General features: G+C 40.5%; 1 protein-coding gene across 1 annotated transcript; it reads left to right on the top strand.

Moving 5' to 3' along the window:
- The first annotated feature begins 22,984 nt into the window (after positions 1-22,984).
- Positions 22,985-70,577, top strand: LOC124788208 (2-oxoglutarate and iron-dependent oxygenase domain-containing protein 3-like). The gene is made up of 7 exons (XM_047255386.1): positions 22,985-23,003; positions 23,163-23,353; positions 39,058-39,260; positions 39,407-39,641; positions 41,831-41,984; positions 67,501-67,624; positions 69,711-70,577. The coding sequence occupies exons 2-7, from the start codon at positions 23,229-23,231 to the stop codon at positions 69,863-69,865; spliced, it is 996 nt and encodes a 331-aa protein (XP_047111342.1). The 5' UTR covers positions 22,985-23,003; positions 23,163-23,228; the 3' UTR covers positions 69,866-70,577.
- The last annotated feature ends 47,857 nt before the right edge of the window (positions 70,578-118,434 follow it).

The raw sequence follows: 118,434 nt of genomic DNA, 5'->3' as shown, positions 1-118,434 counted from the left end.
CGGACCTAAAACTGCAGTGATAATTCAATTTGGACTGTTTGAGTTTTTGGTTATCTCTCAGGCTCAAAGAAGCGGCCTAGACGTGGCATTGTGTTTTGGATGGTGTTCTAAAGGGCCTTCCATTTTGCTTCACTTGTCTCGATGATATACTAACATTTTGCAAAAATGCCCAATTATATGAGCATCTCTCAAAGTCTGTGCAACTGAGGTTAACTGATTAAGAAACTGGACCTGATGAGGACAGCTACATTGTCAGTGAACCTGTGGTAACCTACTTTGGCTCTAAAGTGTTGGCACATAATACCCGTACATCGAAAGTTAGATCCTTTACTTGCTCATCTGCATAAACAACCAGAATTATTAACAACTGAGGCATTTCTTTGGCATAGTTAAGTGTTAGCAACACCACCTCCCAGAAACTGCTGCAACACAAACACCTTTTCACAAATGCACTGGCAGGCCACAACAGAACAGAATGTTCCCTCCAATGGACACTGAAGATGGAAACCGCTTTCAAGGACTCGCATCTCAGTCTCGCCAACACTATGGCACTCGCTGATTCTGCTCCTGGGTTGCATTTAGTTTTGGTTGTTGAAGCCAGCCAATACACTTTTAGCACCGCATTACACCAAAACGTGAATGGACGTTGGCAACCACTGAGTTTCTTTCCCCAAAAAGTGCAACCCAGCTAAACACGTTGGAGCACTTATGACAAAGATCTTTAGGTGATCTTTGAGAGTTTAAACCATTTCTACCTTTTTGTCGACGCTTGAGTTATTACTATTTACACTGACCACAAATCCATCGCGTCAACATTTCGAGAGAGCAGTGAAAAATGCTCTCTATGGCACTTCAGACACACTGAATACGTCTGCCAACTTACAACTGACATCCGCCACATTCATGGTGCCGATAACATCACAGCCGACTTCTTTTCTAGTATCAGCACCTTAACACTTGTTTTGATCTATAACGACACCGCCACTGCTCGGTTTCTGGATCAAAAACTTCAGCTGCTGTTGAATGACTCCTTCACTGGCTTATCTATACCTTCAACTTAAGATGTACCCAGTGTCACAGCAAGCATATGGTGAAATGTATTTAGAAACAAACCGAGGCTTACATTGGGCCTCAGTTTCGACAAACATGGTATCATCAAAGAACCAACTTGGGGGTTGTTATAAGATAACAGTTAAGCAAACCAGATAGAAAGGAGTTTGAAATAGAGGAATCGTTATTAGATTTCTGTGAAGTAGAGCCCGTGATACTGAGAGTTTTGAAAAAGAAATGATATCTGATTTAGAGAAGATGAACATACAACTGCATAAATTTAGAAGTCAAGAATACAACTGTGCTGAATGTACGAGTGACAAATACCCATGTTTGCAGTCAAGAATTAAAGCACGGATCCCAAATGCTGAGTTCATACATTATTCAACACAGTTTACATTTAGTACTAAATTATTCCGTCATTAGTGTATTGGAATTGCAAAAGTTTTATGTTTTCTTTAGTACTGCTGTGGTTCGATGGCAACAAATAAATGAAACTGTTGCAACTGACAGACTTGTTAAAATGACTCTGAAGGAACTATGTCAAACTGTATGGTCTTCCACATATGATTTGTAGCTCTCAATTAAGCAGAATTTCATACAGATTTTGTAGTGCCTATCCAGTATCGTCTTAAACAGGGAAGAGAAAGCAGAGAGGGAAGATGCTTCTAATTTGATAACATATATGGTAACTATTGTTTTTGCCCAGCCTTTCATATTTCAGAGTAAGATTCTGAAAATGATAACCTCGTTTCCAAACTAATACTGTCTCCTAAAACAGAGAATGTATCTCAACATCTTGAAACTTCAATTAGTCACATTAAGAAACAATTTTGAATTGTAGTAGAAGTGAGAGTACAGACGAACATTGGAGCATTAATCCAAAGTTGACCTCAAAACGTATCTATGAATGAAGAATTTTTTTGATGAGCTTTCTGTAGATCATACAGTTGTGGCTACAAAACCCTGTTTACAGCACTGCTTCCATACATGTTCTAAAAATGAATGTACTTATGTCTGTTCCACATTTCCTCATAAATTACTGTATCGATTTTAAGCAAACTTGGTACACATATTACTTACTGTCTGGAAAGAAGCATTGTCCTATAGAAGTGGTGGAGATGGGGGGATGGGGGACGAGAGAAGTGTAGCCCACGATGTGCAAATAGCCAATATTTTAGAATGAGAGCACTTAGTTAGTTGCAACGAACTGAATACATAAATTCAAACCCTCAAGAAACTTTTTTGCTGACACCCCCTCCCCCCCCCCCCCCATAACATTATGATAGGAAAGAAATATATCACTTTCTACATACTTGCTGTTCATGCAGTAAAACTGCCACATCAGGCATGACGTTTCATTTATTACTTCTTTACTATTAACTTCATTCACTACATATGCTGCAGACAGTATTCACATCCATCTCTGAATATGACTGCAAAATTATATCGTTGGGCGAGACATAATTTACGAAATACGACATCATATGAGGTCTGTTCTAAAAATTCAGGAACGTATCTAATTTCACGCTGATGGTGTGGTGGAGCGAACCGAGGTTGGCGTCCCTGTAAACGCCAGTGTTTAATGTGTAACTGCTGGAAGTTTCGTTGTTGTGTGTCTGTTAGTTATTGCTGAGTGCTGTATTGAGCAGAACGTTTGTCGCACAGTTTGCGAATTTCGAAATGACAGAGCTAGAATAGCAATGCGACTGCATTAAATTTTGCGTGAAACTCAAGAAAACCTTTATAGAGACTCACCAAATTGCGCAGGATGCCTACAGTGATGGGTGCGTAAGTTATACTCAGTGTTACGAATGGTTCATATGGTTTAAAAATGGCTGGACGGAAGTTAAAGACGACCCTCGTTCAGGACTTCCTTCGACGTCTACCGACGACGCTCATGTCAGGAACGTCAACGAAATTGTGCGTGCCTATCGAATACGGACTGTCCGAGGGATTGCAGAAGAATTTGACGTTTCAGTTGGGTTATCTCTTGCAATCCTGATACAACAGCCGCGCGAGATTAGCCGAGCGGTCTTAGGCGCTACAGTCATGGACTGTGCGGCTGGTCCCAGCGGAGGTTCGGGTCCTCCATCGGGCATGGGTGTGTGTGTTTGTCCTTCGGATAATTTAGGTTACGCAGTGTGTAAGCTTAGGGACTGATGACCTTAACAGTTAAGTCCTGTAAGATTTCACACACATTTGAACATTTTTTCTGATACAACATCTTGGAAAGCATCGTGTTGTCGTCAAGTTTGTTCCACGGAGAAACAATGATATCGTCTAGATAGACCATGCATTGTTTCGATTTTAGGCCCCATGTCAGCCTGTCTAACAAGAGTTGGAATGTTACCTACGGATTTTCCAAACAGAGAGGCGTCCAATAATATTGTAAATGGGCAAATGGGACTGAAAAAGCTGTTGTAAGCCAATCTTCTCGTGCTACTTCTAATTGGTGGTACTCACGTTGTAAATCCTTAGTGATAAAATAGTGCAATTGTTCCAGATTGCCTAATGTTCAGCATGGGGTACACGTTAGTTGTTGTTCACTTGTTTTAGTACCTATCATTGCAAACAGCTGAGGATTTCTTTGGCATGAAGACAACCGGTGCTGAGCAGGAACTGGCGCTTTCTTCTATAGTTCCATCCTGAAGCTGTTGAGCAGTAAATTCCTCCATCATTGGTTGTGTATGATGGGGGACCCTATATGGTTTCTTTTAGATAGGTGGTTTGCTCTTAGTTGGTTTGTTCCCAGTGGGACTTCTGTACTGCACAAGCAGTGTAGCAGACAATGGCCCAGACAGATTAAGTAATCCCACATATTCCTCCAATAATGCTGAATGAAATGTGGTTTGACTGTCAAGAGAGCGAGCCTTCAATGACTACCATAGCGGCATATTGTCAAATGGTCTTTCACAAAACCCAAAGAAATTCTGGTCGTATGTCAACACTGTTAGTGGCGCCAAAGTTAGTGTCCAGATACAACTGAAGTTGAGCATAGCAAAGCCTAACCAGAGATGTTCCTTTACGAAGGAGAACTCAGGAGAGTTGCCCTAATTTAATCCTAATACCACTGAAATGTTGTGTTAAGTAAGTATTGGTGTCAGTAGTGTTGAAGATCAGCTGAAATCTTTAAAACCGAACAAATCTCCAGGGCACAATGGAATCCCCATCAGATTCTGTACTGAATTTGCGGCTAAGTTAGTCCCTCCTCTAACTATAATCTATTGTAGATCCCTCAAACAAAAAACCGAGCCCAGTTCTTGGAGAAAGGCACAGCTCACACCTGTCTACAAGAAGGCTTGTAGAATCTTAGAAGATATTCTCAGCTAAAACGCAATGAGATGTCTCGAACAGAATGACCTCCTCCATGCCAACCAGCATGTGTTCCGAAAACATCGATCCTGTGATGGCCAACTTTCACTTTTTTCACATGACATACTGAAAGCTTTGGATCAAGGCAGTCAGGTAGCGGCAGTATTTGATTCAGTACTGCACCTATGCCTATTGTCAGAAGTGGGGTATCAAGTTTTAAGAGAAATTTGTGACTGGATTGAGGACTTTTTGGCAGGGAGGATGCAGCATGTTATGCTGGATGGAGAGTCATCGTCAGATCTAGAAGCAACTTCGGATGCGCCCCAGAAAAGCATGTTGGGATCCTTGCTGTTCATGTTCTATATGAATGACCTTGAAGTTAATATTACTAGTAACCTCAGACTTTTTGCAGATGATGCAGTTACCTATAATGAAGCACTGTATGAAAGAAGCTGCATAAATATTCAGTAAGATCTTGACAAGATTTAAAAGTGGCAACTTTCTTTAAATTTTCAGAAATGTAAAATTGTCCACTTCACAACACGAAAAAACGTAGTATCCCATGACTATAAAATCAATGAACCACGGTTGGAATCGGCGAACTCATACAAATACCCAGGCATAGCACTTTGTGGGACACGAAATGGAATGATCACATAGATTCAGTTGTGGGTCAAGCAGGTGGTATACTTTGGTTTATTGGAAAAATACTGGGGAACTGCAATCAGTTTGCAAAGGAGACTGTTTACAAACCACTCATGTGACTGTTTCCAGAATGTTGCTCAAATGTGTGGGACTCATACCAAAAAGGACTAACAGGTTAACAGGGGTTATTAAATGCCCACACAGTTGTTTGTTACGTAGAAGAGTGTCACAGAGATATTGAAGAAACTGAACTGGCAGGCTCCTGAAGATAGATGTAAACTATCCCAAGAAAGTCTACTAATAAAATTTCAAGAACTAATTTTAAATGATGACTCTAGGAATATACTGCAACCCCATACATATCGCTCATATAGGGACTGGGCTTGTGAGGATAAAATTAGAATAATTACAGTATGCACAGGTGCATTCAAACAATCATTCTTCCCTTGCTCCATACATTAATGGAATAGGAATAAACCTTAACAACTGGTACAGTGGGATGTACCCTGTGCTATGCACTCCACAGTGGTTTGCAGAGTATAGGCGTATATGTAGAGGTAGGTAATCTCTCCATATCTACTCTATCACATCTGTTCAGATGCAACACCTTAGTGCAGTTAAATCGACACACTCTCCAAGCTTCATGTATTCTACATCGAAATCCCCATTCATCTCATCTTCCTCTAACACTCCTCAGTTAGCTACCAGTACACCTTTTGATTGCCTGAACTCTTCCAAACCAAAATTGTCTACACTTACAGGCACTACCCATCATCTGTCACTTTCTTGCACAAATGACAAACTACATCACATGAAACACTGCGCCTGATCCAGTTCTTAATTCTCCAGCAAGTGCTCTACTGCACGCAAAGTATTGATCGACAGACCACCTCCTTCTTTAATCCAAAGCAGCCTTCCTGTACCTTCTGGCATTGCATCCCCAAATCAAGTCTAAGAAACTGCAGTTTAATTGGTTTCCTGATGTCTTGGGTGTTCCTTGTGACAGGTCGATTCCTCCAGCAGTAAAATCGAGATGGAATGATGTCCATTCAGCTCCACTACGTGCTGTTGCAGATCGACTTTGGCATTATGTTTAACTAGGAAGCCCAAGCCAAGAATAGTGTCATAGCTTATGCTTACCCTAGGGTGAACTTCCACACACATGCGGAATTTTTTCCTCCTCATTCAGAAATCCAACATTGCTGAACCTATTGAGTGAACGCTATTACAACTCACACCATGTAGGCTTCATTAGTCTATAATGTGGGAGTTTAAATTCATGGCACCAAATACGTCCTGGCTAACCACAAATACCCATGATCCTGTATCCAACAAAAACTTCCACAATTTTCCCTTTGCGCAGCAGACAGGCAAATGTCTGCCACTGATTTCACACAGGGGTGTCCTGCGGTCAAACTTACTGGCAGCATTGTCAATGGTCACAACATCTGCTGTCCCATTTAACAGAGGTGCATTAGTGTTACACTCCACATGCCTGTGCATATTTCTGAATGGAGTGGTTGACCTGTTTGCACCTTTGATACCCATAGCTTCCTACAAAACTGCTGAATGTACTCCAGAGAGCCACGCTGATAACACATAAACTACTCATATTTCCCTCGGCCTACTCACTGAATCAATGTCAGACAAAGCTGCCACATTTGCTACTGCTCGTCCAAGGTCTAGTGGAATTCCATGCGCACTGCTGCGACATCTCAGCTGATAGATCCCTTAACGATCTGATAGCGATTTACAAGCCCTTCCTGAAAGTCTGTGGAAGACTGTGCATCCCCCAACTTGTCGTTGCACGTTACATATGCTCTAGCACCCCCTATTAATTGTAAACAAGCCACATTTAACAACTGCTCGCTACTCAAGTTCCCTAACTTCACAGCAGTACACAAACTACCCAAAAGCGCAAAACGTCTACCCAGATTTACCCAAGAATGAGGTCACTAATAAGGCAGTACGAGTATCAAGGATGGGTGGAGATATGATAGAAATTGGCCGTTCCATTCTTTCGGCCTTTAAATGACCTGTTTTCTCATCCAAAATCTCAGTATCGCCTTGAACATTAGCTACCTCAACCACAAGGCCAAACAAAACTTAATCCCAAATTACTTGGAAACTTGCTCTGATGGCCTCTGTTGCTGCACCCTCTTCATTTCACCCCTCTAGTGAACCACAAAAACAGCCTCCAACAGTTCTTCTGATAACAGGTGTACTGGATTGTTGTTATGGCATGGTATGGACGAGCGGTTCCCTGCTGGAAGTAGGTGGAGGTGTGAAGATGTAAGCAACCAATCTGTTGTTGAAACTCGTTATTAACAATCATACATGCAGTGTAGATCACTGCATTTACACCAGACAGACAGTAGATGGCAGGTGGGGATGAACGAGGTGGCATACAGGATTAGACAGGCGAGCCTAGCAGGACTACCTCAGCAATAAACACGGATCTGCCAGCTGGTGAGTAGCAGTGGGCAAAAGCCTTTGCTGAGCTGTCCGGAACTTACAGCTCGGACTGGATCATGGAGGTGGTGGCAAGTGCAAGTAGTCCCAGACTGAGGCAGCCAGATAGAGGATGATGCTTCATGGCCTGAAGATGGCAACCATAGTGGCGTCGTTAGAACTGTGACAACTGGCACAGACTGTATGCTGCAGTAGGGCCCATCGCTGCCTAAGATGACAGGCTGGTTCTGGGGGTTTAAATATTGCAGGCCATTGTCTAGTTTATAGAAGAACCATGTTTCTGTGTCATCTGGAAATCTCTTGGATGGAGGCTGGTGATTGGGTTCTAGCAGTTGTCAAGCAACAGTCGGTCACACCATAGAAGCTTCCTGTCATTTCAGGTCGTTGGTACCTGGAAACGGACTAACGCAAAAGCAGGAGGCTTCTGCTGACTTGTGGAGGCGTCGTCCAGCAGGCAGACCGTGGATGCGACCTGATTTCGGCTATGGTCTGCTTTCCACGCCGCTAGAGCCTTTGGCCGCTATAATATCTATCTGCAGCCAATAAAATACCCTGCTCCACAAAACTTAAGAATGAGTTAGATATTATTCCTTTAGCCGAAACGAATAAAAACATGGGAGAATGTTGCCAGAAATCTCCCAGTTGTGTGCAGAAAGCTGGAAGTCAATGGTGTCATGTCAGCATGACTATAGCGCCACATAGGCTCTGTTATGCGAGGTAGTAGATGGAGCGAGAAAAGACAGTGTATGTCAATTAGCAAGAAGTTACAGTACACTGTGGTTGTATTCTTAATTACAACATGATCCAGACACCACATCTTGATGACTTCACATGGGGAGGATTCATGTGGAAACTGGTGAAGGACGAAGTGTGACAAGTGCAGCCCAGGTGTTTCGAAATGTTTACAGTGTTATTTCACATGTATGAGCCGCATTCTAGACTACAAACACTGCTGCCTCAAGACGAGGAGGTGGCCAGCCACAGTCAAATACAGCAGTAAATGACCACTACATTGTGCAACAGCCAAGAAGGAACCCACATCAAAAAGCGGATGCAAATGCAACCGGATTTAACGGATTTTCAAGGAACGCAATCTCATAGTGGCACAGCAATGGCTTGGGAAAGGTCTTTTTGTTGTGTTCCATTGACACCCGCATATAGGCGGTACTATTTCCGATGGTGCCAGAAGAACAGCGACTGGATCAACGTGAAGTTGGATAGCGTGCCCCTCCCAGATGAGAGAAGACTCAATTTTAGTAGTGTTTCTGGACATACCCTCGCATGACGAGAGCTGGGAACGTGTAATACACCCAGGAACATTGTTGAACATGATTGTTTTGTTAGTCCAGGTGTTCTGGTGTGCAGAGGCAAAATGTAACATCGGTGCACTGACCTCCATATCTTTGAAGACATTATACTCACAGATTAGTGTTATTGTGACACCATAGTTCTTCCCCGTGTGCGTCTTTTGAGGCCTGCATTTTCCCTGACTTCATATTTATGGGTGACAATGTGCGACCACATCTAACAGTGCAAGTGAAGGAGCTCTTGCAATGAGTTGATATATGGTGAATGGACTGGCCTGCCCATTCCCCCGACTTAAATCCCATTGACCACCTATTGAATGGATTGGGAAGAAATATTGCAGCATGACCACATGCACCAACGACCACCCAGCTGTTGGTGACCGCCCTAGTGGAGGAATGGAACGTCCTACCACAAGAATTCCTTGAGGCCAGCTTGGGAGCACGTTGCAGAGCATACACTGCCATCCTTAGTGATCACACACCCTATTAAGAACTGTGTCCTGACTTATTCATTAAGAAAGGGGCCACCGTAAATTGTGGCGACCGTACTGTAAATGGACTATCTGACCATGACATGCAACACCTAACATTAAATTTTGAAAATTGTCAGGGTAAAACATCTATCAGACCTGAGTACAGAAGGCCAACAAAACAGTCAAAAACTGAGAAATTTAGGAGATTGCTCAAAGAAATTAATTGGATGGATGTTAACAGCATCCAAGACACAAATGGGAAATACAAAACAGTCATTAATAAAGGCAGAACCTTATTTGAAAATTGTTTTCCCCTGAAGGTAACTCAAATTAAGCAGAAGTCTAATAAGTAACCTTGGATCACACACGGGATAAAGATATATGAGGCGAAAAGGAAACTCTATCTGATATTTAGGGACACCTTTTATACTAGCATTATAGCTCATTACAAAAATTACTGCTAAATATTGAAGAAGGCTATCCAGAAATCTAAACACCTGCATTATGAGAACAAGATAAATGCATCTAGCAATAAAATAAAAACAATATGGGATATAGTTAAGCCAGAGAAAGGTAGGATCAGAAATGAGGAGGAACAAATAGCTCTAAAAATAAATGAAACCCTGGTAACAAATGCATGTTGTGTTGCAAACCATTTAAACAATTGTTTTGTCTCTGTCAGGTTCAGTAAATAATGCAATAGAATATCTGAGACCAGTGCACACAAGCAATCTCAGTAAAATGGGTTTGACACTTACTTCACCCAAAGAAATAGAATCCATCATAAAGTCCTTGAAATCAAAGCATTCTAGTGGTTATGATAACATATCAACAAAGTTAATAAAAGAGTGTTCATGTGAGCTTAGTCATATCTTAAGTTATTTGTGTAATCAAGCCGGCCAGTGTGGCCGAGCTGTTCTAGGCGCTTCAGTCTGGAACCGCGCGACCGCTATGGTCGCAGGTTTGAATCCTGCCTCGGGCATGTATGTGTGGGACGTCCTTGGGTTAGTTAGGTTTAATTAGTTCTAAGTTCTAGGGGACTGATGACCTCAGATGTTAAGTCCCATAGTGCTCAGAGCTATTTGAACCTTTTTTTGTGTAATGAATCACTTGTCACAGGAACATTCCCAGACTGGCTTAAATATGCTGAAGTTATACCTCTCCACAAGAAAGGAGACAAAGAAATGCCGTCAAATTACCGACCAATCTCACTTTTGCCAGCTTTTTCAAAAATCTTTGAAAGGGTTATATTCAAGCATCTACTTAAGCGCCTTAGTGAAAACAAAATACTGTCAGAGTCACAGTTTGGGTTTCTTAAGGGTTCTGATACTGAGAAGTCTATTTACACTTAAAGTGAAAATATCTTTAATTCATTAGACAACAAATTAGAGGCAACTGGCATGTTCTGTGACCTGTGACTTTTGACTGTGTGAATCATAGCATTCTTTTAAGTAATTTAAAATATTATGGCATCACTGGTAGTGCTGCAAAGTGGTTTCAGTCATATCTTACTAATAGAAAACAAAAGGTGTCATTGTGTAACACTTCAGCAGTAGGCAATTAGACATCATCTGACTGGGAAGAAATTACATGTGGTGTTCCCCAAGGTTCCATACTAGGTCAACTACTTTTTCTTGTGTATATTAATGAGCTGTCATCTTTTATATTACCAGATGCCAAGTCTGTCTTATATGCAGATGATACAAACATTGCAATAAATAGTAAATCAAATATAAATTTACAAAGGGCAGCTAATCATATGTTTACTGTCATTAATAAGTGGTTCATAGCCAATTCACTGTCATTAAACTTCGAAAAGACCCACTATATGCAGTTCAGAACTTCCAAGAGATTTCCTTCTAGTGTGTGTATAAAACATGTTGACATGGAAACAGGAGACGTTGAGAATGTAAAATTCTTGGGATTACAACTTGATAATAAATTCAGTTGGGAGTGACGTACTAACGAACTGCTAAAGCACCTAAACAAGTCTGCATTTGCAATGCGAATGATGTCAGACATAGGAGATATAAATATAAGAAACTGGTGTATTATGCTTATTTTCACTCCATTATGTCATATGGTATCATATTTTGGAGTAACTCCACAAACCGAGAAAAACTTTTTAGAGTACAGAAGCATATAATAAGACTAATGTGTAGTGTAAATTCAAGAACGTAATGTAGAAACCTATTCAAAGAATTGGTCATACTAACCACAGCTTCTCAGTATATTTATTCCTTAATTAAGTTTGTTGTAAATGACACATCTCTTTTTCCAACTAACTGCTTAGTACACAGTATCAATACTAGGAATAAGAAAAATATACATAAAGATTTAAAATCACTCACTCTTGCCCAGAAAGGAGTCCAGTATTCTGCAACACATATTTTCAATAAGTTAGCAGCAACCAGTAAGAGTTTAGTAGTTTCAGACACTCTTGCGTGGGTCTATGTAATAAATAATTAATTTAATCTAATCTAATCTGATCTACTGTAATTTGTGTGATCTACTGTCATTTCTGTTCATATCACTGCATACTTCTTTTACTTATCTTTTGTACCATACTATAGCAGTTTTTTCTATGTCTGCTACAAATTTCATTGGGTTATGTTTCTTGGCACCAACACATCATACAAAAGTTACGTTGGACCATAGGTTTTACATACTAGTGTATTATTTTAGTTCATGCTGTTACAGGAACTTAAGTGTCTTAAACATGTAACACAAATTGTGTATGTCTGAGAATTTGCACTGCAACGCCACAAATGTGAAAAATTTTATGTCAGGTTGTTATTAGGTATTTGGGGTGATACAAGAGAACAAACTTTGAATTGGATGTTGAATGAAGAAATTCGTAATAGGGGCTGATGCTGTTCTGTTAGGGTATCGTTGATACCAATCTTTACTGAGACTGGACCAGCTCTGATGGCTACTGGGAGGTAAAATTGCAGCTGCTCATGGAAGTCCAGTTTGGGCCATAATTATCGTATGGCAACGAAACTTGGTAGATATGCTAATACATTAATGCACAACCGATTTAGGATGGAAAAAATATTAGCTCCAATTCTGACAACCAGCTGCAAATCTGGCGCTGTATAGCATCTTGTAGATGTCTCCAGTGCTCACATTGAACAAATTTCGTAAATGGCAGTTAACAGTAAAATCAACATTAAGCCTTTCTCACTTGTTTGACATTTCCTGACATTTAATAAAATGAAACACCTGTAGCCATCCATTCGATGATATTTATTATACAGCAACCAGTTTAGGTGACTCAATACACCATCTGTATTTAGTCACCAAAACTGGTTGCTATATTATAAAGAACATCGACAGAACTGTTTCATTTTATTACATAAGTGAACAGCCGAAGTGCCACAAATCTTCAATCAGAAGCATGGATATATACACAATTTTCTACCCACATCCCAATTCTAATCCATTACATGCACAAACATTTCTGTTTATGTCGATCTTGCACTCACAGAGCTGCATTTGCACCTTGCGCCCAAAACTGGAACTAATTTTTTCCCAGCATAAATCGATTCTGCATTAACGCATTAGTATGTCTATTAAGTTTCGTTGCCATACGATAATTACAGTCGTCATTGGACCTCAATGAGTAGCTGTACTTCAATTGCAACCGCCTGATATGTGATAGGGTATAAAATAGTAACTCTTGTTGCTCATTATACATGCAGTAAATTTTTGTGTTAAGTTACTGTCTCAAAGCTTCTGTCAGGGCAGTTGAGTGAGTAGTGCTACAGACTGTTTTTCGGTTATAATTCTGAGTGGAGAACTCAGATTTTTTGAAGGTAACAAAATGAGTTATGGCTGCATATGTACATATAATAAAATATTGATGAGAATAACTAATGTAATGTAAGTATAACCTGATTGTCAACTACACTCATGCTCATAAATTAAGGATAACTGCAGAATGTGGTGCCACACAACGTGGCACTATACACAACTGGCGCTAATAGTGTAGACACGTAGGGAACATACAAGACACAGATCTGTAAGTCCACAGTATTGGCGATGAGTTGAGAAAACCCTCCTGAAACACATGTGCTACAAAACGCCACTGTTTCCTGCACATGTACCCCGACATCAATATGGAATATGATCAACATGCACACATACACAGGCTGCACAATGGGTTGGCATACTATGGATCAGGTTATGGAGCAGCTGCTGGGGTACAGCCTCCCATTCTTGCACCAGTGCCTGTCGGAGCTCCTGAAGTGTGCTAGGAGTTTGAAGACATGTTGCGATATGTCGACTGAGAGAATCCCAGACGTGCTCGATGGCGTTTAGGCATGGTGAACAGGCAGGCCGCTCCATTTGCATGATATCTTCTGTTTCAAGGAACTCCTCCATGATGGCAGCTCGGTGGCGCCGTGAACTGTCATCCATCAGGAGTAAGATTGGACCCACTGCACCCCTGAAAAGCCGGACATAATGGTGCAAAATGACGTCCCGATACACGTGACCTGTTACAGTTTCTCTGTCAAAGACATGCAGGGGTGTTTGTGCACCAATCATCATCCCACCCCACATCATCAAACCACGACCTCCATACAGGTCCCTTTCAAGGACATTAAGGGGTTGGTATCTGGTTCCTGGTTCACTGCAGATAAAAACTCAGAGAGAATCACTGTTCAGATTATACCTGGACTAAACCGTGAAAATAATCTGGGTCCACTGTTTCAATGATCGTGTACTGTGTTCTCAACACCAGGCTTCACGAACTCACCTGTGACCAGGGGTCAGTGCAATGCTCCCTGCAGATCTCCGGGCTAATAAACCATGTCTGTTCAGTCATCTGTAGACTGTGTGTTTGGAGACAACTGTTCCAGAGGCTGTGGTAGGGTCCCGAGCAAGGCTATCTGCAGTACTCTGTGGCCGTCTGTGGGCACTGATAGTGAGAGATCGGTCTTCTTGTGGTTTTGCACACTGAGGACGTCCAGTACTGTAGCGCCTGGACACGTTTCCTGTCTGCTCGAATCGTTGCCATAGTCTTGAGATCACACTCTGTGGCACACGGAGGGCCCGTGCTATGACCAACTGTGTTTGGCCAGCCTCCAGTTACCCTAGTATTCTACCTCTCATAACGTGATCAACGTGTGTTCTTTGAGCCATTTTCAACACACAGTCACCATTGGCACATCTGAAACGTCTGTACACTTACTCGATGCACCATACTCTGACATGTGGACTGCTATCAGTGCCACCGTGCGACGAGTGCAGGTCAAATGCACCGAATGTTCATACCCCAAGGTGATATAAACCCACAAACCACCCACCAGAGGGTAGTTTCACCATGTATCAGCACTAGCCTTAATTTATGAGCATTAGTGTAGATAAAATACTCAAGGAATATAATCTAGTTGACAATCATGTTATACAATACTTTTACATTTTAGTTTTTATTCCTATGACATTTCTGTTTGATGAGAGACTTTGGCTCAGATGGTTTTAACCATGGTGTGATTACATGTATTCCATGCAAATTTTTATTGTGATGACGATTGCCCTAGTGCAATCGAAACCATGATAACTGAAAAAAAATTTTGAGCAACCAAAGTGGCTGTATATACATCCCGTAATTATCCAAAATTTTCGCCTTTTAATATCTGTTGATAGCTTATACTGTATTTCTGTTTCTCAATATGTAAGCTTTGTTAGAGAAACTATATTTAGTACGTGATAGATGTGATAGTGCAATTATTTCTGACTGTACATAATTGATTGTAATTATAATGAAAATATTGTAAATTGCTCGTAAATAGCCAAGGGAACTTAATTTAAATGTATTGATAGCAACTACGAAATTGCAGTAGCTGTGCCATTGTTGATCTTTGCGTATGGAGAGTCTCTTTTGCGTTGCGAGCAGAGAGGAAGCACAGCAGCTTGAGTCATGAAAGAGTGCGGAAGTGTTTGTTGGGCGCTCCTGCAGACGTGGTGTGCAGCTATGCTCGCGCCAGTGTAGACGCGCCTGATTCATTAACCCGCAAGTATTGAGAATACGGCAGGAGTGGATAGGCACAGGAAGTTGCAATTCCATCTACTGCCTGCTCCATAATTACCCTTGGCTCTGAAGACGTCTCGGGGCTCTCAAACAGCAGCAGCAACAGTGACGGCTCAGCATTGCCATCAGCTACATTCTTCGTTGTCTGTACGGCTACAACATTGTAAAACTGTTAACTGACAGATGTAGTACTTCAGAGGCTTTACCCAGTTGCATGTCTCTCACAAAGTTTGACTATCTTGAATAATAACTTGCAATACCTAAAAAATTGTAGGGCTTCTGTGTCGTCACTCTGACATTATAACCAAGCAGCGTCCCTTTCCTATCCATGCAATCACTTACTGCCCATTTTGTGTGTTTGCCAATGACCAGTTTCAATCTAAATATTCTGCCTCAGTAACTGTTCAGTCTTGTATTTTATAACAGACACTTGACTAATTTGCAATTTTGAGTATTAACTTCATTCACTTAAATTAATGTAAAATGTCACTGGCAAAACTGATAACTAATGTTACAGCACAAATTAAGAGTGTGCAATTTCATTCAAAACACGTTGAACGATGACTGCATGACAACTTATAGAATCATTAGGTAATAGAATATTTGCTGTAATTTTTAGTGCATAATAGTTACTTTTGTTCTTTATTTATTTACCAGAAAGCCCATTGGTGCAAGGCTACTGGCCATGACATTCAAAGTTAAGAAGAAATTGTATTGCTTTTATGTAAAAGAATTTAACAATGGATATTATTGTTACTTTATTTAGAATGTGAAAGTGGTCAAGCTTTGATTATTTAAATGTGTTAAAATGTAAAATAATGTAGAAGAAGCTGTAGCCAATGAGATGGACGGCTTCAGGAAAGGGAACTGCACTAGTCAGTTGAGTGGCGATGATCGGCGCGCGGGAAAATGTTGCTGGAGACAGGCAGAGAGTGACAGCTCAGGTCTAGACACCAAAGAGTACAGTGTGGCTGTAGACACCAAAGTGGACGGTACTGGTGGAGACACGAAAGAGGATGGTTGGTACTTAGGTAGCTAGGAAGTGAAATGAGTTAGAAAATTTCGTGCTGTGTGGTATCATGGGACTTAGTCTCTGAGTGGTAAGCACCCACGAGCATGGTGTGAACTCTAACCTTTGGTGTAGTTAAGGAGGCAGAGTATTGGACTTATGTTTTGCGATGAGATTGTGAATGATCGAACTGTATCAAATGGATATGCACTCGAGTGTTTGCTTTCTGAATAAACATTATTCTAAACAAATCGCAACTGTGTGGCCTCAATTATTTATGGGTCGTTAATTTGGTTCCCAATAGTATTATTACTGTTATTATATGTTATGTTAACTTTGTATTTCGCAAACTTGCCACCAGCCACACAATTTAACCAATGGGTCACAAGTGTCTAATTTAGGGCGTGTAATGCGACACATGCGGATCAACCCCTAGACGAGTTTGGGCCGAGATATTTCGACAAAGAGCAACCACATGTGAGCCTGAACATCTTTGGTATGTTAGTTCGAACTCACATTTTCTCGCAGGCGTCACAACACATCCTGATAGTACCATCGAAACACAGTTTGTCCCAGTGGCACGAATTCATGATGAACTAATCCTTCATAGTCAAAGAAAACTATCAGCATGGCTTTGACATTTGAGATGACCTGGTGGGCTTTTTTTGGTCTTGGAGAATATTTCCCAGCTCATTGTGAAGATTGATCCTTGGTTCAAATGGTTCAAATGGCTCTGAGCACTATGGGACTTAACATTAGGTCATCAAACCCCTAGAACTTAGAACTACTTAAACCTAAATAACCTAAGGACATCACACACATCCATGCCCATGGCAGGGTTCGAACCTGCGACCAGAGCGGTCGCGCGGTTCCAGACTGAAGCGCCTAGAACCGCTCGGCCACTCCGGCTGGCTAGTTCCTTGGTCTCAACATCATAACCATACACTTACGTATCATCACCAGTTATGATTCTCCTAAAGAACATCTCATTCTCATTTGTGGGATCCAAAAGCTCTTCACAGATTGCGAGGCGAAGGTCTTTCTGGTCTTGACTCATAAGCTGCAGGACGAACTTGGCGGCAACACAGTGCATTCCAAGATGCTGTGTCAGGATTTTATGACATGATCCAATTGAAATGTTACAGTCTTCTGCAATCCCTTGGGCAGTCAGTCTGTGATTGACATGCACAATTTCGTTGACATTCCTGAGATGAGTAGACGTCGAAGGGCGTCGTGAACAAGGGTAAATGGTTCAAATGGCTCTGAGCACTATGCGACTTAACTTCTGAGGTCATCAGTCGCCTAGAACTTAGAACTAATTAAACCTAACTAACCTAAGGACATTACACACATCCATGCCTGAGGCAGGATTCGAACCTGCGACCATAGCTGTCGCTCGGCTCCAGACTGTAGCGACTAGAACCGCACGACCACTCCGGCGGGCGAACAAGGGTAATCTTTGACTTCCTTCCGGCCATTTTTAAAGCAGCTGAACGATTCGTAACACCGAGTACGGCGTCAGCACTCATCACCATAGGCATGTTGCATAATTTGGTGGGTCTGTGTAACGGTTTTCTTGAGTTTCACGCAAAATTAAATGCAGACGCGTTGCTCCTCTAGCTCTGCAATCTCGAAATTCGCAAACTGTGTGACACACTGTTCTACTCAATACAGCACTGGGCAATTACTAACATACATAGAGCAATGAGACTTTCGGCAGTTACACATTAAACACAGATGTGTGCAGGGATGCCAACATCATTTCACTCCAACGAACCAGTGGTGCGAAGTTACAGATGTTCCTGATTTTTTTTTGACAAACCTCGTATGGTTCATTGGGTGTCTCATATTACTGTGTAGTAAGACCCTTTCAGAGTCTTGAATGAGCAACACCGTAGGAGGAAGCAAGGGCCACCGATGACCAGCCCTTGGAGCTGTCTGTGTAGCCTAGCCACCTTCTAAAGACTAAGCTGTTTGGAGCAAGGGATTGTGACCCAGCCACTGATCACCAGGTAGGAGTTTAAGGGTCCTGTATTGTCTGGCACATTGCCTTCAGAGTGTGTGCAGTAAGGATTTCACAGAGTACAGCCTACTTGCTGTGTGGTACTGGACTCTGAGCAAAAAGCCCAATATAATGTATCATGTCACACGTTTGCACAATGCAGAAATGTTATTTTTACAAGTAGACCGCTGTCGTCACTAACACTTTTCGTAAAAAAACTGGAGGGTGCCAGGCAGGCCAAGAGATATTAATCTCTTCTTTCCCATGGGAATCTAGGCTGGTGTTTATTGAAAGTTTTTTCTTCTCTCGTTGTGTGGTAGGAAGTGCAATAGTCAGCTCCCCTCCAAGTGGAGGAGGAATGTCTCTCTCTCTTGAGGTGTAAAGGTGTCTCACTAGGTGTCTTAAAAAAAGATCTGTAATTGGGAATTTGGAGCTCTGTTTTCTTGGAATTCAATATGTGGGAAGGTAGCTGATTGAACAACTTATAAAACATTCGTTAGGTGGGACATTGGACCACTGTTTTTTAAAAAAAACATATTATTAATTAATGTTTAGAGGAGTTTCTCACTGGTTAAGTATCAGTTTTCTCGGCATTCTGAAGAGAGATGTGGAAACCATCACTTAGGTCTTGTAGATGTGGTGAAGCAGACTCTGGACAGAGATGCATAAGAGGACACTCTAGCCTTGGAGATGTGACAGAAGGTAGACTTGTAGTTTTTATGGGTCAGCACATCACTCAGAGGCTGATGACTAGTGCTTAGTAGCAGAGCCTATTGTGTGCATGACTAGACTTTTCGACTCATCAACTATGGTGAGAATACCTTGTAGCACAGCCTAACCAGGAAGGAGAGCAGTTAGGCATTTTTTGATGCATTGCTTTTAAACATGATTAGCTCCCATGATTTAACGCTTGGTCAAGTATCTGAGGGAGCATCCACTTGCACCAAGATTTTTAATTCAGTTGTTGACAAACCCTCTTCTGATTATTATATGCTGATTTCACATATCTCTCTGTCCTGGTTGGAGCAATCACTGCATGTGCATATGCAGATGTCCTTTTCCAAGAATGATCTACTGAGATGCTGATCATTCCCCTCTCACAATTTCCTTGCAGGCTTTGTCAAATCAACCTAGCACTATTTTAAATTTGTTTGAATGTTCACCATTGGTATTTTCCTTTCACTTTGTATTTTATTAACCACATTAATGTGTAATTATTGCTTCTTGTTTATTTATGTGGTCACAAGGAATTATTGTAGGAAATTGGGGTCAACTTGTACCAAGATTTTTAATTAAGTTGTTGACAAACCTTCTTCTGATTATTAAATCTTTAATGCTTTTTGTAAGAACTAACTCTCAGTACTCATTAATGAGGATCATTATATTCACATTCTTAAAGCTGTTGTGCTACGGATTCACCTCCATATCTGAGTTCATAGGGAGCAATCTGTCTCTCAGTCATTTCAGCCAGTGCAGATCACTGAAGTAGGTGAAAGGTTTTTAGCCCAGATGGTGTCTTACAACAGTTTTTTACAACCTCTTGCTGATGACATGAATGTTTTTCCTACATGAGTAACTACTGGCAACTATTCATATTTTAATATTTTAATTTATTTACAACAATTATATTTCAATATATTCATGAAAAAAATTGATAATGGTAAATTAACAAAAATATTTTGAAACTGAAAGTTTTTATTTCTTAGGAATTTTATTTATTTTGCAACCTGGGAAAATATTATCAACACTTGAAGTGACATGAGATCTGCATGAACAAATAATTGGAATTTTGGTGCTTGGAGAGTGTAATACCAGCCTTTTTAGTTAAGGAACAAAATGTAGTTCTTTCAAATCTGAATTAAAAGCTAAGTTACTGAAAAATTAGTTCTTTGTCGAAGGCTTCTGTCATGTACATTTAGCTATTCAATGAAACCTGCAAGAATAGAAAGAAAGAAAGGAATTTTCAATACATTTGGACAGATGGAGGAAATGCTTTATATACTCATATTTCCCTGAGATTAATACTGATGAATGCCATCAAGTTTACAATTACCTAAACTACAGACAGAGGAATTATGTTTAGATGCATGTACTGAAAGGATAAGAATAATGTAAGAGTCAAAGAGAACATAGTAGGTTGCATCACTAAAATTTTAATGTTCTCAGGTGGTAGCTCACTGTTAAGAGTTGTTTGGAGAAGTTACTTAGATTTCAAATGCTGCTAAACCAAAGGACCCAAAAGTTGCTGCATACTTTTACAGCAACACTATTCTTGGTTACTGTTGGACCATTCTAAATGACTTAGTGGTCATCAAACTGCAGCCCATGGGGCCGCGTGTGACCCAAACCAATTATTAGTGTGACCGATGGTTTTCAGGCATGCTTTATAATAGTATGCATCTAATGGCTATGAGTCAGATCCAAAAACAGCAAAAAATGTTAAGAGTATCATAACAGTGTAGTTTTCCTGCCCAGTAACAAAAATACTTACAGAGGCAGTAATATTTTAAGATTTCCTTAGCTGTAACTGATGTTGATGAGTTCAGCTGTGAGGTAAGTTGAGCTGCCACTTATCTCAGAGAAAGATGGGTAAGCACTGGGCCGCCTGGGGGGGGGGGGGGGAGAAGGATGTAGAGTATGTGAGAGGTGGAATGTTTTGTTGTTTGTCTTCTGACAACTGAAGAGCACATGTGATTCATTTCGATTAGCTGCTACAGTTTAAATTTCAAATTGAAAGAACATGGATTTGTGAATGAGCATTATAGAGATGGATATGTTGAAATGCGGATACTTGTAACAAAGAATATGAATTTTGGCTGTTGTAGTCCAATGCAATAAGTAGAAGAAAAATATAATAAAAATTAATAAATCTGTGTGATTATGTCTCATATTTTATTACATATTTAGAAATAAGAGCAGCTAGTGTTATTACTCAATTAATCATTGGCTGATACAGACAACACAACAACACTTTGTCAGGTAGTTACAGTGTCACAGCTCTGTGGTCATTGAGGATGGCAGCAATCTGAAAAACATAATAGTTGACATGATGTGTTCCAAATGGTGCTGACTTCTAAAGATTAGCACTGGAGGACCAGTGCCCAAGTTATCATGCCTTTACTACGGCTAGTCTATTGAGTGCTCATAACATATAGTTTTGTGTAGGTTACCAATTAATAATCTGATCGATACATATGTGGACTGTGGTGTCATTCCACAATTTCCGCATTTGCTCTTCAACAAAAAGGTTCTATGACCACTGTTCTACATTAGTTCCAGTGACTAATAATGAGACAAATACAAATACAATACAAGTAATTATCAGCAAATAAGAAAGATTTTTTGGGAGTTAGTTCCATAGATCTGATTTGTCATGACAAGGAATGTTTCAACGGAACAGAATGTTACAGAGACATCTATATAAAAAAAGTAACAGGCTTGGATTTGAGCTCTAATGAACGTCGTATTTTATTTGTTATTAATTTAAAAGTAGAATGCTGTTTCTGGTTTTATTCTGAACTTTCTAATTATACTAAATAATCGCCTTTTGCTTTAAGTGTTCTAGTTATGAATGTAAGCAGCTATGCTAAATTTCTTATACCTCGTTTTTCTAATTTTGCTTTGAAGACTTTATAATGTGTAACATCAAAATCTTCGAAAGGTCTGGGAAAATAGGTGCAGTGCTTTTATACTGGTGAAATGGTTCGGCTACTGAAGTGCTCATCTGAATTTTCCAAAATTAATTTTTGGTCTATCACCTTGATGCCATCTAGTAAAAAAGATAATTTGTTCTTTAACTATTACACAACAAGTTTACGTTTATAACCTACTATATAGCTTTAAATTTTTGAGATTTTATAATCACACTGACAATTCCGCAGATATCTTTTTGCTATATCAGTGCAAACATCTTTTCTGTCTGGTGTTCAGTACGTGAAGGCTGCAGTTCCTTTTAAAGGGACATTTATCAGCTACGAATCTAATAGGTAGATGTACTTCCTGCACCCACCAGTCAGTGCGTCCTTATGTTAGCATGTATATGTAGTAGTTTTAGGCAGAAGTGTGTTATTGGTATCGTCCCCCGTATAATTCCCATTCGCCGCGGATTACACGGCTGTTAATTTTCCTTACCTGCTCTGAGACTATAATTTGGCAACAGTTTGCATCTGCTCCTCAGCTTTATTATCCCTTGTGACTGCTTGTGTGAATTATTTCGACACCTTGAATACGAGAATGCCCGTGATCTTCATCAGGACCGAGTTACTTATGACTGCAGTACCTATTCACAAAGACTACACTTTTCTCATCAACTCGTTTTTCTACACGTGCAGTGCCAGAGCTGCTATTGTGTCTGTAACAATTTTATTCTGTCCTGAAAGTTAATTGTCACGACGGAGCACATGAAGTATTTTTTTTTTTTCTTTTTTTGTAATTCAGCGTCTTTTCATTCAAAGTCTGCATATGTAACTAGTATGTTTTTTTCTGATGAAATTATTCGATGTTAAGGAATTCTGCAGATGTAGAAATGATAAGATCTAAATAACTGGAAATATGATGTATAAAACGATAATGAGCAAACTATGCAGTGGGAAGCAGAGTCAGGAATGAAAGTAGCGCGAGCATACAATGTTGGCAGCATTTGACTCGGATTCGATTATTGTAAACAGAGCAGTGCTTGTGTTTGTTGGGTGGTGTAAGTGTTGAGGTTAAGTCATTTGTTCGGTAATTGAGTCTCGTTTACTGGGGAAGTGACTTAATAGTAGAGTCGCATCAAATTTGAAAACTTAGTTTAGTCCAACAATATATTTTGTAATTATCATTATCACCAAAAATAATTCATTTGGCATTCTAGAATAGACAGCTAAATACAAGCACTGGCCCACGTTCAGTGTTACGGTTCTTCATTCTTACGTTCGAAATGACTTTATCAAAACCGAGAGGCGAACTCAGGCAAGTTCGGAAAAAAGAAGATGCCAAGAATAAACCCAAAGCTACATCACCTAAACCTGATAACAAGGAGGAGCAAACAAAAGACAAACCACCGTAAGAAATTATACATATTAGTTGTTTTGCCTACTTTGAAGGCCATTTTCGCAGAACTGTTTGCCTATTGTTGTACAAGAGTTTCTGGCAACTTTATGCCCAACTGAATTTTCCCCGCTATCAAACTTGCACATCGAAAGGGGATTAAGGCCTAGGAAAAAGCTGGAAAAACAAAAGAAATTTTCCATTTGCAAACACCGAAATTAAATTTTGAAATCAAACAAAAATGCTTCTTTCATAGCAAATAGGCCAACTAATGTTCCCGTGACCAGGTTTTGTTTAAAAACTAGTAAAATTTTCTATTCCAATGGCGAAATTGTTTGTAAATATTGTATCATTAAATCTGTAAGTGAATTATGTATTTGTGCACGAAAACCCAACGATATTAAACAGCATGGAAGCTTCACACTGTAATTTTATAAATGTATGATTTTCAACTAATTTGTATGGCACTAAACATCTAGCCAATGTAGCAGTTAATAGTGACATTTGAAAACCAGAAAAATTACAAAGCACAACTATGAAGACAGATAAATACCTTAATTTAGTCTAACAGGAAGTGACAAGATAAGTGAGAAATCCAGTCTAATGATAAATGAATACGATAAAAATTTCAGGATCACTTTAAGCGCACACTATGGTAGCATTAAATATGGAGAGCTTGTTGTATGCTTAACAGTATCCCACTTTTTTTTTTTTTTTTTGATCAGTGTAGCAATTACCATTAATTCAGTTTTCCATGAAAAATATCTGAGAAAACACGAATTTAAAAGATGATGTAGATTCTAAATAAATGCAATATAAACGTACTCCTTAACAAGCCAGTTATGTTAGTGTCACATATTTCATGCACTTCAAAGAACTTTGTTTCTTTATATCCTATTTCTTTCTTCCAACCTTCTATTTCTCACTGCCCACATTCATTGCCCTCCCTCCATACCCCATCCACATAATTTTCTGTTCCAATATTCCTTTCTTTGTTGTTACTTTCATGTAAGAGATATATATTTCTTTGCAGGTCTCCCCTACTAATATGTTATTTGAATGTTAAAGATTATTATTTTCTCTTAGCTTCTTTTTTCCCTTTTGTTTTGTTTTTGATTCTTATTCTTGTCAAGACATGTATACTTCAAAAATTTGTTGGTGACAGGTTCAGCATCAGTTTTGATACTGCAGTGAAGCTGTTTCTTCTAAATCAGGATTTAGAGAACAAAGGATTTAAGAATGAAATATATTTGTCATATTTCATTTTACAAATTACTACTGTAGTTCGTTTGCTCAACATCCATCTATTTTGTGCAAATTTCTGTAATGCACTGAGTGGCAGAGCATATTTTTTGTTGTACAACATATAGGCCTATATTAAGACTTCCTCCCTCTACAGGAGAATGAGGAAAAATGACTGTAACTATTCATGTGTGTGAGCTGTTACTTGTCGTCTTCGATCCTTTGTAAGTGATATTCTGGATGCTAGAGTATGTTGTACCTTGACATGTGTATCTTTCATGAGATGTTAGACATTTCTCTTCGTGTATTTATCAGTTCAGATTTTGAAACCTTTCTGTTACTCTTTTATTATTATTATTATTATTATTATTATTATTTTAAATGCTCTGTGTTGTCTCATCATGTTTCAAAGATCACATCGAAAAGGGGAACCTTTGAGGATTTGTAATGAAACAAAATATGCATTAAGAAAAATGTACAACCAATTCAGAAAACCAAATAAGGGCACCACATTGATGATACTACTGATCTCTTTGACCTACCAAAGTGCAAAATTGATTGATACATATAAGTACTTATCAAATATGAAATGTATACCTGCAGCCCCATAAACGTGGCGGTTGTAACAATGGAAATTGGGAGTGTGATCATGGAAATATAGAGGAAAGGGCAGCAAATAAGTAAGGGCCATTCCGTGCCAAGTGGTCTAATATCGAGAAATGTTCCCACATGACCATCATGGATTTTGATGAAATTTTGTATGAACATTCACACATGTTTTCCATGAACACTGGTAAAGCTTCAGTTTCAGAAATTCAATACTTGCAGATATAGTCACTTGTTTGAAACCATAGCACAGCTTCCAATAGTGCATCCTTGAATTTTCAGCAACTTTGAGATGAGATATATCTGTAAGTAGTTGCATGAAAGAAACAAAACTTGGCCATCTTATACAACTTTTAGAGCTCTTTAAAGGAAAATATTAAGAAAAGGATTTCTGAGAAATTTTCATATAGATAATTTGAAGCAAAGTTGGGCAAAAAAATAGCTGTTTAAAAAAAAACGCGAACTTTAGTTTTTTATATCTCCAAAAGTAATTGTGGGATGTACATGAAACATTGCACACCATAACTCAACAACATAAGGTCTTAGAATATAAAATTTCATTCTCCTATTGCTATCCATTATTTCACAAATCTAGGGTGAAGTTGACGATTTTTCAAAAAGTGCTAAAAATGGGTATTTTTAGTCAAATTTTTCAAAAAAGTGTTTTCTCCAAACTTCTAAACTATGGTCATTAGAAAGAGCATATGCTAAACTATCTAGAAAAGTGCAAGCATATAAGGCCCTAAAAAGTAGCATCATCAAAGAGGCGCACTGGAAGTTTGAACACATTTTTCTGGCACTCAAATTATACCTGAAATCTTTTATTTTGCCTTATCCATGTTTATTAATGTCTGGGATAAGTGAAATAAGAAGTCCTGATGAATAGGACCTAGCTTAAGTCCAAATAGCAAAAGAATAAAAATAGAAACAATGTTATTTCTTAATTGTCACCTCGTCCCCCCCCTCACTCTCTCTCTCTCTCTCTCTCTCTCTCACTCTCACTCTCACTCTCACACACACACACACACACACACACACACACACACACGCACACACTTATTATTAAGAATGAATGTAAATCATGAAATTTATTGGCATGATCATCTAATTATTTGTAGCCTGTTTAATGAACACCACCAGCTTACTGATGGAAAAGAAGTGTATAAATGAGTTGCTATGATCCATGGTGGCATAACCACTGCTAGTTTCATTTCACCTGAGAAAACCAGCATTCCCATAGCCATAGGGGCCACGCCCGATAGCTTAGCAACAACAGCTACGGGTGGGTTTCTTTACCACAGGATCCCAAGCCTGAAAGTAAAATTATTTAAGTGCCCTGTGTAAAATTAGAAGGCCCTCTTGGGTTCCTTAGATTGTTTCCTCTAACCTGTTTCAGTTTTTGATATGCTACATTAATTTTCTGATGAATATCAAGGGGAATGGTGTATTGCTGGCCAGACGAATTTACTGATGGAGCTGGAATAACTACAATAATGTGGTGCTCCGAAACCCAGCACTTGTCACTTCTTGGTGGCCAATAAAATGAATTTGCTGGACCATGTGGGTGCATAAAGTTTATTAATGCATCCCTTTGCTCTGTGGAGGTCTCACAGATATTCCCAATCCACCACACGTTTTCGTAGATGCATGCAACATATTGTCCTGGTTGGAGAGCAGACATTAATATGCCTCCTTCATTACTGTGACCCATTTTAGCTAGAAAAGATGAACAAACATTTGAAACTCTGCTGACCTGAATTGTTGTTTCATCAATAGGTAAAAAGTGATGATTTTCTCTAGTGCCTGCTACAGTTTGTCCAAGTTTAAACCTCTCTTCTTGTGACACAATATTTTTTTCAATTTCATCTTTACTGACAAAAACAAATTTCCATTAATGTTTTCAGAGCAGAAGTGAAACAGATCTAGGGGAGTAAGAATTTGTCCATTAAGTGGCCGTTGCAAGCTTGCTCTTGCTGCTGACCGCTTTGTTGTACCTCGAATTCCATCACAAGGTGATTTCCCGTGACTAGTAGCAAAAAAATTCCATTCGGCTGTCATTTGGTTGTTAATTGGAAAAGCTAACGAATTTGAATGCTAAATAAAGTTGAGATAGCAGATCTATCTGTAACATTGCCTAATGTTTACGTTCATGTCATATTCAAAACCACTTTTCATGATAAAAGCTAATACTGGATGGCATATTCGGTAACAGTGCATTAGATGGTGAACAAGCCTCAGAATAGTGTTTTGATGCATGTTATGTACAGATATAGTTACATAAAATATGAAAAATGCAAAGAGGGGCCACTTCATGACTTTTAGCCAGAAATTTAGTGTTTTAGGTTATGTTAGAATTCACTGTCAATAAAATAGCCACATGTAATGTTAAGTCATTGCACTGTTTTTAATTGAAGAACTCTGTTGGCTTTCTACATCCAAGAGACAACTCACTGTGAGATGCATAATATAATTCCATGTTTGTCACCATAAATGCGTATTTCAGTGTGTACGCTATTAGATAACTACCACAATCTTTTCAGTGGTGATAATTTTTCATGTACTACCTCCCTGTGGTAGAGTGGAGCTCACAAACATTCTGGTTCATGTTTACTGCAAGCTGCATGAGTGGACCCATATCATGGTACAGTCAGCACCTACAAAAAATCGCCAAGTCAACGCCAGCTTTGACTGCACCATTCACACACTGTCTGTTAAATGCCTCATTTGGATGTTGGTGCATCGACTCCTAGCTTCAAATGAAATAAAGCAAAATTATAACTTACCAGACACACCTTCAAGCAGTTTCTGTGTTGTCTAGTCCACTGAAGATGTGCAGCTTTATGTTTCGCTGTGAGCAGTGGCCTTTTGCAAGGTAACCATCTCCAAATATCCATTGCACACATTTCCCTTCATAGTATTTTCTTGGAAACTGATTGCAGTGGGCCTGTACTACGGTATGTTGATGATTTTCACTTATGGACCGTCTGACAGCAACTGAATAAAACACAATTTTAGTGCCATACGCGTTTCGCCTTTACTTTCTGCAAGGCATCATCAGTGGCAGGTTGCGTAGACAGTTTCTTACATATTATGCTCCTGTTGCATTTTTGGTCTTGTTCTTCTTCCTATGAGCGCCAATTTGCTGTTTTTTCTGCATTCCACAGCACTATGCACTGAACGCTTTTTTTTTGCATTATTCCTCTAAGTTCTTATTCACAGATCCGAAAACAGGCAACGCACCAGTTACTGTTGTTTCATACATCTCCACACTGAAGGCTACTAAGAATCTTCTAGTTCAACAAGGTGGAAAAGTCAACAGAGAAAAAAAAAAGAAATATCAATCTCTACTACAATGAAACCAAAGGGGGCATGCACAGCATTGATCAGATGACGTGTTGTCCATTATTAAATTCCTCCAGGTATTTGGACTAATTGCTGAAACTGTGAAGTGCAGTATTTGCTCTGAGAACATGAAGTTGACCGGAGCTCCGGCACCTCTTCAGACCAGGGATGGGGGTACATGTGGCGGTGACAGTGTGATAACATCTGGTGCTCCATTGGATGCGGTACGTGGTTCGAGAAATCTAAGCTGGCCATGAGAGAGATTATTTTGTTGACATACTATTTCTGTTATAGGTCCTCGATTAGTTTTTGTGTGCATGGGACTGGAGTGAGTAAGAGAACAGTGTTGGACTGGTTTCCTTTTTGTAGGTAATTGTGTTTCGAGTATGTGAAGTACAGGGGTAAGTTGGGTGGGCCGGGAGTGGTGGTTGAGATCAGCAAGTCGCAGTTTGGAAGAGGAAGGGTAAATCTCTGTTTGGTTTGTGGGTGGGGGGGGGGTATGCTGACTGTGTTTGTGACTGTGTTTTCAGAGTTTTGTAGGGCTATGCTACGAGGGAATTGGTGGGGTTAATTGAAGAGTATATTGAGGAGGAGAGTACTGCAGTTTCAGATGCTTTTTCGTCTTAGAGGGGTTTTGATCATTTAGTTGTGAACCATAGTTTAGAGTTTACAAATTATGAAACTGGGGCATGTACTGATACAATAGAGGGGTTTTGGGTGTCAATTAAATCAGTCATCAGATGGGGAAGAGACACTCTTCTAACCTGCAGTTTCATTTAGATGAGTATTGCTGGCGGAAGAGTGTCCTTGGGGATTATTGTGTTTTTCTGAGGGCTGTGGGTAAGATGTATAGGTCGAAGGTGATTAGTTTTGAGGGTTTGGTATGTGCTGGTGGGGGGGGGGGGGGTTGTGGGTAATCAATGCGGGTTTAGGTAGGTTGGTTTTGGTTGGGGGTGGGGGATTGTTTTATGATTATGTTGTAGAGGACATTTTTGTTGCAGTAGTTGTTGATTTGTAAGGTGTGAGTTTCGTTTTCTTTGTGGTTTTTGTTTGGGGGGGGGGGGGGTGATGTTTGAGGTTGGTAGGTTGTGGGTGTTTGGGTTTCTTTGTGTGTGTGTGTGTGTGTGTGTGTGTGTGTGTGTGTGTGAGAGAGAGAGAGAGAGAGAGAGAGAGAGAGAGTGTGTGCTTGGGGTGGCCAACCTAGTTTGCAGAACTGGAATTTGTTGGTGGTGAATATATATATATATATATATATATATATATATATATATATATATATATATATGTTGTACTGATTATGTTTTTATTTCTGTAGGGATGTTTGATTTTTAAGTTTTTGAGGTATTGTGGGTTTGGTTTTGTTTTTCATAGTTGTAGGTGTTGATTTTTTGGCATCATCAGCTGTGGTTGACCTACATAGATTAAGGGAAATGTCCAATTGCAATTTTTGTAGATGTTGGTATTTTGGTATCGTCAACTGTGGTTGACCTATATAGGTCAAGGGGAATGTCCAATTTTTGTAGTTGTTGGTATTGGTGTTTCGGTATCATCAGCTGTGGTTGACCTGTATAGATCAAGGGAAATGTCTGATTCAACTTTATGTCCAATTCCAAGTTTTTTAGTTGTAGATGTTGGTGGTTTGGTATGTCAGCTGTGGTTGACCTATATAAATCAAGAGAAATGTCAGACTCCAATTTTTGTAGTTGTAAGTGTTTTTTTGTAATCGTTTTGTGTTTCTTGGGATCGTGGTGTGCTTTTTTTTATTTTAATATTTAGCTTATTTCCCCACCCTAAAACACTCAATTTGTCCTGTTTGACTATATTTTTGGAGGGAGATATTATTATTATCGTATTTATATGTAATTTTGTGTTTGTTGCCGTATGTATGTAGTGATGTCATAGGTGCCATATTGAAGATGCTGAGAATGGTCATTTCCGCCATATTGATAATGTCTCAGGTCAGAGCAGACAAGTGGAATCGGACGCTTCTGTAATCCCCGGAGGAACTATCAGTTTCAAAATTTGCCAGTGCCATAGGATTTTCTATTATTATACCCCCATATTTGATTTGTATTTTGTTATACTTGTGTTTGACTTTTCCATTTTCACGTTTTATAAAACCCATACTACTTTGCTTTTATTTTCAAGATTATGTATGTTTTTTTTTCATTTTTTTTGTAGGAAGCGTTATCCTCCTGTATATTTTTTCATACCTTGGTAGTAATCTAAATACAGTGGATTAACATAGTGCTTCCATAAAGACCTGAGAAATTTAAGTGTCAGCGTGTACTTTCTAATAGCTACAGTTATTTTTCTTAGCTGCTGAAATGCCTACGTTTGGAAAATTAATTTAAACAATGTGCAGAATTTAGAGAAGTTAGCTACTACATTGTTTTCCATGTACATTTCATCCCAGGTTTGATTTACCAATGCCCTAGAAAAAGTATGTACAGGGCTATTACAAATGATTGAAGCGATTTCATAAATTCACTGTAGCTCCATTCATTGACATATGGTCACGACACACTACAGATATGTAGAAAAACTCATAAAGTTTTGTTCGGCTGAAGCCGCACTTCAGGTTTCTGCCGCCAGAGCGCTCGAGAGCGCAGTGAGACAAAATGGCGACAGGAGCCGAGAAAGCGTATGTCGTGCTTGAAATGCACTCACATCAGTCAGTCATAACAGTGCAACGAGACTTCAGGACGTAGTTCAACAAAGATCCACCAACTGCTAACTCCATTCGGCGATGGTATGCGCAGTTTAAAGCTTCTGGATGCCTCTGTAAGTGGAAATCAATGGGTCGACCTGCAGTGAGCGAAGAAACTGTTGAACACGTGCGGGCAAGTTTCACGCGTAGCCCGCGGAAGTCGACGATTAAAGCAAGCAGGTAGCTAAATGTACCACAGCCGACGGTTTGGAAAATCTTACGGAAAAGGCTAAAGCAGAAGCCTTACTGTTTACAATTGCTACAAGCCCTGACACCCGATGACAAAGTCAAACGCTTTGAATTTTCGGCGCGGTTGCAACAGCTCATGGAAGAGGATGCGTTCAGTGCGAAACTTGTTTTCAGTGATGAAGCAACATTTTTTCTTAATGGTGAAGTGAACAGACACAATGTGCGAATCTGGGTGGTAGAGAATCCTCACGCATTCGTGCAGCAAATTCGCAATTCACCAAAAGTTAACGTGTTTTGTGCAATCTCACGGTTTAAAGTTTACGGCCCCTTTTTCTTCTGCGAAAAAAACGTTACAGGACACGTGTATCTGGACACGCTGGAAAATTGGCTCATGCCACAACTGGAGACCGACAGCGCCGACTTCATCTTTCAACAGGATGGTGCTCCACCGCACTTCCATCATGATGTTCGGCATTTCTTAAAAAGGAGATTGGAAAACTGATGGATTGGTCGTGATGATCATGATCAGCAATTCATGTCATGGCCTCCACGCTCTCCCGACTTAACCCCGTGCGATTTCTTTCTGTGGGGTTATGTGAAAGATTCAGTGTTTAAACCTCCTCTACCAAGAAACGTGCCAGAACTGGGAGCTCGCATCAATGATGCTTTCGAACTCATTGATGGGGACATGCTGCGCCGAGTGTGGGAGGAACTTGATTATCGGCTTGATGTCTGCCGAATCACTAAAGGGGCACATATCGAATATTTGTGAATGCCTAAAAAAAACTTTTTGAGTTTTTGTATGTGTGTGCAAAGCATTGTGAAAATATCTCAAATAATAAAGTTATTGTAGAGCTGTGAAATCGCTTCAATCATTTGTAATAACCCTGTATTTTACACTCCAAGAAGAATCATTTGCAGCCTGTCTGTAGCTTTATTATCTGGCAGTAATGCTCAAAAAGATCATGATGTCTTACGAATACTTTACAATTCTCCCTGTCAATATATGTTTACGAAAGGCCTAAAACTGAAGCTAAACTTTTTGATGCTCTTCTAGCAGAGTTTACCATTTCTATCACACCACATGTGCTCAAAATATTTAGGACATTATTACTGATTTCATCCTCAACACTAGTGATAGTTTTGGAGGCTGCAATTCTTTCTAGGACTTCAGTTAGATAGCCAATAAAATTCTTCAGGGATTGTGACCGTGTTGTTAACATGTAAAATTTTGAAATGTTTTGGTGACTATTGCAAATGGCCTTCCTCAGGATTTTGCACTGAACTAGAAAAACTTAATTTCTTACATGGTAAGGGAAGAAGCTGTTTTTGTAGTCTGATTGGGTGTTGAAAATTAGGCATGCCAGTAGTCTGCGTACGTACAGCTACTGTGGTCTCCTGCAGGCATGTGTGGGTTGCTCCGCGAACACTGTCATCCCTAAGTGCTGTTACTGCTGGCAGCCAAGGCACTGGAAGTCTGTAGCTGTGTTCTTTATTCATGTTAGCAGGCCACTTAGCTATTTCTATTGCCTCTGTAACCTCGCCTCTCAAGGTAAGTGACTGTTTCACCAGTACGATTATTGGTTTGTGCTCTCATCCTGATGTTCCACCACCACTCTGACTTGTTGTTTCGTCTCAGATGCGTCTGTCTTTCATTTTCAGATGTCTTTGTGCTAATGTGTCACCCTGCCTCACCTACTTACACTAGTCCACACTCACAGCCAGTTTTGTAGACTCCAGCAGTATGCAGTTTGTTGAGCAAAGACATCTTTTATTGTGTTGCTGCTTTGAAAAAGTGGCTTGATACCTGCTCAGCAGAGAGTCCATATTACCTTCATCCTTTGTTGCCATAATTTTCTCTGTCCTCTTTATCCCATAAACATTGGTTCCAAAGATGAATTTGAGGTTATGTAGCTTAGCCTTCAAATGCTTTTCTTTGCTGATTCTGTGGGCCCTCTACTTAATGTATGAAGGGCAGATTTCTTCTGCTTAGAATGATAATGGGAGACAACGTGTAGATACCTGTCCATGCCAGTGGATTTTCTATATACTCTGTGGCCAAGTTTACCATCAGGTTTTTTGGTAAACTGCCAAGGAAAGGCAACACCCCATTCTTTTTTATCTCCATAGTAAATTCAATCTTGCTGTGCTATTTATTTAGGTGTTGGAGGAAGTTCCCTAGCTCTTCTTCTCCATGTGGCCAGATGACGAAGATATCATCATAGTGCTGGAACCAGCATTCTGGGTGTAACAGTGTGGACTGAAGAGCTGTTTCTTCAGACGAGTCGATTGAAATGTCTTCAGATGCTCCATTGAAATGTCTGGTGCAGTAGGTGAGAGAGAGGAACCCATAGCTACACAGTCTGTCTGTTCATAAAGCTACCCTTTCCACCTGGAATAGGTGGTTTTTAAAGAAGAATTGAAGTTTTTCTCATTCAGCAGTCAGCACAACACCCTGAAGAAGGCCATTTGGAACAGTGACTGAAACGTTGGAGTATTTTACTTATTACCACTGGGGTAGCATACATTGAACAATTTTGGGTCAGGAGGAATATGCGATAGGAGTTGTCAACCTTGACCAGCGATGTATTATTAATGGCTGCTGTGATGTCAAATTTTGATGTGTATGTGCACAGTTACGTTAGTTGGTGAAACCAGTTACTATGAAAGCTAAACAACCTGGTTGTGGTGACAGATTGATCTGTACCTTGCCTGAGGTCTAGGTTAGGTAGGAAGGTGACAATTTGGTTGTGAGTTGGTGAAGTCAATGAATGTGTGTGTGTGTGGGGAGGGGGGGGGGGAACACCTGTGGTGGCAGACTGATCTGCAGCTTAACCCATTTGAAAAAAGTCACTGATATTACATTACTGTCACAATGTTATTTATAAGTTGTGTGTTGTGTTTTCTAAGTCACTGGTCAAAGACGATGGCTCATACCAAATATTCCTTTTTATCCAGAATTTTATTGACAGTAACAATGGCTGCAAGAGGGTTTGATTACATTCAGTTAATTTGTTGATGAAAGTGTCCACATTACCGCTAGGTGGGTGGTACAGGCACAGAATAATTAACTTCTCAAGGATGTCTAGCATTTTTAGTTAAATGGCTGCCATTTCAGAAGGTGTACCTACACCAATTGTGATCAGATGTTCTCTAGTTTTAAGCAACTGCTGTTTACCTTATATTGGTATCTTAATATGTACTTGATTATGTGGCTGTTTTTCAAAGCAGCTGATTACCTACATCTGTAAGGAAAGATACTTTTTTACAAGATACCATTGCTTGCCATACAGATTTTTTAATTAATGCTACTGCTTGCCATGTAGCTGACAGGAATTTTCAGTCTTTGATTCTAAATAATTTACAGGACTGTCAAATGAAGTAAGTTTTGAACAGCCTTTTGAATTGGTAGGGATTTCCAGTTTCTGGCCTTATGTTATGTGGGACTTTGTTGAATACCTTTGCACAAGAATACCTAACTCGACTACACACCATACTGGGAAACAAATTCTACATTTTTAAAAAAAATGTTTTTTTCCTTGTATTGTGCTTGTACAAGTTGGAGTTCAGCTGAAACTGATTTTTATTGATAACAAACACCATTAAGGAGTAAATTCACAGGAAGGTGGGTATAAGAATGCCAGGATTCTTAACAATGCCCCTGCAAGATGTTCAGTTATCTATTTTACACAATATTCTTACTGGCACTTCTACAGAATTAGTAGTTTATTTACTTTTGATGCATTACCCAAGAAGATAGTTCCATAAAACAGTCTTTACGTATATATTGTTTAAATCTTTCATAAGGAAATAACAGTCTCTCTTGATGAACCAAAGCTTCCTGCTTTCTTATGAATGTATAAAATCGTACCATGCATTTGATTTTAAACTTTTGTCTGTGTGATCATTCCACTGTGATTGTTACTCCCATGTTTGTACGACATGATTGACTCGTTAATTGGGTACACCTAGCAGAGGCGATTTGAGAACATTTTTTCCACACAAGTGACTTGTAATTTGGATATCCCTTGTCCTCTCTTTCTCGTCACATACTTTCATCTGAACATCTTACAGCTGTGGCACCCCTCTCAGCATGGTGCCCCAAGCAGTGGCTTGCGTCACTTGGGCCTTAAGCCATTCCTGAGTCCAAGACTGTTGAATTTTATTGTCCATAGAAGTGCACAGCTTAACATTCATCTAGAATGAAAGTTAGTTCTGAATCTTTGCACCAGGCTGATATTTTGTCTAGTGCTGAATGGATGTTACCCAATTTTGATCTCTTCAGCTTATCTTTATCCTTATCCTTATCCTCTACCCTTATTCACTGTCCAACATAGCATGCTGATTTTTGCCTGTCAAGAAGTTCTGTGTCCAGCTACCAGTCTGAAATGATACCTCTTACGGACATTTTCCATCAAATCTGTTGTTGTGGTACTGAATCAAAAAGTTTAAAAATGATCTGGAAACATTAAATCCAAGTGGTTACCTTTCTGTGGGTTGTCAGATATCATTTGTGAAGAATGTAAGTTGGGTTTTGGACAATTTGTGTTCAGAATCACCCATCAATGGTAAGCAATGAAAACCTTGTAACTCCATTTGTTAAATTTTACAGGAGGTGCAAAAACGGTTTCGTAAAAAATAGTGTAAAGTGATACAGATAAAGTTGCTACAAGTGTAACTATGCAGTAGAAGTCTAGTTATTGGCAGATTAAAGAAATCTCTGCAGTTTTTAATATATCTTTGATCATGGAGTAAGTGGTTACCAGTATTACAAGGTCTTCACAGACAGATTGAGTTAACGAGGTCTTCATTGCATACCATCGCAATGCTGCTTAACAGTTGTTACAGCTACTTTGTATAATATCTGATGAAAGAGTTAAAAAATTAGCATATGTTGCATACTTATATTAATTGATGTTACATGGAACAATTTCTTAGGTAATTCGACACATAGAAACAAAGTACAGTATTCAGTACTCTGCTGTAACCTCATGTAAGCAACTGTTTAAAAATTGAGCGTAATAACAACAGCCTCACAGTGTATTTAGTCTCTTATGATATTGGTTGCAAAGAATCAGGAAGAGCTTAAAAAATAAAAATAACTGACCACCACCCTTGTGAATTGAAAGTGATGGCGAATAGTGAAAAGTTTTAAAAACGAATTGAAATCTTTTCTGCTTGAGAAGTTGTCCTATTCTGTAGATGAATTTCCAAGTAGACAGTTTCTGCATGTGGCTGGATTACATTTATTGAATTTTGTTGTAGGTTAAAATTTCAAACATGCAGTTGTGTAAGCAGCAACAGTGAAAATACGTCTTATTAGTAGACTTACTGACATTTTCCATATCTCAGTGAATAGTTACAAATGTGACATGCAGAACATGTAAATTAGCTAACCAGATTTTGAGTGCAGAAGCATCAGGCACTTTAGAAAGCCCACCGTTTTTGGCCTTAGAATGAGTTTTGTCAGATACCAGATAAAGCACGAGTTTCAAAGGATTCCAAACCAGCTCTACCTGCACTGTTACAGGCAACGAAAGCAACAGTTATCCATCCGTTACCTAAACTGGAAGAAGTAGAAGTTTTCATTAAAGAAAAAGATTAATAGTCTTTCAGTGTCGTAATATTCTCTACGAAGGATTGGATCCCAGCCTTTGTTTATTTCTTCTGAATCATCTCATTCTTCCAGATTGTCTCTGTTGGCTTAAAATGGCTACCACACAGCAGCAGTATGTGTGGAAGACTTGAGCTGTATGGATGGTGATCAGTGTCCTGTACTGGGAGGTATTGTCTGACTGTATAAGTTGTGGTGTGTTTTCTCATAGAATATGTGCTGAGCAGATGAATACAGTCATATCAGTTGCTTGCATTATATGATGTTTATTGCTCGATGAATGTGTCTCCACAGCAGGAGATGAAATCTTAGGAAGAATCATGTATCGTAAACCATCATTAAAATCCCAAGAAAATCAGATACTGCAAAGGAATGAAGCACCAGCTGTGGAATCCTGCAGTCTTGATTATTTCTCAGAGTTGGTGACGGTAGGTTCTGTGGCTTTCTCCAAAGACTGAGTAATGGTAGCATTTTTTATTGTGCATGATCTGGATGATTTCCAGACAGAGCATGCTGGCAACCCTTTCGAGGCCTGTATGATAAAGCCAGCCGTCATTGTGTGTGTAATAATGCAGCAGAGGTAGGTCATGTCATGCTTCACTGCTGCCATAGTCTCAGCAGATTTTCTCCTCTTCAGACTTGGCAGTTTGATGCTCACTGTAGAAAAATGAAAATGGTAACTGCAGTAATGTTCAGCATCTCTTGTCACTGTATGCTCATTTATTTGCTTATCTTTGTGTTGTGGCATGAAGTGTAGTAGCAGCAAGAGCATTAGACAGCCTGAGAAGTGGTACAGTGGAGAGACACTGAACTCATATTCACTTCAAATACCCTCCAGCCATCCAGATTTAGATTTTCTGTGATTTCCCTAACTCACATAAGACAGATGTTGAGGTGGTTGCCTGGAAAGTGCATGTCCAATTTCCTTTCGTGTCGTTTCCCAGTCAAAGCTTATGCCCTGTCTCTAATGACCTTGTCAACAATAGAATGTTAAACCCTAGTCTTCCTTCTTTCCATTTGGTACTTTTTACAGATTAAAAGATGAGTCCTTAAATTGTTTGAATCATTAAAATGTGGTCGATTGTGGAGAAACATGTTCTCTACATGCCTATTACAACACTTCATTCGTTTCCATAGCAGGTTACTTCAGAAAAAAATAAAATTTGAAGCCACTTGTTGCTGATTGGGAACTGTCTCTTCTTTACATGAGTGGCTCTCTGTGTTTCTTGCGTATGTGCTATGATATTCTAAGGTGCACATGGGCACAAATTTCATATTTATAATTCAGTTCACTTATCACATTTGCCTGAGTGAAAGAAAATAAAACATAATTTCTCTCCTTGTTGACAAATCATTTCTTTGGCAACTGTCTTCACTTCCAGTCAGATAAAATTTGAGTCTTTCTGACAGTGTCATTCGTCTTGTTCTGCTCACATCTTTCATTCCAACTGTGCTTTATCTGCAGTTGGCTTTAAACTGTACTGATTATTATGTTTTACAACAAAATTATTATTATAAATCTTTCTAATTATTCATCTTTGAAAAATGAAGGAACATTTTAATGCTGAATGTTTGTTATTGTCATATTATTTTCATTTTAGCATTTTATAGATCTTGCAACAGTTTCACATTTGAAATGACATGTTCTATTATCATGTACCTTAGACACACAGGCTCTGTGGAATAAAAATAGGGCCAGCCGCTGTGGCCGAGCGGTTCTAGACGCTTCAGTCCGGAACCGCGCTGCTGCTACGGTCGCAGGTTTGAATCCTGCCTCTGGCATGGATGTGTGTGATGTTCTTAGGTTAGGTAGGTTTAAGTAGTTCTAAGTCTAGTGGACTGATGACCTCAGATGTTAAGTCCCATAGTGCTTAGAGCCATTTGAATTTTGAATAAAAATATATAAACACATGATTAAATTTGAGCTGTTATGTAACATAGTCACTATCTAAACTAAAATAAATATATTAACTATATGTCCATTAGAGTTTTATTTTTTCATTATCCCATTTTCAGGAAATATGGTCCTATGCCAAAGTTTCCAAAGCAAAGACTTTGGGCAAGAGGCATACTGATGGTTGGAGTCATGGCGGTAGTGTATTTTACATCGAAGAACTCTCGTGAAATATGCATAGCAAAACAAAAGGATGTTTTGCAACACCAAGCACAAGACATTGCCTGTTCAAATGAAATAAAAGCAGAGCTCATGAAATTTCCAGGTACAGAATAAAAATAAAAAAGTCTGTGTATATCAGCTTCTGCCTAACTGGTCAACAATGCAAATTTATTTTATGCACAAGGAGTTGGAAACATCAGCTTTAAGATTGACCTCCTCGCATAATATCAGTTTTTATTTTTTCTGCAGGATGTGCACCTGCCCGTTGTGGACGGTTGGTATCTGATAAGTTAGTTTCAGCAACAGAGGCAGAGATGCTGCTCAGTCTTGCTCAACGAGGTATTGGACTTGGTGGCTCCGATGGAGGAGCTTCAATTTTGGACCTCCACTCAGGAGCGCTGTCACATGGAAGAACTTTCACCAACATATATATGTTGGAAAAGGCAAAGAATTTATTCAAGAAACCTGACTTTGCAATATACAAGTAAGCATACTGTGTTTTTCAAACAGTCAGTTGTAATTTTGAATGTGTGGTGGAAGACAGAAAGAAAAGTACCCAATTTGAAGCCATTAATTTGTGATGTCATCTAAGTAAATAGTTATGCAGAGAATGGCTAGACTGATTTTTTAAAAAGTAGGCTAATTATTTACCAGAAGTGAGTATCATTTGAGAATAATTTGTGCTTGGAGTGAGCCTATCCTTGTAAACGTATTTTTCACTTTTAACACATCTTTCCTGTGGCAAAAATCACCCCATTATTTTAAATTCATATGTTTACTGAGGTATTGTGATATACAGTCTTAATTTATTGTGACAAATTTAAAATGGCCACTTCTTTTGAACCAGTGAACGAAAACCAATGGTTTGTCTAATATTGGGCTGGTGTAGTAGTTTGGTAGCGTTTTTCCACAAGTTTAATAAACACAACAGATGCATGTAACAGAGACTTCAGTCATCAGTAATATATTCTCCTTCACTATTTACAGCAGTCTGCCAACAGTGGGGTGACTTTTCTATTCTGCAACAGTAAAATGACATGGGTTTGAGGCAAAGAATTCATCAAACCATGCTCGGAGTGCATTTTCATCCGAAAATGAAGTTCTTTGTAGGTTGTTCAATAGTGAGCTGAAAAGGTGAAAATCTGAGAGTGCGGGATCAGGTGAATAAGGTGGGTGTGGAATGATTTTCCAGCCCAGTTCTTGTATAGTGTTTTTGCCAGTCTAGCAGAATGTGAGCCGGCGTTATCGTAGAGTAGCATCACTTCATTCAGTCTTCCTGATCATCATTCTTGGTTTGTGTGTGCAAGACATTCCAGTTGCTGACAGTAAATATCAGCAGTGATTGTTATTCCTCAGGGAAGCAATTCATAGTACACCACACTTCTGCTATTCCACCAGATGCACAACATTATCTTTAGCAGATGTGCGCAGGTCTTTGTACGGGAAGTTGCTGCTTTGTTTGGGCTCAACAATTCTTTTCCTTGTATTAGCATAAAGACACCATTTCTCGTCACCAGTAATGATACAGAATAGGAATGGTCAGTGTTGTCCAAGAACCAGTTGATGACGAGCAAGCAGAAATGCAAATTTTTGCACAGAAATCCACCCACTGGTTTTTGTGGTTTTGGTTTAGAGCATTCGGCACCCATACATATGATTTCTGAACCTTTGCCGTTGCATGCAAATGTTGCACGATGCAACGATCACAGTTCATTGCATTTGCCAGTTCTCGAGTTGACTGATGTGTATCATTGTGGATTAATGCATTTAAACAATCTTCATCAAACTCTGAAGGTATTCTTGAATGTGGAGAATCACTAATGTTAAAACAAATCCTCCTTACAATGAGTAAACCAGTGGCATTATCCGCATACACAGCACAAATGTCTATAGCTGCCTCCACTGCTGTCAGTCTTCTATTGAACTCAGGTAGAAGAATATGTTGGAAATGTTCAGATTTTTTCACTTGGCACTCCATTTTCTAGCCTCCACAGCTCTACTCACTATCTCCAAATGACAATATGTAAACTCAAATAGCAACAGTGAACTACAAATAAAAAATGACATCAATAATTAAACCCATAGCAGCTCTAGTACCAACAGGCAAAACACAAATGCTGTGAACTTATGCACCAACCTCATATTTTGTATGCTGAAAACACAACTCACCATAATTTAGCAGTTACAGTAAATATAAACTGAAGTTTAATGACTGACTCCTGTGTCATGAAGTAACAGTAAAATGCTCTGAAGTGCTTCCTAGAGCAGTTTTATTGTTAAATTCATGTCTCATTTTCTGAATCTTTTATACCAGTTGTGAAGGATGGTAGGAAACCAAAGAAAGCTGTATTAATTTCCGGCACTATTGTTTGTTTGTGTGCTTTATGAGTAAAATCCCTGTAGCTGGTTAGAGATGTTATTGAGGAGAACTCAATGTGATCAACAGTGAAGAGATATTGCTAGCTGTAGAGGCAAAGCATGAGCATGAGAAAGGATAAGTGCAAAGGGTAGAAGAGACAATGCCCTATTTTTCCCCTCATTAATTATAATTGTGTCCTGTAACATTTTACATCTTGTGTTTTGTAGTTTGCTTTCAGAATTTTATATGACCCATTTTAAATGCTTATTGCATCCTGTATTAAAATTTAATTAGTGCTAACTGTCTCATTTTAGAATTGTGAAATTAAAGATCCAGCAAGCTGTTGCATATCATTTCGGTTTGGACTACACTGCAATCCATTTAACACATCCCACATTCTTTTCTCGCCTGACTGATGCTCCTCCGAAGACTGTACATGATGAATATTGGCACCCACATGTGGATAAGGTGAGTTGTGTTGAATGTGTTAACGATCTGAAACCTTCAGTGGACTGGTGCAGTTAATGTATATTTAACAGTTCATACATGAAATATGTGTAAATGGTGGTGATTCTTTTTACAAAAGTGGTCTGATACATGCATTGAAATTATGTTAATGTGCATTTATTATATGTAAATATATAATGAAGGGCAAGTCTCTGGAGTGAATCTTCATTCTGCAGCAGTGTGTACGCTGTTTTGAAACTTATTGGGCCAGATTAAAACAGTGTGGGGACTGGGTAACTCAGTCAGTAAGAGCATATCTTGCGAAAGTCAAGGTTCTAGGTTCGATTCCTGGTGCAGCACACCACTTTAATATACCATGGAAATTTCAATAGGCTTCTGATTTGAAATAGCAAGAGTGCACAGGTTTCTGTGGCAAAAAGGCATGTTGGAGGTCTTTGGACAAAATCCAGCGTGATCTTAATAAGAACTGGTTTATTACAAAAGAATGAACTACTTTTGTAAAAAATATCTTTTACTAAGGTATTTCATAATTGTCCTAAATTGGTTTCTTTAAAAAGAATGCAGCTAAGTTGTTTGCCTGTCCTTGCACTGTCTGAGATTCTGCTACATTTCTAACAAACTTGAGGTCGATAGGATGTTAAGTTCTAATGTTACTAGTTTGTGCTTTTAACTTTTTTTTAACTTGAAGATACATCAAAGAATTTTTTCTATATTTTTCACTTTTTCTTTCCTTTTTTCATGATCTGCTAATATGTATGATGTTAAACATCAGATAACAAGAATGTTCAATTAATGAAAGCTGAAATGTATTTTGGAGGAATTCTAAAATTGATTTGATTTGATCAGTGTAAAGATGGATGCCTCTTTGAACACTGATAGAATGCAAAATAAAATTGTAGTAGCTGGGCTGGCTTATTTAGTACTTCTTTTCAATACAGTATAGCTCATAAAATTAGTTGCGTAGGACTGTTTATTGGGGACATTTTCATGAGAGCTGCCAAAAATTGAAACTGAGTGATATAGCATAGTTGTTGAGGCATTTAATTATCTCAAAATTAATTTGCTGAATGCAAATCTTTGACGTTAGCTGTATTAGGTGTAGATCTACTACCCAGTAGTGAGATATGAAAATTTATGCAGGACCAGGACTCGAACTCGGATTTCCTGTTTATCATGAGTGGTCACCTTAACCACTTCAGCTATCCGTCACCCTCTTTACATCTTTATTTCGTAGTCCATTGAATTCATTACCTAATGCTCGCAGTGTTACTTGGATTCCTGCAACACGGAGAATGAGGAGTCGATACCAATGTTGTTGTCATCACGTGCCTGCATGGGCTTGTAATATTTACTCGTATGTGTGAAAGAACAGCCACAATGTAGACAGTTGAAGATGTGACAAGAAGAACAGCCTCTGACAGTTACGTATGTAACACATAGTTTCATTTCATCTGTACATCTCGATGTATCTGATATCTGAAGATTGGTTATCTGGAAAAGCATAATTTTAAAGTCATTCATTCATCAGTGGATGATGTTTTAGTAAGAGACCTATTCAGCATTTGTGCAGTACTGTTCCAACAGTGTAGATGAATGGGTCTAGTAGGCAGTATGGTCGAGGTGCGTGCAGTTCACCACACAGGGCATGACTGCAGTGTTGTGGTGCAGGTGTCAAACATTGATCCATCATGGGAACAGTACATGGAATAATTCCTTAAGAAGCACGAGCACAGTGCTGGAGAGGATGGCCTCGGCTGGCGAAGTGTTCTGATGTCAATAGCAGCCCCTCGTGTGGACAGGGTGTGGTGTTTTCCCCTCAGGCAGTGGCAGCAGCTGGTGGAACGGTGTAGTCAGTACAGTAGTCGAGGTGAAGACGTACAGGTGTGGTTGACAGCTAGTGGTTGACAGAAAATGTTGGCATTGGCAGCTGGTGTCGTTATGGTGCTTGACAAGAAGCACAGGGGACAGACGGAGTCGAGCCGCAGCCTGCAGCATGGATAATGGCAGTGGCAATGAGCAGAAGTAGTGGTTATACACTCAGGTTGTGATGGCTAGGCGTCTGTATGACCGAGGCTTGAGCCCTGGCCTGCCAGGGAGGTGATAAACGGTGGGTGCCCTACTGGTGAAAAGGTGACACAAGCAGCAGCCGGCGGCTAGTGAAGACAGAGTCCAATAATGGCACATTTGAAGTGGTAGGAAGGTGTGTGGGGAGTGGAAAGGTAATGGGACCACCAATAAAGTATTCTTTAACCACAATTTATTATTGAAAACAACTAAAATGTTTACAGTGAGGAAACACAAAGAGCTAGATCCAATACGTGAAATGCTTGTAAGTAAAGAGGTTATTAAAAAAACAACATAGTTGCCCCACATGGGAGAGTCCAAATGGAATTACCAAACTATTCAAATACTTAGTACTTGCTACCAAATTGTTAATCAGCCTGTGGTATTACTTGTTAACAGAAAAATTCAGGAAATGAATTGACTACACTTAACAACTGCAAAATTGGCTTAAGGCCAAATAAAATTTGTGTTCCATTGGTAAGCAAAAATAATTTAAACTTACAGGTAAGTGTGGTAAAAGTACCAGATAGAAGCAATGAAAGTATAAACAGACAACTAACTGCAGGTCAAGAACATCAGTTGATGAAATCAATAATTAAACTTAGCAATAACATAAATGGCTTATGGCCCAATAATAAAACAGTAACAAAATTTTTAGGTACTAAAATTTATCAAACAAGGAACTTCAATACTATTCTAAAACGAAAATATGTGTAGGATAACTGAATTAATGGCTGGGGCCATACAACAAGCTTTACAAATGGTGATGTTGCTTTAGGATTTGCCTGAAATTTTGGTAATACACACGAAGTTCATAAGTAACTTCACAGTGACCTATAGGCACAATGTCCAAGCGTAATAGTAGGCTGAAAAAGTGAGGTGCTAAAGATCACCTATAGGCAGTGTTATTTTTTTCACTGTAAATAAACAAATGAGCAAATAGTTATCAAGCAGTCAACTACTTCATGAAAATAGCAAATGACTTGTAACACATGATTGATGTAATCAACAGGCCAGCTGCCTTACCAAAATGGATCTTTTTTCATTGATATATCACAAAATCTGTTTGCCGATTGTCATTGGATCAACTAAGGCACTGGGTCTGTGATGAATAACATAGTGAGTAATGGCTAATCTCTCTTGTAACATACAAATATAGACAATTAAAGACTATTTTAGTTAAATTTAAAATCGATGCATAAAATAAGTTTGACAAGAACTCAAAGCATTGAACAGTAAACTAACAAAATAAAGGCAATTGGGGAAGCACTAAGCCATAAGCAGTATTCTTATGGAATGTCAGAACCATGAAAAGGCTTATGAACTTTGAATAAACACTATTCATAAAATGCCAAACGCTAGATAAATATGTAAGGCAGGCAGCTTATGGTTAATCTTAGTAGTAACTGCCTTGAACACTGCTTAAATAAAATACAAAACACCTTAAAGAAAACTGGAAAACATGACACAAAAGAACAGTGTAAGTAATCTACAAAATGATATAACAGAAAGCAACTCATGTGCAGACTACATCAAAATTGGAAATTTAATGCACATTCACCACAAATTTTGAGTACATGCCTAGCACCAAAACACAGTGCCAGACTGGAGTACTGACTGAAGTATCAAGCTGGCATGAAAGCAACCAGGATGCAGTTGTTCTCTTGTAGGTTAAGAACAAAATTAGTACTTGTTACCAATAGGTCTCACCATAGCCCACAGCGTGGAGTGGCAATGATTCGTCAAGCAGGCTTGCTTCCTTGAGTGGTTAAGTAGCTGACAGCTAAATTCCCAATGAGCATGATGGCTCTGATAATACTCCACAGCCAGGCCACCACCTTCCAGCTACATTCGGCCAAAGGGAGTGCTCACACATCCTCGGAAAGTGCAGGCCTCCAGCGCAGGCTCCGAACTGCCCACTGCTCCCCGTCAGTAGCCGAGTGTGACCCTACCTCCACATCTGCCACTGCTGCGTGTGCTCCCTTCCAGCTAAGTGTCCTCTGGTGTCCCAGCAACTGGCTAGGCATGAACACAGGGCAGATACAGTCAGTACTAGAATCTCAAAGACATTGTTCTTGTACGACTAAGATTGTCGACTCATCTCAATTCGACCATTTTGGGCTTCCCATCATAGCTAGTAGCTGGTGATGCCTGCATAATGTCTGTCTGAATTAGGCAGTATATATGCAAGCCAAGTTGACTAGTGTTTCTGAAACAACACTGCCCCTGGCTTCAGAGTATTTATAATCACTGGGAAATTGTGACATTTGCCCCGAGCTGTCCTGTTAGGTCAGTGCCCCACGAGGCCTTTCAGTGCTGTCATGTGTCATAATTACTCCTTTCAGAAGTCCCAGGTGGCAATTTCTACGGTGTCAGTGTGCTGAATATGGTTTCTTGCATACTGACTACATTTGCTTTCACAAGTGAGCCTAGTTATTAAGATGGCTTGCGGCATCCTCCTTATGATGTCATTATGTTGGGTTGATCGCAGAGTTGATTGCAAGAGTCATTTGCTTTGTCAGGTTGAAATGTGACAGAGCAGTAGGAAAATGAAAAGAAAAAGAAAAAAAGAAAGAAAAAAAAGAAAGCTGGTGCAGCAGTGGTGGAGGACTTAGAAAATTGTAAACTAATGTGGTGGGTAGTAATGTAAAATACTGGTGTACAGTATCTAATTGTGACACAGAGCTACCGTACTATACATTTTATGGCACCAACTCTTGGAGGTGTTCCACTCAGATGTGTTAAACCTTAATGTTACATTGCTCATACAGCAGTAACTAGAGACTGAAAACAGTGAATTACTTAGCATCCATTTTCTGAACAATTGTTTATGTATTTTGAAAATTCAGAACAGGGCAAAGGCGCAACAGTGTCTGTGATGGCCCAGTGTCTGCAATTCAGCAACATGGACATTGTCAGATGAGCTGCTGTAAAATCATATAGTGAAGATCAGTCATAATATTTAATAACTAAGGTTGCCATAGGTTCTGAAAATCAGGGAAATTTGAAATAAAACAAAAGAAAGACACTGGAAAAATCCCGTTTTTGTTTCAGTAGATGAAATGGTTTGTTTACTGAGGTGTCATGCATTGTCACTGGCTGGTTGCAGCTGAATACATGTGTTGCTTCCCCACTCCCTCATCACTACTGCTTCTCTCCTTCCTCTCAGCTTACAGTCAGTGCTATCACCACTTCTTGTCACTAGCCTGGCAGCTGCCATCGAGAGGAAGGGAGGCGTGAGGAGTGGTTTGTCTGGATCTGATTCTCAGAGACTGTAGACGCAGTGGCCGGAGATGGCAGTCATGTGTGCATGTGTTGTGTGTGAGTGATTTGTGAACTTATGTGTGTGTGCTCTCGTTTTCCGACAAAAGCTATGGCTGAGAATTTAGTTGTGAGAGTGTGATTGCCTTTTCTACGTGACTGTCTACGGCTCAGCAATCATCTTCACGGTGAGTTGCTACCTATCCTCATTATTGGATCAGAGTATTTGAACAAGTTATCTGTTACATGGATTGATCACCATGGTCTCATTTCATCAACATTTTGCCTGTGGCTTGTGAATAGCGGGCCACATGAGTGGATTTCCGTGAGGGGCCAGACCCGCAGGCTGCTTCTGCAGGTATCTGTGATGGATTGGGCCTACCAATCCAAAGACGTTCAGTTCCCACTAAAATGCGGGCCCTGCCCATTAGATCTAGTCTCAGCGATCTGCCCGCAGGCTGTTTCTGTTTGTGTGTGGTGTAATGCAGCGGATATTCATTGTTTATCCGTGGACCAAGGACTGCGGTGCTCCTCAGCAGGCCAGAGGCCACGGGCGATTGACTTCAGGAATTGCGACTGTCTCATCTCACGAATGTTGTACAGTGTAGTGTTTTATAGACATTTTATTTGTTCTAGTATATTTTGGCACTTCAAAAGTGGTTTATATGTTACACAGTATGGACGATAAGAAGAAGAAAATTGTCAGTCACTGGCGGTTTGTACACTATGTATTCATATACACTGAAGTGCCAAAGATACTGGTATAGGTGTGTGTATTGAAATATGGAGATATGAAAACAGGCAGAATAGGGTGCTGCAGTCAGCAACACATCTCCAAGGTAGCGATGAAGTGGGGATTTTCCCGTACGACCAATTCATGAGAGTACCTTGAATATAAGAAATCCAGTAAAACATCAAATCTCTGACATCGCTGCAGCCGGGAAAAGATCCTGCAAGAACGGGACTGACGACAACTGAAGAGAATCATTCAACATGACGGAAGTGCAAACCTTCCACAAATTGCTGCAAATTTCAATGCTGGGCCTTCAATAAGTGTCTGTGTGAACCATTCAACAAAACATTATCAACGTGGGCTTTCAGAGCCGAAGAATCCATGGACCCTCTGTGTCAGCAGGGGACTGTTCAAGCTGGTGGATGCTCTCTGTGACCGTGTGGACCATGTGCAGTTGGAGTGATACGGGACCCCTGATATGTCTAGAAACGACTATGACAGGTGACACGTACGTAAGCATCCTTTCTGATCACCTGCATCCATTCATGTCCATTATGCATTCCGATGGACTTAGGCAATTTCAGCAGGACAATGGCACCCTCCACACATCCAGAATAGCTGCAGAGTGGTTTCAGGAACAATCTTCTGAGTTTAAACACTTCCACTGGCCACCAAACTCCCCAGTTGAGCATATCTGGGATGCCTTGCAACGTGCTGTTCGGAAGAAATCTCCACCCCTCGTACTCTTACAGATTTGTGGACAGCCCTACAGGATTTATGGCGTCAGTTCCCTCCAGCACTACTTCAGACATTAGTTGAGTCCATACCACGTCGTATTGCGGCACTCCTGCGTACTCTCGGAGGCGCTACATGATATTAGGCAGGTGTACCAGTTTCTTTGGCTCTTGCATTTTTCGAAAGAAAAATGACAAAAATCCTGTAAAATAATAGATATAACACAATGGGTAATAACCAACAATAACAAACATAGCAGAACCAACATTTTATTGGCAGTCACTTACAGTGTTGGTTTACACAATCTTCCCCGCCTTATATACTTCTTTCAAAAGGCGTACTTTTTCCAGAGGTTATTTCTGAAATCAGTGAAAGTATTTTAAATATCTCTTGCTGCTTCAAGGAAATGTGTATTTTTGTCACCAAACGTGTTTTGTTTCATTAATTAAACACATATATCATTTGGCCTGCTTTCTCCATATAAAAACAGTTGATTACAAGAGATGTTGATGTTAGGACTTAAGACTTTTGTTCGCATCAGGAAATTCCATTTGCTTGCAAGTTTTTTTTAGATATTTCCTTGTTTGCATTATTGGTTCTTGTACTGTAGCTGCATAGACAGATTGTCAACTTACATCTTAACTTACCACTGAGATCTTAAAATTTGTCATGGAAAAATGTTAAAATTTGTCTGTAAATCAGGGAAATATCAAGGAATTTCATGTGGAGAAACTTGTGGCAACCCTGATCACAGTACATGCACTAGTAACAAAAAAAAAATGGGTTTTGGATGTGTTCAAAAACTCCATGAAGAGGGGGAAAATTATAATAGTGAACAACTCTGTGATTTTAACTCTCCACAAATATTGTCAACGCGTTAAGTACAGCTTGACCTTATAATTTTGCTACTGTTTTTGCTCGAAATAGTTGTGTCATAACATAACAGATATATTTACAGTTCACATTAAGCTAAAAGTTTGGCAACTACTGGAAGGGCCTTCAAAGCTGGACTGGTCTGAGTGAATGAATTAGACAAAGAGGGTGCAACAGCTCCTGATCATGTCTCTGTCCTATTATTTTTCTTTTACATGGTTAAAACTGTGGTCTTGTGTTTACCATCCTTGACTGTTAGTAAAGTTCTGTGATCAACTTGAGTCACTGCTAAAATTTTAGTAAAACATTGAGCTGTGGCAAATGGGTAACTGCCAAATAAAAAAAAAAAAAAGCACAAAATAAAAATTTAAAAAAAATTAAAAAGAGAGAAGAAGTGTGGACTAAGAAAATGTGTGGACTAGGATACCAAAAAATGAATAAATTATGAAAGGATAGATTGCTGCTCACCATAAAGATGACCCATTGAGTTGCAGACAGGGACAACGAAAAGACATCATAGCTTTCAGCCAAAGCCTCTTCAGCAAAGAAAACACACACACACACACACACACACACACAAGTAATTACATCTCATACACGCATGACTGCTCCCTCTGGCTCGGATTCGAGTGCATGAGTGTGCACATGTGAGCGCGCACTTTGCTGAAGAAGACTTTGGCCGAAAGCTATGACATGTAACTGTCTTTTCATTGTACCTGTCTGCAACTCTCTACTTCTCTACTGTGAGGAGCACTATGTGGTTTTCTCAATATTGTATATATCCGACCTGGAGTTTCCATTGTTTGATACTGAAAAATGAAGTGGAAAAGTGTAGAGGATATGGAAATTTTTGTAGGCAGTAAAATATGAGCTAAGTAAAAACATTGGAGTTAGTCTGTTAAAGAGGAGTATGTAATATATGGTATCCACTCAAGAGCCTCTCATAGACAGCCCCGGATCACTGGGGAATTGAGGAATTTCTTCATCTGAGAAAAACCAAGGAATTTTTTACAAGCCTTCGAATTTTTCGTTGTTTTAATTTTCAGTTAAATTTTTGTGACTTTGACTGGTAATAACTGATATTGCAATAAATAAAAAATAAATGAGATAATAATACCAAAATAAAACTTTTGTAGCAAAGAAAATGCATCTTTTGCAACAGAACACAGTGCGTACCGTAAAATGAGGTGCATCCGATCAAAAATGGCAGTTTTTTTTTTTTTAATTTGTCCATTTACTGTTCTCATATCGGAATAAACTGTTATCATATCGGAATAAAAATTCAGTATGTTAATTTCATAACCTTAATAATGATATATTCATTTATTATGTTATTTTTAGTTTATAATTGCAGTTATTATTTTAAGTTAATTGTTGATCAATTTCACCCCCTTAGTTGGGGCGAATCCGATCATCATTGTATTTTGTATGCAGGAACGGAATCAGACTTCCAGTGGAGTGAATTCAACCAATATTTTGATTTTCAATAAATATGTTGCTGTATTTGCAACAAAGTTTTACAATTACTAGACTAAACAAATTTTTACAAGCACTTGCGATTTTTGCTATAGAAACACTTGCATTCACGAAATTTGACAAACAAATATTAATTTTTAGTTATTGTATGTCTTAATCAATATAAAATGTATTTACTCAATGTCATAATCCTCTTTCCCTTAAAAAAATAAATTTACCTCACCCTCTGTGTTCTGGAACAACTTTTTTAATAATTTGGGCTCTTTCTACCTTAGTTGCATTGTCAGTTTCTGGCAAGACAAGATAAACATTACCGTCAAGAACTTTCTTTCTCAGAAATGTCATTTCATAGGTTTCATTAGGGATGCTTTCAATTTTACCAATAAAAAACGTGAACCTTTTTTTTTGTAGGAAATTGTACTATGGTGAGCAGACGCCGTTTGAGACGCCGTGTTACGGATTGCACGGCCCCTCCCGCCTGAGGTTCTAGTCCTCCCTCGGGCATGGGTGTGTGTGTGTTGTTCTTCGCATAAGTTAGTTTAAGTTGTGGTAAGTCTAGCAGTTTGGTCCCTTAGGAATTCACAGACATTCCTTGCTATGGTGAAATCATATTCTTTAAATTCATGCCAATCTTTATCCTTCCCCTTGTCCATTTCTTCATTTTCATTTGATGCGTGCTGTTCTAGATCACTGTTACATGTTTGGATAGGGACTCCCTGCTTGCAGTCCCGTCACTATAATTTTCATTGAAGTCGCTGATAACAATTCCTTTTCCTGGAGTTAATGCTAAATGCTTTGCTTGGTGCAGCTATCCTTTTGTTTCATTAGAGCAAACTTGTTTCAATTGCATTTCAAAGGCTGCTACCCAAGAAACTTCTGATGAGCTGGTGCCATGTGCATTGTTATTGGTTGCTTCTGGAATCTGTGAAATGACTATAAAGGGAAAATTTCCGGCTTTTCTGAACCCAGATATTACATTTGATTTGGACTTTATAGCTATATTTTCGAAGTTTTTTTTTTGAACAGCCTAGGAAATTCGGATGTTGGCACCACTCCTCTATTCTACCTTTTCCAATCATCTAGCACATTTCTCCAAGCAAATTTTAAAGATCTAAAAAAGGCCATATCAAGTGTCTGACACAAATGAGTAGAATTAGATGGTAGAAGCACAAATTTTCATGTCCTGTTCCTGTCACAGTTTAATCATGTTATATGACAGATGACTCAAGAGACTGTCACTTGCCGGGCATAAGGCAAGACAATTTCAACAAACCATAATTCAAACATTGTTAGCTCAAACCAACCACTTTGATTATAATTATAACTTGCACCAGTTATGCCACCTTCAGACCAAGTTTCGTTGGGGTCTTTTGCCCTATAAAATGTGTATGGTGGGAGGACTGAGCCATCGGCAGCTGCTGCTATCATCACATTGATACTTTGCTTGGAACTATCTACTATCCTTTCATGATGTCCTATGCCTCACTTCACTATTGCTTTCACTTGTCCTGGATTGTCACAAAAGTTTATCTTGTCATAGTTTATTATGTTGGAAGGAGGGACACCATTCAAGGTCACTCCAAGGTTTTTAAAATAATCAATCACTGTTTCTCGGGTAACTGCTGCCTTTGCCCTCTTCACATTTTCACTTCTTCTAACTGTTAGTTCTTTATTTCTTTTGAGAAAAGATTTTACCCACAAGTGCCCAGGTTGACTGTCACGAAATCTTTTTTCAACCCTCCCTGCTCAATTGAGATATGTCTGTACAATGTCTCTGACATCATTATTCCTCAAAGGAAGCACCCATTTTGCACAACACAATAATCCTTCAACCTGGCTTTTTTCCTCACTATTGGTTAACGCTGTTTGGCCGCCTATTTTGTATTTGTATCTTTCTTTGAGTTTGTCATTTAATGTGGTATCTGCATATTGCTCTGAAGCTCACCAGATGCTTAATTTTCCTGATTTGACCGCTTTCACTGCATTTAGAGGAAATTTTGGTTTGTAGTTAGATTTCCATGTTGGTTCCAGATCCTTTGATATACTTGCATGATCGGATTCACTCTACAAAAATCCAATTTTGTAATTAGGCCTGCATAATGACTAAGCTGTATTATCAGTGAACAAAAATATGAAACTGTATCACTTAAGACGTTCATATGCAAGTAATAATATTGCAAATTACCAGTTACACTTCGGAAGTAACATGCACCAGCTGAAGTTTTTGCATTGTTGTGTTGACTACACAAGTGTAGCACAAGAATCACACACCTACTGACAGTGCGATCAGCTGGTTGCGTGCACTCCAACACGCTGTTGTTGTTGATAGATTAATCAAGAATTCATGACAATGGTCAGCTGCGAAGTACTTGTTAAAACGGAAAAGTCTTTAAATGATTGGATTGACACTCCCTGATCGGATTTACCTCATTTTATGGTACATAAGCTTCTGCCAACAGCAAAATGTGTCAAAGGCTTTAGGACAAAGACTACACAATACTTTGCAACAGTAAACTGCTTTCGACAAGCATGAAATCACAACTGATTACATTTCTCTAAGAGCTTGCAGAAAAATTTTACGAATGAGTGTTTGATAAGCATTAATTTCAAAGGAAATTTCCTTTTACACAGGATGAATTACATTACGTGTGAGAAAGTGCAATGAATTTCTTAAACCACGGAGCATCAACAGTGTAGGAAAAGACAGGTTGCTACATACCGTAAAGAAGGCATAGACAGGCACAATTACATGACACTAGCATACAGCTTTTGGCCACAGCCTTCATCAGCGTGTTGGTAGTCATACCAATATAAAAAGCTGTGTAGCAGTTGCAGCAGAACTGGTGAATGACATGGCTGCTTTCACAGGTGGCCTGGCCCCTGATGGGATAGGATAAACCTGTGACAGCACTGGAATAGGAAGTGCAGGGTGGGTGGCAAGGGATTGGGATTGGGAGTGGCATAGGGATGGACTGGTATGTTGTGAAGGTTGGGTGGGTGAAGGACCATCACTTTATGAGGGGTTAGAAGTATCTCACTTAGGATGTCCCTCATTTCAGGGCATGATGCTTGTTATAAATATTCAGCTGTGATCCTAGGATACTGCCTAACCTCAGCCTCAGAAAACAAAATGCAAATATATAAACGAAAGCGCAGGCACGTCGATAGACACACAGACAAACACAAACATACACACAAAATTCAAGCTTTCACAACCAACGGTTGCTTCGTCAGGAAAGAAGGAAGGAGAGGGAAAGATGAAAGGATGTGGGTTTTAAGGGAGAGGGTAAGGAGTCATTCCAATCCCGGTAGCGGAAAGACTTACCTTAGGGGGAAAAAAGGACAGGTATACACTCGTGCACACACACACACATATCCATCCGCACATACACAGACACAAGCAGACATTTGTAAAGGCAAAGAGTTTGGGCAGAGATGTCAGTCGAGGCGGAAGTACAGAGGCAAAGATGTTGTTGAATGACAGGTGAGGTATGAGCGGCGGTAACTTGAAATTAGCGGAGGTTGAGACCTGGTGGGTAACGAGAAGAGAGGATATACTGAAGGGCAAGTTCCCATCTCCAGAGTTCTGACAGGTTGGTGTTAGAAATATCGAGATAACCCGGACGGTGTAACGCTGTGCCAAGATGTGCTGGCCGTACACCAAGGCATGTTTAACCACAGGGTGATCCTCATTACCAACAAACACTGTCTGCCTGTGTCCATTCATGCGAATGGACAGTTTGTTGCTGGTCATTGCCACATAGAAAGCTTCACAGTGTAGGCAGGTCAGTTGGTAAATCACGTGGGTGGTTTCACACGTGGCTCTGCCTTTGATGTGTACACCTTCCGGGTTAAAGGACTGGCGTAGGTGGTAGTGGGAGGGTGCATGGGACAGGTTTTACACCGGGGGCGGTTACAAGGGTAGGAGCCAGAGGGTAGGGAGGGTAACCTCTTGGTTCACCCCTATGAAATCCCCAAACCACCTCTCTCTCTCTCTCTCTCTCTCTCTCTCTCTCTCTCTCTCTCTCTCTTGAGATGTGACTTACCAAAAGAAAGTGGTGGCAGGTCGATAGACACACAAACAAACACAAACATACACATAAAATTCAAGCTTTCGCAGCAAACGGTTGCTTCATCAGGAAAGAGGGAAGGAGAGGGAAAGACGAAAGGATGTGGGTTTTAAGAGAGGGGGTAAGGAGTCATTCCAATCCTGGGAGCGGAAAGACTTATCTTAGGGGGAAAAAAGGACGGGTATACACTCACGCGCGCGCGCGCACACACACACACACACACACACACACACATCCATCCACACATACACAGACACAAGCAGACATTTGTAAAGGCAAAGAGTTTGGGCAGAGATGTCAGTCGAGGCGGAAGTACAGAGGCAAAGATGTTGTTGAGAGACAGGTGAGGTATGAGCGGCGGCAAATTGAAATTAGCGGAGATTGAGGCCTGGTGGATAATGAGAAGAGAGGATATACTGTCCTACACCCGTACTCTCTGCTGGAAACATCACTTTGCCACAAAGAAAAATGATCCTAGAACCCTGCCTGGAACAGTTCCGTCCTCCGTCACAGCGAGACCCACCTCCTCTTCCTCAAAATCACCCTCTCCAAACTTTCCAGGAATTTCTGACTTCCAGCCTTGCCTGTCAATCCTTCTTAAAAAACCTTAATCCTACTCCCAACATCACCACTGCTGAAGCCCAGGCTATCCGTGATCTGAAGGCTGACCGATCCATCGTCATTCTTCCGGCAGACAAGGGTTCCACGACCGTGGTACTTGATCGTCGGGAGTATGTGGCTGAGGGACTGCGTCAGCTTTCAGACAACACTACATACAAAGTTTGCCAAGGTAATCCCATTCCTGATGTCCAGGTGGAGCTTCAAGGAACTTCAAGGAATCCTCAGAACCTTAGGCCCCCTACAAAACCTTTCACCTGACTCCATCAGCCTCCTGACCCCACCAACACCCCGCACCCCTACCTTCTACCTTCTTCCTAAAATTCACAAACCCAATCATCCCGGCCGTCCCATTGTAGCTGGTTACCAAGCCCCCACAGAACATATCTCTGCCTACGTAGATCAACACGTTCAACCCATTACATGCAGTCTCCCATCCTTCATCAAAGACACCAACCACTTTCTCGAACGCCTGGAATCCTTACCCAGTCTGTTACCCTGGAAACCATCCTTGTAACCATTGATGCCACTTCCTTACACACAAATATTCCGCACGTCCAGGGCCTCGCTGCGATGGAGCACTTCCTTTCACACCAATCACCTGCCACCCTACCTAAAACCTCTTTCCTCATTACCTTAGCCAGCTTCATCCTGACCCACAACTTCTTCACTTTCGAAGGTCAGACATACCAACAATTAAAGGGAACAGCCATGGTTACCAGGATGGCCCCCTCGTACGCCAACCTATTCATGGGCTGCTTAGAGGAAGCCTTCTAGGTTACCCAGGCCTGCCAACCCAAAGTTTGGTACAGATTTATTGATGACATCTTCATGATCTGGACTCACAGTGAAGAACAACTCCAGAATTTCCTCTCCAACCTCAACTCCTTTGGTTCCATCAGATTCACCTGGTCCTACTCCAAATCCCATGCCACTTTCCTTGACGTTGACCTCCACCTGTCCAATGGCCAGCTTCACACGTCCGTCCACATCAAACCCACCAACAAGCAACAGTACCTCCATTATGACAGCTGCCACCCATTCCACATCAAACGGTCCCTTCCCTACAGCCTAGGTCTTTCTGGCAAACGAATCTGCTCCAGTCTGGAATCCCTGAACCGTTACACCAACAACCTGAAAACAGCTTTCACATCCCGCAACTACCCTCCCGACCTGGTACAGAAGCAAATAACCAGAGCCACTTCCTCATCTCCTCAAACCCAGAACCTCCCACAGAAGAATCCCAAAAGTGCCCCACTTGTGACAGGATACTTTCCGGGATTGGATCAGACTCTGAATGTGGCTCTCCAGCAGGGATACGACTTCCTCAAATCCTGCCCTGAAATGAGATCCATCCTTCATGAAATCCTCCCCACTCCACCAAGAGTGTCTTTCTGCCGTCCACCTAACCTTCGTAACCTGTTAGTTCATCCCTATGAAATCCCCAAACCACCTTCCCTACCCTCTGGCTCCTACCCTTGTAACCGCCCCCGGTGTAAAACCTGTCCCATGCACCCTCCCACCGCCACCTACGCCAGTCCTGTAACCCGGAAGGTTTACACGATCAAAGGCAGAGCCACGTGTGAAAGCATTCACGTGATTTACCAACTGACCTGCATACACTGTGAAGCTTTCTATGTGGGAATGACCAGCAACAAACTGTCCATTCGCATGAATGGACACAGGCAGACAGTGTTTGTTGGTAATGAGGATCACCCTGTGGTTAAACATGCCTTGGTGCACGGCCAGCACATCTTGGCACAGTGTTACACCGTCCGGGTTATCTCGATACTTCCCACTAGCACAACCTGTCAGAACTCCGGAGATGGGAACTTGCCCTTCAGTATATCCTCTCTTCTCGTTATATGTCAGGCCTCAATCTCCGGTAATTTCAATTTGCCGCCGCTCATACCTCACCTGTCATTCAACAACATCTTTGCCTCTGTACTTCCGCCTCGACTGGCATCTCTGCCCAAACTCTTTGCCTTTAAAAATGTCTGCTTGTGTCTGTGTATGTGTGGATGGATATGTGTGTGTGTGTGTGTGCGCGAGTGTATACCTGTCCTTTTTTCCCCTAAGATAAGTCTTTCCGCTCCCGGGATTGGAATGACTCCTTACCCTCTCCCTTACAACCCACATCCTTTCGTCTTTCCTTCTCCTTCCCTCTTTCCTGATGAAGCAACCATTTGTTGCGAAAGCTTGAATTTTGTGTGTATGTTTGTGTGTCTATCGACCTGCCAGCACTTTCATTTGGTAAGTCACATCATCTTTGTTTTTGGATATATTTTTCCCGCATGGAATGTTTCCCTCGCTCTCTCTCTCTCTCTCTCTCTCTCTCTCTCTCTCTATCTCTCTCTCTCATTAACGTTTCCCATTTATGTGTTCGCTTACTTAACAGTGATGTTGCTATTGGCTGATTGCATCAAGTCAGGTGCCTTGAATACCTGCTATCATTGACTGGCAAGATCACTTGACCTGAGCTGTGATTGGCTGACAAAAGCACGTAGCGTCTCGATTTCAATGCTTCGGAAGCTACTGTGCTGTATTTGGTGGAATTCATGTATATATTTTTATAATATGAGAATGTGCAGTGTAAATGTTGCTGTGCTTCAAAGATCTTCCCAAAACATATTGTTGTTTGCTGGGTTTTGTATTGATAGGTTAATACTGAAAACATGTGCTTTCACCAGGGTTACAGTGTATTTTCACATGGTAAAAGTGTATTTTTAGCTGAGAAGAAATGTGTTTCTGACTGGGAAATCCAGAAAAAATTTGGTATTTTTTTTCTTTCTTGTCTGCTTATACAACCACCCTTTAAATAGTTGGGAATTCCAGCAAAAGCATCACATTACATTTACTCCCTTATGAAATTTGTTGTCAACAATCAGTTTCATATGAAAACAATGGCAACATTCATAAATGTAATACCAAAAACATCGGATGTATATAAAACAGCTCAAGAGTAATGTAAAAGACCATCATGCTAATGGTCGGCTTGCTTCCAAATTTTTCACAAGGGAAGAATTACAATTGTAAACTGGCTGACACATACCGTATTGCAGTGAGAGACCGTAACTATGATCCATAGAACAAGCAAATAATAGAGCCGGTCATCTAAGCCTTCAGGCTCACTCATGAGCTCATAGCTGCCTTGTTGCATACTCGCAGCCTTGAGGTGCAGTGGGACAGGATCCAATGATAAGCATCAGGCATGGCTAGCCTGTGAGTTCCATTGAACTCTTATGAAATGATTTCATAAATTCAGTATGATTATAGCAGGCAAAGTTTTGCTTCTAGGCACTTGCTCTACAAATGAATTGCATGACCACTTTCTGATACTGTGGCATTAGTCAACAAGAGAGCAAGAAATCAAAATATTATGATGATGAAAAAATGTATTCCTTAAATGTGTGTGCTTGACAGCACAAAAATGTCCATGGCCGAAATTTGAATTACCTGCCTTGTTATGCAGGAGCCAGTAGCATTAAAAGCAGTACAGATCCACTATTAAAAAAAGAAAAAAAAACCTTGTAATTTGAGTGTTGTAGAAAGGTTAACACCTTTTTCAACACTTGTTAGCATAACTATACACCTCATAAAAACATGCAAGAACACTGTGCTGCATCATTTGTAGCATTACGGACCTACTAAAGGCACTTAGTTTATTGCATTGATAGCTCAGTGTCATAGTTGGCAGTCTAGCAGGCAACTGCTTGCAAACAAGGTTTTTGTGTTACTGCATTAATTTGTTTAATTAGTAGAAATCGCAAAATTAATAGAATGAACGGTTCAAACTTCTTATTAAAATATTTCCAGCCTTCAAATAGGCTCAGCATGTTGGTTCTTTACCACTTAATATCCCATAAGAGATTTTCAACTTCAATGATTGTCAGCAGTCAGTGAGGAAGGAGGCTGTGAGGTGGGCAATAAATCTCTCATTTACTGCCACCTTGTCTCAGGAATTTAGTGTTACATTCCAGAGATCATCAAGGGTTATTGGCGCAAGGTAAGGCCAGTTTTCTTGCAGGTCCGTTTTGTCTCTGCCCATGCGTTTTCAGTAGGATTCAGGTCTGGTGCAGACAGGAGGCAGTCGAGAAGAGAAATCCCATCTGTTCTGCAAATCACTTGTGCACCATTGCTGATGTGTATGTAGGTGAATGGTCCTGCTGGAAACGGGTTACTCCCTCAGGATGTAGTTGTCATACTGATGGGAGAATAACATTACTCATAATATGGGTGTACTGTAAGACATCACATTGACCAATTATTCTGTGAAGCATTCCAAATCCACAGGAACACATTGAAGCCTCATACTGCCACAGACACATGGTCATTGCGAGATAACTCACAGATGTATTTGGGATCGAAACTGGCACCTTGTGGCCTGTATACTCACACGGGACCATACTAATTCACCAGAAAGTATCATGTTCCACTAGTCACACTTGACATTGTCCTCAGTAAACACTAATTGATAGAGTTGATGACCATCATGGAGTCTCTTCTTGATGGCCTCACATTTGTTTAGTAGTCTGGCCTCCCAAAATTGTCACTTAATCACATCCACCTACTTGGGAAACGTAGTAGTATGTTTCAGCTGCTCCACATTCAAAAAAAGTAGTTTGCCGTGGCATGTTGACCAGATCATTATCCTGGAGAGGTATTGTCAAGTGCTAGAGCTCAGCTCCCACACACCTACTAGATTCTCCAGTATAATGTTTTATTGATTGTCGCGTAATGTTCTCAGGAACCCATACTATACTCTGGCCTCAAACACCATCAAATTCCCTTCCTCCACAAGGACGATGACATGGTCAGGAACAACCTTTTGATGATGAGGCATGGCGCATGAATAATGTGACCCAACTGAATGCGATATGTTGCCAGTATTTGACCTTGCTGGTGTACTGTCATTGGATATTATTGAATGAAAGGTGTGCTTGCACAACTAACTCACTGCGACAGACTGTCAGACTATTATGTAATATTAATGAAGTTGTGTGAATGATTCTCATGTACTGTCTCGAATAGAGGTAGTAAATTTAATTTTTTTGAATACAGGAATGTCATTCTCCTCAGAAGTGACTGTCATTAATTTATAGCCAAAATTCTGGTGCATCTTCTGTGCGAAATTAATTGCACATCACCAAATGTGTTTCATAGCATACAATGATGGGCATCATAGACAACATACTGTTGAACCGGGGCAGATTGTCTTTTTATGATGAAAAAAAAGAAAGGAATTAACATGGACTCAAACATGAGACACTTTACATATAAAGATGGCTTGTTGTTTACTCACAAGGGAACCTCCCCATCGCACCCCCCTCAGAATTAGTTATAAGTTGGTACAGTGGATAGGCCTTGAAAAACTGAACACAGATCAATCGAGAAAATAGGAAGAAGTTGTGTGAAACTATGAAAAAATAAGCAAAATATACAGACTGAGTAGTCCATGTGTAAGATAGGCAACATCCAGGTAGGTGTGAACCGATGAGCGCCGTGGTCCCGTGGTTTGCGTGTGCAGCTGCAGAACGATAGGTCCTTGGTTCAAATCTTCCCTCGGGAGAAAATTTTAATTTTTTATTTTCACACAATTATCAAAGTTCAGGCACTCACATATAATCAACTTCGCTCTCCAAAATTCCAGGACATGTTCAGATTTGTTTGGACATTTGCAGGATTTGACAGTGTACACACGAAAAAATTTGAAAACGTTAAAAACATGTTTTGACAGAGCACAGACAAAACTGTACGACTGTGAAACTGTTGCATTCATTTGTTGCAGTTAATGTGACAAACTCTTATGTTTTCACACTTTTTTGGGAGTGGTTATCACATTCACAAGAAAACCTAAATTGGGCAAGGTAGACGAATCTTTTTACCCATTCGCCAAGTGTACAAGTTAGGTGGGTCGACAACATATTCCTGTCATGTGACGCACATGCCGTCACTAGTGTCGTATAGAATATATCAGACGTGTTTTCCTGTGGAGGAATCGGTTGACCTATGAGCTTGCAATCAAATGTTTTTGGTTTCCATTGGACAGCACGTACTTTCGGCTACTAATCGCACGGTTTTGTGGTGCGGTCGCAAAACACAGACACTAAACTTATTACACTGAACAGAGACGTCAATGAACGAATGGACAGATCATAACTTTGCAAAAATAAAGAAAGGAAACTTTTCACTCTAGGGAAGATTTGAACCAAGAACCTCTCGTTCCACAGTTGCTCATGCTAACCACGGGACCACGGCGCTCCTGAACTCGGACTCTCCTAGATGTTGCCTATCTTGCACATGGACTACTCAGTTTGTATATTTTGCTTAGTTTTTTCATAGTTCCACACAACTTCTTCCTGTTTTCTCGATTGATTTGTTTTCAGTTTTTCAAGGCCTATCCATTGTGCCAACTTATAACTAAATCCGAGGGGGGTGCGATGGGGAGGTTCCCTTGTCAATTACAGTGACCGTTTACAAACCCATATGCATTCAGTTCATAGGTACAACACGAGCACATTCTATTTGCGAAAAAGGTTTTGTGCCTTCTTGGAACAGATATAGACTACTGACAAGATCAGTTTTCAGTAATTTTTGAAGGAATATTATCTCGTCTGCATGTTCCCAAGGTAAATAGAGAAATATGGCTTATTACATTTCATTCACATTAGTGCTGTACTGGACTTTAAGTCTTGCTGCAATTCCTCCCAGTCAGTTTTTGCTGTTAAGTGTACTTATCATGTGTGCAGTTTGTAATCGCATGTCATTCATTATCACACTTCACAGATTTCTCATCTGTTACAGAGTGATCAAGTTGCCTCACTCATGAGCACCTGTTCTTCAGACACGAGTTACTCGCTTCACACTCCCGAGCAAATGCCAAGCTCATAATTAATGAGCGAGTATGATACATGTACTGACAGCCTCTAGTCAATAGCTAACTAACAAAATAATAAAGATGTAAATAATTAAGGCTGGAGTGAAATCTATGGTTGTAGGAAAGACAAAGATGAAAATGGCTTTGATAATTTATAGTACCACAGATTATGAATGAAAGAAGGGAATGCAGGAAAAAAGGATGTGATGGAAGCTAGCAGTATACATCACCTGGAAATGAAATTGATGACAGAAATAAAGCAGATCAGTAAGATAGCTAAAGAAATGGATAACTGATATGGCCTTATGTAAAAGTAAATGACGTGTACACGTAGATTAAATAAAAGTTGGACATGTCAACCTGTGAATCAGTGAGAAGTGTTTGTTAAGTGCAGAAGACACGGCAAATAAATAGAGAGAATGTATCGGAAGCCTGTATAATAGACAAGAGTTGTCCTGTGGAATAATATACATGGTGTATCAAAAAGAATCATCCAATTTGGCATATCTGTATTTCTGAAACTAATAAACATATACAATGAATTTTGTTTTTTGATGAATGGGAAACTCAAAAAGATCTTTGTCATACCTTTTCATGGGTGTTCAATATGCCCCCATTGAGATGCACTGCATGTCAATGCAGTATTCACATTGTACAGTGCAGCGAGCATGTCTTGAGTTACAGCTTCCACAGCTGCTAACATAGAACACAAAACACTTTCTATTTTCCCGACACCATTTGTACTAGAACTGAAGTGGGTGCTAACTGTTGCTACCTAGTGGGAACCATCTAAAACTCTTTGCTTTTTTCAACAATACATTGTTCGTGTACAAATCTTAAATAACATAGTACTTGTGATTTTTTAAAATTGGATGATTCTTTTTGATACACCATATATTATAATGATGATAGTGAGGAAATGGCTGACCTGCTCATATACTCAAAATTTGACGGAGAACTGAGTGGTCTGAACTCAAAACAGTCAGTAAGAGTCACTGAGATGCCTTTCATATCACTGAAATCAGTGGGACTTATATAACCTAGAGATTTTCCTTGCTGTAGGCCTGAGTCTGTGAAACAGGAGAGGTATCTTTAAATTTCCTGGTAAGTGTTATCCTCACATTACCAAAGAAATTATGAATTGATAAATGTGAGAACTGTCAGATGATTAATCTTTCACCACAATGTATAAAGTTCTGACTAAAGAAATAAGACACAACAGAAAGATAAATCAAAGAGCTACTCAAAGATCAGATTTTCTTCTGCAAAGGTAATGATACCAGGAAAGCCATTCCTGCGTTACCCTTAGTACATTGGAAGGTATAATAAAGAAAGCCAGGATACTTTAATGGCATTTCTAGACCCAGAGAAATATTTCATTAATATGAAGTGAAACAAGCTGCTCAAAATCTTGAGAAGAATGGAACTGAACATCAGACTGAGAGTAATGATAGTATAAAATCAAGAAATATAAATCTACATGTGAATGTAGCAGCTTATTACTGTTGTTTAATTTGTATGTTACACATGCAGTGAATTAGCATAGAAAATTTCAGGCAGGAGTGAAAGACAATGTATCCTGTGAGGTGGAAGTTAGAAAGACTTTGTGCTGCAAAGTGGGATGATTGGTCACCCAGCACAGAATTTAGATTGTAAATAACCAATGCAAACAGAAAGTGATGAAAAACGAGGACTTGGTTAGCATCAAAACTGAGGAAGAGGTAAAAACAGGAATTAAAGATATCTGGTATCTTGGAAATACGGTCACAGAAGATTGATACATCAAACAGTGGATTGTAGCAGGCAAAGAAAGCTTCATTCCTGTACTAGTATAAAATATAGAACACAACAGTGTATGGTGGTGACATGAATCTTGATAAAACCAAGGAAGATGAAACTGGTTGTATGTGAAATGTTGAGGTACAGAAGGATTTGAGAAAGTCACATTCAGCAGATACACTCCTGGAAATGGAAAAAAGAACACATTGACACCGGTGTGTCAGACCCACCATACTTACTCCGGACACTGCGAGAGGGCTGTACAAGCAATGATCACACGCACGGCACAGCGGACACACCAGGAACCGCGATGTTGGCCGTCGAATGGCGCTAGCTGCGCAGCATTTGTGCACCGCCGCCGTCAGTGTCAGCCAGTTTGCCGTGGCATACGGAGCTCCATCGCAGTCTTTAACACTGGTAGCATGCCGCGACAGCGTGGACGTGAACCGTATGTGCAGTTGACGGACTTTGAGCGAGGGCGTATAGTGGGCATGCGGGAGGCCGGGTGGACGTACTGCCGAATTGCTCAACACGTGGGGCGTGAGGTCTCCACAGTACATCGATGTTGTCGCCAGTGGTCGGCGGAAGGTGCACGTGCCTGTCGACCTGGGACCGGACCGCAGCGGCGCACGGATGCACGCCAAGACCGTAGGATCCTACGCAGTGCCGTAGGGGACCGCACCGCCACTTCCCAGCAAATTAGGGACACTGTTGCTCCTGGGGTATTGGCGAGGACCATGCGCAACCGTCTCCATGAAGCTGGGCTACGGTCCCGCACACCGTTAGGCCGTCTTCCGCTCACGCCCCAACATCGTGCAGCCCGCCTCCAGTGGTGTCGCGACAGGCGTGAATGGAGGGACGAATGGAGACGTGTCGTCTTCAGCGATGAGAGTCAAGGCAGAAGTGCCTTGGTGCCAATGATGGTCGTATGCGTGTTTGGCGCCGTGCAGGTGAGCGCCACAATCAGGACTGCATACGACCGAGGCACACAGGTCCAACACCCGGCATCATGGTGTGGGGAGCGATCTCCTACACTGGCCGTACACCACTGGTGATCGTCGAGGGGACACTGAATAATGCACGGTACATCCAAACCGTCATCGAACCCATCGTTCTACCATTCCTAGACCGGCAAGGGAACTTGCTGTTCCAACAGGACAATGCACGTCCGCATGTATCCCGTGCCACCCAACGTGCTCTAGAAGGTGTAAGTCAACTACCCTGGCCAGCAAGATCTCCGGATCTGTCCCCCATTGAGCATGTTTGGGACTGGATGAAGCGTCGTCTCACGCGGTCTGCACGTCCAGCACGAACGCTGGTCCAACTGAGGCGCCAGGTGGAAATGGCATGGCAAGCCGTTCCACAGGACTACATCCAGCATCTCTACGATCGTCTCCATGGGAGAATAGCAGCCTGCATTGCTGCGAAAGGTGGATATACACTGTACTAGTGCCGACATTGTGCATGCTCTGTTGCCTGTGTCTATGTGCCTGTGGTTCTGTCAGTGTGATCATGTGATGTATCTGACCCCAGGAATGTGTCAATAAAGTTTCCCCTTCCTGGGACAATGAATTCACGGTGTTCTTATTTCAATTTCCAGGAGTGTATAATGAGGTAGAGGGAGTGATGTTGTAGGACCACACCAAGTCACTTTAAGTATCAATAACTCTGTAATAAATGGAAGAAGATAAAAAATGATCAGCAGTGGAACTTAAAATTTTGAAAATGCTGGCAGCTGTGAAGTAAATGATTGCTGAGCAGAGGATAATTACATCATAAGATAATATACTAAATGGCTGCTGAGGACCATAACTGAAAATAAACATACAATTATTACTTGGTGGAAAAAAGCTGTCTTTTGTAGAATATATAATATAATTTTGCCAGAGAGATGCATTGTAGTTAAATGTTTAATGAAAGTATTTGGGTAAGTCATTTCAAATTCCAGTCCAGCAATTCTGTTATGAAATCAATGGCTCATTTGATTAGACAGTGACCAACCCTTTTCCATTTGTTTTGAATGTGAACCTGTATGTACATCAGCAGAACATTATATTTGAAGAAAGAGCTGATTTCAGGGAGCAGTTACCAATTTTCGACTTCAGTTAGAAGACTCAAGAAAAAAATAGAGCAGTGCTATTTTTGAAATTGTAATAGGCATTAACATTTAATTTTAAATGGATAAGAAACAGGAACTTTGAATACTTTGGAGGGGGGGGGGTTGTTGGTGTTTAACGTCCCGTCGACAACGAGGTCATTAGAGACGGAGCGCAAGCTCGGGTTAGGGAAGGAAATCGGCCGTGCCCTTTCAAAGGAACCATCCCGGCATTTGCCTGAAACGATTTAGGGAAATCACGGAAAACCTAAATCAGGATGGCTGGAGACGGGATTGAACCGTCGTCCTCCCGAATGCGAGTCCAGTGTGCTAACCACTGCGCCACCTCGCTCGGTGAATACTTTGGAAACAAGGTAAGAGAAGATTGATGTATCAAGAAGGATGACATCATAAGTGGATTTAGCAGGCAAAGAAAGCTTCATTCTGCAAAATAGTATTACACTCGCATGTTGTATTTATCTTACTATGGAAAAGTTTGAAGCACAACTGAAATTGTAATAGGCATTTGCATTTCATTTAAAAAAATAAGAAATGGGAACTTTGAATATTTGTAAAGAATAAAGCTGGCCACACCAAATGTGAATCCTTACTATTTTGTTTTGTTTCCTAGCACTGCATTCAGTGCTATAATCCAGATTAAAAATATCTAGTGACGAGAAAAACACACATCATGGTATATTTTATGGTGTTTTAAGTATCAATTTTATTTTATGTTGTACACTACATAGTCTTTACTGGTTGATTAGGTTTACATTAATTCTGAAATTGTATATTTACAGTTGCAATAGTGTATTCTTTACTAGTTGATTACGTTTACATTAATTCTGAAATTGTGCATTTACAGTTGTAACCGTGTCCTCTTTGTGGTTGCCCACATATTTCTAATGTTTATTAATTTATTTTTCTATGTACAGGAAACATATGAGTCCTTCCACTACACTTCCTTGTTATACTTATCAGACTATGGAAAAGACTTTACTGGGGGACGATTTGTGTTTGTAGATAAGGAATTCAACAAGACTGTAGAACCCAGGAAAGGTAAGGATGTAACTGACATTTTTGCTCTAATTAGCTTTGTTGTTTTGAAAATACTCAGAAAGTATATATAATTGTGGTAAGATTACAGTACAGAGTAAGTACAGATTATGGGGCAGCTATTTTCATATATGTTAAACATGAATATCATCTTGCCCTCATGTTAGAGACAGCACATTGAAACTCAAAATGGATGTTTGATTTTGCATGCCATCTGGGGCATCAGGAAACAAATGCGTTGCTCCATATGAAATCATGCATTACCTAACAGCTGGGAGGAGAGCAGAAGACTAAATTCACAATCAAGCAGTTATCTTTGGCTTCAAAGCCTTTCAGAAAATGTTGTCTGTCCACAAGGTATCATCATCATTGTCATTGTCATCATCATTATTAATGAACATCATCTGAATATCATTTCGTGTATTCTAAGTTTCGCACAACTTTTGAAACGTTTCTGATCTTCTCTAAAGTCAGTGTACTTTTCAATCCATTGTCATTTGTGTGTCTGCAAATACTGAGAAAACTGTAAGGTACAAAGACAGAATGGCTGCCCAATACTTAACTTCAGAAGATGAAATTCCTAATATTGCCAATACAACAACTTACAGTAAAATATCCATTGTTGTGACCTGAAGATCTGTGCGTTACTATTAGTGTTTCAAGCAGTCAACACATATCTTCTGTAACGTTAACACTGAATATTGAGGTACCTTTGTGTCCTGTTGTAGGGAAACTTATATTGGACTCGCGTGATGAGGAAACCTTCAGAAATCGAATTCCCAAGGCTCCAACACTGAAGTTCACTAGTTATGTACTTTCTATCTGTGAGCATAAGCAGCTACACAAGAAGTGTGTTGGTGGTGCAGAGGGAGTCCTACGAGAGATAAGATATTACCATTGCTGACCATCACTGGCTTGGTGCACCTAAAACTGATGCTGATGAAACTATAAAGATTCTTCACCTTCCCCTGAGGTGGGGACAGGCAGCCAGCTGATGAAACTATAAAGATTCTTCACCTTCTCCTGAGGTGGGGACAGGCAGCCAATCCCATGTGACAGATTTCCAACAGCATCACAGAAATATCCAAAGTGTACTTGTCTCACTTTGTGTGTCATGGCAAGCGAGGGTTCCTTACCTTGTTTTGGTATAAATAATATTTAGGTTGTCACCTGTACTGTGTTTTATGGGGGAGGAGTTGACTGTTGTTACTTCTCCTTTGCCGGAGTGGGGGGCCTGCCGCTTAAATGCCTTTTCTGTGTTCCCAAGCCCAGCAGACTGCTGGGTTATGAGTTCACATGTGTGGAAGCTAGTAGCTGTGTGGTTACAGCAGGTTAGCTATAATTGTGTCACTGGAAACATCAATGTGACCAACAAGGCTTATCATTTAAGGTAAGATCTTCAGTGGTTCTGACTGGAGGAGCCAGGTGGGCAGTTCTAGGAATGGAATAATAGTTGATGGGATCCATAGAGAGTGAGTTTACTTTTCTGCGGTTTATTCATTTTATCATCTCACACTTTTGGTTGTGCCCCTCAGTTTCTTCCAGATTAACACTGACAGGTGCAGTCACAGATCACAGCACTAATCCTGGTTGTCAGAACTTGTATGCTCCTTCTTAAGAGAGAGAAGAGGGATTGGGGAAAGGTTGGGAAAGAGCGGCAGGTTATTCATATCCTAGGGTGAGAGGGACCAATCTGTTATCAGTAAAAGGGGAGACAAAGATGAAGGAGAAGGCACGAGAGCTGATAGAATGGGAAACATAGTACACTGATAAGCACCGAGTGAGTTTCTGCTTAGCAATCATACAAGGGACGAACAAAAAATGAAGGTAGTTTAAAAAGGGCATTAAGGTAAAAAGTAGTTGTGTAGATAATGAAATTCTCAATGGGGAAAAAAGGCGGGCAAGGGGGGGATTCTAACAGAGGTTAAGAGCTGGAGGATGGCTTTCTTTTGTTAAGATTCATACGTAATTCATTTTATATTTTTAATTCATATTCTTATCAGCTTTTTTGCCCTCCTTTTTATTGATAACTGCAGTATGCTAGTCTTACTGACTGGTTTTAAGTTAGTTCATTTGTATGTTTATGCAGGTCGAGTATTGATGTTCACATCTGGCTCGGAGAATGTGCATTATGTGGAGCCCGTTACCAGTGGCACACGTTTTGCTATCACAGTCTCATTCACCTGTGATAAAAAATTTGCTATCTCAGATCCAAATATGAATAATTTCAGCAGAAGGAGATAGGAGCGATATCATTTTACTTGACCAATGTATTCTTATTGTACCTACAGGAAAATCTATGTACTTAAGATTTTTCTGTCTAATAGTATTAAAGTTGTGCTGTGAAGTTCACTAAATGATCATTCTGTACATTATTTTTGTAAAGCTGAGTTTATTCTTTATTCCAGTAATGAGACTGTTCAACACACAAATGCTGTGATAATATTATTTATGTGTTATTTTCAGTTAATTAATAATTAATTTTGAGTTTTGAATTGTGTAAATTCATTATTATTGCCCATTATTACTATTAAATAGCTTTCTGATTACAAACTAAGTGACCACATCTTGAAATTGTTACTACATCTTGCATTCTGGACTTGTGTGGTGCCTCAATAACCATTGCATTACCTGTATGACAGAATCAAAATATTGTGAAGTACTTTTTTACTTTTCATGATTATTGCTCTTAGCAGCATAGTGGTATCTCACCCTGCCCCATTTCCTTTCCTTATAGTGGCCAGTTTTTGGATTTAGTTAATAAAAGAGCCATATAAGCTCCAAATTCTTGTATGTTTTTTATTCTTTACTGTGGCTGTAATCTATGCCTTTCTGAATTATAATAATGCATAATATTTCTTTGATACATTGTTTTGTAAAGTGTCTTCACATAGTTAAGAAAGTTTGTACCTGACACTCATGCTGTATGAACAAATACAGAAACTAAGCACTAATATATACTGTTTCACTTACTGACATTTGTGTTGAACATTCTGACATTTTTCTCCCTCAACCCTTATGAATCATAGTTTTTGACTTTATCCCAGGTTTGCAGATTCATTGAAAAAAATTGGCTAGAGTTGGGAAAGGTGTAAATCTGGAGTTGAGACTAAGGGGACAAGGAATATGTAGAGTGTCATCTGAGATGGAAAATGACACATTATGTGTGTGGATTGCAGAGGGATCAGTTGATTCACCGCTGTTTGTGAGGTGGGCTGATGAGGACATTCTAGATAGCTGCCATTTTCTTTCTTCTTCGTAAAAATAATAACTGAAATAAAGAATTTATTAGACATTTGTCTCTCTTATCCTGGAGCCTGAATTTACTTACTGGAAGTGATATTGTCTATCTGGAGACATACAACTGAAGGCATATTAATTAGCATAACGCTTTCACTACATATAATCTTATAACACTACATCTACTCACACACCATTGTCAATACATTCTGTGTATCATGTGATCTGAGGTTTTCCCAGGATACATGCTACTTCCAAGGTTCTCATGTGTACTGCTGAATTCAGTCATAGTAGATTCACGATATTTTGGGGGTAATCATTCCACCACCATCAAATGGAGCTCACTGAATGATGTGTCGTCTGCTGTGTATTGGTGGTATATGTGCCTGTCAGTCCAGAGTTATGGCCGTGCTCGGTGGGTGGGTGGGGGGGGGGGGGGAGTCAGTTGCCATACCCCCCACCATTCCTGTCACATCTCGCATCCAGATGTCACGTGTGTCGTGCTATGATGGAGCTTAGTATTTGCTCCCATCCCTTGCTCAGGTGGAAACCTTTGTCCCTTGTTTAAATTATCAGTCACATGGATTTCATTGCTTTTTTGAAAATGGAGTCCCAAAATTTATTGGTAGTAGCAAGGACGTTTGTTTACTGGTAATTGGGTGTGGCGCTCATGTTCTGTACATTGGTCTTGGATTGTGTGGATCGTTTCTTCCTCTTATTATCGGCTTCCGTTTTTTGGCTGTGTTGTTCTTGGGGCTCTTGCATTGCAGAGCTGTCTAGATCTGTTGGTTGCTGTAGCCATTGTTGAGGAAGACGGATTCCAGGTGCCGCATCTCTGGAGTCATACTTTGTTTGTGTACAGTGGAGTATGCCCTGTGTGCTAGAGTATTGAGCACACTGTTCTTCTGTGAGGGAGGCATGGAGATATAAATCTGTATTGTTGGTTTAAGGTGTACATTGTTGGAAAATGAGCTGACAGGTCTACGCTGAACTAGGGCACCAAGAAAAGAAAGAAAGTTTGCCATCTTCTTCTATTTCCTTGGTAAATTGGATGTTTTCACGGATAAAATTCAGACCTTATACGATTTTTGCAGAAATTCAGATGTTCTAAGATTTTTAGTGTGAGGCCAGCAGGATCTGAACTGTGGACCTGCAGGCATAGATACCACTAGTGTGCAGCAGATACATCATTCAATCAGCATCACATGATGATGACGGAACACTTACTCGCTGAAATATCGTGGACCTGGCAGTATACCCAAAATACATGTATCAGTTTGAGATTAATAATAATTGTAATAATAATGTAATTATCTGCTCAACAATTTCTCAGGTGGATGAGAAATAAAATTTCCAGAGAGAAAAAGAACCTCGTGGATGAAACCATGAAGAAATATACTGTAATTTCAGGCCAACAATCAGCTCTTATTTTTGACTTCAGTTCCCAACCTTGATAGTGCACAGTTTTTATTGTTTATCTGAAAGTCAACTAAAATATAGCTCTACAATACACGGTAATTTGCCAGAGAAATCCAGCACAGAGTGGCAAAATGCATTAGGACATAGTCTGGGAAGTGCCAACAAAACTGAAACTAAAGGAAAAACATTGTGCTGACACACTGAATGTCAATTTGTTACTTAGTATCAGTAAATAAAAAGAACAGTGAACACTGTTGGATTTATTAAGATATCCATATTTTAGCTATTTGTGAAACAATACTTTCTTGTACAAGTATGTAGCAGTAAAAAAGAACTGTATAGTCTTTAAAGGCAAATCACCAATTAAAATTATGAAAGGAAATTGTCTGTCAGATACGACTTCATAAAAGTGCAACACAAAGTAATAGAATTAAAATCTGTGCCAGAAAAGCTATTTTTTTCTAATCATTAGCTGCGAAGGTAAAATGTACCCTCTTTATTAACTGTCGTATGCCAATAAACGATTTTTATCCCAGTTTACCATACTGGGTCTACGCAGTGTCTCTTGCAGTTGTTCAGCTGTTTTTCTTGACCATGTCGTTCAGATTCACTTGCCAAGTGAATTCACAATCTACAAATCTACAGTTTAGAACTGCAATTCACAATCTACAGTGTAGAACTGCGTACAGTTCTGAAGGCCTTGGGGCAAATGAGTTGTGACAAAGGAAGGAATTTTTTCATCTCCTCCAGTTCCCTTAGTGCCCTCCAAGTGATGTCACAAATATACCCAGCAGAGAATATGACTAAGTTGATTCAGTTCTCCTCTACTTAAAAAAAACCTAAAGGAAGTAGTATTCTGAGGCTCTCCATGAAACATGAAATTCAGGCAGACTGTTCATTGTTCTGGGACAGATGAGTTCTCTTCAAATTCCTAACAGAGGTGAGATGGTAAATGCCACAAAACGATGCTGAAATTGTGACGGGCCATTCAGAACAAATGGTGCAGATGCTCAGTACAACATGGGATGATTAATACTGGTATTGCTGTGCTGCATGATAATGCTTGGCCACACAATGCTCAAGGGACAATGGACCTCCTACAAAGATTCAGCTGTTTGGAATCAGCATTTTCAGACTTACAGACAGTTATAAATGGTTGTTACCCAGTGGTTCTATTCCAAGGCGTAAGACTTCTACGACAGGGATACAAAAGTTGGTCCCAAAGTATGAAAGGTATCTGAGCTCTGGTGGTGAACATGTTGAAAAATAACTAAACACTTTCTGTATTTGTTCCGATAAATCTTTAATTAAATTTTGCTGTGTTTCTGTTCCCTTACTTTATCAATGAACCTCATACACCCTCACACATAACTACTACTCCTTTGAGGGAAAGATATACAAACCAATCTATGGCATGGCCATGGGCCCCCATTTAGAATCCTGCAATACCAATACAATTATGGACCATCTAGAGGTAGCTTGCTAGCCTCCCAAAACCCCAACCCCCTTGTCTATTCAGGTTCATTGATAAAATCTTCATGATCTGATCTCAGTGCCAAGACACACTATCCTCATTCATCTGCAGCCTTAACAGCTTCTCTTCCATTTGCTACACATGTTTCTCCTTTGGGCAACGTGCCATCTTTCTGAACATTGACCTCCATCCCTCTGCTCATATTGGTCCCACTAACCACCAACAGTATGTGCATTTTGACAGTTGCCATTCCTTCCATGCCAGAAACTCACTCCTATTTAGTTTGGCCATCAGTTGAGAATGTACCTGCAGTGACAAGAATTCCCTTGCCTAGTACAATGAAGGTGAGACAAAGGTCTTCAAAGATAGCCACTATCCTCCAAATGTGCAGAAAGATTTCCCATGCCATATCTTCACACACCCCTAATCCTCGAACCACCCACAAGAAGCAGCTGCGAAAGATCACACCTCTCCCCCCCCCCCCCCCCCCCCCGTACAAAAAAAATGTCATCCCAGACTGGAACGACTGCACCATATCATTATCAAGGAATTTGACCATCGATCATGGTGTATAGAAATTAGGAACATTCTACCGTCATCCTTCCCACCCCTCCTACAGTTGTATTCTGCTGCCCACCCAATCTATGCAATATCTGCGTCCATCTCTATGCCACACCCACCTCTAACCCCTTGCCACGTGGGTCATATCCCTGTGGAAGACCCAGGTGCAAGACCTGTCAGATTCACCCAGCCAGGACATTCAACTCTAATCCCATCCCATTAGAGGCAGGGTCACATATGAAAGCAGCCATGACATATACCAGCTCTTCTGCAATTTCTGCATGGCATTTTCTGTGGGTATGTCCACCAACAAATGTCTACCTCAATGAATGGCTACCGTCATAATATGGCCAACAGCAGAGTTGGCCACTCAGTGTCGGAACATGCTCGATTTCAGTGGCTGCCTCACAACCCAGGCCATCTGAAACATACCCTCGAGCATCAGCTTTTCTGAACTTTGTTCTTATGAGCGACACATGCTACACATCCTTCATTCCTGTAATCCTCCTGCCCTCAATGTCTGCTTACTTCCTGCCTCACACCTACCCCTATCCTGCTTCCGGACCCCAACTGCACTCGTCCTGCAATCGTACCCTGTTCCCTAAAGTCTTCCTTTCATTTGTTCTGTCACAACCTCCCAGTCCACTCCCCCATGTCATTGTCACTGCATAAAATCACTCTTGCTGGTGCCCATGTGTAGTGTTTGTATCTTGTGCACCTGCTGCCTCTCCCTCCCACATTCCTATCCCTTACACTTGCTGCCACCTTCTGAGCTATCAGCCACTCTTCTCCAACCCTCCCTCCCACTTCCTTTGTCCTTTCTCCCCTTGCCCATTCCACAAGACACAATCCAGCATCCCTGTGTACCGTTAAGGGAGAAATAATGAGACTGAAATCATCATATCAACAGCAATTAATTGATGCTAAGTAATGTTGCACACGGCACAGTTTAATCTTAGCAAACCTTTGGTTGAAGAATCATGAAAGAAGGTATGTAGTGCAGAGACTTTTCTCTTATTTACCCGAGGCATGCAGGTGCAATGACAGCAGTCGTGTTCAGCCTCCTGACAGAGAGATTTGCTAAATAAAATTAGCTTTACATTTCCGATTGCAGATCCGTATTGCTTTTAAAATTACAAATCTAATGATACCAGTCACGGATTGCTCACCTCATTAACTCAAGAGTGAATAAAATTAAATTGTGAATAAATGATATTACACCAACTTTCCTCTTGGGGGACAGAATTAATTATTCTGAATAATTTGCAAGATGTTGATATTCTGCAAAAGCTTCCAAGCCATTACTCTTGAAATTGGAGCCACAGCTACCTTGAGGTGCAAGGATATCAGAGCTCCCCACCTTCACAGAATTGGAGAATTGACATCATTTCAGTCCCCCCAACTCTGTCGCTGGCCAGAATAAATTTTAACTTTCGCTCTTGTATGTTGGCTACAGGACCTATTTCTGCTGGTGGATGCCTACTGTGGTGTGGCATTTGAATTGACAAAAGTGATGAGAGATGCTCTTGCCTTCCCAGTCAGTCACGTTTCTAGGTCAGACGCAGTTCCTGATAGGCACTAGCATGGGAGTCATGGCCATTTTCATGTCTGTGTGCATGCTGCTTATACTCAGTAGCAGCCATGGGCTGAGCAGCTCATGTTGATACAATCACTGATCTGTAGAACATTCACAATAATTTTGGTCATGATTTCATAGTGATGTTTCAGCTAGAGTCTCGATCGATTGGCAAGAAGAAGCTATCCGTAGTTCCGTGATGAGTTAGTTCATGCTATCCCTGCCTTGGCTTTACTCAGTGCAACTCTCTTGGCTATTAATTATTTCCAGTGTGATTATCAGTTTGCACTCTCTCCATAATAAAATGGGGCTGGGCAAGTTATTCATACCTTATATTGTGTGTGCAGTAATTCCTATTATTTTGTCTTGATATGCAGCAAGACACTCTCGTGCCAGGTTGTTGCTTAAATTGTGTGTAGATTAATTGTAAATAGAAACTAACAGGATACATGTTTTATTGTCAGCCTCATATCAGACAGTTGTATTTAGCTGCTAGAGAAACCCCTGCTAGACAAACAGAGGACATATAACACCGCAGTCAAGACAGCAGAAGTTTGGCAGGTGAGACTCATTATTCCAGCTAATTGGAAATCAGTGGCAGACTATTCAGTTAATTGCGCTTCCCATTCACAATCATCATTCCACATTCATTTCCTTTATCAGCACCAGCCAGGTCTACAGTTTGCATCTGTTGAAGAGGCCTGTAAATCTAGATTTTGGATAGATTGTATAATGATAAAACAGAAATTTTGAAATCAGATGTTAAACTGCAAAACAATCCCAGTGGTTAGGGTAGACTCTGGCCATATTTTTATTAATTATTGATTATAAACTGCTAATAAAAATTGAACAAATAGCAGGGAGATAGGAAATAATGGGGTTGGGACCTGGATAAATTGAAAGTAATGGAGGTTGCTGAATGTTTCAAAGGGAGCATTAGGCAACAAATGACTGAAACGGGGGAAAGAATTACAATACAAGATGAATGGGTAGCTTTGAAAGTTGAAGTACTGAAATCAGCAGAGGATCAAATAAGCAAAAAGACAAACCCCAGTAGAAGTCCTGGGATAACACATGAGATATCGGATTTAACTGATGGTAAGAGAAAATATAAAAATGACACAAACCGAAGGGAATACAGATACGTGGAAAATTTAATTGACAGGGAGTGTGAAGTGGCAAAACAAGAACGAGTAGATGAGAAATGTAAAGTTTTATAAGCAGCAGCAGAAAATGGACAACGGGATTATGAGGAATGGGAAGGTAGGGCAGAGAGTGTGTTACTGTGAACAGTTGAGTGGTAGGTTTGTTCCTATCAGAATCAACAGCAAACCATCATCGACAACAATAGTTCAGGTATACATGACAACGTTGCAAGATGAATATGAAGAGACAAAGAAAGTATATGAGTATATTGAAAGGGTAATACAGTAAGTAAAGGGAGATGTGTATCTATAGTCATGGGGGACTGGAATTCAATTGTAGGGGAAGGAGTAAAAGAAAAGGTTACAGGAAAATATAGGCTTGGGACAAGGAATGACAGAGGATAAAGATTAATTGAGTTCTGTAATAAACTTCAGCTAGTAATAGCGAATACTCTGTTCAAGAATCACAAGAGGAGGAGGTATATTTGAAAAAGGCCGGGTGATCCGGGAGATCTCAGTTAGATTACATCATGATCGGACAGAGATTCTGAAATTAGGCACTGTACTGGATCGTAAGCTGTGCCCGGTAACAGGTATAAACTCAGATCACAATGTAGTGTTGATGAAAAGTAGGCTGAAGTTTAAGAGATTAGTCAGGAAGAATCAGTACACAAAGAAGCGGGATATGGAAGTACTAAGGAATGATGAGATACTCTTGAAGTTCTCTAAGGCTATAAATACAGCAATAAGGAATAGCTCAGTAGGCAGTTCACTTGAAGAGGAATGGACATCTCTAAATAGGGCAATCACAGAATTTGGAGAGAAAACCATAGGTACAAAGAAGGCAACTGCAAACAAAGCATGGGTAACAGAGGAAATATTTCAGTTGACCAATAAAAGAAGAAAGTACTAAAAATGTTCAGGGAAATTCAGGAATACCAAAATACAAATAGCTGAGGAATGAAATAAATAGGAAGTGTAGGGAAGCCAAGACGAAACGGCTACATGAAAATGTGGAGAAATAAAAAAAGAAATGATTGTTGGAAGGACTGACTCAGCATATAGATACATCAAAATAACCTGTACATTGATGGCATCTATGAGCGAGAAGATTTGTCTGATGTGGTAGAAGAAATAGGAGATGATATAAAAGAGAGAGGGGTTCCAGAACTAGAATCAGAATTTAAGAGAGGTTTTGAAGACTTAAGATCAAATAAGGCAGAAGGAATAGATAACATTTCATCAGAATTTCTAAACTTATTGGGGAAAGTGGCGACAAAATGACTATTCATGTTGGCATGTAGAATGGATGAATCTGGTGACATACCATCTGACTTTTGGAAAAATATCATTCACACAATTTTGAAGACTGCAAGAGCTGACAAGTGTGAGAATTATTGCATTATCAGCTTAACAGCTCATGCATCTAGGTTGCTGAGAAGAATACTATACAAAATAACGAAAAAGGAAATAGAGGATGCGCTAGAGGATGATCAGTGTGGGTTTAGGAAAGGGAAAGGCACCAGAGAGGCAATTCTGAGGTTGCAATTGATAATGGAAGCAAGACTAAAGAAAAATCGACACGTTCATAGGATTTATTGGTATGGAAAAAGCGTTCGACAATTTAAAATGGTACAAGATGTTCGAAATTCTGAGTAAAATAGGGGTGAGTTTTAGGGAGAGAGGGGTACCGGTAATATACAATATGTACTAGAACCAAGAGGAAATAATAAGGGTGGACAACGAAGAATGAAGTGCTTGGATTAAAAAGGGTATAAGACAGGAATGTAGTCTTTTGCCCTTACCGTTCAATCTGTACATCAAAGAAGCACTAATGGAAATAAAAGAAAAGGTTCAGGAGTAGAATTAAAATTCAAGGTGAAAGGATATCAATGATACTATTCGCGTATGACATGGTTACCCCGAGTAAAAGTGAAGAAGAATTACATGATATGCTGAATGGGATGAACAATCTAATGAGTACAGAATATTATTTGAGAGTAAAATGTAGAAAGACGAAAGTAATTTTAAGTAGCAGAAATAAGAACAGCGAGAAACTTAACACTATGATTGATGGTCACGAAGTAGATGAAGTTAAGGAATTCCACTATCTAGGCAGTAAATAGCCAGTGACAGATGGAGTAAGGAGGACATTGGCAAGAAGGGTATTTCTGGCCAAGAGAAATGTACTAGTATCAAACATAGGCCTTAATTTGAGAAAGAAAGTACATTTGGAGCACAGATATGACAAGAAACATGGACTGTGGAAAACCAGAACAGAAGTGAATCAAAGCAGTTTAAATGTGGTGCTGCAGATGAATGCTGAAAATTAATTGGACTGATAAGGTAAGGAATAAGGAGGTTCTGCCCAGAATCAGAGAGGAAAGGATTATGTGGAAAACACTGACATTGAGATGGGACACGATAATAGGACATCTGTTAAGATATCAGGGAGTGACTTCGATGGTACTAGAGGGAGCAGTAGAGGGCATCCACCTGTGAAAGCAGGCATGTTGTGTACCAACTCTGCTGCAAACACTGCACAGCTTTTTATGTTGATATAACTACCAATCTGTTGTCCACCAAGTGAATGTTGCCAAGAACAAAGTTGACTACCAATATCCTGCTGAGCACAACATTCTCAGTTTCAGTGTCTGCTATACTCTGAACTATGCAGATGGAACTTATCCTTACAACACATCCTCTGCTCGCCTAATCATCCTGATCTCGATCTCTGCTAATTCATTGTTCCACTCGACAGTTTCTCCAGCTTGCCACTCCCTCACAATTCACATCCCCGTGTCACCTTCAGTGTGCGTTGTTCCCCACCGGCTCCAATAGCAGTGCACCACATACCTAGTCCACGTACCTTTCTCTTCCCACATACGTAGCTGGAAAACCGAGTGCCTCCCTCTGAGCCACTAACCACTCATCCTCAATCCCTCTGCCCCTACAAACTCCACCATATGCAATCACCACCACAACCAAGACCTGCCAAAATGCAACACTGGCACTGTTCATCCAGCCGGGACCATGCAGGGCCATAAGTGTGCATGTGTTGTGTAGCTTGAAGAAGGGATTACTTCATAAACTAGCAAGTTTTCTTTCTATTTGTGTGTGCCTGTTGACTGTACACTTCTGTGTTCCTGTGAGCAGTCTTCTTTAATCCAAAAGTATTAACATTCTACCAGAACTTTCATACAATATATAGAAGGGCTACACAAATGACACAAATGTGAATGCAATCTCACTGAAGGGAAGCTCAGTGGATGTAGATGAGATGGGAGATGAAGAATGTGACAGTGACTGAAAGACTGAAGTTGAAACAATACACCTAAAGCAAATAACATTCCCTTAGAATTATTGAGATCCTTGCAAGAACCAACTATGACAAAACTATTCCACCTTGAATGCAAGATGTGTGAGATGGATGAAATGTCTTCAGACAGAAAAATGTAATAATATCATTTCAAATTGAGGCAGATTTGGACAGATGTGAACATTACCAAACTATCAGTATATTAACTCTTGTTTTGCTCCATATTAACATGAGTTATTTACAGATAGAATGATTGGTAGAAGATTGTCTTGGAGATGGTCAGTTTGGGTTCCAGAGAGGTGTAGAATCATTCGAGGCAATACCATGCCTTAGAAGACTGAAGAAAAGCAAATAATATTGAGAGGAATACACTTCGAAATCCTGAATGTAGCAGGAATTAAATACAGGGAGTCAAAGGTTATCTACAGCTTACATCATCATCATCATCATCATCATTTAAGACTGATTATGCCTTTCAGTGTTCAGTCTGGAGCATAGCCCCCCCTTATACAGTTCCTCCATGATCCCCTATTCAGTGCTAACATTGGTGCCTCTTCTGATGTTAAACCGATTACTTCAAAATCATTCTTAACCAAATCCAGGTACCTTCTCCTCGGTCTGCCCCGACTCCTCCAACCCTCTACTGCTGAATCCAAGAGTCTCTTGGGTAACCTTGCTTCTCCCATGCGTGTAACATGACCCCACCATCTAAGCCTGTTCGCCCTGACTGCTACATCTATAGAGTTCATTCCCAGTTTTTCTTTGATTTCCTCATTGTGGACACCCTCCTGCCATTGTTTCCATCTACTAGTACCTGCAATCATCCTAGCTACTTTCATATCCGTAACCTCAACCTTGTTGATAAGGTAACCTGAATCCACTCAGCTTTCGTTCCCGTACAACAAAGTTGGTCGAAAGATTGAACGGTGCACAGATAACTTAGTCTTGGTACTGACTTCCTTCTTGCAGAAGAGAGTAGATCGTAGCTGAGCGCTCACTGCATTAGCTTTGCTACACCTCGCTTCCAGTTCTTTCACTATGTTGCCATCCTGTGAGAATATGCATCCTAAGTACTTGAAATCGGCCACCTGTTCTAACTTTGTTCCTCCTATTTGGCACTCAATCCGTTTATATTTCTTTCCCACTGACATTACTTTCGTTTTGGAGATGCTAATCTTCATACCATAGTCCTTACATTTCTGATCTAGCTCTGAAATATTACTTTGCAAACTTTCAATCGAATCTGCCATCACAACTAAGTCATCCGCATATGCAAGACTGCTTATTTTGTGTTCACATATCTTAATCTCACCCAGCCAGTCTATTGTTTTCAACATATGATCCATAAATAATATGAACAACAGTGGAGACAGGTTGCAGCCTTGTCTTACCCCTGAAACTACTCTGAACCATGAACTCAATTTACCGTCAACTCTAACTGCTGCCTGACTGTCCATGTAAAGACCTTTAATTGCTTGCAAAAGTTTGCCTCCTATTCCATAATCTTGTAGAACAGACAATAACTTCCTCCTAGGAATTCGGTCATATGCCTTTTCTAGATCTATAAAGCATAGATACAATTCCCTGTTCCACTCATAACACTTCTCCATTATTTGCCGTAAGCTAAAGATCTGGTCCTGACAACCTCTAAGAGGCCTAAACCCACACTGATTTTCATCCAATTGGTCCTCAACTAATACTCGCACTTTCCTTTCAACAATACCTGAGAAGATTTTACCCACAACGCTGATTAAAGAGATACCTCTGTAGTTGTTACAATCTTTTCTGTTACCATGTTTAAAGACTGGTATGATTACTGCTTTTTTCCAGTCTGATGGAACCTGTCGCAACTCCCAGGCCATTTCAATTATCCTGTGTAGCCATTTAAGACCTGACATTCCACTGTATTTGATGAGTTCCGACTTAATTTCATCCACCCCAGCCGCTTACTCGGAAAGCAAACTGCAGCTGTACGAGCCCGAGGATATGGAGTCGAGGCAATAGTGAGAAGAGAATGAATCAGGATTGTAACTTATTCCCCATGTTTTTGAATATGAACACTTAGCTTGAAGTAAAGGAAACCAAAGAGAAATTTTGAATGGTGAATAGAATTTCAGAGCGAAGAAATAAAAACTTTAGGGTTTGCTGTAGGATATGCAATTCTTTAAGAGACAGCAAAATGTAGCAAAGAGCTCTGAAGATCAGTTGAAAAGATGGATAGCATCTTGAAAAGATGAGACACAACAAAAGTGAAATGAAGGTTACGGATTGCAGTGGAGTTAAATCAAGTGGTGGTGATGAAATTAGATTAGGAAATGTGACCCATAAAAGTAGTTTGCGAGTTTTTCTATTTGGACAGCAAAATAGCTGATGATGGTCAAAGCAGAGAGGATACAAAATACAGACTGACAATATTTAGAAAAGTATATATGACAAAGTGAAATTTGTTCACATCAAATACAAAGTCAAATGTTAAGAAGTGTTTTCTGAAGGCATTTGTCTGGGTTAAGCTTATGCAATATGCTACTGAAGATTGGGTGGGAAGACTGGATAACTCTAGGAAGATGTACTGAATCAAACTGGGAAGAACAAAAATGTGTGACAACTCGACTAAAAGAAGGGATTGGTTGGTTTGACAAATCTAGGTATTGTCAATATGGTAATGGAGGGAAGTGTGGGGGGTGGGGGGGGGGGGGGGTGAATAATGCAGAGGAAGACTGTGGCTTGACCACAGTAAGAAGATTCAGGTGCACGTATTCTGGAGCGATTATGAAGACACAGACACACTGAAGAGCCAACAAAATGGTACAATTGCCTAATATTGCCTATGGCTCCCACAACCTCGGAGAAGTGCCACAACACGATGTGGAATGGACTCGACTAATGTCTGATGTAGTTCTGGAGGGAATTGACACCATGAATCCTGCAGTGCAGTCCATAAATCCATAAGAGCATGAGGGGGTGGAGATTCCAGATATGCTCAATAATCTCCACATCTGGGCAGTTTAGTGGCCAGTGGAAATGTTTAAACTCAGAAGAGTGTTCCTGGAGCCACTCTGTAGCAATGCTGGACGTGTGGGGTGTCGAATTGTCCTGCTGGAACTGCCCAAATCTGTCAGAATGCGCAATGGACATGAATGGATGCAGGTGATCAGCCAGGATGCTTAAGTACGTGTCACCTGTCAGAGTCATATCTCTCCAACTGTACATGCCCCACACCATTATAGAGTCTCCACCGTACTGAACAGTCCCCTGCTGACTTGCAGGGTCCTTGGACTCATGAGATTGTCTCCATACCCGTACACATCGATCCGCTCAGTACAACTTGAAATGAGACTTGTCTGGCCAGGGAACATGTTTCCAGTCATTAGCAGCCCAGTGTTGGTGTTGATGGGCCCAGGTGAGGTGTAAAGCTTTGTGTCATGCAGTCATCAAGGGTATGTGAGGCTGCCTTTGGCTGTGAAAGCCCACATCGATGGTGTTTTGTTTAATGGTTCGCATGTTAACACTTGTTGATGGACCAGCATTAAAATCTGTAGCAATTTGTGGAAGGATTGCACTTCTGTCATGTTGAATGATTCTTTTCGGTCATCGTTGGTCCCGCACAGGACCTTTTTCCAGCCCCAGTGATGTCAAAGATTTGATGTTTTACCAGATTCCTGATATTCATGAAATGGTCGTACGGGAGAATCCTCACTTCATCGCTGCCTTGGAGATGCTGTGTCCCACTGCTCATGTGCCAACTATAACACCACAGTCAAACTCCCTTAAATCTCAATAACTTGCCATTGTAGCAGCAGTAACCAATCTAACAACTGCACCAGACACTTGTTGTCTAATATAGGTGTCGCCGACAACAGTGTCATTTTCTGCCATTTTACATATCTCTGTATTTGAATACGCTTGCCTATAGCAGTTTCTTTGTCACTTCAGTGCATTTACACATGATTGACTAGCACAGAGAGCTTAATCAGACAAGTCTTTGGATTGAAGAGTGCTGTAACAAGTAATTTGTAGAATGAAGCAGAGATTGTTCATTGACAGTAGTACTCATTTACTTAAACAAAAAGGAGCCCAAAATTGTTTTGTGAGAAAGAAAATGAATCGAAATCTGAGAAACCAGCACAAAAATATTTGTGAAACAGTCAAGAGCTAGAAAAGTGAGAAGTTCGAGTTTAGCGAGAGCACAGAAAATATGGCAATTAGGAATTCAGTAATTCAACTCATACCATGATATGGAGTATTCCATAGTGAGCAGTACCAACAGCCAGATTAGAGAGGAAAAGAATATTTAACATTTTAAAATAATCCATGTGTTCTAAGCAATTGCCTGAAGTTAATAAAAAAAAAAAAAACCAAATTCTCTGCAGCGAAATACTAAATTTGAACTGGGAATAATTGATACTAATTATTCACAAAAATACTACATGAAAAACAACAGGTTTATTATAAAAGAGAAGAAGTTTCAGATTATTGGAGAACACAATTCTGAAACAACATATGTTGTTACAGAGTTTTGTGTTTGCTGTATTCTGTAATGTGGTTCAAAGTGAATTGACAAACAGAAGGCTTTCTGCTGTTGCTATTTATTGTACAATAATGAATTTGAAGAAGATATGAGGCTGATATTTATTACAGAAAGTGGAAATCAGAAATCTCTGTTTCTTAAGACTTTAAAAGAAAAGAAAAAGAGAGGAAACCAGTAAAGTTAAATAGGACTGCTAATATACAAGGCAAACATTCATATGCACTACACACAGAACTTAGAAAATTTCCTTATCACATTACATGTCACTTGTAAGAATGTGAAAGTATGGTAATACGGGGAGATATCATTCATGTCTTGAGCAGCATCTACTGCATGCTGATGCATTTCTCAGTGTTAACACACACAAACACACACCATATGAATGTAGAGGGAAGGTGCGGGACAGACTAAAACATTTAATGAGTTCCCTGCAGTCTTTTGTAAGCACTCAATTAACTCAGAATTCACTATCAACAAAAGTTATAATGACTGATTCAGGCAAAGAAAACTGTTCAAGAAAAATGAGTAGAACATCTCCCAGGAAGATAATGTTGAATGTTGAGATAGCTATTAAATATTGAAATATTGCTAGCAAAACAAATCTTTTGCATATTTTGTTACAACAGTAGAACTTATTGTCAAACAGAAGATATATTGACATTGAAATAAAAGGCAACTGAAATTAATGAATTATATGGAGTCCCAGAGATTACTTTTTTTGTGAATATCAAATACAGTGCAATGCAAAAGATTTCAATGTTTAATAGCCATATCAGTATTCAACATTATCGTACTGGAGACAGTGTCACACCAGTAAGGTGAATATTAGGAGGGGGGGGGGGGGTGTATGAGTCAGATAATACTCTGTAGTCGTTTGCTGATTGAAGTGGCACTCTGCACGATATATTTCTCCCCAGTCAAACTCAGAAATAGGCACTTCTTCGATGCATTTTCAATTTCTGTTCTTGCATGCAAGCCCAAGTCATGATTTATTTATTTATTTACACATCAAGTTCCGTAGGACCAAATTGAGGAACAAATCTCCAAGTTCACGGAACATGTTAGTACACAAAATTACAACATAAAAGTAATAACAGATAAAAATAAAATGTTTATAAACCCAAAAAAGCAAGCCATAAGTTTCAGTAAATGCAGTCAACAATATAACATAAGAATCAGCATAATTTTTCAAGGAACCCCCCAACAGAATAGGAGTGACTCACGAGGAAACTCTTCAGTTTAGATTTGAAAGCATGTGGATTACTGCTAAGATTTCTGAATTCTTGTGGTAGCTTATTGAAAATGGATGCACAAGTGTACTACACACCTCTCTGCACAAGAGTTAAAGAAGTCTGATCCAAATGCAGGTTGGATTTCTGCGAAGTATTAACTGACTGAAAGCTGCATATTCTTGGCCATAAGCTGATATTGTTAACAAGAAACGACAGTAAAGAATATATATATTGAGAGGCCAATGTCAAAATACCCAAACTGCCCATTTCTGAGCCAAAAATATCCCTTTAGACTGGGAAGAGTTACCCCAACATGTAATACCATATGACATAAGGAAATGAAAATAAACAAAATAGACTAATTTTCATGTCGAATGATCACTTACTTCAGATACCGTTCAAACAGTAAAAATTGCAGTCTCTGAACAAGATCCTGAACATGGGCTTTCTATAACAGTTGACTATCTATCTGAACGCCTAGAAATTTGAACTGTGCAGTTTCACTAATCATGTGCCAGATCTGTGAAACTGAATGTCAGGTTTTGTTGAACTGTGTGTTAAAAACTGTAAAAACTGAGTCTTACTGTGATTTAGTGTTAGTTTATTTTCTATAAGCCTTGAACTTAGGTCATGAACTGCACTGTTTGAAACTGAGCCAATGTTGCATACTACATCCTTTATTACCAAGCTAGTGTCATCAGCAAACAGAAATATTTTACAGTTATCCATAATACTAGAGGGCACATCATTTATATAAATAAGGAACGGGAGTGGCCCCAACATTGATCCCTGGGGCACCCTCCATTTGACTGTACCCCACTCAGACCCCTCATCACAGCCATACACAGCACTGTGAATAATGACCTGTTGCTTTAAGTTGTTAAAGTAAGAGGTGAACCAATTGTGAACTACTCCCCATATTCCGTAATGGTCCAACTTCTGGAGAAATATTTTGTGATCAACACAATCAACCACCTTAGTTAAATTAAAAAAAAATATTCCTAGCATTCAAAACCTTTTGTTTAACCCATCCAGTACCTCACAGAGAAAAGAGAATATAGCATATTCAATTGTTAAATGATTTCTAAAGCCAAAGTGTACAGTTGATAGCAAATTATATGATATAAAATGATCAATTATCCTTACATACACAGCCTTTTCAATTACTGTAGCAAACACTGATGGCATAGAAACAGGTTTAAAATTGTCTACATTATCCCTTTCTCCCTTTTTATAAAGCAGCTTTACTACTGAGTACTTTAATCATTCAGGAAACTGACAATTCATAAAGGAAAAATTACAAATATGGCTAAGTACAGGGCTAACATGTGCAGCACAGTGTTTTACTATTCTGCTAGACACTCCATCATAACCAAGAGAGTCCTTAGTCTTCAGTGATTTAATTACTGACTCAGTCTCCCCTTTGTCAATATGACAGAGGAGTATTTCAGACATCAGTCACAGAAAGGCATTTTCGAAGAGAGTTATATGGTTCCCCATAGAAACTAAATTTTTATTTAATTCACCAGAAATGCTCAGAAAATGATTGCTAAATACTGTACATGTATCTGGTTTATCAGTAACAGAAATATTTTTAATACAAACTGACTTTATATTGTCAACCTTGTGCTGCTGACCAGACACTTCCTTCACAGCTGACCACATGGTTTTAATTTTATCCTGTGAATTAGCTACTCTATTTACACACCACATACTCTTTGCCTTCCTAATAACATTTTTATCACCTTACAATACTGTTTGTAATGGGCAACTGCAGCTTGATTGTGACTACTTCTAACATTTTGATATAATTCCTGCTTTGTTCTACGTGATATCCTTATCCCAATAGTCAGCCACCCAGGCTGCCTTTTACTGCTAGTACCCTGTTTAGAATGTTCTAATGGAAAGCAACTCTCAAAAAGCGTAATAAACATGTTAAGGAAAGCATTATATTTGTCATCTATGCCGTCAGTACTATAAACATCCTGCCACTCTTGTTCCTTAATGAGTTTTAAAAAACTCTCTGTTGCCATTGGATTAACTTCCCTACATAGTTTGTAAATATATGAGTACAAAAGCCTTTTAGTGTTACAATTTATGCATCATGGTCTAAAAGGCCATTGGCCCTTTAACTAACAGAATGCCCATCTAGTAATGAAGAGTGAATAAAAATATTGTCTATGGCTGTGCTACTGTTCCCCTGCACCCTAGTTGGAAAAAACATAGTCTGCATAAGATCATATGAACTTAGGAAATCTACCAACATCCTTTTTCTTGCACAATCATATACAAAATGATGTACTTTTACATCCACATTTATACATTTCATTCCACTAGGAATTAAATTGTATGTAGGACTGAAAAGCATGGGTACACTTGATGCCTTCTTATCCACAGCATCTGCACTCTTTGCCTGCACTAACACAGGGGTGTTCTGCCAGGATGGGTCGTATGTTGGTGACCAGTACTGTTCTCCATCTTGCTGTTGTTTAGGACTACCAGAAGCATTCAATGTGCTGGGAGCAGACTGCATGCCCTCATCACAAAATGATGAACAGGACAGACAACATCAGTTCCATGTCCTTCTCAAGCAAGTAGGTGTTTGTGCTATAGGATACCACATGGTCACTACAGGTTCAGACAGTCTGGAGGTTGTTGCTGCTGCAGATCCAGAGGTCGGTGCAGCGCTCGATAAGATGGCAGCTGAGGTTGCTGCAGGTCCGAACATGCAGAGGTCAACATATTGGCACTCACCGCAACAGGCTTGGATGTTTCAAGGGCTGCTGCTGAACAAAGATGAGGAAGCATTACATATTGACCAAGACGTGAAAACTTCCAATAATAATAATAATAATAATAATAATCCCCGTGGAGGCCCGGGAAAAGAATAGGCCTCCGGTATGTTCTGCCAGTCGTAAAAGGCGATGAAAAGAACAAACCACTAATAGGGCTAACCCCCCTTTTAGTGTGATTACTTGGTTCAGGACAGAACTAAAGAAGCCTCGGACAAGCGCTGTCATGGTCGGGGACGACGCTTGAACCCTATGCCCGCCCACAATGGTAATGACACTGCTAGCCAACTGGAAAATGATTTAAATCCAAATAGAGGTGTTTTGCAGGATATGCTTCCTGCAACCACCCTAGAAGGAAAACAAAGACAGAGGATGAGATGGTCAGATGAAGTTAATCGACACCTCATGTTCTGTTATTACCAAGTAACAAATCTAGGAACCAACACAACTGGATACAGATCACAAGTATACACAACATTTATTACCAGATACCCGGAATTAAAATTTTTAACAGAACAACGACTAGCTGATCAGATCCGTGTAATAATAAAAAATAACAGTATACCCCAGTCAGAACTAGAAAACATCAAACAACAAGTACAACAAATACTGGAACAAAATTATGTGCAATCAGAAGAAGAAGAAAATACAGCAATGGACTCAAACATCCCAGAGAAAACAAACAAAGAACAAAACGCGTCAATTACACAATCAGAGGAAAACGAAATCTTAAGACAGCCACCAGAACAAGCACAAATAGAACACGAAGTGACACACATATTAGATATAGAAGAGAAATTTCAGCTGACATATATAGAATACAAAGACACAAATACAGACATTAGACCAATCTTGCATAGACCACCAAATAACCCACAAGTCGAAACAACAATAACAACTATCAACACAATCATACACAACAAAATAAATGAAAATACAACTATGGAAGAGTTACAACTACTGGTTTATGTAGGAGCACTCACTACACTAAATATACACACTAGGCAGAGATCAGAACCAACCAACACACAGAAGAAACCCACAAAACCAGCATGGCAACACAGGCTACAGATCAGAATAGAAAAACTGAGAAAAGACATCGGGCAGCTAACACAATTTATAAGAAATGAAATATCAGACAAAAAACGAAAAAGGTTAGGTAAAATCTCACAACAAGAAGCGATAGAGCAATTAGATGAAAAGAAGCAGAAATTACAAGCATTGGCCAAACGACTTAGAAGGTACAAAAAAAGTGAAAATAGAAGGAAACAAAACCAAACATTGAACACAAACCAAAAGAGATTTTACCAAACAACAGATAACACACACATTAAAATAGACAATCCACCAAACATAACAGACATGGAACACTTATGGAGCAATATATGGTCAAACCCGGTACAACATAACAGGCATGCACGGTGGATACAAGCAGAAACAGACTCATACAAGATGATACCACAAATGCCTGAAGTGATAATTTTGCAACATGAAGTCACCCGAGCAATTAATTCTACGCACAATTGGAAAGCCCCTGGAAATGATAAAACAGCAAATTTCTGGCTAAAGAAGTTCACCTCAACACATTCACATCTAACTAAATTATGCCCAAACTCTTTGTCTTTAAATATGTCTACTTGTGTCTGTATATGTGTGGATGGATATGTTTGTGTGTGCGAGCGTATACCCATCCTTTTTTCCCCATAAGGTAAGTCTTTCCGCTCCCGGGATTGGAATGACTCCTTACCCTCTCCCTTAAAACCCACATCCTTTCGTCTTTCCCTCTCCTTCCCTCTTTCCTGATGAGGCAACAGTTTGTTGCGAAAGCTTGAATTTTGTGTGTATGTTTGTGTTTGTTTGTGTGTCTATCGACGTGCCAGCACTTTCGTTTGGTAAGTCACATCATCTTTGTTTTTAGATGTAAATTATTTAACAGTTACATTGCAGACCCATACACATTCCCTGATACACTTACACATGGAATAACTTATCTGAAACCTAAAGATCAAGCAGACACAGCAAACCCAGCTAAATATTGCCCCATAACATGCCTACCAACAATCTACAAAATATTAACTTCAGTCATTACACAGAAATTAATGACACATACAACACAGAACAAAATTATAAATGAAGAACAAAAAGTCTGCTGCAAAGGAGCACAAGGATGTAAAGAGCAACTGATAATAGATGCAGAGGTGACATATCAAGCTAAAACTAAACAAAGGTCACTACACTACGCATACATTGATTACCAAAAAGCTTTTGATAGTGTACCCCACTCATGGTTACTACAGATATTGGAAATATACAAACTAGATCCTAAATTGATACAGTTCCTAAACATAGTAACGAAAAACTGGAAAACCACACTTAATATCCAAACAAATTCAGATAATATCACATTACAGCCAATACAGATTAAGCGTGGAATATACCAAGGAGACTCATTAAGTCCTTTCTGGTTCTGTCTTGCTCTGAACCCACTATCCAACATGCTAAATAATACAAATTATGGATATAATATTACTGGAACATACCCACACAAAATCACACATTTGCTATACATGGATGATCTAAAACTACTGGCAGCAACAAATCAACAACTCAGCCAATTACTAAAGATAACAGAAGTATTCAGCAATGATATAAATATGGCTTTTGGAACAGACAAATGTAAGAAAAATAGCATAGTCAAGGGAAAACACACTAAACAAGAAGATTACATATTGAATAACCACAGTGACTCCATAGAAGCGATGGAAAAAACAGATGCCTATAAATATCTAGGATACAGACAAAAAATAGGAATAGATAATACAAATATTAAAGAAGAACTAAAAGAAAAATATAGACAAAGACTAACAAAAATACTGAAAACAGAATTGACAGTAAGAAACAAGACAAAAGCTATAAATACTTATGCTATACCAATATTGACCTACTCATATGGAGTAGTGAAATGGAGTAACACAGACCTAGAAGCACTCAATACACTTACATGCTCACAATGCCACAAATATAGAATACATCACATACATTCAGCAACAGAAAGATTCACATTAAGCAGAAAGGAAGGAGGAAGGGGATTCATCGACATAAAAAACCTACATTATGGACAGGTAGACAATTTAAGAAAATTCTTTCTAGAACGAGCAGAAACTAGCAAAATACACAAAGCAATCACTCATATAAATACATCGGCTACACCACTGCAATTTCATAACCAACCCTTTAGATCACATAACATCAACAGATAAGAAGAAAGTAAATTGGAAAAAGAAAACACTACATGGCAAGCACCCATATCATATAACACAGCCGCACATCGATCAAGACGCATCCAACACATGGCTAAGAAAAGGCAATATATACAGTGAGACAGAAGGATTCATGATTGCAATACAGGATCAAACAATAAACACCAGATATTACAGCAAGCATATTATTAAAGATCCCAATACCACAACAGATAAATGCAGACTTTGCAAACAACAAATATAAACAGTAGATCACATCACAAGTGGATGTACGATACTAGCAAATACAGAATACCCCAGAAGACATGACAATGTAGCAAAAATAATACATCAACAACTTGCCATAAAACATAAACTAATAAAACTACACGTACCCACATACAAGTATGCACCACAAAATGTACCGGAGAATGATGAATACAAATTATACTGGAACAGAACCATTATAACAGATAAAACAACACCACATAACAAACCTGACATCATACTCACCAATAAAAAGAAGAAATTAACACAACTAATCGAAATATCCATACCCAGTACAACAAATATACAGAAGAAAACAGGAGAAAAAATTGAAAAATACATCCAACTGGCTGAGGAAGTCAAGGACATGTGGCATCAGGATAAAGTTGACGATATACCGATTATACTATCAACTACAGGAGTCATACCACACAATATCCACCAGTACATCAATGCAATACAGCTACATCCAAACGTATATATACAACTACAGAAATCCGTAATTATTGATACGTGTTCAATAACCCGAAAGTTCCTAAATACAATGTAACATATACCATACAGTTAAAAGGAAGTCACACTTGATGAAGGTCCGCGTCACTTTCCATTTTTAACCAGACCTAAGGTCTGAGAAAATTAGAAATAATAATAATAATAATAATGTTATATATAAAAACAAAGATGAGGTGACTTACCGAACGAAAGCGCTGGCAGGTCGATAGACACACAAACATACACACAAAATTCAAGCTTTCGCAACAAACTGTTGCCTCATCAGGAAAGAGGGAAGGAGAGGGGAAGACGAAAGGAAGTGGGTTTTAAGGGAGAGGGTAAGGAGTCATTCCAATCCCGGGAGCGGAAAGACTTACCTTAGGGGGAAAAAAGGACAGGTATACACTCGCACACATGCACATATCCATCCACACATACAGACACACCCCTAGGTAATAAGAACTGACTGCTAGATTCCATAGATTCCACAGAGGTGAACCCGCCAGTGTAGAAGGAGGCGTAGAGTGTTCTGTTGTCAGCAGAAAAGTGGTATGCATTAGTGTCTTTTATTTATTTTATTTTTGTGACTTGCTTCTTTTTTCTCATTTAATCCCTGATCGAACGGTTAGTAAATTGATTTATATTTTATGTAGCTTTTTTTTCATAGTAGGAAATGGATAGGGACTGTGTTCGTTGTTTGCGGACACGAGTATTGGCTACTGTCCCGTTTTAGCTAGAAGCTGCGTTGGTCACAATACTACAGGCTTTAGCCTGCTGCTCTAAGCTGCAGTGATGTAGTGGCACCAGTGGCGAATACTGTGACACCTTTGGTGTTGCCAGAATCCACTAGCGATTCGGATGTCACTCTGTCTTCCGGTACTCATCAGCTAGACAGCTTGTCTTCACTGGAGGGTTAGTGGCGGAATGTAGTGGATTCACATATCTCTGGATGGAAAGTGAAATTGAGAAACATGTGCATGAATGTTCCAGTGTGTGTTGCACGAATGTTCCCATGTGTGTTAATAACAGGTACGAGTTGCTGCCCAATGCTGATAAGGTGCTGCTAACATATCTGAGCCAATGTGGTATGCCTCGTTGTGCTAGTGGCCGATTCTCCTGCTAAGTCCAGAGAACCACAGAGGTGGGTTTGTTGATTACTGAGCAAGATCTCCACTAGAAATTACTGCCGAAATCGTGATGACGTGGAGTGGTTGTGACAGCCTGACACAATAGAAATACACAAACATGATAGTAAGTTCAACAGGAAAGAAGAAAACCTCAAGGCTCACGCATCCTGGATTCTCGTGCTGCAGCGAGCGACCGTTGCAGGTGGCCAGGGGAGAACCGCAGCGGCAATGACCAAGGAAAAGCTCTTGAACGTTGGGCGTCAAGTAGAAATAATCTGCGGCCGCGAGCTCAACTCGAGTCCACCACCAGCAGCGGAAGGTGAAGCTCTGACAATGCCACCACTCGTGCTGCGAAACGTCAGAAAAATCATCAAACAAACGTCGGCTGAAGAACCCGAGACAGAAGCCGACAGGCAAGTTGTCATAGATCAGCAACATTACTCTCAGAGTAGAAATTTCGGCCTTGAAGATCGAAAAAGAAAATGTGAACGTGCTGTTACTAAACTGCAGGAGCATCTATGGTTAGGTCCCACAATTAGTCTCTTTAATAAAAGTAACGATATTCACATAATATTAAGAAAATTCGCTGGAGCCGGAAATCAACAGCTGCGAAATACTAAATGCAGACTGGGATATACCGGATGATCAAAAAGTCAGAACAAATTTGAAAACTGAATAAATCACGGAATAATCTAGATAGAGAGGTACAAACTGACACACATGCTTGGAATGACGCGAGGTTTTATTAGAACCAAAAAAATACAAAAGTTCAAAAAATGTCCGACAGGTGGTGCTTCATCTGATCAGAATAGCAATAATTAGCATAACAAAGTAAGACAAAGCAAAGATGATGTTCTTTACAGGAAATGCTCAATATGTCCACCATCATTCCTCAACAATAGCTGTAGTTGAGGAATAATGTAGTGAACACCACTGTAAAGCATGTCCGGAGTCATGGTGAGGCATTGGCGTCGGATGTTGTCTTTCAGCATCCCTAGAGATGTCGGTCGACCACGATACACTTGCGACTTCAGGTAACCCCAAAGCCAATAATCGCATGGACTGAGGTCTGGGGACCTGGGAGGCCAAGCGTGACGAAAGTGGCGGCTGAGCACACGATCATCACCAAACGACGCGCGCAAGAGATCTTCACGCGTCTAGCAATATGGGGTGTTTTTTTTTGTGGTTCTAATAAAACCCATGTCATTCCAAGCATGTGTGTCAATTTTTACCTCTCTATCTACATTATTCCGTGGTTTATTACGTTTTCAAATTTATACTGACTTTTTGATCACCCGGTATATCACAAGTAAAGACTAGGAGGCAGTGGTGGTAGAGTATACCAGTTGGTTAAAGAGGTCTGCAGTATCTAGTGCCATTTTTTCAGGTTCCGAATGTGAAATACTGTGGGTAAAGGTAAGCATCAAAGGTGGGTCAGACATAGTAACAAGATGCTTTTATGGACATCTTGCGTTAGGAGCTGTAGAGGCAGACCGCTTCAGAGATAATTTGGAGAATATGACAAATAAGTTCCCTGATAATGCTGTTCTAATAGGGGGAGACTTCAACTTGCTATCTACGGAGAAAAGAATTCGTGTGGGAGTGTGCTGACTGTCTTGTCTGAAAATTATTTCCAGCAGATAGTTAAGCAATCAACCTTTCAGGGCAATGTCGTAAATCTCCTTGTAACTAACAGACCCAAACTTTTCGAATCAGTTAACGCCGAAGAATCAGTGACCATAAGTCTGTGATAGCGTCGAGGACTACAGGTATTACAAGAAGTACCTATTAAAAAAGAAAGGAAAATATTTTTGGTTAGCAAGGGTAATAAGAGAAAAACTGCATAGTATCTAAGTAGTCAATATCCAATATTAAACTCTGAGGACGAAGAGGTGGAGCACAAATGAGAAAAATTCAAAAACATTTACCATTATGCCTTAGACCAATATGTGCCGAACAAGGTTGTAAGGGATGTGAAAGATTCACCATGGTTCAATAGTTGCGTCAGAAAGATGCTGCGAAAGTAAAGAGAGCCTCATCTTCGATTTAAGCGAAGTCAAAGCCTGGTAGAGAAACAGAACTGAATGAAGCCAGAATGAGCGTGAGGAGAGCGATGCAAGGTGCATTCACTGAACTTCAAAATAATGTTTTTACCAAATGATCTGACTAAAAATCTTAAGAAGTTTTGGTCTTATGCACAGTCAGGATCGAAATATATCCAATCGCTCAGTAACCGTACTGGCACTGAAATAGAGGATGACAGAGAGAGGACCGAAATACTGAATCCGGTTTGCCGAAATTGTTTCTCCGTCGGAGAGAATAATAGGGTTCCTCCTTTCAACCATCGCACAGTCCGCCCGTGCTAGCTGAGTGGTCAGCGCGACGGAATGTCGTGCCTTACGGCCCGGGTTCGATTCCCGGCTAGGTCGGAGATTTTCTCCGCTCAGGGACTGGGTGTTGTGTTGTCCTTATCATCCTTTCATCCCCCACCAACACGCAAGTTGCTGCAGTGGCGTCAATTCGAAAGACTTGCACCAGGCAAATGGTCTACCCGATGGGAAGCCCTAGCCACAAGGCATTACCATTTTTACCATCGCACAAATGTTAAGATGACAGATATTGGGATAAGCGATCGTGGAACAGAAAAACTATATCCGCTCCACAGTTGAAAGGCTACTGGACCGGATGAGACACGTGTGAAGCTCTACAGGCATTAGGAAAAGAACCTGCCCCTCTACTAACAATGGCTAATGTAGGCCACTGGAGCAATAGCGGGTACCTAGCGACTGGAAAAAAGTGCAGATCATTTCAGTTTTCAAGACCGACAGAGAGACACGCGTAATTATAGGCTCATATTGCTACTGTCAAACTGTTGTACAATTATAGAACATGTTTTATGCTTACGCATTGTGACGTTCTTGGATATCGAAAACCTTCTCAATAAAGATCAACATGAATTCTGCAAACAGAAATCTTGCGAAACTCAGCTCCCTCTGTCCATTCGTTAAATGTAGAGTGGCTAGACAAAGGCACTTGTGGGGCAGCGGGTAAATTTAATAAAAATTTCTTCGCTGTATTTACAAGCGCCTGATAACTATTTTGCGGTCAGCCAGAAAGCGATAGAGAACATACTGACCCTAATTTACAGTCTGCAAGTCCACATTATTCTTGTGCTCACTGAAAGAAAATGTTCCTGCTTGCTATATACTCAGCGGGATCAGGAACTATGAGTATTAAAAAAATGTTTGGAGCTCTAACTGATAGATGTATTCAGTAAAAGTTCACAAGCACAATATAAAATAACATTCCTAATAACAATAATAATAATAATGCCCCTATCGGAAACAGAACAGGTGACCTCTACGGGAAGTTCCAAGTAAAGTGGTCTATCACCCTGACTTTTAATCATCAAAGTTAATTAGTCACCTTAAAAGTGAAAAATGTCGCCACCTGCCACGCGGTTTTGTCAGCATTACGGACGGCACACAAACAGTAACTCCCGTGACAAGTAAGCGATCCAGGATAGCGTGCAGCCCTCACGAGTTCTCTTCCTACATTTACCAAAACCGCTTTTGGTGGCTATCGGGCTGTGAAGTCATCCGAAGCACAGCACTCGCAGGCATTTGACTGAAGCGGACAGATTGATATCCCGGTGCAAAGTATCTTTCTGGCCATCTTTATATGCGGTTGCAGCGGACGACTGCCCCAAGCGCAGACATCAGCATCCAAATGGCCCCCTTCTCGGACGCGTATTAATTAATATCACTGTCATCTAACAGTTTACAATCTTCATAATTTTTATGTGAATGGAGTTAAGTTGGCTTTAGTTACTGAAAAAGTTTTAGTTCGACTGCAACCAAATTTTGCTGGATAGAAATTTTAGAACGGAACTGACAGCAGAACATGAAGTCTAAACGCCCTCTTTTAGATTCCTTGTAATGATTGTTATTTATACTAAATTCTTGTGACTTGATACAGCTGTATTACTTCATTAGTGTAATCGTGTGCTGTAATTAGAACTTCCTATAACAAATACAAGTGATACTTAACATGTTATGAATAGGGATGTTTTCATTCCAAATTTACTTTTCAGTAAATAACTTTAAAACTAATAGAGGAAGCTTAATGGAGTCACGTAGTTAATGTTTTGATATCAAACTGAGGCTACATACGAATTTTCATCTCTCCGATTCTAATATTTAGCGCCTTCAAAAAAAAATGGTTCAAATGGATCTGAGCACTATGCGACTTAACATCTGAGTTCACCAGTCCCCTAGAACTTAGAACTACTTAAACCTAACTACCTTAAGGACATGACTCACATCCATGCCCGAGGCAGGATTCGAAACTGCGACCGTAGCAGTCGCGCGGTTCCGGAGTGAAGCGTCCAGAACCGCTCAGCCACAACGGACGGCACTTCATCTGCACACATTCTTACCGCTAGATATTTGTGTGACATAACTGAGTCTAGTTGCGACTCATTTATGTCTATTCAAGTGCTACGACACTTCTGAGTTTTGAGAAGTGCAAAACTTAGCATTTGTCTATGTTAATGACTCAAATGGCTCAGATGGCTCTGAGCACTATGGAACATCTGAGGTCATCAGTCCCCTAGAACTTAGAACTACATAAACCTAACTAACCTAAGGACATCGCACACACCCATGCCCGAGGCAGGATTCGAACCTGTGACCGTAGCGGTCGCGTGGTTCCAGACTGAAGCGCCTAGAACCTCTTGGTCACCACGGCTGGCTTTTAATGACTATTTGCCATAGTTCACATCACCATGATATTTGAGTCAAAATCTAACAGATTGCTGATGAAATGTCGCTAAGGCTTTACTTTCCTCTAACAAGGGGAGGCCGCCAATTGTGAAATTCAGATTCGATTCATACTGCGCATAATAAAAGCTCATGGCCAGAGGTGTAATGTGGCAAAGCACCAAGATGCACTTCTCAGTCGTTGTCGAGAAAATCGACAGTTAAAAGAAACCGTTGCGGTGAAATACTCTTTACGATTAATGATTCCCTACAGCGTCATGGCGCAGCGGTAAGCGCTGGGGTTCGTAATCCGAAGGTCGCCGGATCGAATCTCGTGCTATGCAACCCTTTTTTTTAGTATTTGTTTTTTATAATTCATATATATATATATATATATATATATATATATATATATATATATATATATAATTCCCGGCAATCAGTTGCAACAATTACGCATATAATAAGTTGTTGAAAGTCGTTTGTCGTGGAAAAACTCGCGACTTCGAACATCATTATGTTTTCCGCAAACAAAGTTGTATTTCACAAATGTTATTAATTGTCTTCATAATGTTAACCAAGTATAGTTAACGGAAGACATAGAAACGACATTCCGAAATGAATACGTATAGCGTAAGTCAAACGTTCGAATTAGAATAGAGACCCCACGAACACAAATTTGCTGTGGCAGGTATGAAATATAGACTCCGTTACTCGCTTGTTACACTTGAATGACAGATGTTGAATGGGCCGAAACGAGCCGCCGCATAACAGCGTAGTTGCCTGCTAACTTCGAAAGAAGGTAGATGCGGTCCCTAGCGCAACTTATAACATTGTCGAAAATCAGTGCGGACGGGAGAGCTTTGGTACACCCTGTTAAAAAAAACGGAAAAATGGAGGCGGTACAATTGGAGAGCGATCTGCCTTCACCAACATGCATAAGCAATTCATTAATACTTTATATATATATATATATATATATATATATATATATATATATATATATATATATATATTTGAATTACAAAAACTAATAATAAAAAAAAATTGCATGGCGCGAGGTTTGATCTGGCAACCTTCGGATTACGAACCCGAGCACTTACCACTGCGCCACGACGCTTTAGAGAATTATTAATCGTGGAGAGTATTTCACCGCAACGGTTTCTTTTAACTGTCGATTTTCTCGACAACAGCTGAGAAGTGCATCTTGGTGCTTTGCCACATTACACCTCTGGCCATGAGCTTTTACGAGGGCCGTTCAGAAAGTAACCTCCAGTTGATTTAAAAAAATACACCAAGTTAAATAAAAATATTTTAATATATACATCTTACAACTACATCTTTGCACTATTTTTCTACGTAGTCTCCATAGCGATTGAGGCACTTATCGTATCTCTTCACAAGCTTTGAAATTCCTTCTGCATAAAAATCACCCGCTTGTGCCTGGAGCCAGCCTGTGACCGCATCTTTGAGCTCTTCGTCGTCATCAAACCGCTGTGACCCGAGCCATTTCTTCAAATGCATGAAGAGGTGATAATCACTTGGCGCCAGGTCTGGGCTGTAAGGTGGATGGTTGATAACGTCCCACTTGAAGGACTCAAGAAGGGCCGTTGTTCTGCGAGGAGAGTGAGGACGGGCGTTATCGTGCAAAAAAACGATACCGGAAGTCAGCATACCACGGCGTTTGTTCTGTATAGCCCGTCGTAACTTTTTTATTGTTTCACAGTACACGTCTTGATTAATGGTCGTACCACGTTCCATGAATTCAACCAACAACACCCCTTTGGCATCCCAAAACACCGTTGCCATCAGTTTTCTGGCAGAAAAATCTTGCGAGGCTTTTCTTGGTTTGGTAGGCGAATTTGAATGTGCCCACATCTTTGATTGTTCTTTTGTCTCAGGGTTCACGTACTTAATCCAGGTTTCGTCACCGGTCACGATTCTGTTTAACAATGGTTCTCCTTCGTCCTCATAACATGCAGAGGCCATTCTTTGAGTTTTGTGGTGGTCGGTAAGAATTTTGGGCACCCATCGTGCACATAACTTACGCTAACCCAATCTTGCTGTCACTATCTCGTACAAGAGAGTCTTAGAAATCTGTGGAAAACCAGTAGACAACTCCGACATTGAGAAACGTCGATTTTCACGAACTTTTGCATCAACTGTCTGAACGAGTTCGTCAGTCACCAATGATGGTCTACCACTCCTCTCTTCATCATGAACGTTTTCTCGTCCACTTTTAAATAAACGTACCCATTCACGGACAACTCCTTCACTCATAACTCTTGGTCCGTACACGGCACAAAGCTCACGATGAATAGCTGCTGCAGAATATCCTTTGGCTGTAAAAAACCTTATGACAGCACGCACTTCACATTTGGCGGGGTTTTCTATTGCAGCACACATTTCAAACTGCCACAAAAACTAAACTAGCGCGGGTACGACATCCACTCGACCACGGCTTGATGCCGACTGACCTGTTGAGTGCGTGAACGCACAGATGGCGTCGCTACTCCCCCCACAACCCGCACTGTGACCAATCGGAGGTTACTTTCTGAACCGCCCTCGTATTATGCGCAGTATGCATCGAATCTGAATTTCACAATTGGCGGCGTCCCCTTGTAAGATAAAAAATGCAAGTAATTGACAACGAAGTTATAATTTCTCTCTATCTATTTACCCATTGCCTTTGTTATGCACCAGGCTTAAGGGTACACAACAAATGGCACGAGAGGCCGCCGTCACGCCGGCATATCCACTCGCTTGGTGCCTCGCAGTTTCGAACAGTAACCTCCATACGGTGCTCACAAATTTGAAACACATTCTGCTTCCTCGCCACGCCCATCGGTAGTGTTGCCATTCCCCTAAGGGAGCGCTGCCGAGTGGGGACTACTTCGCTTCCACCTTGTACTGGCGGACATGGAGATCCTTCCGCTGAAAGGCGTAAAACGGGTTGCGCCGTGGACACAAACACAGTTCCGATCTTGCAATCAAGACAGTACACTTTAGTGTCTGGTAGTCAGATTTGCACAGTGGCTGCAATTACGTTACGGAGCACACTGCTACGAGTTTTGTTGAGAAGACCATATTCCGACGCAGCAGTCGCTATTTGCAGAGTAACAGGACAATCAAAACGGTCTGCATAATTTCCTTGAGTCATAGTGGCGATGTCGTTGACTGCCAAGAGACAGTAAGGTTATTTAGATTTCATTATATTAGGTACAGGTAGAGTTGTCAAACTACTCTAGGCTACGGTAGTTTTCCTAGTTGTTTTGGTCAGTTACGGCCGCACCCACGGTACCAGTACGTTAGGTGTCTTCCGTAACTGTCGGGCGCTACCTTATAACGACCGCTTCCTTTACGCATGCGATCAGTGTCTTACTAGATTCTCCTAAAAAGCAGAAGCGGTAAATCGTTTACAAACTGAGTGAGAGTATATAAGGACCGTAAAACCTAAAGAACATTCTTGTTCTACATAGTTATTTTCCTGTCTGTTACTTAAACAAACGGTATTTGTAGCAAAATTGAACTTGGCTATCGTTTCCCGTTTCTATTCTTCTCAGCACCATTTATCACTTGTATCTAAAATTAAATGCGTGTTGTATGAAGACTCTTCGCGAGACTGTTGATGGAAGATAGAAATCAACCGATATACGGGGTGTTAAAAAAAGGTACGGCCAAACTTTCAGGAAACATTCCTCACACACAAAGAAAGAAAATATGTTATGTGGACATGTGTCCGGAAACGCTTACTTTCCATGTTAGAGCTCATTTTATTACTTCTCTTCAAATCACATTAATCATGGAATGGAAACACACAGCAACAGAACGTACCAGCGTGACTTCAAACACTTTCTTACAGGAAATGTTCAAAATGTTCTCCGTTAGCGAGGATACATGCATCCACCCTCCGTCGCATGGTATCCCTGATGCGCTGATGAAGCCCTGGAGAATGGCGTATTGTATCACAGCCGTCCACAATACGAGCACGAAGAGTCTCTACATTTGGTACCGGGGTTGCGTAGACAAGAGCTTTCAAATGCCCCCATAAATGAAAGTCAAGAGGGTTGAGGTCAGGAGCCACGGCTATTGCCCCGTGCTAATCCACACATCAAATGGGCATCTGCCAACTCCGCATTTGTAAACATTGCACTGACTGCAAAACCACGTTCGTGATGAACACTAACCTGTTGATGCTACGTACTGATCTGCTTGATGCTAGTACTGTAGAGCAATGAGTCGCATGTCAACACAAGCACCGACGTCAACATTACCTTCCTTCAATTGGGCCAACTGGCGGTGAATCGAGGAAGTATAGTACATACTGACGAAACTAAAATGAGCTCTAACATGGAAATTAAGCGTTTCCGGACACATGTCCACATAACATCTTTCCTTTATTTGTGTGTGAGGAATGTTTCCTGAGAGTTTGGCCGTACCTTTTTGTAACACCCTGTAGACTGAACCATAATTACTACCACCGTTAGCCAGCGGACGACATTATTTAATGCGTCTACGCCTAGAAAAGCAGAAATGACACGCTAAGTTGAAGTTAGATGAAATGTTATAAGGAGCGATCAAAAAGTTTCCGTTTGAGGACGTATACGCAACGTAGCGCCACTCCGATTCGTGTGTATAAGCGCCGCTACGTAGGCAAGGGATTAGGATTGTATTTGCGTCTTTCCGACGTGCGTGCGAGACGTTATTACCAAATGAGTCAAACGGGACCAACGAACTGTTTCTTTTTTGGGCTGCCGAGGGACAGACGCCTGCAGATATCCATCGGAGAATGAAGAATGTGTATAGGACGCAGCACGTCCGTTGAGGAATGATGCAACAAGGGGTGCTGCTTCATGGTAACACACGTCCCCAAACCGCTAATATCGTGACGCAGAAGTTTCGCCAACGTAAGCGAGAGACGGGTCGAGCATCTTCCCTATGGTCCTGATCTCTCCCCGTGCTATTGTTACGCTTTCAGTCCCTTAAGAAAGACGATTGCTGTCGGACGAGGATGTACAGCAGGCAGTGATGGACTTCTTCACGCAGCAGGGCACGTTGTTTTACCAAACTGGTATCTTCAACCTGGTGCGTCGGTGCTATTGTTGCCTCAGTGCACAAGGCTATTTTTCTTGATTGACATGCCGATTTTGGACTCGATGCCTTCGCATTAAAACTTTTTAACCGCCTTTTATGGGCCTAAATGAGTTTTAAATAATCTTGTTTATTGAATGGTTAGTAACATCAAACACTGTGTTGTGCGCTAGCTAAAGTCGGTAGCAACCAGAAACCATTCAACGCATCAACGCATTTAGAAATTTTTCAGCTCAAATAATCGCATCATCCACCGTGCCGAGAGACTTCTTACAAGGTAAAAACTGTACACAGATCAATCGAGAAAACAGGAAGAAGTTGTGTGGTACTATGGAAAAAATAAGCAAAATATACAAACTGTGTAGTCCATGCGCAAGATAGGCAACATCAAGGAGAGTATGAGGTTAGGAGCGCCGTGGTCCCGTGGTTAGCGTGAGCAATTGCGATACGAGAGGTTCTTGGTTCAAGTCTTCCCTCGAGTGAAAAGTTTAATTTTTTATTTTCAGACAATTATTAAAGTTCAGGCACTCACACATAATCAACTTCGCTCTCCAAAATTCCAGGACATGTTCAGATTTGCTTGGACATATGCAGGATTTGACGGTCTACACATGGAAAAAATTGAAAACAATAAAAACGTATGTTTTGACAGAGCACAGGGAAAACTATGCGATTGTGAAACTGTTGCATTCATTTGTTGCAGTTTAAGTGACAAACTCTTACGTTTTCATCACTTTTTTGGGAGTGATTATCACATCCACAAGAAAACCTAAATCGGAAAAGGTAGAAGAATCTTCTTACCCATTCGCCAAGTGTACAAGTTAAGTGGGTCGACAACATATTCCTGTCATGTGACGCACATGCCGTCACCAGTGTCGTATAGAATATATCAGACGTGTTTTCCTGTGGAGGAATCGGTTGACCTATGACCTTGCAATCAAATGTTTTCGGTTTCCATTGGACAGGCACGTCCTTTCGGCTACTAATCGCATGGTTTTGCGGTGCGGTCGCAAAATAGAGACACTAAACTTATTACAGTGAACAGAGACATCAATGAACGAACGGACAGATCATAACTTAGCGAAAATAAAGAAAGTAAACTTTTCACTCGAGGGAAGACTTGAACCAACGACATCTCGTTCCGCAGCTGATCACGCTAACCACGGGACCACGGCGCTTCTTAGCTCACATTATCCTTAATGTTGCCTATCTTGCACATGGACTACTCAGTTTGTATATTTTGCTTATTTTTTTCACAGTTCCACACAACTTCTTCCTGTTTTCTCGATTGATCCGTGTTCAGTTTCTCAAGGCCTATCCACTGTGCCAACTTACAACTAAATCAGAGGGGGGTGCGATGGGGAGGTTCCCTTGTTAGAGTACGCATATAGCAAAGATGGCGTTGTGCGGGATTATTGCCGTTTTACGGCGCCATTTAGTCTTCAGAAGGACTTGTGTAGTATTGTATATGCTCTGTATACAGCGCCCATTTGTACCCAGCTTCGAGTCCCGGCTGTGGCTCTCTTCCAGCAGTAATTGAACTCCTAGTTACTGCCTTAGCCCCGAGCTAGCGCAGATCAGCCGCTCGCCTGTATTGAAAGTGCAGCGCGGTTAACTGGCCAACATGCCCTCTTGCGGCCGTCCTGAAACGTCTGCGGCCGTTGTGTACAGTCTTCCCACAGTGCCTCATAGCGGGAACGCCCTGCAGCTCTCGTCTGCCTCCTGTAATCAACAGCGCATACGTTAGACCAAGTGCATTTGCATTTACATGTATTCGCAACAAGCCACCAGCAGACTGTTTGTAGGGGGCACTTCGTATCAATGTTATTCACACCAAGTCAAGGAGCGAGAGGAAAAATACTTCCTGTATGTCTCCATACGCCTCAAAATTTACTCTTAGCCCCTGATTTGACAATGTTGTTCTTACACCAGGTGATTTCCAATATCACTTGGAGGGTACTAATGTAATTTCACTACCTGCGTTGCTCTCAGTGATCAGTTCGTGGCCTATACCCTGTTGGTAGTGTCTGTTCTGTCATTTTTAACCCTTCTTCTCAAGCGATGACGAACTGCTGTGAAGACAGCTGCCCTTACTCGGATCTGGTCACACGCGTACGCCACAAGCTTACTCGTGTGTGACGTGGGAACCTTGCCAATGGCAAATAGTCCTGTGGCATTTTTGACCCTGTGCGGGCAAGTTCGGCCGCCGGGTGCAAGTCTTAATTTCAGGCGAAGTCACAGTGGGCGACATGCGCTCACGTAATGATGAGGAAGACAACAAAAAACCCAGTCCATGGGAGGAAAAAGTCTTCAATCGGGCCGGGAATCGAACCCGGGCCCACTGCATCGTAGGCAAGAACGTTGTTCGTTCTATTTGCTCGTAGCAGACGTCAGAGGACATCCGTTGAAGTTCGTTGTTGATCCGCTCACTCAGTTTTTATTACAGAGACCAGCCAGCGCTCTGATCGAACACGCTGAGCTACCGTGCCGGCTGTCAGTTAAGCAGGCGGGCACTTGGCCAATGAGTATGGAATACAGTAATGCCTGCAAATATCGCCTCAGCCAGAAATCTAAAGGGATTAAGATCAGATGAACGGGAAGGACATGCTACTAGACTTCCACGGCAATTCAGCGCTCATTAAAAGTTTGGTCTAGGCACAGTCGTATGAGGCGCAAAACGGTTCCCATCGTAGAAGACAGTTGTAAATGTTGTATCTGACAACAACATCTTAGTCAGAGGACTAAGTACAAACACAACAATACAAAGTGGGCAACGAACTTTGTCAGCAAGAAGGGAGCTTGCACCATTGAATACATACATACCGTTCAAGGCATAAGTAATGTGACGTTTATCTCACTAAATAGGTATATGTTTCCGGACATTCGTTTGTACAATTTTTTTCTAGTAGTGAACACAATACGTGTGCGTGCACACACACACACACACACACACACACACACACACACACACACATACACACACAACATTGGACTATTGATGACTGGAAACACGTTGCCTGATCGGACCATTTTCGTTTCAAATTGTATCGAGTGGATGGACGTGTACGGATATGAAGAGAGCCTCATGAATCCATGGTCCCTGCATGTCAGCAGAGGACTGTTCAAGTTAGTGGCGACTCTGTAATGGTGTGGTTCAAAATGGTTCAGATGGCTCTGAGCACTATAGGACTTAACTTATGAGGTCATCAGTCCCCTAGAACTTAGAACTACTTAAACCTAACTAACCTAAGGACATCACACACACCCATGCCCGAGGCAGGATTCGAACCTGCGACCGTAGCGGTCGCGCGATTCCAGACTGTAATGGTGTGGGGCATGCGCAGTTGGAATGATATGGGACCTCTGATACTTCTGGATACGATTCTGACAGGTGACGCGTATATAAGCGTCCATTCACGTCCATTGTGCATTCCGATGGACGTGGGCAATTCCAACAGGACAATACGACACTCCATACGCCCAGAATTGCTACAGAGTGGCTCGAGGAACACCCTTCTGAGTTTAAACACTTCCATTGGCCACCAAACTCCGCAGGCATGAACATTATTGAGCATACTTGGGATGCCTTGTAACGTGCTGTTCCGAAGACGTCTCGACCCCCTGCAGGATTCATGGTGTCAGTTCACTCCAACACTACTTCAGACATTAGTCGAGTCCAGGCTACGTCGTGCGGCGGGACTTCTGCGTGCTCGCGTGGGCCCTACATGATATTAGGCAGGTGTCTTCAGTGCGTAATGTTACGATCGTTCCTCACGGTGGTCCGACGTTGTTGACCAGAACTTGACGGCTAGTACGCCTGTCCTCACTTTCACATGCAGTCCAACATCGGGCCACTGTCACGTCCGAATACCCCAGTAATCTGAATATTGAACGATTCGAACAGACATTCAAATGGACGCCCGCAATGAGGCCCCTTCTACACTCTGTCAGGTGCTGATAAGGCTGTCTGATACCTACACGTCATGCCAGTGCCCTTCGCCACGATCGCACAACACCTGACGCTGCCGCTGCCCCACTGGGCTTGGTAACAAATGGTTCAAATGGCTCTGAGCACTAGGGACCTAACTTCTGAGGTTATCAGTCCCCTAGACTTAGAACTACTTAAACCTAACTGACCTAAGGACCTCACACACATTCATGCCCGAGGCAGGATTCGAACCTGCGACCGTAGCGGTCGTGCGGTTCCACACTGTAGCGCCCAGAACCGCTTGGTAACAACATTAACGCATTGTGGTGACCGTTCCCCGTTCACAGGGAATTGCATCTCTGATCATTTACTTGACTGCCGACGGTGTGTACAAAGTTATAGTGACATCTGACCATGTTTACTCAGCTTTTTCTTCAGGTGGTGTATTTTGTTACATCGTTGCCCCGACAATTCAGGAACGATTTATCAGCTCTTTGATAGTTTTAAAGTCTTTCATGTTATTGCGAGTGTGAGAGTATATTGAGGAACTGTATATCTCAAACTATTTATCCATCACAACTCAAACTGTATCACCATTATAAAAGGTGGAAGCTATGTCCTGGTCCCTCCAAAGCAGAGGTGTGTTCATTTCACCTAAATAACCATCCAACAGCTAAACAACTAAACGTCACTTTCGGCAGGAAGTAAATCCGACGAAACTTTCATGCTAAATACTATGATATTGTTCTAATTCACATACAAGGAAAATGCCAAACATATAAGCCAAACAATAAAAGCCAGACAAGGGGGTGAGGAAGGGGTAAGCAGAAAAATCTTCTCAAAAGCAATTAATGTTGGTTTTCGACCGCGGAATAATTTGCTCCCAAGTGGTTCAAAAGTGTTCACGTTAAAATAATGGATTTACCGTCGAAAGAAACCATGAGGGTAAAATTGGTGCAACTCAATGAAGCATAAGCAGAGTACATATATTTCTGCAGCGTGTGACTGAAGGAAATAATGGAAAATTCTGGTCCTACATAAAATCGTTACGCAGTTGGAACGCTTCTATTCAGTCGCTCTTAGACCTGTTTGGTGTGGCAGTAGCAGACGTTAGAAGGATAGCAGAAGTTTTAAATTTCGCATTTAAAAAATAATTCTTGAAGGAGGATCATACATACATAATATAGCTCGACCGCCACACAAGTTCTCATGTGGAAAACATAGAAATATACTATTTTCTTCCGGAAACTGCCCTGGCTGTCTCAGGGGCCACCGATCTTAAGCAATCTACATACGTAAAAAAGTTTTGCATCATCCCGGTTCCCAGAACTTCTGAAGATAGGCGTTGACTGTGGACATTATATCACAGACACAGTCCCTTTGACTGTTCAGAGATGTCACTAAACCCGCCGAAAGATCTAAACAACCATGCATGAGCAGCACCTGTTAGATGGAAGGGGTCCGACAGCCGATCAGTTTCAGTCATTCCGCAGAAAGGAGGAACACGGCTCGTGTTGTCTGTAGTTCAGCCATGCCTAGACGGTCAATATCGCAGTTCGATTGAGTGCGCACTGTTACTTTGTGGCAGGAAGGGCTCTCAACAAGGGAAGTGTCCAGACGTCTCGGAGTGAACCAAAGCGATGTTGTTCGGACATGAAGCAGATACAGAGAAACAGGAACTGTTGATGACATGCCTCGCTCAGGCCATCCAAGGGCTACTACTGTAGTGGATGACCGCTATCTAAGGATTGTGGCTTGGAGGAATACTGACAGCAACGCCACCAAGTTGAATAATGCTTTTCGTGCAGCCACAGGACGTCGTGTTACGACCCAAACTGCGCGCAATAGGCTGCATGATGCGCAGCTTCACTCCCGACGTCCATGGCGAGGTCCATCTTTGCAACCACAACACCATGCTGCGCGGTACAGATGGGCCCAACAACATGCCGAATGGACCGCTCAGGATTCGCGTCACGTTCTCTTCACCGATGAGTGTCGCATATGCCTTCGACTAGACAATAGTCGGAGACGTGTTTGGAGGCAACCCGGTCAGGCTGAACGCCTCAGACACACTGTCCAACGAGTGCAGGAAGGTGGAACTTCCCTGCTGTTTTGGGGTGGCATTATGTGGGGCCGACGTATGCTGCTGATGGTCATGGAATATCGGCAGCATATTGTCGAGGCATTCGTCTTCATGGGCAACAATTCGCTCCCCCATCGTGCTCATGTTGTGAATGACTTCCTTCAGTATAACGACATCGCTCGACTAGAGTAGCCAGCATGTTCTCCAGACTTGAACCATATCGAACAAGTCTGAGATAGATTGGAAAGGGCTGTTTACGGATGACGTGACCCACCAACCACTCTGAGGGATCTACGCCAAATCACCGTTGAGGAGTGGGACAATCTAGACCAACAATGCCTTGATGAACTTGTGGATAGTATGCCACGACGAATACAGGCATGCATCAATGCAAGAACGTGCTACTGGGTATTAGAGGTACCAGTGTGTATAGTAGCTTGGAACACCACCTCAGAAGGTCTCGCTGTATTGTGGTACAACATGCAATGTGTTGTTTTCATGAGCAATGAAAAGGGCGGAAGTGATGTTTATGTTGGTCTCTATTCCAATTTTCTGCTTATTTTCTGGAACTCTCGGAACCGAGGTGATGCAAAACTTTTTTTGATGTGTGTATAATACTCAGTGTACACTGAGGTTACAAAATTCATGGGATAGCGATGGTACGCAATGTAGAAAGGGGCAGTTCACTGGCGGAGCTGTTATTTGTTCATAGGTGATTCATGTGAAAAGGTTTTCGATGTGTTTATGGCCGCACGACGAGAACTCACAGACTTTGAACGCACGATGGTAGCCAGAGCTAGACACAAGGGACATCCTATTTCGGAAAACGTTAGGGAATTCAGTATTCCGAGATCCAGAGTGTCAAGAGTGTGCCGGGAATACCACATTTCAGGCATTACCTCTCACCACAGACAACGCAGTGGCCGACAGCCTTCACTTAACGACCGAAAGCAGCGGCGTTTGCGTAGAGTTGTCTGTGCTAACAGACAAGCAACACTGCGTGAAATAAACGCAGAATTCATTGTGGGGCGTACGACGAACGTCTCATTTAGGACAGCGCGGCGAAATTTGGCGTTAATGGACTATATCAAGACATCTAATACACAGTACAAATCAAACAAGGTTCCCTAGTATAGATCTCCACACAAGCACTTTGATTGTGTATTTAAAAGAAAATGATGAAACTCCTATAGAGCAACAGCACAGGGACTTCAACGACCACTGTCAAGGCTATGGTCTCTTATAGAGACGCTAGCTGGGCTTTCCGTCGTTGATTAAACACATTTTTTACTACCCCCAAGCGTCGAGAAAAACTTATTTCATAAACAAGTTCCTGGCTTACATTTCGTCAGGAAGATGGACTTCTACTACTACCCTCGTTTGAGGTCTGTCCCTGTTCCATTCGCGAATGGTGCGTGGATGGAATATCTGTCGATAACTCTCTGTATTAGCTCCGGTTTCTCGTTGCAGTTGTGTGGGAGGAAGTAATGTATCGCTCACAACTTACTCTCCGATATTTGCAGCAGTAGACCACTCCTCAATCCACGATGCCACCATGCGAAAGACACACATGTATACCGATGTAAATAGGAGACACGATTTTTCCAGGGCAGCGGACAAGAAAATGCAAAGCAATGTGTAATCCCAATTACGATAGATGTTGCCCTAAAACTAGAAGGATGTTTCAAGCATGATGCACGTGAAATTGCATACGGATAAAACCAAATGATGACACACACACACACACAGACACACACACACACCCACACACACACACACACACACACACACACGTGCACACGCGAAATAGTACAATTAAGCTATCTGTTTACAATTGGATAAAGTCAGTTTCTCGATTATTATTTCGATCCTAGGTTAGGGCGTCCATTCGTCGCGTTTTTCCCGGGGCAGTCCCGTTTTTTACCAAAATGTCCCGCTGTCCCGAAAGTTTTTTTGGGGACGCTCAAATGTCCCGTTTTTTATGATTCCACTTGGCTAGAGTATTTTACGCTACTGGTTGTTTGACTTGCTATTAACTGCGCAATTATTTACGCTGGGAAGCGTGTGATGACTTTCGGCATACTCCAAACACGTACGGAACTGTCAAAAATCGCAAGTAATTTTAAACGCACTATAGGTTACGAATAACACCGACGATTCTTCTCTTCTAAATCGATCCACTGAATCCGTCCTTTCGGTCCAGAGATACTCTACACCACTGATGCTCGCTCTCTGGCTTTCGTCACCACACTGTTAATGCTTTGCACTGTGCAATCACTGTTTCATTATGCCAACACGAAAGTGTAATTTTAACAGCAATATAAAAAGCGAGTATCCTAAAACACTGGTAGTGGAGAAACTGTAGAATGTACGTTGTGCAGATCAAAATTTGCTATTGGTCATGGTGGAAGGTCTGACATTGTGAATGCAACAGAACACAGTGAATAATATAGTAGGTGTTCGCTCTCCAGCACATGTGGTGCACAATTCCTTACAAACTGGCTGAGATTGCCTACCCATCGACTGTCAATTATAAACAAAATCCACCAGCATTTCCACGTATATACAGTATATCTCTGAAGTCATTCTGTAAGTTAACTGAAACTGAATACAAAACTGTACTTGGGCACAGAAAGGCAAGGTGGCTATCTCCGCTACCAGCATTGCAAAGAATTGTAGAGATATTTCCTGTTTTGAAATCATATTTCATTTCCTTTGATAAGTGTCCTGTTATCCTTAAACAATTCTTTGATAACCCTGTGTCTATTGTTCTTCTACATTTTCTTGTGATCCAGCTAAAGCCTTTCTCCACAACAATTAAATGTATTGAGAAACAAGAAATCACAACAGTGGAAGTTTATCAAGAAATAAACAAATTATTCGGCAAATTACAATGTAGAAAATCTGAAAGATTTCTGACATCCTTTGAACATGAGACTCTAAGAAAGCTGGAAGAAGAGGGTGAAATTACTGTATAACAATTTCATATTTATGCTGACATCTTCTATGACTCTTGCATTGAACATATTAAAGAATGGTGTTTACCATTCCACACACCTTTTAAAGCGTTTGACTGGGTTAATACTGAAAAGGAGCAGCTACAGTGGAAGGATATTCAGGACTGTTGTGTTTTTGTTAAAAGTATTGTACCAAATTTTCCTGTCGATGAAGACGTACTGTTTGATGAATTTTCATGTCCACAGAACTTCATAAAAAGTGAAGACGGAGACAAAGAAAGTGTTAGTGCAACGTGGTGTAAAATATTTGCTTATTTCAAAAGTAAAAACATTAACATGAAAAACATGATTCATTTGGTGGAGTTTTGTCTGGCAATTCCTGGGTCAAATGCTGCTGTGGAACGTGTGTTTTCGTTCGTGAACTCTTTGTGGTCAGATGAAAAAAACAGAATGAAAGTTGAAACAGTGAGGGCCTCGCTCATTGTCAAAACACACTTTAATGGCGTATCGTGTAGTGACTTTTATGATACAATTTCAGACGAAAATGCACTTCTTGATAAAGTACATATCTGAGTGCACGTTTTAAACGTAAACTTGTGTGTGTATTAAATTTAGTCAATACAATATTCATGTCCCGTTTTTTTCTTCATTGTCCCAGATTTTTCTCTAATTTATTTTAAATGTCCCCTTTTTCAATGAAAATGAAATGGACACCCTATCCTAGGTCTTTAGTGGATGTAAAAAGATTTGACAGTCGTAGTTCGACAGTATTCTGTGCAAGCAGCGTAGGAGAAAGTATAAATATCACTGTTGTCAGATAGTCATGGAACTAGATTTTGGGACTGATGACCACAGCAGTTAAGTCCCATAGTGCTCAGAGCCATTTGAACCATTTTGAACTAGGTTTTCTAAGAATTGGTAAGCATCAAGCTGTATTTAATTCACTTAAAGTCAACATTTTATCACACTCCACCTCCACCACCACAGTCCATGTGTTTTAGTGCATATAACAGTTGGCTTTGGCAGCTAGCACTATGTGATTACAGGAGTTTTTCGGGGTGGAAAGTCGGAAGAAGAAGATGAAGGGCACGTTGTAGATACTCTGGGTGGGGAATCTGTATCACAGCTGGATGGTAAACAAAGCAACCCACATCTGGTACTGTATCATAGACACTTCCTGCGAATTACTGTGGGTAGATGTTATACTCAACAGCCGTACCAAAATAATAGTTGGTTCCTTCTACCGATTCCCCGACTCAGATGATATAATAGCTGAACGGTTCAAAGAAAACTTGAATCTCATTACAAATAAGTACCCCACTCATACAGTTATAATTGATGGAGACTTCAATCTACCCTCGATTTGTTTGCGAAAATACATGTTCAAAGTCGGTGATAGACAGAAAACATCTTCCGTAATTGTACTAAATGCTTTCTCTGAGAATTACTTTGAACAATTAGTCCATGAGACCACACGAATTGTAAACGGTTGCCAAAACACACTTGACCTCTTAGCCACAAATAATCCTGATCTAATAGAGAGCGTCATGACGGATACAGGGATTAGTGAACACAAGGTCACTGTAGCGGGGCTCAAAACCATATCAACTGAAACCACTAAAATAAATGCAAAATATATCTATTTAAAACAGCAGAATAAAAATTCGATTGATGCCTTCTTAAGAGATGTAAGTGTAGACCAGATATGGCTCAAATTCAAAGATACGGTATCGACAGCAATAGATAGATTCATACCGCGTAAGTTAATAAGAGACGGCACTGATCCACCGTGGTACACAAAACACGCCAGAACACTGTTGCAGAAGTAACGAAAAAAGCATGCCAAATTCAGAAGAACGCAAAATCCCCAAGACTGACTAAGTTTCACGGAAACTCGAAATTTAGTGCGGACGTCACTGTGAGATGCTTTTAATAGTTTCCACAATGAAACATTGTCTCAAAATATGGTAGGAAACCCAAAGATCTTCTGGTGGTATGTAAACTACACCAGTGGCAAAAAACAGTCACTGCGCGATAGCGATGGAAATGTTACCGATGATGGTGCCACTAAAGCGGAGTTACTAAATACAGTTTTCCGTAATTTCTTCACGAAAGAAGACAAAGTAAATATTCCAGAATTTGAAACCAGAACAGCTGTTAGCATGATTGACATAAAAGTAGATATCTTAGGTATTGCGAAACAACTCAATCACTTAAGAAAGGCAAGTCTTGCGGTCCAGATGGTATACCAATCACGTTCCTTTCAGAGTATGCAGACACAATAGCGCCTTTCTTAGCAACCATATACAACCGTTCACTTAACGAAAGGTCTGTTCCTAAAGACTGGAAAGTAGCACAGGTCGTACTAATTTCAAGAAAGAAAATAGGAGTAACCTATTGAATTACAGACCCATGTCACTGACCTCAATTTGCAGTAAGATTTTGGAGCATATAGCGTACTCGAACATTATGAATCACCTTGAAGAAAATGACTTATTGATACATAACCAATACGGATTCAGAAAATATCATTCTTGTGCAATGCAGCTAGCTCTTTATTCCCATGAAGTAATGAGTGCTGTCAACAAGGGATCTCAGATCGATTCCATATTCCTAGAGTTCCAGAAGGCTTTTGATATCGTTCCTCACAAGCGACTATTAATCAAATTACGTGCATATGGAGTATCGTCTCACTTGTGTGACTGGATTCGTGATTTCCTCTCAGAGAGGTCACAGTTCGTAGTGATAGACGGTAAATCATTGAGTAGAACAGAAGTGATATCTGGCGTTCCGAAAGGCCCTCTGCTATTCCTGATTTACGTAAGTGATCTAGGTGATAATCTGAGCAGCAACCTTAGATTGTTTGCAGATGACGGTCTAGTAAAATCATCAGACGATCAATTCCAATTACAAAATGATGTAGAGAGAATTTCTGTATGGTGCGAAAGGTGGCAATCGGCACTAAAAAAAGAAAAGTGCGAGGTCATCCACATGGGTACTAAAAGAAATCCGATAAATTCTGGGTATACGACAAATCGCCCAAGTCTAAGGGATGTCAATTCGACTAAATACCTAGGAATTACAATTACGAGCAACTTAAATTGGAAAGACCACGTAGATAATATTGTGGGGAAGGCGAAACAAAGACTGCGCTTTGTTGGCAGAACACTTAGAAGACGCGACAAACCCACTAAAGAGACAGCCTACGTTACACTTGTCCGTCCTCTGCTGCAATATTGTTGCGCGGTGTGGGATCCTCACCAGGTAGGATTGACTGAGGACACCGAAAATGTGCAAAGAAGGGCAGCTAGTTTCATGTTATCGCGCAGTAGGGTGAGAGTGTCACTGATATCATATGCGAGTTGGAGTGGGTGGCACTGAAACAAAGACGGTCTTCTTTTCGGCGAAATCTATTTACGAAATTTCAATCATCAACTTTCTCTTCCGAATGCGAAAATATTTTGTTGACACCCACCTACGTAGGGAGAAATGATCATCGTAATAAAATAAGAGAAATCAGAACTCGAACGGAAAGATTTAAGTGTTCCTTTTTCCCACGCGCCATTCGAGAGTGGAATGGTAGAGAAGTAGTATGAAAATGGTTCGATGAACCCTCTGCCAGGCACTTAAGTGTGAATTGTAGAGTAACCATGTAGTTGTAGGTAGATCCAGTAAGAACGCAAATATTCTTGTACAAAATCTTTATTAATTTCGCCTATACATTTACACATACAGTATGGAAAAATCTAGATACGAAAGGGGAATATAAGTTACCTGCGTTTGCTATATATACGAGGGCTATTGGCAAAGTAAGGCCCGATTGAGCGCGAAATGGAAACGTCAGTGTGAATTCGATAAAGTTTTGCACAGATGAGTACATCGCTCTTTTCAGGTCTGAACGGACAGTGAACACGCAAAGATGTCTAAAAAGTAGTGTATCTCACTACGTATGAGGATCTGGTGAAAGATTTCGCCTGATGTCATGCAGCCCTTATAACATAACAGTTATGCGGTTTCCCCCTTCATGATAAGATTCTTGGCCGCAATCGGCGTGGGCAACTAAGACGCTCCCGCATAAGTACTTAATCATCACAATACTGCTCGTAATTGGCTCTCGCTGAGTTTCGTCTCTGATTACATGAACCGCTGGCTATAAGAACAGCATTGTGCCACAGACAGCAAGCTGTAGATGAGCGTAGAGAATTGTGGAAAGCACAGGCTGCTGCCTTCTATGCCGAGGGTATTGGAAAGCTGGTGCAATGCTACAACAAATGTCGAAGTCGGAGCGGCGACTATGTATAGAAGTATCCAGAACGTGTAAATACCTGTTTGATATTCACATGGTTTCCGTTTCGCGACCGATCGGACGTATATTTCAGAACAGTTATCGTCTAATGCAAAGTGGTCGCACATTGGGATACTTGCAGAAAAATGATCAATTCTATAGTTTTACTACATTAGGGAATATACGAAAAAATTTCTATATAAAGCCCTACTCCTATTTGGATCTACTTAAAAAGTGAGTGGCTATGTTGTGTTAACATGAGGTGGAGTCCAGACTTTATATACCTGTTATTCCACAGTTCTTGCTAAGATGGAACCAGATTCTCGAATAAGTTTTGCTAAGCGTTATACAGGGTGATCATCAATAAAACCGACAAACTGCAGGGACAGATTGCTGACTGGAGATGGAGGAAGAAGGTCCCATGAACATGTGTCCGGGGATGCATCGCTCTGCCACGGTAGGTGGCGCTGACGAATGGAAGTTCGTCTGACCACGTTCCGAGTGCACGTTGTGTGATTGACGCAGCGAACTGCCGGCAGGATACTGGTACGGAATTCAAGTCGAGAACAAGCCCAGACGATGTTTCTCTTCGGCCAAGCAGATAGAAACGGTCGACTATACCGAAAGAAGTAGCCTCACAGACACGAACCACACCACACACCATTTCAAGTCCTGCAGAATATCCTGTTGAACCAGGTCGTCCAAATCTGGTGTATGCACAGTCCATCGCCTCACTGCACGTTCGTCTTTCTGAAACGACCCATGATCCCACTAACGCCCAAAAAACGCTTGAAATATTGTGTGACGTGTTTGGTGTCTCTGAGGGTACTTGTTTTGGTACAGCCGTGCTGTCCCTCGCCCGTTTCCATCTGCTTGACCCTAGACCTTTCTGCTGCTTACAGTACTCTGCTTCAATCACACAGCCTGCAACACACAAGGAACACACAGTACGTAGTCAGAGGAACTTTCATTGGTCAGCGCAATCTACCGTGGCACAACGATGCATTCGCGGACACATGTTAATAGGGCCTTTTTTCCTGCATTTCCAGTCAGGAATCCGTCCATTTAATTAATGTCCACCCTTATACAGGGTGATTCAAAAAGAATACCACAACTTTAGGAATTTAAAACTCTGCAACGACAAAAGGCAGAGCTAAGCACTATATGTCGGCGAATTAAGGGAGCTATAAAGTTTCATTTAGTTGTACATTTGTTCGCTTGAGGCGCTGTTGACTAGGCGTCAGCGTCAGTTGATGCTAAGAAGGCGACCGCTCAACAGAAAGCTTTTTGTGTTATTG

Source organism: Schistocerca piceifrons, chromosome 3 (genome assembly GCF_021461385.2).
Source record: "Schistocerca piceifrons isolate TAMUIC-IGC-003096 chromosome 3, iqSchPice1.1, whole genome shotgun sequence".
Lineage (NCBI taxonomy): Eukaryota > Metazoa > Arthropoda > Insecta > Orthoptera > Acrididae > Schistocerca > Schistocerca piceifrons.
This window is presented reverse-complemented; position numbering and strand designations above follow the sequence as displayed.

Excerpts from the sequence above, each read along its gene's own strand:
- LOC124788208 (XM_047255386.1), top strand. The coding sequence starts at position 23,229 with ATGACTTTATCAAAACCGAGAGGCGAACTCAGGCAAGTTCGGAAAAAA. Across the intron at positions 39,642-41,830 it reads CCTGACTTTGCAATATACAA|AATTGTGAAATTAAAGATCC; the intron begins GTAAGCATACTG and ends GTCTCATTTTAG. Across the intron at positions 41,985-67,500 it reads GGCACCCACATGTGGATAAG|GAAACATATGAGTCCTTCCA; the intron begins GTGAGTTGTGTT and ends TTCTATGTACAG.